The sequence below is a fragment of the Onychostruthus taczanowskii genome, unplaced genomic scaffold, assembly GCF_017590055.1.
Source record: "Onychostruthus taczanowskii isolate IOZ18803 unplaced genomic scaffold, ASM1759005v1 scaffold87, whole genome shotgun sequence".
Taxonomy (NCBI): domain Eukaryota; kingdom Metazoa; phylum Chordata; class Aves; order Passeriformes; family Passeridae; genus Onychostruthus; species Onychostruthus taczanowskii.
Genome location: NW_024506662.1, coordinates 79,857 through 224,035, shown reverse-complemented (window position 1 = coordinate 224,035; position 144,179 = coordinate 79,857). Strand labels below are relative to the sequence as shown.

Here is a 144,179-nt window from a genome sequence, read left to right as displayed (position 1 = left end):
TAGAGGAAATAATGAAGTCAAAGGGGCTTCAAAGCAGAAGGCAAACACTGGTAGCTGCAGATTTTAACTCCCAGCTCTTCAGCTCTGAGCACTCCAGCTTCAACAAAGAGGCCTGGAAGCTGCATTTGGGAGTGTCACTCCTGGTGGCATTTGCTGCTGCAGGGCACCCGGAGTCTGGAGGCCACCCCTCAGAGGGAGCTGCAGAATTTGGGTTGTGTAGACAGCAGAGAAGCAGCTAAACCCCAAAACGTGTCACAGGAGGTGATGGTGCACAGGTGCTAACTCTGAATTTCCTGCCTTTTGTAGCGAGTATTGTGCCCCTTCCAACCACATTAGAATGCCATTAAGAAATTATTTAATGTTAAATGCTAGGTTTTGGCATGCATTTACTCACATGCTTGAAATCTGATTTCTGCCTTTTTAACTCCCAATTGCTCGAGGCTAAAGGGCACAGGGGTTTTACATCAGTTTAACTCTTGTAGTTTGAAACTGGTACGACTGAGGTGTAGCTGCCCCCTCCCTGCAGGTAGGGATGATGCAAACAAAGTGCTTTCCAATCTGCAGGAATAATCAACACCAGTATAAAGCACCTTTTGCTGTTAACCTCCCTTTCGTTAGGGATTTCACTAACTTAAAAAACCCCATACCCTCCAACTGAAATAGATAGTGAATGTATGTGTAAACCAGATACAGGATGTAAAAGGACTGGAAGGCATGGTCATTCCTGCTTAAAAAATGCAATTACAGACATTAGGTGTGAAGAGATCAATTGGATGTGTGTGAAATTCAAGCTGCTGATTGTAGACTCATAAACAAAAGTAGCAATGGTTAAAGGTGTGAGCCTGCAACCTGCCCCAAGGATCCCCAGCAAACTCACCTGTATTATATGGCTGCCTGAAAAACTGACACCATCTTGGGGGGAAAATGAACCTCTAAATGTTTAAATTGCTCTGGTTTGTGTCCTTCTTGTGGTTATCAAACCTACAGAATCTTTGCAAATGAGTTTTGTATGGCAGCTTTAATTCTGCCTCTAGTAAGCACATGGCAATCCTCTCAGAAGCTGTGGGGCTGCAAACAGTTCTGGTTTGAGTAGAGCAGTGGTTACATCTGTAATGGCATCTACTTATTGAAGAAACCAGTATCAAATCAAACAGTTGATACAATCCTTAAAGAAATAAAGGACTTGTAAGAATAACATAAAAAGATATTTGATACCTCTTCAGTCCACTGACATTCTTTGATTGTTTCAGCAAAATACCAGACAATGGTTACCTGGGCTTGCAGAGAGACTCCTGCTAGGGCTGATGACATGAACTGAACAATCAGGGCTGAAAGGGCAAAATTCTGCCACTGACTGAAAATTATTTAAACAGTAAATTTAAAAAAAAGTAGACTAATCAGAAAAATTCACACACACATATATGTATATATAAACCTAAGAAGTCATTGCTAAATTTAGCAGGCAACCCAAAACTGATAAAGCTAGACAAAGCTGAAGGAAAGTAGGAATTTTCCCATGTGAGGAGGGACCTAGATGAAAAGGAAGGAAGGGAGCAGACATACAAGTGGGTTGAAAAGTAAAACAGCAACTGGTTTGCACAAAGGGAAATTACCTATTCCATCCTACTGGACAAAGGGAATGCAGCATCATTAATTGACATGAATTCTGGAAGCAAAAAGGACCATGCTTTTAAATAAATAATGCCTAACACTGTAGAAATGAGTGGTGGGATTCAAACAGAAAAGTGTTGAAACCAGAAGAACAAAAAATTTCTCAGCAAATCTAAGCTTTCCTATGTGACCAAAATCTCTCACTTGTATAGCACAATATTAGCAAAATCAATGGTGTTCCATCTGGTTTTTAATGTGGAATGCTGCATTTGCTTCACGTGGATCCCTGTGCAGTTCCTGAGCCTACTGACATTACTTTTGCTTTCTTCAGCTGCCTGTTGCTGCCCCACAGATTCATAAACTACAGGCTGGAAATCTCTTTTCTAAAGGATTTCAACCCTTGGAGCTCAGGACACAGTCATCTCAAGACCAATGGGGAAAAAAAACCCAACTACTGATGGGAATGGAAAGATTCTGCATTGGACTTAATTATCTAGGGCAAGGAGAAAACATCCCTTTCATCCAGAAATTGTGTAATTGTCTATTATGGGCTACAGTCTCTGCTTTAAAATGAGTGACAAAACTCATACTGAAATAAACAGAAGAAGGCTTTGACCCATGAGGGTTCAGACATTATGAAGCATCTGATTTGCTGATGGCTGACAAAAAAGAACATGGGAAAAACAATTCAGTCCTCAGACAATACACTTGCAACAACTGATAAGCCTCTCTCTCCCTCAAAAAATCCAAACCAAGCAAGAAACCTGAGCTGATGTGTCCACAGTGCACATGTGCATTTATGAGAGTAAGTTTGCTTGTTGCCCAAGTGGAAGTCCAGGCCATGCAGAGAAAATAAATTTTGTATGTTATTTGGGGGTTTTCTTGAGCTTGGGAATGTGTTTATTTATATATTATTTAATAGAGGAACAGTATAGGAAATGATCAGCACTAGAAAGACTGGTCAAGGCTATCACTACAAATAAAGAAACCAGGCTAAAAGACCAATGTGTTAGGCTGACAAACTGGATTTTAAATTAAGTTTTAGCTGGAAAGAGTTTCTAAAGCTATTTTTAGCCTCAACCATGTGAGAAGCACATGGCTCCATAAATACATTCCCCTCCAGAATAAGTTAATGGGGGTGGGGTGTGTGGAAGGAAACAACCTAAACAATTCATTTAAAGTTAATAACTGAGTCAAGAATTTTATAGCTTTGTTTTGGAAGCATTTGCCATTAAAGTGTGATTCACTTTTGCAATTACATCCATTCACAGAGCAGCAGTGCACGGGACAGTGGGCTGAAGGGAGGGTTGGAGTGGGGCTCTCTCAGCCCCCCTGCGCCTCTCTGGAGCTCAGCAAGAGGGGAATTGCTCAGCATTTTGGGGCAGCTGTGGTAGGTTCTGGCTCTGACACACCCCACAGAGGAACCTGCCTTTTCCTCTGCTCTTACAGAGAGGGATCTGGGAGAATCAGCCTGCACGAAACCCTGCAGGCATCGTTTAGGAAAACTGCACATATAAGCGTAACAGTAAAAAAAAAGAACAGTCACAAAATAATGCCCAGACATCTTCACCAAATATACAGGGAGGGACCCACTGGATGCCCTAAACACATCTGGTCTTCCAGCAGAAGAGAGTACTTCTAAGAGAAAGGATTTGTGCAACAGAGTCTGTTTTCCCAGCTACATCAGCAGACCTCACATAAAGGCCATAGCTCCTCTACAAACCTCCTCTCCTCTGGGTAGAGATAAAGATGACAAAGGACTTGTGCAATTAAAGAGTATCATTATGTCCTCAGTCTTCAAGCCTTTCAGTCAGGAGATGCTCCTTAGCTTTAGAAAGCAAAATAAATAAAGAGGCAAAAAATAGAGAGAGATAATTGGGACTATAGGGCTTGTTTATTCTGGTTCATCCCCTGACCCAAGAGGTCACAGGCCAGTTGCTTTGGTGCTGCAGCTCCCTGGGTCTGTGGATGAGTAAATCCAGTCCTGCTATGGGAGCAGACTGGAGGACTTGGCTGCTTCTTCATTTTGCTTGGTTTGTTAAGTCACTATAGACATCAAATTGCAGTTGTTGGTGAATTTGGCTCCCAGTTCGGAGGTGATGCTCTGAGGGATCTCCAAGACCATCTGTGGCCAAGAGGGTCATGGCGCAAGAGCAGCTGGACCTCTGTGCTGATGAAGGATCTGGAGGAGTTAGCTGCCTGTTCCAGTTTTGCAGATTTATTATTTATTTTTGTCATGTTGGATGGGAGATGTAAGGGTTTCTCCCTCAGTTTTCATGACTGCTTTGTTACGTGGGATTTTCTCTGGTACATGATCCACGTAAAGGTTAAAGTAAATGCAGAAATCCAGAAAAGAGACTCCATTAGCTGAAATGGTAATGAGCTGTAGTTTTTGGCATGCTGAAGCCTGGGTTTCACCTCCCTGCTCTATATGTTCATGTGTGTATCTCTGACTGTGGACTTAATTTTCTTAAACCGTACAGAGCAGTTTATCTTCGGTTACTTCTACTGTGGATTACTGGCTTTGCCTCTTTTCAACCTACAGATCAAAGGCATCATGTAAAAACAGTGCAATTATGACTAAAATAAACACTTTAAACTCTGTTACTGTGATTTCATCCAGATTTTTTTTTCCCCCTAGGTTTGTATTAACACTCATGTGACTCAGTCAGCATTGGTAGCAATCCCCTGCTGATCCATCGTTTGTACCCGGAAGACTTAACTGGTGCAACTTGTATTTTATTTCCTTTTTCCAGCCTGTCAAAAGTACATGCCCTTATGAAATGTACATGTGATACTTAGAAATCAAAAGAACAGCTAATTAATTACATCCCACCTCCTCATATGGAAAATGGATCCAAACTAGCATCTAAAACACAATGTGTTTGCTTTAAATAGCCAAATGCTGAGGGACCAGAGAGATCTGTGGGGAATTTTTGGCACCATATGAAGATTCTTTCAGCCCTCAAATCCCCCACCCTTGAATTCTGTGGTGGGTTAGTAGGGAAAGGATATAAAAATGTGGAATTTTTTTAAAAGGCTTTTCTCTTTGTTTTCTATTCTCTTTGGCTGCACTCTTATATTTTAATACCGTATAATAGTAAGGAACAAGGAGGGTCGTTCAAAAATATTTTTTAATCTTTATTAGAAGCAGAACTGCCTTTTGATGCTGCTGGACCACATTTACCTACAAAGCCCTGAAATGGCTGAAAGAACTGCAACCATAGCTTCTACTTAGGGGTTTTGAGGGGTGCCCACACAGTCTGAATGACTGCTGGCAGTGGGGAATACCAGGCTCTCACTAAGTTTGTACATGGTGCTGACCACTTCAGTATCGAGGCATTTCCCTGGGGTCCAAAATTAGATACCAGCGTTGCTCTTTTGCTTTGGAAACAAAAAAGATGCTTTGCTCAGGCCTGACTTTTTTCCACTTAACCCCCCTGTCATTAAGGCATATTTGACTTTAATTTACCATGGTGGGACAGTGTGACGAATTTAAGGGTTTTGGTGAAGGAGGAGGGGATTGCTTAGGTATTAACAGCTGTGAAGTGGAACAACAGTGAGAAATGGAGTGAGCTTTGGTCTCGGCTGTGATGGGAGTTAGTTCTCTCTCCTCCAAGGGCACATGTATTGCGCTTCTTTATGCTCTGTACTTTGCCCTTTCAGACTTCATTCTACGGCCTGCACCAGAAAAGGAAATCTGAAAGTCCGAAAAAAGCTTCTGGAAGGAATAAGAAAGGTACAGGGAGCATGAGGGTTTATAACAGAAGGTTTCATAATTCAAAAGTACGAAGGCTGCCCCATCCTCTTCCATTAGTGGAGGTGGATGCCTGTTTGCTTTTCCTTCCTCCCACATGCTGTACAATTCCAGCATCTATTGCCATTTGCACAAATGAACAACAGAGCCTCCTACCACTGGAATTTATAGATTTCTTCCACCTGTGGTCATTTCTATTTCATGCCCAGTGTGGAAAGCATAATCCAACCCCCAATTTCCGTGCCATGGACAGGATCTCACATTTCCATAAAAAATAAGCAAAACTTGTTGCTAATAGTTATTCAGACTGATCAAATGATCCCAATGCCTCACTTAGAATTGAACTCCTGGCATCACCTCATATCCCATATGGAATGTAACATCAGAATATTAGGAACATTAATGTAAACTAGCAGTCATATTAAAAAACAAGTAAACAAGAATTAAAGAAAATCATAAAAATTAGAAATGTGCAATTTTACAAGGAGGTGAATGTGAATGTTGACATAAAAAAAAAAAAAGCAGTATGAAAAGAACAGTAATTTGTCTTGTATAATGCATGAAAATGTCTGGGCTTCTCCAGTCTTATTTTTGCTCTTGAAAAAACATTCTCAGATGATTAGAGAGGAAAAAAAAATCACTAATATAGAGTAAAAATGCCATTTTAAAATCCCATTAAACATTGCCATTAGACCATATGCATTCTACCTCACACTTTTTGATGAAGTAACAATAGATTTTTTTTTCTCCTGAAGAGTGGGGAAAATGCAACTCCAGGAAATACTATGTTCCTACCAAAATAAATGGATCAGCAGCACGTCACCCTGAATTATCTTGAGAAAAACATCCAGCAGAAGTTACAGAAACATCATGGATATGCAGACCAAGTATCTTAAACCAGTCAAAGTATCTATTATTGCTTGTTTTTATCTTTCTCTATAGGGAAGCTATGTTTGACCTCTAAGGAAGGTCAACAACTTAATTATTGTACTCAAGACAAAGCTAGTCTGTGCACAGGAAATGAAAGCTAAAGAGAAGCACTTCGAGAAGAAAGACGTTTTACTCTCTTAAATAAATGAGACCTCAAAAATTCAATATTGTTTTCATCCTGACCGAGCCTTCTGGCTCGATGCTAAGTGAAGTTCATTGGGTAAAGACAGGAAATCCAGGAGCCTTCCTGCCTTTGCAAGACAAGAGTCGTAGCAGGGAAAATCTGCTTGAAAGATGGTAAAACAAAAAAAGTTCATACTTTTTTGTATGTGAGGGCTCTCACAATCACAATCTTTTGTTAGAAAGCCAAATCCACTTGCTTGAGAAATGAAGACATTGAGGTGTTTTGATTAAAAAACCCCTTCACTTCCAATTTTGGACACTGCTCAGAAGTGGATAGCTTGGCTCTCCTAGAAGGTTGCAGCTCGAAGAACAAGGAACAGACAGGAGCAGTCAGGCTCTGTGACTTGCCCCTTTCTGACAGAGCCCCTAGCATTAATTTAAACACACCAAAGCAGAAAGAAATCCAACTGACCAAGCAAGAAGGGATGGGCCACCATCGCACACGATAAGCACTGTGCTCTGGTGCTGAGCTCTCTAAGCAGCACTGCCCTGACACTTTGTGCCTCTGTCCTCACTTTTGCTGCCACACAGGAGCTATGAGAGGCTTGGTTGAACTTGGAGGTCCCTTCAGTAAAAATGCTGTGCTTTTATTCAGGTCTGAGCTGACTTGTGCTCATCAGGCCAGAAGGAAGGACAGGCTGTAGCTCACAGAAGGCAAGGGAAGGTGCAGCAGGAATGTGCAACATTAGGACTACAGAGGGAATCCAGCTTCACCAAAAAGCTCACAAAAGGGATGCTATTCACCAGTGCTGGAAAGACATGAATCTTTTAACAAGGAAGGGCTGGCAAATGCTGTAAATTACCAGCCACAAGCATTTTCCAAAGAGGAAAACATTTCATTTGATTAATGCAAAGACTGCAGCCCTGCTCTGGGTATGGGGGTGGGTGTCTGCTTTACTGCCAATCACATGAACATTCAGATAAAAACCATCTTGGAGTGCTCCTAGTGAGAGGAACATGGGCAAGTGTGTAAGTGAGCACCACCTCTTTCTAGAGATTGACAACATATCTTTCTAGTATTTGTACCAACAAGCAAGAACCTCCATAGAAATTGCTGGATTGTCACCAGTGCAGTGTTACAGCTTCTCCTGTGGTTAATGTGCTCCTGGAGAAGTCCAAGAGGGAAAGGAAATCCCTCTATATCCCCAGCTGTGGGGCTGGCTGGTGTTCATTTTTGGCAGTTTACCTGCTCAGTGATGACTCAATGGGATGTTTTCCAAGAGCATCCCAGTGATTTACAGATGGTGTTGCACTTTCAGATGTCACATAGAACTTGTGAGCCTGTATTAATCAGTAATGCAAATGGCAAATAATTAAGGTAGAGGACCTGTGGGAAAATCGAGCAGCCATGTGATGAGAAGCTATCCTAATCTCCATTCACAAGGTAAATTACTTTAGTTTGCATTGATATATTAATCCTGGCATTTTTCACCATTTGAATACCTGAGAAATACTTTCTTACATAAAAGGAAGAACCATATCAACTGCTCAGTCTTGCAGGGTTTATGAGCTTCAAGAATGCAAGAGTGACCCTTTCCAATCAAACATCACCATCTTTCCATCGGATCTTTAGTGATGTTTTGACTCAGATTTCCACAGGGCCTTGTTTCTTCTCTTAAAATTGGCACAGCTGCCCTAAAACTTGGTCTCCTGTCAGGTAATTGGTGTGATAACTGGCAACCTTCAGGATATTCACTACAGATGATAAGGCATTTCAGAGGGAGAAGAAACATTTAAGTTTCAAGTTCAAAATCAGATACTTCTGCCTTTTTCCAGCTTGTGGGAAAATGGGGAAAAATTGTCCTAAGCAGGCAAATTTTCACTGAAGTCTACATAGTGGTTGAGTGGTCTGGCTAATGAGAATAACTGATTACAGGGATTTAGCACAAACAGATTTTAGGAGGTCAGAGATTGGATTTAATCTGTTCTTGTGCATGCATTGACAAATCCCACAGCCTGTACCTGGGCCAAGGCTGTCACAGTCACTGCTTCCAGGATGTAAACTGTCATCTGCACTCTTTGTTCTCAGATGTGTGACCTTGCATTTTGCTGGTTTAAAACACATGTTCAGAAGAGTCCACTTTGCCAGATGTTGCAGTTTGCCTCACAGACTTGACCTGTCTTGTTTATCTACCACTATGGCATATCTGCAACTTTTCCAGCAGCTGATTTATTTATTTTTTTCTTCCAAATCCTTGATAACAATAATGAATAGCTTGGGGGTAAGAACAAATCTTTGCAGGACCTTGATAAAAATACCCTCCTGATACCTTTCTATTATATCAATTTACTAACTTAATATGTGCTGCATCTTGGGTAGTGACATGTAAAAATTATTTTGTACCACTATTTTTATGATCAAAACTATAATGACTGGTGTCATTTATGTCACTATCTCTTGAGCTTAATGTTAGCTCCTTTGTGCACCTGATTTTCTTGCAGCTGTCAGAGCTGACATCAGGTTCTCTGGCCTGGGAGAAAGAGGCCACCTCCTTCATCCTTCTAAAATAATTAAGCATTTGCTCAGTTCTAGTTCTCTGGAATTTCCCATATACCTTATGAGGTAAGAAGGTCCCCAAGAAATGTTGATATAAAGTAGAGTGTGCTATAAAACAAGAGATAAAAATCTCCTCCTTGAGGCTTGGACACAATGTTGTAACACTTGACTTCAGCCAGATCAGGATGGAAATGGATAATGTTTGTTTCTGTGGATTAGTAATCTGTCCTGGTTTTGAATCTGATGTACTCAGCTTCCTTAAAGGTACACTCGATTTCTGCAATTTAAGTCCACCTAAAATCTCCAGTGGCAAATTGCTGAGTGGTGCTGACTTCAGCAGCAGCACGATGTGGCTGCATTGCCACGTGCTGGTAGCAGTAAATTTCCTGCACCTCCACTAAACTGTGCCCCAGCTTGCAAACAGCAGCACAACTGACCTGAATTGCAGGACTTTATGAAACCTCCTAAAGCAGGCAGTTTTACCTGGTTTTGAGTTTCATTAAGGAAGCTTTTCTCCAGCTTCAACCATTTTTAAGGATACCAGGGCATCACCTATTAAAACTGGAGACAATGATCCAGCCTTTAGCAGAACACCACTGCATGGAGACATCACTAGGAGAGTCTTTGACAGCAGACATGTTTCTATAACTTTCTGTCAACCTAATTTTAAAAGCTAACCTTTAAAATTATTTTACATAATTTTACCGCAGAAAAGGAATTGTCTCCTGTTTTGCACTTGGGTATTTTAAGGCTGTGCACGCAGGGAACCATGTTAATGGGACAGGAGAGTGGCACTGAAGTCACAGAGTGCCTCTGAAGGCAGATAAACTGCAAAAAAGTGAGTTCCTAGGCAGTGAGGAGCAGTCAGTAGATAGAGCTCTGAAAAACAGCATGAAGCATGCCCTGCAGTACATGCAGCTATGTCCAGCTGACATTTCTCCCATAAACACCAGAGAGAAATTTATGCTACTGAAAATTGAGCCTGTCTTTGACATTAAAATGATCTGAAATAAAATCCTGAATTATGAAGGGAAAAGGGTACTTAAACATTTATATCAAATTAGGAAAAATCCAGCAAGAGAGAGTTTTTTGGCTAATGATCCGTCTTTAAGAGACTCCCCATAGATATTCAGAAAACACATAGATTCAGCTGCTTTAGCTCATTCTTCTGGTGGGGAGGAAGAAAAGAAAAAATACTTTGCTAGGAGTTAGAGATCCCTATTGTCTTTTTTTGTTTTCTTTTTGTTAGGGTCCCTCCTATCCGTTTGCTCAGGATATTTCTTGCCTTTCATCAAGAAGTATGGTTTTCACAGATACTCTGTTTACATGGGCACAGGGTCAATCTCTGCATTTTCTTCCACCAATACTCACAACAGAAAGAAAAGAAAATTGCATAATCAGAGAAGAGCTTTCACCACTACTTTTAGGGCTGATCCAATATCAGCAATCCTCTTTCAAGAATAACTCCCACTCTCAACACCTCTGATGTAGAACTGGTCTTGATTCTTCATTAAACATCCAGAGGGCCAAATATGCTGCAGGAGTGTGTTAGGGTAGAGGAAACTGATCTCAGAGAGAAAAGAGCTCCTTTTGATCCATAGTTCCTTGCAGTTCTTGTGGACTCTTGGTTTTGGTTGCCCCAGATGAAGCCTCAGATGCACCTACAGAGACAGATTGCTAAGCTGGAGAGGCAGCACCAGGTCCACATCTTCATTTTCACACCTATTTATTTAAAGATTTATTCAGGAGGTCAAGGTCTTTGACTGATGCCTTTTTGTAAATCAGGGGTACTCCTGTTCAGTGGTTATCCATTCCAATCTCAAATTGACCAAAAGCTTTGGTGAACAAGAGTTTGTGAGGCATCCCAGTGGTTTAGAGAGGGATGGAGAGCTCCAGCTGTTACGATTTGCTATAAATAAATTTATTATTTAAAAGGTTCTTTCTAATCCTTATGTGGCATTTCAGGACATATCCTATATCCACTTAAACTTTTTCATTGATGTTCCTCAGAACTGGAATGAACAGTGATGCAGTAATTCAAGCAGCCCACTCTGATTCTTGGCATTTCATACAACACAAATTTGGGAGCACCAGATATGACACACAGCAAGTGCAATCCAGCAGTGGCCAGGCAGGGATAGCCAGCCTGTCTCTCCAAAATGACAGCAGTGGTGTCCCAACTGCACTTTCCCTCAGGTGTGTTATTAGATCAGGAGTAGGAACCACCTGTAACAACTGCCTGGTTCAGCTAATTTTACTGTAATCACACCCCACATCTTCTCTGACCAAATTGGGTGCAAGCTGTCAGCAAAAATATGCTGGCTCTCTCCAGCAGTATTAATTCTGTAAGTAATTCAGATATTATTTCAAAAAGATGGAAACCAGTTAAAAAAAAACCAAAAAACACATGTCTTTTGTCTCCATTAATAACAAAGAGTGGAATTTAATGTTATCTTGATGCATTTGCTGCCAGGAGAGTTTCTTCTAAAGTACAAAAGGCCACTGAAAATCAGTGTGCTTCATTGACATTGGCCAGAGAACTTTAAGAGGCTTTGCCATGTCCATAGACATGGCAAATGCATCAATTTCTGTCCTTAGCCCATGTCTTGGGCTGCAGCAAACAAGCACTGCAATTTATACCAGACACTGGAAAATATGGATCTTTTCTCTACTACTCAGCTCTGGGAAAGGATAATTATTATAAGCAAAACCAGATGAAAATCTGAGAATATTTTATGATCCACTTTCATTAAACCCCCCCCCCCTCCAAAAAAAAACCCGAAAAAACCCCAAAAAATCTATTAGCCTTAGAACAATGGGGCCAAATTCACACTTGGGGTAACACGAGTGACATCAGTAGAGCAGTACAATTAATTTGGCCCATGGGATCTACTTGAAAATATAACATACTGTCACAAGGATGACAGCCAGATTCTGTGGAGAAAATCTTTCTATACTGAGTAATTTGTCTTTAAAAAGACAGCGCAGCTGTACAAGCAGCAATCCAGTGGGCTGGATCTTCAAGTGCAACTCTGCTCACATCTGTACAATAAAGTTCAGTTATAACCATATGAGAATTTGGCCAAGTGCCTTCTCCAGACCAAATGGGAGCTCAGAATAAGTATTATTAGGCACTAAAATGATACTTGCATGACATTCATAAATACAAAGTGAAAGATACTGGGAGGTAGAATTCAAGAACAACCAGGTAGCCAAAGATCTAAGTGAAATGCTGATATCCCTTGCTAATCCTTTCTTATCCTGTCTCCTCTCTGTCCCACCAAGTAGTCTCCTGAAGCATGTTAAGCTGCAGGGAGGATCAGAAAAAAAAAGCAGAAGGCTCTTTGGCTGTTTCTGTCGTCATTTATTTATTTTTAAACAAAAAATTCTTGTCCCTTGCAGTGATGACGTTTTAATGAATCCATCAATCACTGCAAACTCCAAACTAGAATCCTACATGAAAGAGACCTATTTGTAATACGTGACCTAAGCCCATACCTAGCGAAATTAGTTCTCAGGGAGACAATGGAAGTCTTTCATTGCTGTCTCCATGGAATCGTAGATGATTAAGCTGGACAGGGCCTTGTGGGTCCTCAAATCCAGCCCTGTACACCTAGCATCACTTTATCCCTGCCTTGTTCCACCGAGTCGTTATCTAATCCTTTGCTGACTGATTGTGACCCACCCTACAACTCCTCTTCCACGGGAAAATTTCCATTGTGTGTCGCCTAATCAAGCTCTTGATTACTCCTCCAGGTCTTCAGTTCCCCTGTATCAATTAGTTTTAGGGTGTTTGGATCCAGGCTGTCTCTCCTCCCCTCAATTATTTTAAGTAAGTCTTTCCAAAATTGCCGTTTTTCCTGGTTTCTCACCCATATGCTGTGTACATCTCAGTGCTGCAGGCTGTGTCTCACCACACCTCTGCCACCGTGCTGGGCTCCTCAGGACACATTCATAGTCAAATCTTTGACTTTATTTTGTTGCTGCCATAGGCAGTAAACTTCACTAAGTCATGACTCAATTTTTTGCTTCTCTTTTTACAGCTAGCAGACCCATTGCAATTTTCTTTCATTTCATTTGCACCATTTCTCCCAGGTAGATGTTTCAGAGCTCTCACTTGGTGCTTCCTTACCACAGCATTGTTTTTCCTTGCCACTTGTCCTCTGCCTACAAGATTTGAGCTTACTTCTTATTGCAGATTTGAGAGGACTACATAAGTAAGGTCAAGAAGATTCTCCCTGCCCACTCTTCTCCCCCAGGACTCTCCCCAGTGACATCACTGAGATGCAAATCCATAAGATGATCATGAAATTAAAATCTGACTTAGAGAAGACCCTGACTCCACATTCAAAACTTCTGAGCTGCCCACTCTTCAGTGACTGTTGTTTTGGCTGCTGGTGATTTAACTGTGGGTAGATGAGAAACAAACTCAGTGTGCTGCATCCATGGGGAACTCCATGGACAAATATTCCTGCTGGCTTCAGAACTATCAAAGAAAGCAATTGCTGCTCCCTCGTGGTCATCAGCATCATCCCTGTTTTGAAAGTTACCATCACCTAAACTTTGCAGCAATTCATGATCTTCTATCTCCTGTCTGCCTGCTGAGGTGCTTTTATCCATAGCTTGGTTAAGTCAAAGCAAACCAAGGTAATGGAGATTTATTATTGAAATGGCTTAAGCCAAGCCATGTCTGCATCCTCATGGGATGACTCAACAAGACTCAGACCAGGAGATTGCTACAAACTGTAGTTTCTAAAGCAACTGGGCAATCCTGAACTCAGTGACTGCCCTTCGTCCTTTGGCACTTTCTTTTTTACCACCTGGTAAAGTGTTTTCACTGCCTACATCTCCTGTCAGTACTGTCCAGCATGGCTGTGCAGCCACTTCAAATCTTAGGTGGCCTCTTAATTTTTAAAGAACAGATAGAGACCAGAACACTTATGTTGTGTACAAAGCTTAGATGTCATCACACAGCTGAACTTCTGTGCTCACCATGGACGGCATCACACAGCAAATCTGCAATTATGAAGTGAATGGCAATTGCAAAACCTTTAAGGAAAAAAACCAACCACCTTCATGTATTGGGACCAGCACAGAATGAATACTTTGCCAGTATTCCTTTCTTCTTTTGCTGTCCATTGTCCTTTGCTATATTCACCACCAGGATATTCCTTTACCCATCTGTTAAAACCCAGCATGAAAATCAGACAGGGTTCTTGTGCCCATTTCTCACTGGCTTTACTCACTGCAATTTTCAGTCCTGGCAGGCAAGTACCACAAGTAGCCAAATGGAGCCTGCCCTCAGAGGAATCTACTTCAGCTGCTTGCCTCTCAGCAGCTTCCTTCACAGGGCTTGTTCTGAGGAAATACAACTTTTTTTATTAGCTTATCATTTTCCATTGGGACTGGAAGATCTTTGTGGAAGAAAATCCCAGAGCATCTGGAAAAGCATCCTAAAGCACTTGCATCTTAAAGCACTGTCCTCTCTCTGTTTTTTCCACGGTATCCACTTGTCCTGGATAGACGACAATACTTTATTCCACCAGTTTTTCTTATTTTCTTTGCCCTTGGTTCACATCTAACATTCCTACTCCTAGAAGAACAAGGCATCTCTCTGCTTTTTGGCTCCACATTGTTCCTCCCATGTTCCAAACCACCAAGGAACCTGTCTGCTGCCATGGACACCCCTGTCCATAGACACCACTGGTGTGGTGGGATCTTTTCTCCCTCTTTGTGTGAAAATGTCTGTCTTTTATTCCCCCCTTCATTCTCTGCTGTGCAGTCTCAGTCCTGGCTGTCTCCACTGTCTTGTCATTTGGTCTTTGGGGGGTAGTTTCCCTTTCTTTCTTCTTTGCCTCTGAATTGTCTTCCTTCTTTAGCTGAATAAATTTGTTGCTCAGCTTCATCTCTCCCACACTAGCTAATTTCATCCTCTCTCCTGCCCTTGGCTAGAGTTGTCCCATGGATATCCCTTTCCATCTTTTTGTTCTCAAAGCCACCTTCTTATTGAGGAGTTGAGTGCTAGTGCTGCTTCTGCTCTCTCCTCAGGGTGTTCCTCAATCACATCTTTGAATTTCTGTCTGAATTTCAAGTTATGTCCACTTGTTGTTTTTGCACTGGCATCATTTTGTCCATGAGTGTGGTCAAATTATGTTCTATATTTATATACCTTCCATCTTCTGCCACGCCACCCTGATGTGAAACTTGGAGATTCTGCAACCATCCATCATCCTGTGAACCCTTTCCTCTTTTGTCCCTTTCAAATTATTCTTCAGAAGAGCATAACTGAATTAGGTACCAATATTCCATGGATTCTTGCTAGGTGCACTGGTTTATAATACATGTTAGAGAAACAGAAGACTATCACAAGCTATTAGACAATAAAAATCCCTGCAACATAATCTGTTGTGGTTGGACATTTTATTAAAATCCTGGGTAGTCATTTACAAAAAAAAGCTGACATGCAGGGTTTGGATTTATTTGTCATATTTCCACTGAAACTGTGGCATTGTTTGAACACAACAGCTTTGGGATCCTGGCAAAAAAAGAGTAAAACTGTCTGAGCTGTTCCACTCTGGTTTGAATTATCCCTCTTTTTATTTATTTGTTTCTAGCTTTGAAGTCTGTGTACTTTAAAAATCAATGAACATTATATTAACAAGCAGACACTAATTACATTTTAACAAACTGGAAAGGCTTGGCTACAAATCTTTGAAAAGATAGATTCACATTTTAAAGAGCTTTCTAATCCAACTGGCATCATTGTCATAAGACACTGACAAAGCCTGCACAGAATGGAAATGTTAAAGGAATCTGTTTACCAGAATTTTTTTCTATGATTTATAATTAGTCTTCATCATTGTACTGTTTCATACACTAGGTCTTGTAAACAGAGCACTTGTGACTTTTACAGGATTAATGAAGACATTCTGAGATGTAGAAATTAAAAGATCGCTCAGATAATAGCAACATTTCACTCTTGCAGTTCTTCTCATCAGTTCAACTTATTGTTTTACAAACAAATTAGGATTTCTATCAGAGTTCTATAGAGGGATAGGAATGAGGCAAGGAACACTGATGTTTCTCATCTGCAATTGCTTCGCAGAACAGAGGCAGATCAGAACTGGCTCTCTTGTATGCAGTTCAGAGCTCTAATTCTTAGGTTACAGTGGTTCATTGAGCAGATTTTAAAATATGGGCACTGGAGTATGCAGTGGGAGTCAGAGAGTTTGTATCAGGAGGTTCAGCACATCAGGAAATGCCAAAAGTGCAAGTAGATGGTCCTGGAACAATAAAGAACATCTTGCCTCTTCTGGCCACTCTCAGAGTAGCTGTGTCCCTGGTGTGAGGGTGGATGGAAAAGCAGCTCCCACAAGAAAGTAGGAACCCCAGCAATGCATGGAACAGTTTCTGCACAGATGAACTGGGTGCCTTTATGATGCTTGTTTCCCCAGTTGTCTGCTCTGTTTATGCTGGATAATAAGTTTTGCACCTTTAAGACTTGTTCTGAGAGCGAAGCGGGGAGAGAAAAAGCACGGAGTTTGTTATCAGAACTTGCTGCTCTGCATCCTCTCCTGGACTGTGTTGTCTGCGGAGTGGAAAGTAGGAGAGAGCTCTCCTTTGCTTTTGGTTAGTTTTTAGTTAGCTGAGGCAGAGGAATTCCCTGGAGTGTGGCTTTTCTTTTTCTTTGGACCTGTTTAAACCTGCTCTGGACTGAAAACCAGAAGAGCACCGGCAGCTCCACCTGTGGCCACCGGGCCAGGCCTGGGCCGTGCCACTTCCAGAGCCAGAGGGACTGATCAGAGACTGAGTGAGCCAAGCTACAGCCCACAGAGGGGACTTTCCAAAAAGTTTGTCATCTCTTTGGAGCAGCAAGAAGTTATATTGTTTAATATTGCTCATTTTCTGTGCTGGTGAATGCTTTGCATGTTAAATAAACAGTTTTCTCCACTTTTCTCCAAGGAAGTAATTTTCCCAAACCAGCTGGGGGAGGGGGCCACTTAAATTTGTTTTTCTAGAGGAAACCCCTTTAGAGGTTTTTCTCCCCAAATTGCCCTAAACCAGGACAAATACAATTTTTGGCGCCCAACATGCGCCTCGAGAAAGTGGAAAAAATCTGTTCTGATTGCATTTTAGTTGTGCTTACTCTGTGTTGGGATAAAGTAGTTAGTAGCCATGTTGCTTGAATTTGTAATGTCTCTCAGGGTGGAAGCCTTCATGTGGTTCTGGTCTCTAGGCTTTTCTGAGGTTTTAATACCTTTCTGGTCCCTAGGATTATTTTCTTATCCAGAAATAGCTCCAGTATTGTCCCTAACATGCAGTTTTTAGAGTAGAGTGGCACAAATTAGAATAGCTATTGTGCTGGGCTTGGTGAGAATGACTTATAGGGAGTTTACAAAGGTACTGGAGTCTGTTCAAGGTAAGTTTGGTTTATGGTTTCTTCGTCCTACCCTGTGTCCCAGTTCCAGTAGCATGTTTTGGGGGTTTATTAGTAATTGCACTCAGTTTGTTTGAGGAGGAGCAGAGGATGAGGCTTTTCAGCCTTTCCTTTCCTTTTTCTCCTTTGAATCTGTTGTGTCATTTTTTGAGAACGTTCAGTTTCCCCTGAATGTTCAAGGAAGCCATGACATCACAAGGTTAGTGTGGTAACAACAAGGGGAGAGCAGGACACAAGACGACACAATCCTTGTGTCAGAGCAAGCTCCAGGAAACACTCAGGAGAAGCTCTGCTTTTGAAACGTCCCCACTGATTTCATCACTTCTATGAGCATTCCAGAACAGCTCCTTGAGAGGTAAAGGGACAAGGAACCCACTTCAGATGATCCTAGCTTGGCTCCCCAAAGGCAGCTAGTGCCAAGGAACACTTCAGCACTGCTGTGTGCCAAGGAACACTCACTCACTGCTTCCTGTGTCATGGTCTCACTCATGTCACAGACCATGTGGGGGTGTGCCAAGGAACACTCACTCACTGCTGGGTCCCAGACCATGTGAGTTCTTGTCAGAACCCAGCAGGCTCAGCAGGCCCCTCCATGCTGTGCTCTGAACTGGTGAGTCAGAGACGCCAAAGATCAGGGCAACAAACTTGATGGCACATCGTGGTGTGAGTGATCAGTTCTGAGCTCCAGGAACTGGAAGATGCAAATATTCTGGTCCACCCATAGGATAGCAGAGTCAGCTCATGTCCATAGCAAATTCCTTGAGACAATTTCAATGGAAACAATAGCAAAGCACCATTGCTCCATCACACACATCAGCATTTCTCTGTTACTACAAGTACTTGACTTGTGACAACGGATTTTCTAGACTTCCTACAGAGTCCTGCTTTCCTGGCTTCTGGTTCAGCTGAATTGTCAGGAAGAAGCTCATCTGCTGGAGCGACCTACAGCCCAAGTCCTGCATCGGCAAAGATGAGGACAGACTGTCATGCCTGTCCTGGAGCCAGTCAGGTATGCCTGGCAGAGCACACAGGCAGCTGTTACCTCAGCACAGACACTCCCAGCAGCAGTGATGCCCATTAAAGGCATTCCACCCATCAGTGATTCTGTGCACTCTTGTCACTAAAACAGTCTCCTCGTAATTTCCTGCATCACCTACAGCACAGCTTGGCACAGCTGATGGCTCAAGCAACCCTGGCCATCCCTGCAGCACAAGCTGTGGAATTCAGGTATATTGATAACAGTTAACAGTTTTGGGCCCTAGCATCTGGCAGCATCTGGCAGAAGTGACTCTCCGAAAAGGTTCTATGAATAGAGTACCAAGTGTCAGGGTCACCTGCTATGGCTGCCTATCTACCCTTCCTTCTCTACATAAACGAACTGGAGCAACACAGGTGGTGGGATGTCTCTGTTTGCCTCCTTCAGAGTCACTATTTTGATACTAAAGAACACGTTTTCCACTATTCCACCTAGCTGGTTAGAAAGATTTAACAGCTCCTGTAATGCTTGCACAAAAAGTCCCTGTACACAACTAGATCTAGTCCAAGTCTCCAGGTCTACCACATCTCTCCAGATCCTGTGCTACTACACTTGTACTTTTCATTTGGTTAGCATGTGACATAAATGGATTTAACTTTGCTTCCTTATGCCACTTGTCAATGACATGCTACACACTCCCCTCTTTAGGAAGTGCTGAGCAGCCAGCCTGACTCAGACCCCGACTCCTGTTCCAATGGTGCTGAACTATTATTTTGTGTGGTCAGGTGGATGGTGGTTTTGGGACCAGCTTGACAAGCTTGAAGCTCTGCCTCTGAAATGGATAAAGAGAGTTCTCATTATCTTGTGATTGATCTGCAGGGAGCACAAACCACCCTGGATGTGTGAGTAAATGAGGGAAACACCTAGATGATGTTTTTGAAGGCATCTGGAGGCTTGAATGTTCAGCTGCCAATCATGGCATGGCATCTGCCATTTCTCAGCTGGTAGCATGGTTTCTTTAAAATTTGGTCCTGATCTATGTTAAAATTGAAGAGTAGTTAAACTTCATGCACAACTAAAAAGCAGATCATATATTAGAGAATCTCTATTGGATTTCAAAGTAGGCTTGAAAGTACATAAAGACCTTTAGTACAGACTGCTTTTCTTACATCACGACTTTGTTCCCTGTCTCAGCAGGACAGGGAAATATGCAACACACATTCAACCAAACATTTTGGAAAAAAAAAAAAAAAGAAAATAAAACCCAGCTGAAATCCTACCTGAAACAGATCCACTTCATATCTTGGTCCCCTGTGAAGAGCAGCAGCTGTGAAACAGTCCAGAGAAACCAGTGTTCAAACCCCTCTGAAACAAATGCAGGCAGCTCACCTCACACTGACAGGTTCCTCTCACAGTTGTACCATTTTCAAATAGTACTAGTTGTAAATTGTACTAGTAATTAATTGCGCTAGTTTTAAACCAACAGTGTTGACTTCAAAGCAAGGCTTAACCTGATCCACACTTGCATAAATGACAGAACAAGCCCATTCTTGGTTCAACAGCTTGGGCAGTTCAGATTTGGTTCATCATAGGAATTGATCACCATCCACAGAAAACTTTTTTTACTTGAAAAGGAAAGATAAAAGCCTGCAAGACCGATGACAACACCAGGAAAAGCAGGCAGTGAGGCTATGCCCAGAAAGCCAAGTGTTGCACTCAGGTCCACTGCAGCTGCCTGTGTGTTTTCCCCAACAGAGAACAGCAGAACAGAGAGAATAGAAAAAGACAGAAGTGGAGGGGAGAACCACCTTGACAAGTTTGATAAGCTCAGGAGGTGAAGACTTCCTAAAAGATGAGGAAGGATAAAGGTGCAGGAAAGGGCAAACAATTCAGTTTCTCTGTCAAACAGAAACTCAAGGGTTTTCCCAGATCACAAAGGTCAATCAAGATTTCACATAAGATGACAGGATGCAGCTTGCTCACAAAAAGTTAGTGTAGTTATACTTAATGTATCCATAACAACTTGAGCTTTTTTTTTTTTTTTTTTTGCCTTTTTTTTTTTTTTTTCTTTTCTTTTTTTTTTTTTTTTAATTTATGGAAGGCAGCTCTTCAAAACCTTCTGAAGCAATTAGAGGGAACTATGTTTTCCAAGAACGTGTGCCTGAAGAGGGAGCACATTCTAGGAAATATGTGCTAGAGGTGCAAATTCCCTAATGGGTACTCTATCAGATTTTTTCAGACACCAGCTAAAATAGAGTCTTCAAATGCTCCAAAATCTATAAAAACTGAAGTAAGCCAGGAAAAACTCCACACTGTTAAAAAAGCAAGTGCCAGACTATAAACTCATGGGGAAAATCTAGAAGACTGAAGGTCCCAGGAGTTTTATTATTGCACGAGTGGAGCAGAGATTTCTCCCTAACTGTTCCCAAGCCCAGGGGTAGTCAGTCTGTACTTTCTCTAGTGTGCAGGGGGTGGAAGAAATCAGAAGAGAGCACATAATAAATCAACTGACAGTCTCTAAAAAATAGCTGTCCTGTCTCCTTAATATGAGTGAGAGTAATGTTCTGAGGGCAGGAAGAATTCGGCTTTAGGCTGCAAACATTCCCCTGTTGGGGTACAGAAAGTGATCACTCTGTAGTTTAATCAATCTCAGGCCTCTTTTTGAGGGAAATAGTGTGCTGCCTGCAACAGTACACGTATTAATGTTTGCTGAAATGTAAACTGTGGCTGTATATCCCAAAATGGAAGGTCAGAAGTCAACTGAGGATCTGGCTGCAGAAGTTCAGCAATAGAGATCAAAGAGCAATATATCAAATCCAGTACTTTTCCTCAAGGAACAGGTTGAAGAAATGTCTCAACCCAACTCCTTTCACAGTAAGTGCACTCACCCTGCATGTAACAAAGCTGTGCACCACAACCTGCCAAGTTACTCAAAGACAAATTTGTGTTTCCTAATTTCTCCTTGTCCTGTGCTTGAGTATTTAAATATTTATACAGTGAGTTTGCTCTTATCCACAAACATAGCTCCCCTGAACCTCTGCAATGCTTTTCAAGTCCATCTACCACAGTGAAGAATCACATGACACACCACTTAGTCCTCCCCCAGCCCTTGATAAATATTTCCTAGAGCCGACATTTGGTATTACGGAATGTGCTGTAATCAATTCTTAAAGTTATAGCACCACTGGATTTTTATTAACTTGCACAACAACAACAACAATCTAACAAAAAATGGGCCCTCATAATCAGTCAGCCTTGTTATATCCTGAGAGCTGCTTTAACAAGCAGGGAGTAATATAGTGTAATTGGTACTCTGCAATTTAATTGTTCTATTCTTAAATCTAATATTGCAGCTGTGGGTTAAGTTTACACCACAGCTTTCAAGAGAACATGAAAGTGTGGTACATCTGTGCAACAGAAAGCTAAACATCTCTCATCTGATGTGTTTACAATGACATTTGATAGCGTGGAATTGTTTGGAGTTCATTCTTAAAGCTGCAGAACTGCTTTTCAATGCTGGGGAAAAAAAAAAAAGGAAAAAGCCTCCAATCTCCTTCCAGCAACTCAGCCCACACAACCCTGATGCTTGTGGCTGTTGGCATTGCAGGGAAACTGCTGGCTGGAAAAATTCCTTCAGGTAGCCTTGAGCATTTGTCACTCGGGCAGTGAGCGGACAAGGGGACAAAGGCATCTTCCTCTTCAGAAGATACAATAATTATCTGAAAAACAAACGACTCAAAAAAAACACCCTGGACAGAACAACCCCTGACATGCATAAAACAGACAAAAATATTTCAAGAAATGTTATTTCATGGATGATTGTAGCATGGATAGAAATGGTAAGTTTCCTGTTTAGCAGGTGGCAGAACTGCTTACGGTACCTTGAACTTCACATTCTGCATAACAAACAGCTTCAGCATTATGTACTTGTTAGTGAATTTATGAGGCCCATAAGTAGTTCAAGAAACTTAGGAATGAGCCCATAAATGTCATCTGCAGTTTGTGAACTGCAAGTATCTGACTGTTTTGATCAAGGTTTTTATGGGAAAGTTAAATGTTTATTAAAATTATTTACTACTGCCCCACAAAAAGGGAGCAAGCCCGCTGAAGAACTTAGATAGTGATAAGATGTGATAGGTTGTAGGTCAAATGAATTGGCAGAAAAGCATTTCTGTCTATGTTTAAGCCCAAATTTTTTGTACAATTCAAAGTTTAGAGTGCATTTAGGTGACCAAGAGAAGGTCTGTGGAGAGGAGGAATTTTCCCTTTCCCATAACCTGCTGTCAGAAATAGATGATCTCATCAGGCTACTTTTCTTGTTCTCAGCATTAGCCTTTTTCTAACACCTTCTGTCCTTGGAGAAATGCATGATAGTGCAACTTAGTTAAAGAAGTCACTTTCTGCTCATTCTTTTGTAGCAGTCCACACCGGCGTGTCGATTTATGCTCTTTAACAAATCAGTCTCACTGATGAAGCTCAGCTATATTACACTGGAATCTATTAACTTTTAAAACTTTATTATTTCAGTCACAATTAAGACTATCTGAAGCCTCTTCATAAAAAAGGGCCATATCAAAAGCTGTAGGTTAGCAACTGGATCAATGGATGCATTCATTCTGCATCAAAAATACCTTAAGAAGGACAGATCTCCTGGGGAGGCAAATCTGTATCAATATTTCAGTCTCTTGAATACAGAAGTTTGATACAACGTGATGCAACACCTGAGCTTCCCCTCCTTTCAATTAACTGAGAAATAAAAATTGTCCTTAGAAGGGAAGAAATGCATTTGTATTGTTTAGTTTTCAGGTTTTCCGCCCTTTCATAGCATCATAATGTTCTTTTCATGGGTGGAAAACTTAATCTTCAAGTTCAAGCCTAGATTCTTCATACAGTTCAGGATGAGATGACTTGGAATACCGGGAATATTTCAGATGTAGAAAATCACCCAATTCATCCAGAGCATTCAAAACCTGTAAAACCATGATACTTTGTCAATTCTATTGGAAAAGAAATGAACTTCTACTAACTTTTACTTCACTGCAGAACAAGAAGATTATAAAAAAATCAATTAAAGTTTAAAGGACAAATGGGCAAATTTTGCATTCAGTCTACAACAGTGAACATCAGTGCAGTTGTAGATGTACAACAGCATCCATGAGAAAGGAATTTACTCCTTCAGCAAGTTATGGTTTATTAGTAAGTACATTAATTGAGCACAGATGAAAAAAAATATTTTTTCCAAAAGTGCAGAGAGGTAACAACCAAGATAAAAACTACCTTTGCATGTGCAAAAGAAACATGTGAGGCTGTACTTCACTATTCCTCTGTAGCTCCCAAAGACTGGAGTTGCCAATGCATTTTCTTAGGTAGAACTCAGCTCACAGCACTGAGCAGAGTCAGCATAAATAGTTAGAATAGTTTAAGATAATTTTGGTGAATGACATTATTTTATATATAATAGGGGAAAATTTTTGTTCATTAATACTGTAATGCAATTTGCTGAGCTGTGTCCCCAGCTCTCAGTGGAATCCAACAGTAGCCAAGGAACTCTGTACCACGGGGAAGCAGCTCAGTGTTTTGCAGCATCTGACCCCCATTCAAGAGCAGCCAACTTTTTGGCATCAAAGAAGGAAACAGCAACTTTGATTTTAAGCCTGTTTCTGTTAAGCCACTAAAACAAGCTCATAAACAAAAAGTAATTTAGAACAAAAAGAAGTAATTTGGTAATGGTTTAAGCAGAAAGATAGCTTCCAGGTCATTAAGGAAGTTATTCTTGGGAGCTTGCCCTTTCATGGATCTTTTCTCTTTAGTTCCAGGCTGAGATACAAAAGGGGGGAACGTTTTCATTGTGCTTGTTACCTGTTGTTACCCTGGGTTTAGGCACAGTCACAAAGTATTTTGTCCTAAAAGCTTTCTTTCTGCAAGTAATTAAAATCAGGGCATTTCCATTCCCCCATGCCCTAAGAGTGCCACAAGCACTGTGGCAAAAGCACAGCATGCTCAGTGATGCCTGGGGAGTGCCAGACCTTCCCTGGGAGCAGCAAGGTGCAGGTAGCCGGAAGGGAATGCAAAATGATGGCCCAAAAATGAGGTGGGCTTGACATTTGGGGGTGGGGAGAAAGGGAAGAAAATCAAAGCATCAACCTCAAGGGATAAATCTTGAGATCATCTTCATTGCCTGTTACCAGTACCATAAGCCAAAATCCTCACAGTCAAACAGCAAAAGCTGGTAAGGACCAGCACAAGAATGTAGCTATGCTCTGTTCTATTAAATACTACCTCGGTATTGTACCTTGTTAATAACTACTGAACCTTTAAAAGCAGCAGGAATTTTACACTGCACACACGCAAAGCGGGTTTTGGGTGTTGTTTTAAAGCTACCCACACTGGTATGGGAGCTGCTCAGCAGGGCAGGGCTCCAGCCCCCACATCCACACGTACCTCAGGATGCAAAAGGAAATTCAGGAGCTCTCTGCAGGCCCTAGTGCTTGTCTGCATGAACCAGTGGCACATTTAACCCAAATGCCTTTCCATGTTCAAGGATTTTTTGCTTTGACCATCAACACTCGTGCAAAGAGAGGAAAAGCAAAGCCTGAAATTTATTGTTAAGCCTCTTTGCTTCATTCCTCTAAGTTGGCTTATTCTGAGAATGAAAGAACGTATCTCAAGCCAGGCCAAAAACACCTTCGGCAAAAAAAGGAAATTAAACATTTCAAAGAGTTTATTTTAAACATATTTCCATGTTGGAACAGAGGTTTATGATGGAAGTCTCAACACACTCTTAATGGTATTTCTGATATCAGAGAAAGATACAGAACTGAGACTTTCCAGACAGCACCAATTAAACTTGATTAGGTTCAAACAGTTCCAAAACTGTTAGCAATTTCCACCTGTACCCCCAAGGCTGTCCACTGTACTTCTGCAGTTCAAGAAACACATGGAAATACGGAATGGAACTATGGGTACGGAAAAGTTGATTTCTAATTATTTCCATATAGTTCCAGGTTTCCTACTCTGATAGTTTTGATGTAGCATTTAACTTTTGTCTTGCTGTGCTTCTAATGTAGGCTTTTATTAGTGATGACAGATTTGGTCATTATTAGAAATAGAAGAATAGAACATAAGAAGTTAACTGTCTCATAATTTATTTTAGAGAATAAAATGTATAAGGCTCAAATGCCTTTAAAGATCAAGCGCCAAGGCCACAAAAACAAACGTAAAAATGAATTATTGAGATTCAAAGTAACAGAGGCCCAGCTTCTCCCAGCCTGCTTTGCACCTGAAGTTAATTTGGGCAGGACATCTGCTGCACTCACCGTGTCTAACATCTCTCGTGTATGCGCAGCTGACACGCAAAACCGAGCCCTGGATTCTGTGATGGGAGTAGCTGGAAACCCAACCACGACCACCCCGATGTTCTTCTCTAACATGCGTCTTGCAAAAGCCCTAAGGAGAGAAAAATTAGAAGGAGAAAAGTCAAAAATAAATTATCCCCAATAAACTGAACACAGAGAGAAAACATTCACTTATAATGCAACAACAGGTAAAATCCTGTTTTCAATTGATTGACTATTCCCACTGATCTCCATAAAAGCCAGAATTCTACCAGCAGGACTGAGATTCTTTGCTGCTTAGCAGCTCATGAAGGCTAGTGGGTGTCAAATACTAGAAATGTGATGGCACAGAGGGCTCTGCAGGTAGACATGATTCATTTATGTCAATGAAAGTCTCCGAGTACAAATCAAACCATGTGGGCATTCACAGTCCCTAAGGATGAAAGAGGTTCAGCTTATGAAAGGTATAGATTCTTGGTTCCTGAACACCAACAGGAATAAACCAATCTGTGTGATGGTTTATTTGCTCTCACAATTGATCTGCTAGTTAGGAAGGCTTGTGTGGCATGTATGAGACCTAAAGCCCACAGCCACCCTAAGCTACCTGCAAATACTCCCTACAGCTCAACACTCACATCATGTTACTGCTGACTTCTGGTCTCTGTGTCCAAGTCAGTGCACAAGTGCTGCCTGAGATGAACAGAATGGTAAAACATGCAAAGACCATTCAAAGATCAGATGGGAAAAAAAAGCATCCTTCAAAACCAGTTCATACAACCATGGCAATGTGTCCTTTAATAATTACAAATTCAAACACAAAAAAATTCAAATTCAAAATGTTATCAAAAGTGTTATTCCAGACCATGTTAAAAAAAGGAAAAGAGAAAAAAAAAATAAAATTCTGACATCTGGAACAGCTCAAAATTAAACCTAGGGGCAAAAGAAAACAGAACTAAATGAAGAATTCAAACTACAGTGTATGTTTCTCCTGGGAAGCACCTACCACAGAGAATATCCTCTTCTGCAGTGTGTACCAAATAACCCATAAACTTCAATAGTGCTTGTTTTGCCAGCAAGGTTTTTTCAGTACTTACCCTATCTTGCCAGGCATATAAAGGAGCAAGGGAACAACAGGAGAATCATCATTGCCATAAATGATGAAGCCCATTTCATGCAGTTTTCGTCTGAAATACCTTGTGTTTTTCTCCAGCTGACGCACTCTTTGGAGCCCTGAAACAAGCCAGTTAGGAGAAAAGTCAGTGCAAAGATCACACCTGGAGTCTAGTCACAGGCAAGAATCAGGGATGGGGGCAACAGTTTGGCTGAAATGTAAATGCTGGTATTTGACTGAGAAGGAAAACATGGAATGAGCTAAATGCAACTACACTGATAATTATGGCACTGTAGGATGGATGGTTGATACTCCTGTACTTGTGAGGTGCCTTCCCATGGACAGAAACAGTCCCTGTCTGGGGATAGACATGTGGACAATTCCCTGGACTTTGTTGTGCTAAATAAAGCCTGCTAGATGACACACACCTGCAGAGAAGTAGTGCAGACAGGATATGGAAATCGACTATGTTCTTTCTCAAGGTAACTGACTATTATCTCTGCATTGTCCCTGGCCGCATTCAGCCACGGATCCACAGATGGGACCCCAGCAAAACTGACAGGACAGTTGAAAACAATTATTTTTAATGAAGGAAAAAGACAAAAAAACAGCAGAGAAAAATGTGCTTGAAAGGACATTTCGGCCATCTCCTTTGCATTGCCACAAAGGAGTGGATTTCTGACAAGTGCAACTGCTTCCCAACTCATCACATAAAGAGGCAAGAAACACATTCTACATGACTTCTACATGTAGTAGGAGCTACAATATGTCCTTTCACCATTCCACCTGCATTATCTCTAATCAGTGAGCTGATCTAGGTGCTGCTTTTGCACTGCTGTGGGGTGCTGACAGGCAGGGTGCCACCCTCTCCATACCCACATGCCTGCCCAGTGCCAGCTCAAGTTCACACAGCCAAATCGAGCCAGGTCTGTCAGCTGCCTGACCTTGGCAGAAACAAAACTGCCAAGCCACCATTAGGCAGATGGAGGCTCTAAACCCAATCACTGTTCAGTAGCTTGTGTCTGCCCAGCAGAGGTGGTGAGAATGTGGGGTAAGTCTGGGAGTTAGCAGGACACAGTTACACTATTACCTTTCATTTTCCTGCTGTTCATCAGCCCATACTCTCAATATCACTTACATTATGTCACCAGACACGAACACTGAAACCTCCAGTGCAACTCATTCCCTCTTTTCCCTTTACCTTTGCAAAGATATTATATTTTCACTCTCCATTTATGTTTTCACTTTACATTTCATTGGCTTAATTCTTCATTTACCCCTTTCTGCTGCCGTCATTCTCTGAGTGGATGCCCGCTTCCTAATTCCCCATCTCGCTCTGTGTAATCCCAGTGGCCAGTAAGGCATTTGTAGCAGCTACATGCTACCTTTGGCAGATTTGTCCTCAGACCACATTCTGCCCCCACCTGCTCTGGCTTTTCTTCCCTTTCCCTCTTGCCTGAAGTGGGGATCAGCACACCTACATGAACCTCTTTCTACATTATTATTTCTGAACATGTGTAGGGTTGAACAAGATCTACTACTTCATTTGTTCTGTGTCCTCCAGAGTCAAGGTTCTGCCAGTGTTCTGGCTGGGAAATTTATAGGGAAACTGGGATTTGCTTCACAGTGTTCGGTGTTTTGCTTGAACAAATTAAAAGATGATCTCATAAAACCAGTGCATTTGTAACTTTATAAACAAAACTGCCCACGCAGACAACCTGTTACTTGCAGTCTCAGTCATTCAGTTTAAAGCACTCAGTGGAAGAGATCTGCTGGGTTAGAAAAGGCCACAAATAGTTTAACTATCTCCCTAATGCTGCTAAAGCAAAAACAGCTGTGCCAGAGCAAGGAAAACAAATGAAACACAAAAGCATCCTACTACAAAGCTTTCCAGTCACTAATAAAAACAATAGTCTGTGGTATTTCCAAAAATATTTTTGGTGTAGTAGATCTCAAAGAAACAGGAGGAAGTATTGAGGAGGAGGAGAAGGGAAGGGGAGATGATGGTAAGGACAGGGAGTTAGAGAATTACAGAATAACGTGGCTGTAGTCTAAAGAGAGAATTTTTCCCTTGTTAGAAATTGTAAAGATGTTATTAACACCTCCTCAACCTCCAAGTTATGAGGAGGAGGGTAGGGGAGTAACCTGAACTCGGCGCTCAAAGCCACTGCTGTTTCTTGCTATCTTAGCAGCCCCTGAGCTAGTTTCCAAACTCTCAGTTGGAAGGCATTTGAAACTACTAGATTTTCAATTAGGGAAAGCTTTTCATAAACGCAGATGTTCTCGGCGAGTGCAGTTTAAGATTTGCTGCCTTCTCCTTTCTATTCATGTGTTTACCACAGAGCTGGAAACGCAGTGTGAGCCACGCAGCATTCCAGGCTGTGCTGTTTGCCATTTATCAAACCATATGTGCAGGACCCAGAGTCCAACAGTTTTGTCTTCACTTATTTTTGGCGCTGGAAATTTAGACTCCAGCTAAGGGAACTTTAGAGCTGAAAGAGGAGGTTCAGGCAACCCCCCCAAAAGTCAAATACCTCTTCCTTTTCTAATCTTCCTTTCCTGATTCTACATCCTCAAAAGGTTTGTGATGTGAGATCCCCCTTTTCAAGGTTCCCTGTGGAGCTCATTTCAAGCCAGCCAGTGCTGATGCAAAAGAGGCACTTGGATGTTTTAGCAATATCCCAGAATACTAATTTCATTTGCAGGGATGCATTAAAGAGCCAAATAAAAGATCAGAGCACTCACATATATCTGGAGGGGGAAAAAGCACATTAGGAGACAATTGCTACACGCACTGTATTTGTGGGTGGGTGGCTGGGAGGAACCTATTTCTTTACCAAATGTCAACACTTTCCTTTCTCATGTCAAGTTTTGTGGTCAAAGACCACAGACACACATCATATATGCAGACTTCTTATATGCTGTCCCAATAACAGCAATAAAAACATTAAAATTTGTAGCTGTATTTCAACACTCTTTTCCATTCTTTTACGGGACATTCCAACATCAGATAAGGAGGCAGATCTGAGCAAAATGTTTATTTTTGTCTCACTGGACTGATTTTCCCCCACACTGCAGATTAAGAGTGATGAATTCAGTTTAGAATCAGGTCTTAATCCAAATTCACTGTGGGATGTTTAACTAAAAGCACCACACTTAGAAAGCATTTTCTTTGATTCCTGAGGGATCTTGCATCCTTTGATATTTATTGAGTGAAAATCTGCCAAGCAGACCCTTGAGCTACAAGAATATGGCTGCATCTATGTAAGTGTAAGAATTTACCTGCATGGGACTAATTAGAGGATCAGGTCCCTAGACAGCAAATATGTGTTACCAAAATTCTTACTTTGCAAAATCCTTGAGGATTTACAGTCTATGCAAAGAGCTTATAGCACAGCATGCAGCATATCCAGAGTTATATTCCATGAAATATGTAAACCACAACACAGCATATGTTTGGAATAAACCAGCCTGGACATGGAATACCGACACTCCTCTATTTAAAACTAAGCACACTAATGCTCCAGAGTATTCAGCCAAGGTTGAGAACAACTTTATTAAGTACTCCGTATCTTCTTATTGGCCAAATTAAGAAGAGACAGAAGGAGAGAAAAGTGAATGATAAACAATTCCCAAAATTCACAAGTTATCTTCACGCTGCCGGGAACACACACAGGTGGTTTATGGGGATTTTTCTGAAATAAGGGAATAATTGCCTGGATGGCACAGGAATAGCAGATTTACTGCATCAGCAATCCACTTTCTGCTGGCAGATTTAGAGTTTTCATTTGGTTGAACCACTTTAAAAATATTTGGTTTACTGCAAAGTTCTAAGGTGTTGGCAATTGTGGGAAAAATGCTGATTATATTTTTATGTGACATGCATCATTGCATACTGCTGGCTTAAGCTCATTAATTTATGCAGGCTTTTAGAAAGCTTTATAGCTCAAAATTAATATGGTTAACTGAAAGAAAAATACAAAAAGAAGACAAGAGAGAGAGATAATAAAATGCAGTAGCTCATAATTTATTTGGAGGAAGAAACTTTTTAAGAGAGCCACTTGGAGTAACAGACTTGGCAGAAGTTTTGTCACACATTTTCAGGGCACCTGACATCAGGGAAGGCATTCTGACTACATATCTGAGGGTCTGATCTTAGGCTGCCTTTACCTGGCACAGCTCCATGCACTTCAACTTTGCTGTTCATGCCAGGACCTTATCCTGGCAGCAAAAGAGGCAATAAAACTATCAGCTCTCTAAAACAAAACTTTGTTTTCCTCTTCCAGAGATGTCTTCTTTTGCCTCCTGCAAAATGCTCACAAGCAGAGAAGCTGCCTGCGTCCAATTCCTGCACAAACATTCCACCTTTGAGCTCCTCCTGTCGGCTCCTACCCTTGCAAGTTGTGACTCAGTCTATTGAAAAGAGGAATAAGCAACCTGTAGCCTTTCATAGCAAGATCTCAGGTGTAGGAGGTGGAGGAGAGATATTTTTCCTGAACCCATGCCAGGAAAGATAACTCCACTGGTTTTTGGCAGGAGGGGGACTCTTCAAGACACAAACCCACCTGCTTTAATCTTCTCCAGCTGTTGTTTCATAGGGTCTTTCTAGATAATTAGTCACACAATTGAGCTTGTACATACTAGTGTCAGTGTTCCTTGGATGGAGCACTCAAATCCCTGCCTTCCTCTACTAACAACTAGATAGGAAAAAACAATCATCCATGGGCTGAAAAAAACCTGGAAAACAATAGCTCTTTCCCACTAAACTATTGCAGATGGACAGATTTCCTTTTTTTTTCCCTCTGGTTCCACTATAAGAGTAACACACATGCATGTGCATTAAATCACAAATAGAATGCTATAAAACCGGGGTGCCTAAAGGAAATATGTTCTCAGATAAAACAATCTTCATAAAAAATAACTTTGCTATGAACTGGGGAGAAGTGAAGACATTTACTTCTACACTCTAATGCTAGCTCGAAATCTAGTAATTTCAACTTAATTCAGCTGTTAAATAATCCCTTAAGGACTTATTTTGACTGTGAACTGCTGTAAAACACTTTTTTCAGAGAAGATTAAGGGAAGAAAAATAGCAATTTCAATTGAAGCAGAAAGGAGAAAAACTGTAAAGATTTGGTCATTTTTACTTTATTTCTCGAATGGGTCAGATCTGCCTACCCAGCACCTTATCTACATTCAAATATACAATGCAGGGACAGAGCAGCCAGCCTTGGCTGAGCCTATTTACTCTCAGCACAGGTGATTAATCACCTGTGATTAATGAGACCGGGTCCCTCCCGCCGCTGAAAACCAGCACAACGCGCTCCATCTGCATCCCATCAGGCGTTCCTAGGGATCCAGAGGCTGCTGGGATCGGCACTTCCCTGCTGTGTGCTCGGGAGGCTGGGAACAGCGCTGGATTCCTCGGGCACCAGCAGCATCTGCAGCAGAGGGATCCTCGCTGCCTTCCAGCAGGAAAAACACCCTGGAAAGGGATTGTGTCATGGAGTGCCTGCTGCTGTCCCTGCGGAAAGCATGGCTGTCACTGCTGGGGGACTGGCTACAGGTGACAGCCGAGTGTGACATTCCTCCTCTGCCTGCAGCTGATGCTTATGTCAGGATACAGGGAACATCTATCCAAGGGCAGGGTCTGCTAGAGGATTACAGCGCTGGTTTAACTTTGAACATGAAATAACTTTGAATATGGAAAAAGTGACTGCAAATGAGGTAGAATTTGATTAATCCTCAGAGATGTTGCAGATCACTGCAAACGCTCTTAGTCCAAAGCCCCTGCTTGTTCAGACCCACTGACCCTCCACGGATCCATCTGATGTGCTGTGACAGGTGGATCACATACATGGCACTGTCTGCACTAGAACAGCATGCATTTTTCAGCAAAGATGTCAGAATTTAGCTCTGTTTCATCATCCACTGCTGGGAGAACATCTGTCATGTTCACCTTAAACAAACAATAATTGTGGCAGCATATTATCATCACTAATATCTTCACTGTTGTCACGACTGGGAGCCCTAGTCATGGAATCAATGCTGTACAAACAGGGAATAAATGGGCTTAAGGGCTTGAAATGTAACCACATACTTATTGGGAATATTAACTTTAAATTAAGCCAGAGTTCAAGCATCCTGCTTGCCAAGGATCTAAGAGAAGCAATCCCCTCTGAACGAAACAGCAAAATGAGAATTTGCAAAAGGCTTTATTTAGCATGACTGATTCTGCAAGCTGTTTTGAGCAGGTCCAAGGGGTCCATGGCTAAGTCACTCACAGATTTAAAACTTACAGCAATAGTTTCATGACCAGTCCAGTCTGGCACAGATTTATTTTGCTGCAAAATGGATTGTTCCTCTCGGCCCAGCTGCCCAAGTCCTGACACTGGGACTCATGGAGCCACATGGCAGATTGGCTCTGGGAACCAGTTTGGGTGTAGGCTGACCATTTAGTGGGAGGGCTGGTTATTTTTCAGCTACACCAGTGCTTTGATTCAGTTCATTGCACGGCTGCATGAACACTCACACTGGAACAGGGACAAGGGGCACAAGAAAGGGGATAGGCAGGGGGAGGAGAAACTGAGGACAAGACTGCGCTTCCCTGCACCAGTGTTGGTTTACGCCACGTCTTAGTGATGTGGAACTAAGGTTTCCGAATTTACAGAGGATCCTGACAGAGCAAAATTAATGTTTTCAAAAGACTCTTGAGGACAGATAGCAGAGGAAGATGGAAACTGATTTTAAGGAGATGGTCCTCCAGATATATAAAAAATCTGAGGCTGATGGAAATATCTTTAAAAGGAACCTTTTAAAAACAATTTCTTTTGCCAAACCAAAACAGCATTCTGCCATTTCTCACAGTCTGAATGAGCTCAAATGCAAGAACTCAAGAGTTTGCTAAAAACACAAATGAAAACAAGTAGTTCCAAAGAGATAAACCAATCAGCACAAATTGCAAAGTAAATGAACATTTTAAAGAAACACAATCTAAACAACTTCAGGAATTATCTTTTACTAGTAGATTCCAGAGGACAAGCTTTTAAATGTTTCAGCATCCCATAAAAAACATAAAAAATGCCCACTCCTGTTGGTGAATTATTGTTTGCCATGCATTAAACAGAAAAAATGTTTCCTTTACAAATACTGCAATTTGCATTTTACACCAGCATAATCTATTATTAGTCATCAAAAAAATTGCTTTGGACTTCCCAGCAGTTTTAACTCCGTCTGCCTAGTGGTTCTATTTTACACCTATCAAATTTAAGTGTAAAAATATGCTTTCAGTATTCTCATGCAGAAAGCGGGGAGGAAGAAAAGGTCTGAGGTCACAGCTGGAGGGGCTGTGTTGCATGCAAGTAAGTGTACTTGCAAATCTGTGCGGGGTCCAAACACTCTGAGTCAACTCCAGTGTCATCACGGGATAAAACCACTAAGGCAGCTGCCGAGTTTCCTGAGGTATCTCCAGTGGTGTAATGAGAAAGCCACGAGGAAAACACATAAAGAATGTCTATATTATGAATTATAAAGAGTAAATGCCATGGGAACTTCTGCTTCCCATATTTCCTAATAAATGAGCAGAGACACATTTGAGATGAAAAGGCCACAAAGGCTTAAGAGGGATAAAATGACTTTTTTTTTTTTTTAATAGACTACATGAGCTGAACTGCAGAACTTGCTGCCTTATGACATTACAAGAGGAAACACAGCTGCCAGAAGTTCATACACTTTTGAACAACTCTATTATAGGAACTATGAAAGTGTCTATGATGTTATGGTACTAAGAACAAATGTGTTTTGTTCTACAAGACATCGATTTTCAGAGTTGTGTAAAACATGGCACTGAGAAAAACAGGACTTTTACGCCACTAAAAATCTGATTTCACGTTTGCATATTTTGTAGTCAGTTTCTGATTCTTTGGATATAGTTGCTCAAGAAATACTAGTAATATTGACCTCAACCTGTTCCTCCTTCCCAGGCAGGATCAATGCTATGTATCAGTTTTGAGGGAGCTACTGCCTTCTCCTAAATTAGCATTTATCACCCTTCATTTTCTCAAGTCACCACAGAAAACATGGTAAAATAAATGAAACCGTAACAGTTGCCTGTGGGCTCTGTAACATCCTCCCAGTGACATTATCATGACACTGATGTCTCACAACTATCACAAATATTGATGTGGGATAGACCCACATGTTTACACCTTTCAGCGTGGAACAGACACTGGCTGTGGGTAATTTCCAGCTGAAGAGTTCAGGTTTCACAGAATTACTCTGAAGGTGCTGACCTGTTCCTTCCTTGTGGTGAAGCAGTACTCCCTGGGGCCATACACATCTATTCAGATCCTGCAGTCATGCACCCCCTATACTGAATCTGTCCTGGAAATGCCTATCTAGACTCCCTTTCCAAAGAGCCATATTCTTACTAATTGAAAATAAAAGGAGAAAATACTGAATCAATTGGATACACAAGCAGCATCTGCACTTCTGGGCTCTGGTATTACCTACTACATAATTGCATCTGTGCTACTCTTTTTAAAATCAGCTGCTTAACAAACTAGTGGAGAATAACCAGCAAGAAATTCAAGGGATTGTAATAGTCTTATATCTGGGAAAATAAGGAAGACTAAAAAAAATTGGATTTTTCTGAGTGGCAACTTAAATGATCAAATCAGTCTTCTCTTAGTTGTCTATTAATTTGCCAAGGAGTCACAAAGTTCACACATAAGAACATGCTGGGTTAACACATTTTTTGTCCCCTTATTTCATCCTCTTTCCAACAAGCACCCTCTAATTCACATGAAACTTTTTAGCAAACTCTAATTTAATTATTTCCTAAGACATTCCCAATGATTTTTGCAAGGCTCATCCCCTAGAGAAATGACCTCTGGAAGATAAGCCCTTGGTGGACACCTCCATATAAAGAATTCCCCAAATTGTCCAGTGGGAAGAGAATGCTGTTTGAAATAAATTGCAAAATAAACTCCTTCTATGGATCAGAGAGGCTTTCAGAGAACACATGGCCAACACTGCCCTGCAGCAACTTCAGTTTACTTGAAACTTCTCTGCTCCACAGCTCATGCTCTCACAAGAACACTTGCACGCAGGATTCATCACCTTCCATGACAGTGGACCAAAAGAACTCTGCCAGGGTCATTGTCCTTGGAATGAAAAATATCTAAGGAGAGACAGTTCTTTCTCCCTTCTGTTCCTTGCTCCTTTCTAAGCCACCACCTTCCTCTTTCCAGTGCCAAAGCAATGCATTGTATGTAGTGTGGTCCAGCACAGCATTTTTGCCCTGTATTTTGGCTTGTGGGTGTTTTTTTGTAGTCCACAAGACAGCCTAATGAAGGGAGGCCCACATGAAAGAAAACCCAAAAGACTAAAATAATGAGTCTGGCTCAGAAGGACAAGAAACATTTTTACACATCACAGCCAGCTTGCTAGCCTTTGTGCAACGTCTAAGTTGTGATATATGATTTATTAATTTGTTTTTCTACTCATTTGCATTGCATATTACAAGACAATGTAAAAAAAATTGACAAAACACTAATTTACTTCATAACGGATTTGCAGAAGACTTAATAAGCTCTTATTTTGCGCAGAAATCCAAACACTGTCTCATTAAACAACACTGCCTGCTGGAGAGAAAACGCTTCCAACTCTTCGACCTAAGACAGACACGCACAACTTAAAACACTCCATCTCGAACCCAGCTCTCCTCTTATCCTGCACTGAGCTGCACACAGAATCAGGCTGGCCAAAGAGCATTTTTAACAGGCTCTGCAGGCAGGGAAATCTCTGCATGTTTTGTGATTTACACGCGGCATCTGCGAGCCCTGGGCCAGGCTCAGGGTCAGACCGCCCTCTCACGGCAAGTGCCAGGGCAGGAGCCGTGCCCGCTGCCACGGCCCCAGCCCACCAGAAAGATGTCAGAGACTGTCTCTTCTCCCCAGCACATGTAGGCATCAGCACATGCAGCCGGGACCTTCCAAATTTCCAAGCTGGAGGCAGTTTTTTATGTTCTGGCTTCTCTGCCGCAATGACAAAAGCATCGCTTTCTCGTCGTCCGCGCGTCGCGCTGGAGTTTTGCTGCCTTTTGTCCTTGCACTCAGCAGAATTTGGCACTGGGATTGGATTCTCCATCTCTCCTGTACTCTGGGTCTTGTAAATTCTGGCCTCATCAAAGCACTGTGATGAATGTCTTAATAGCTTTGTCTCTATCGTGGCTTGAAACAGCCCTCTCGGGCACTGCAACAGAACAGTGCACAGCAGCATCTTACCTGCTCTCATCTACCCTTTATCCCTTCCATTCCCACCTTATCCCAGTCAAATCTATCAGGGAGGGCTATCACAGAATTAATTCTGTTAGTCTCAGACAAAGTAAGAGAAAATAGCACTGCTGGACCAGCGTAAAAGAGATTGCAATTCAGAGCACAATCTGTATCTTCAGCTGCATGTTAAAGAATATCATAACTCTCAGGTATTCCTGAAAGAAAACTGCACAAATTCAATCACTTTTTCTCCACGTTGGGATTTAAGTCCTAGAATACTGAATACATATCAGCATTGCTTTGAAACAGTAATAGATAGGTATGTCACAGTTGTTTTGGTGCTTGTTGTATAGAAAACACATTATAAAGAGGATAAAACATCACACAGAGGATACTACAGTAGCTGCATCTGCAACTTCAAGAGATGAATAGAAATACACCTGATTTTTCATAAGGACACCAAGTAGTCAATTCTTTTGGGACAGAATGTTGTATAAAACGAGGCTCAGGAAACCATAATTAATGCCTGAGTGAGGTAGGAATTATCATAATCATGTTCTCATACTATTATTTAACTTACAATACCTGTTCTGAAATGCTGCACCATGCTTGAGTTGCTTGCCATTTTGAAGGTTTACACTTACAAAGAAGCAAAACTGACAGCACCTAGCCCATAAATGAAATCATATCCTTGTGATATGATTTCACTACAAAGTCAGACAATATACTCCAAGGGAAATCTATGCATTTCAATTTGTTGCTGCAAAGCAGGATGGGCCAGCAACTATACAGCCAGAACTCCAACATACCTCCATCCCTGCTGCATGTGGATGAGTATGGAAAAAACTGCAGGGTTGACAGTACTTAGAAGTATGATGATTTGGTTATTAATTTTACAATAAGAAGGATTTATTTTGCACTGCTATTGCAGTACTTCTTTGCTGCTGGATGATGTTTTGATTGCACCCAGAGAGACACTGTGGTAGCAGCTGAAATAAGGGAGGGAAGGAAGAAAGGAAGGAAGGAGGCTTACCTTGTGTTGTCCCATCCAGTCCCATGAGACATCTCATTGCCCTGGTGATTTGCTCTGCTACGGGTGGACACATAGATGTGGCGTACACAGCACTATGAGAATGAGTTCGTAAAAAGTCCACAAGGTCCTTACACAAGCAAAACAAAGCATGAATGAGCTTTGAGCTGGCCAAACAGCAGATCTCCCCCTTAACTACTGCAGGAGTGGGAATGTGCAAAAGGAAGAGGATGTTTCACCAGCTACTGGATTGCATTCTTGACTGCCACTGTTAATACACGGCCTGAAGAAATATCAGGCAGGTCCAAATGCTTTACCATATAAGTGGGACAATTACAGCTGAAACAAAAGTCTGGAATAGAATAATGTTTACTTCTGTGCTCAGACTTACTATAAAGGAGCCAAAATAATTTCAAGACCAATGAACAGCCGCACTTAAAATAATGCTGCTCAGTTCCCCTCTGGTAATGAAACAAAGGCTATATGACATCAGTATAAGTCCTCTGCCATGACCTAGCCCAGGAAAAGCAGCCTCACTGAGATCTGTCTTTGTCTATAAGCACATAAATTTTCAACCAAAACTTTCAATCAGTGTGGCAGGTACAGTCATGTGAGAGTTAGTATAATTGCTTTAACATTTCCTAAGAACACAATCTGTCCTCTTAGAAAAACTGCTGATATGCTGTAGGCATGTCTAAAACATCAGTAACTCTCCTGAATTCAGGCATGCAGTAGGAATTCTGATCTTACTAAGACCATCATTGTTATAACAACTTATATCTCCTAGTGCAAAATATCAGAATAATAGTTACCACACTAAAAGCTGAGTGCATGTTAGTGAGAAAGGGATGAGGTCTGCTTGAAAATTGACTTTGATAAAAAAGTATAATCAGAAAAGAAAATCCAGTGAGAGTAACACAAATCACTACCAAAATGCTGTATGAGTCTACACAGTAACTCCAGTGCTGAGGATAAAGATTTACCTAACTTTACACAGGTTGTGCATGGCCATATTGCAATTGTATTCCTAAGGGTTTGGTTAAAGGCTAAGAAGGCTTCTGGGCTCTGGCTGATGCAGAATAAACAGCACCACTGTGAGTTTTTGGCTACAGAAAGGAATGTAAGTGGGTGAATGGGTGACCAGCCTTCCAAGGCTGAGAAGCCTGAGGCAACGCTTAGTGATACACATAGGCGTGAAAAGAGTGACCTGTTTTCACTCAAAAAAAAACCTCCCAAAGATTAGAGGATAAATTACATGGCACTACTTTTCACAGGTCCAATCTTTCTATACTTTCTAGCTACATTACCCACATTATTTTTCGTAAGAAATAAACATACAGATAAAAATTCAGGAAGCCAAGGAAACAAAGAAAATTGATGCTTGATATATTATGACACTTGGTTTTAAGATCTCCAGGGGCAAACCCAAGAAAGACAGTAACAAATACACAGTTTATACTTTCTTATAGCCCTTTTATTCCACTGTAGGGCTACCCTTATTAATGTTATCCTGACAACAACCATATGGGCTGAATAAACAGGCTTCCCACTCATTCAGCAGACTGCTTAAAAAATACATTCAGCAGGATATGAAAAGAGAAAATAATCAGCAGCCATTTGATCTCTCTGTCAAGCAACAAAACCAATGACATTTCACAATGGTGCTGATTATGCTTTCCCTTCTACAGCCCCAGTTAAAGCAAGCTCAGCACTACTTTTTGTTGACATCTGTTGTTGGCGAGAGATTGTTTTGTTAATGTATGTGGAGCAACTGAGGACACAGAATTTACTATTGCAAAAGGCCCCCAGTAACTGTTTTCTCCATTCTCCTAAAAAATGCAACTATGTTAATTCACAACTCTTTAGGAATTTTATTATCAGTGGATGAAACTGTGGTTTTAATCTCTCAATATTGCTTCACATACTGTTTACAAATGTGAAACAAAGTAATGAGCAATCCGCATGCAAATTAATGTAGGGAAGTGTATTAGCCAACCACAACATGTCCAAACATTTCCAAGACAAACAACAATCATCAGAGTGGCACAGAATAATCCAACTCAAGCAAATTACATAATATGAACATGAGACAAAAATAAGAAAGTCTGACTGTTTGATGTGCATTTGGGATCCAAGCAAAAATGACGCTAGCTTCAGAACAGTGCTCATGTAAAGCAGTCTGTTCAAAAAGATACTGCAAAAATATATCATACATCATACAAAAGCAGTTCCCACATCCTTGATGTGAAATTGTTTATGATTTCCTCTTACCTTTTTGCCAGCTATGTATCCTCCAGCTGCGCCAAAGCTCTTTGTGAACGTTCCCATTAATACATCAACATCGTTGGGACTCATTCCGAAGTATTCCACAACTCCTCGGCCCGTAGCTCCCACTGCACCAATGCTGTGAGCTTCGTCCAAATAGAGGTATGCTTTGTATTTGTTCTTCAAGGAGACTATCTCTGGCAGGCGCACGATGGACCCTTCCATGCTGCACGTGGAGAGAATCAGGGGTGAACAACAAACTCTTTCCCATACTGGCAGAAAATAAAGCCACTGATTGCCCTAGTCCACCAAAGTCCTTCTGGAATCTCAATTTTTACTTACAAGCCAAAAAAAAAAAAAAAAAAAAAAAAAAAAAAAAAATCAACTCGCAACCCATTCCCACTTGCGGGTGAGCACAAAACAGTTAAACAGTTTTAGAATTCAAACATTGAAAACCAGTAAAAAAGTATTTGAATGTTTGTAAATTGTCAACATGTCAGAGGAGACAAGGAAAGGTGTAAAGCAAGGTTACTTACCCTAAGCAGCACACTACAGTTCATCTCTAAAAAACAATTATAAAGAACAGCTATAATTCAGTCTGGTCTCCTTGCTTACTTCATCGTCAGCTACTGTGGCAATATTTGGGCATAACAGCTCTAGAGCAAATTCATCTGGTGCAGAGGATTTGGGTCCAACATACACTGGAGTTGGGCCATGTGAAACCCACAGCTGGTGCCATAAACTCTAAGCATTCCCAGTCTTCACAGAATCAGGGATTAAAACAGGCAGCTGAAATCCAGTCTTGTCAGTTTTTGCTTCAATATGAACTTTTTAGGAAATGTAGCCTACTACCTAGTAATCAAAAGTAAAAGAAGTTTCCATTCCTTTTCTTTTTACTTTTTCACAGCCATACAGAAAAACAAAATATTTGGAACTGGCACAGGTTGCCCAGAGAAGCTGTGGATGCCCCACACCTGGCAGCATTCTAGGGCAGGTTGGATGCAGTCCTGAGCAACCTGGTTTAGTGGAAGATGTCCCTGTCCATGGCAGGGGGGGTTGGAACAAGATGAGCTTTCAGGGCCCTTCCAATCCAGACCATTCCATGATTCTGTGATTAACGGTGTACTGAGATTTACAGAAATGGGAAGAGATGATCTTTTGCACTGTTGAAGGTCGTGTCAGTAAATGGGAAGGCACAAAGGAGGTGTCCAGCAAAATGAAAGCACAGGGAGATAAATAACAAATGCTCTCTGATCCCATAAAGATGACACATGCAGAGTATTGCTGTGAAGACTTGTGTCTTGAAAACCTTTGTGAGATGACCACAGCTATGCTTTGATGTGCTCCGATGCACTCAGTATTCATTTCATAATGAGTTAATCATGTTCTCTTCCACTAGCTCTAGGAAGCAGGTCTTTAAAGGCTAAAAACTTCCCATCAAACACAAATTCAGTGTGCTGTGGGCCAGGAAACCAGGGCTCTGTGGCTATAGCCCACAGCTAAGGTGCATCCACTTGCAAATGCAACGAGTTTCAGATGACGAGAAACATGGACTTTGGTCCCAAATAGCAAGTACAAAAGAAAAGTGCAATCAACAGTGCCTTGGAAATTTTTGGATTCTGAACCAATGGCTTTCACAGGCTGCTTTGTTGCCACTTGTACTGTGCAGCTGGAAGTTTGGCACCACAAAAGGAGCACAATGTGCTTTTAGCACTTGGGCAATTTCTCACAATTTTAGTCCTTCTTCATCCTTTGGTCTCCTGAGTAAACTTGGAAACTGGTCTCCAGTTTTGAAGTAGACCTACCCAAAGACAAGTCTCCATTAGTGTAACAGCATGGGGGAGTAGCCATGGACAAGGGTTGCTTGTGCTGCTCACACTGGGAGGTTCAGAGAGCCTGGCTGTGTGTGCCTGGAGGCATATTTTTGGCTGTTGCTGACTGCTGGCAAATCATGTCCTTCTGTCTTGCCCAGCCATAAAAGAGGCAGCTGTTAGGACTGCGTGTTGGCACCACGGTCCCTTGCAGCAAAGAAGGGTGGGCTTGTACTGCAATCTCCTGAGGGCTGGGTTTTCTCGCTTTTCCCAAACAGCACTTGGCAGATGGGGGAGAAGCAACTTAAACCACCACAGCTATTTTCCTAGTGAATACAAGGGCAGGGCCCACAGTCCTCACACAGCTCGGAGTCAAAGCATTAGTCAGCTAAAATGACACTGAGCCACTGGATGTGCTTGGACGTGCACCATCATACGTGCTGGGCTTGGCAGCTTTCAGCTGTGTCTGGTGGGTCTGCAGGGAGAGTAAAGAGCACCTCTGCAAACTGCAATCCCACCCTCCACCTTCCTGCATGCTTGGGCACAACAGCCAGGCACAGAAGGGCAATAATCGTTTTTCCACATTTATATGGTCATTATTAGGCTTAGTGGCTAATGGAGATTCAGGCAGGAGAGACAGCATTTAACTTCAAAAAGAGTAAAAAAGGGTAAATTAAAAATGCTGGGTATTTGTGTAATGGAAGGAAAGTTGTGCTGAATCCCAGAATACATGAAGCTGGTATATGGCTGATGCAAGATTTGACCATTTAGAAGATTTAATGAAATTTTTTCTTTCTCATATGAGTAGGAGATTTCTCTTGGAACTCTAAGCTGCTTAGCAAAACAAGGCACTTGTACTCAATTTCAGTTTTGATCTACTGCTCTTGAAAGATGGCTGGCTGGCATAGATGCAATAGTTGAGAGAGGTCCCAATGTGGCCTTGAAGCATCCATGGAACTGATAAAGTGCTGCTTGAGTTGTGTACATGTTCTGTGCTGCCATTCCAACAGGTCCCAGCCATCCTGATGACAGAGGTGAGAACTTGTTTGCTGCCAGCTCTGGTCTTGGTCCCTCTTTTGACCCTGGGAGATGGCTGGTGATATGTACACCACTCTCTCTAGAATTGCTTCAAGACAAAGCTCACTTCACATAACCCCTTGAGTAGCCCAAATGGAAAATTTACTGAATCCTCCAGTAAATGTTTAAGTGAGATTAAACCAAATAGCCAGAAGTGAACTGTACTGGTTCTGTCTCACTCTGGCTGGGCCTCTTAGCTTTGTGTACAAATGTTTCCATATCTGCTCAAGCACACAGGGCATATAAAAAAAAAACCCAGATGCAGATGAACTAAAGCTGGCTCTGCCCAGGCCAGCTGTTCTCATTATGTGGTATGACATCCTGTCTTGTAGCACAAATTCCTAGCTTGGTGGCAGGGAGTGAAAGCTTCTAGATTGCAGCTGACCCTCATCTCCCTTTTGTGGTGGACAGGCACAAAAACTTGGGTCAGTACACACTCATTTTGCACGTACTTCCAGATGAGAGGAGATAATCCTAAATTTTTAGAACATTCCAGTTTGGAACTTGATTCAATCCACACCAAAGCACTGATGTTCTTCCTGATGCAGTTGTTGAATTGTGGATCCAGGTGCTTTGAGAGATGGGAGGTGTGCGCTTGTAATGGTCACTTCACTTGGAATACAGGCTTAGCTTACCCTTGACACAATATTGACAGATTTTTTGCCCAGTTTATCTTGAAACTTCTTGGGGAAAGGGGTTTCTACATTCTACTATGGTACCACCGTACCACCTCCTTTTTTTTTTTTTTTGTTTTTTTTTTTTTTTTTTTTTTTTGTTTTTGTCAGGAAAACTAATCTACAAATATTCCACCTCTGATCTACTTCATCTTTAAACATGCCCTAGAGTACCACTATCTTTTCAACATTTGAAGAGTTTACCTGTTCCCCTTTGCTGGTTTGTAATTGGGAAAAGTCCTTCCTTTCCTGGCCTGATACTCACAAGACATATACATTCCATTTTAGCAGTTACTTTAGGTACTGTTTTCTTACATAAACTTTGTACATTCATACAACAATCTCTGTTTTGTAGTTTAGAGTAAAAAATTTAAGGAAATCTTTCAACTCTGCCTTCAAATACAACTCCATTTCAACACTGAAATTACAGCAATTTTAACCTTTAATGCTGGTCCTTCGCCAAAGACATTAAATGTTACCTCATATTTTTTCTGGAAGTCCAGTCACCTAACCTCAGGAAATAAAAAATACCCTGCTAAATTTCCTACACTATTGGCATTGAATGCCAAGGAACTTCTAATGCACATGAAAAGGCATTGGACAACATCTAACTGATCAGAGCTATTTTCTTAGCTGGAAGGGAAACTACACAAATTACATTAAAAGTAAGGAAAAAACAAATGAAAACCAATCTGTTCCAATCAATTTCTGATGCTCCATAACTTCCGCCCCGAGCCTTGGCCTATCTGACTCCTAAGTAAATATGCATGGAAGAGAGCAGAAGCCTACCACAAGCCATGTAAAAGAGCACAGTAACTGATTAATCCTGAACTGGAAATGGTAGAAGCCAAGGAAAACATTAGCTGGAATTCAAATAATAAAAATATTATTTAGCAAGTCGGTTTAACTTGTGCCCTGGTTACTGCCAAAATTTGTTCATGCTTTTTGGAGTCAAGATTGATGGCTAGATGGTCTCCCTCAGTTTGGAACACAAACTGAATATATTTGCTCCTAGGCTGGTCCAAGTCAAAAACCAGCTTTCACTAGGAGTTATATTTAATTTTGATGATTTTTTTTTCTTTTTAAGATAATAAAGACATTAAAAAGCAAACAAAAATATACCTAATGCTATTTATTTGACATGTAGCTTGAATGCTTCCCTGGCTGAGAGGCGAATTCTGCCTTCAGTTTTAACCAAGAAAAATCTGTGGTTTATGGTTCCAAACACAAGTCTGATTTCCAGAAATGCTCATGTTGGCTAACAATGATCCTTTTCAAATTTTGCCAGCTGGTAAGTGTAAACACTTTAAGATACTCCTAATGGAAACAGAAGGCAAATTTCTTTCCATACCATAAACTTCACCATACTAAGACTATGGTGTCCCATATAACAGTATTCTTTTTAAAGAAGGAAAGCTTAGTGTTTTCTTTTACATCTCTGGAAAAAGCATTTCTGTAAAAATTTGCCAGACCAAACTTGCACATCAAGATATTTTAACTTGGAGAATGGCTCTGACCAAGTTATTTAATTTCTGTATTTGCTGTCCCTGAAGCATAACTTAAGGAAAAAAAAGAAAAAAAAAAAAAGTGGTATTAACTATTGTAAGAAGAATACATTGACTGCACTCTAACTCCTTCTAAACCCTCTTGATGAATGTTAATTTGACATTTGGCAAACCTTCAAGAAAACTATCATTAGCCAATATGGGGCTGGAAAACTTTAGTCTTTCAAAAACCCGGGCCAAGAAAGGAAAGAACATACACACAAAGAGAGTAAGAGAATTTCTACTCTTTCTCCAGCTGTTTATTTATTTATTTATTTATTGCATATGAAATTTTGCCAGCTACCAGCTGGCTCAGGCTGCTCCTGGCGGTGCCGCGGGGTGCGCGTGTCCCGGGCTGGCGGCGGCGGCAGGGACGCAGCGCGGTGGCACATGGTGGCACTCGCCCTCAAGCCCCAGCAGATCTGCTCTACGACCAAACCACACCCTGCAATTCCTGATCTGTGAAAACAGCTAACTAACTAACCAACCTAGCTACTGCTAGGGATAGCTTCCAACGACAGACCACTAGAGACCTGAGCTTTGTTTTTTCAGAACCTTATGCCTTTCAGAAGCATAGACACTCAGGGCATGAGTGGTCTTAACATTATTTAGCTTTTATGGAGCTGAAGGAACTTTATGGTTCCTTTAGGTAGGTACTCTGAGGTTTAAGGCGCTTTTATTTTGCTTTCCAACAGAAGGTTTTTGAATTCTGGCAAATTAAATCTCATTTGAGAATGCACTGTAAAACTACAGGAAAAGAAAACTCTACACCAAACATAAATCTGGAAATACAGTTATAAGTTAGTATAGTTAAATAGCTGACAGTGGGTTTGTTCCACTTCTTGGACTGATCCACGCCTCCATGTTACCAGTCTACCTTCTCATTCCCTAGTGGTCAATATTCAGGGTAAAGGATTTAAAAGCGAACAAAGCTCAGCAGCTGGAGCCTTTGCTGCCAGCCATGTGACCCAAGGGAACATCTGTCAGTAAAATGTTGGTGGTCCACTTAATTTCTGCATGATCAAAGTCCTTAAATCCAAGCTTTCTTTTAGTAGTGCCAAGCAATGTTTATTTGTAGTTTTGCTCTGTTTATTCTGGTTGAAAGGACACGTTCAGCCTGCTTTGGATCAGCTGATCTGCTGATCCTGTTTCACCTCTGAGTGACAGGTGTTTAGATAAGGACTGATCCGGTCTCTTTGCAGATGGAAAACGTTAGGCAAAAAGAAAGCACTGACAACTATGAAGTTGTGGTGACATGAGATCCTAGAAGATTTCTTACAAAAAAAAAAAGCTAATTGGCTGAGCTGTGCCAGCATTTTGCAGTAAAATGGCATAAGTGACTGCCCATTGAGACCGGCTGTATTTCAGCAACACGTGATACAATCCCCACATATAAAGTTTTAATGTCACTTTTAGAAACCCTGTTGTGTCCTGTGAATGAATGGTTCTGGTTTCCTTCTCTCTGGGACAGGTGTTGCTACTCCCCAAACCAGCCTTGTCCTGCTCCCCCATCTCCTGTCACCACTGCAGTAGCCTTGCCTACATCCCTGCAAACCTCTTGCTGTTCACACCCCTGCTTCTTCAGCCCCTCCTGCCTTTCCCTTCTCCAACTCCTGCCCATGAGTGGCTCCTCCTCCAGGAGCTCCCTGGTTGCCTTCCTAACATCCTTCTCCATCCTGGAGCAGTTGTCAGGACAAAGCCCAGGATGATGAGCCTGGCTGGTGCCACTGCTTTGCTGCTCAACTCCGACTGTTTGCCTTTCTGCTTGGGGGTGAGCTGCACCAATGAGTGCAACACACCGTGTGGCTACCTGACTTAGGTGCTCTATAATTACATTGTATTATTGAAGCTGCTGTTATCAGATGGATTCTCAAAGGCACTTCTCTCATTTGAATTCCTCCAGGGACTAGGGCTATGTTAAATACCACTATATAATTCTTTGAAAGCCAGTCTTTCAGTTTTCCTGTTAAAGTATGAGTCTATTAGATCCAGCACTTGTTACTAAAAAGGTGCTGATATCACTTAACCTAAGCCTAGCTTAAGATTTCAACAGCTGGGCAAGATCTGGGCACGCAGAGTTTAATCAATTCTGTGTAGCTGTCTTTTGATCTGCCCACATGTAACAAACTCTAGAAAGCCCAGCTTACTCAGCAGAACTCCTCACCAACTATAGGTCCACAAACTTTATCACATCTGTCACAACACACATGACCTTACCTGTCTTGCTCTCAGTACATCTCCCACTCAACTGTGATTTCCTAAATCAACATCCAGAACAATGTACAGGATCTAATTTGAGCTACAGGATACAAGGTTCAGGCTGTCATAATGGAAATCAACATATTCATGAGACAGAGAAAGTTAGTGCAACTTCCACTCTCATTAAGATTTCCCTCAGATACCTAGAATCAGAGTTTGCCCCACTCAATTCCATCATTCTGTCCTCAGAAATGATAGAATACTCATCTTTCTACAACACAAACATACCTGTAAATGCCCTCCACCAGGATGATTATTTTTCTCCACGCTCTGTGGGTGCGAGGCTGTCCATATATTATTGCATCTCTCAGCAACTTCTCGAGGCTCTGCATATCTTTATTTAAAATAAGGAAAAGGAGGAAGGAAAAGCATTAACAAAGTTTTTTTGTAAAGAACTTTCAATTTTCTCTTGGGTGCTATTTTTCCTATTCACAAAAAGACAACATTTTAAAAAAGTGTCCTAAAAAGAAACTTATTTTATTAGTATGCAAGACCCAACAATTCCTTTCATTGGTGTGAATGAAATTTAGAGACAAGAAGAGTTATAAAAAGCTTCCAGTTATGCACCTGATCTGCGAAACTTCTAGAAATACTCAGCATAAATTTGTATTTAAAGGCAAAAAGGAATTACTTTTGCTTCAGTACTGAGGCTAACTGCCAGCAGTTCTGTGTAGGGGCTGCTGATACTCATAATTTATCAAGGCTGAATAAGCTGTGAGTTTTGGCTGCTTTCCAACCACAAGCTCACAAACAACAAGCATTTCTTCAGCAAAGGTTTTGACAAGGCTGCATGAAGCACATAAGGATGGCAGCAAGAGAAGGCTTGTCCTCCTCAAGAAGGAAAGCAAGTGGAAGGTTGCTGATGAGAGAGGAAGAGGCAGGTGGATACAGACATATGGCATGGATACACTAATCCAAATGCTTGGCACTGGCAGGACTTCAATATAAGGAGGTCTGGAACAAGGTTATGATCCTCAGCTGCTTCCTTAAGGGCTGAGTGTGGGGCATCAAAAAATCTTGAAGGAAAGCCACTGAAATTTTGAAAAAGACAGAAGAAGCAAGAAAAAATGCCACAGAAACCAGGTCAGGCCAAACGTGACTCTCAATGCACCAGCATTCTGGTGTCAGCAATGAATGGACACTCTTCAAAATGAATTATTCAGGTACTTTTCAGGAATTTGGACAGGCATTTCAAAATGTTTTCCAATAACATCCTGTAGAGTCTCATATTACCCAAATAACACTACAGATCAGCTCAAACCATGGGCTGAGAAAATCAATGGCATTTTTCCACAATATAACCCCATTTGCTTCAGCAACACAGTTGATACAACCTTGTACAATAGCACAAAGTTAATGTGTAAAATGAATTTTCCTGAGGGGAAAAAACACACCTTAGAAATATTAATACTGACCCATAGTTTGGTTTCTGCCCTAGGGGAATGGAGCCATGTGCACATTAATTGCCCATTGTGAGTAACCTGTGCCCTGAGAGATGGCCAAGTTATGACCTGAACCCTTCCAAATCCTGATGCCTCACCTCTTCCTAGGAACATTCAGGGATGTTGGTGGAAGGTAAAGATCTCAGTAGTGAAACTGCCCCTCTGCACCTGACCTAGCAAGTCCCTGCTGTACTCTACAAAGCACAAAAGAGGCATGGACAGTATCAGCTGCCCCTTGTTTCAGTGGTGCAATGGCCTGCACACCTCAGTGAGCTCTGAGATGGAAAATGCTGCTAGGAATAGTGCAGCGCAGACAGCACACTTTCCACTAGATGGCAATCAAGGAAATGAAAGTTCTTTGGTGCTTTATATGGGAAAGTTAAAACCAAGCTGAGAATTTGCAGCTGCTCACTTTCTCTTTTGTTTCAAGTAGATAATATTTAGAACTCCTCTTAAAGGCTCCCTCAGGATGACAGAGAGCTCACAGTAAAATTTGGACACCCTCTTTTCTCCACCAAATTATTCTCTACTTATGTCAGTGTCTTCTAAATCCTTTTGGGACCTTTGAATCTCTTTTCTGAATCACAGAGAATTTTTCAATTCAGTGTTCTATGTGCCAGTCCAGATAGGATCTTGACTTTAGAAAAGCCATTCTGCCTCCGAGTTAAAAGCATGGCTTGAAGATTTAGTTGCTTTAGCACATACACATGAAAAGAAAAAAAAAAAAAGGAGAGAGGAAACGATGTGAAATGTATATAATTCTATTTTAAAAAAGACATGGCTGTGAATTGGTCTTCTTTTCAAACTACCATGAGACCTCAGACTGGGGAGAACTCCAAAGGATGAGGATCCCTGGTTTTACATATAATATAGTCCTGCTGGAGTACAGGCTAAGAACATGTCTGTTTGCAGGATCAGGGCTATCTCACTTTCCTTCTGACTTCTCATTTTGAAAAACATGTATGTGTGACCCTTTCTGAAGCCTGCAATATTCAACACACGATTTGTTTGTGCACAAATGAATTTTACTGATCTATTATCAGCCTCATTTGGAAAGGGGAAATAGGCAGAAAGAAAAAAAAAATCTTTAGTATTCCCCACAAAAAGCTGCTTCTGTTCTTCAAGGTGAAAACAGCGCTCTATGTGCATGTGCTTAAGCTTTTCAGAAAGTGGGATATACTGAATGCCAGGAAAAACAACAGCACAACCCCAGATGACTTTCAGATATCAAATTATTTACTCATTAAATATAGTTAGATTGAGAGACATTAGGATATTAAGATGATGAGCTGCACGAGTCCATCTTGAATAACCAGCTATAGAGAAAATAACAGTCCTTTCTTGTTTGACCATCACCAGCACAGGGTTCTCAGCAGCAATGGCCAACAACTGCTCACCAGCCCAGGAGGTAGTGTTAAGATTTTGACTTGATTAATCAGTCAAAGCACAAACAAATCTATCCATGTTTCACTTTCCACCTTCTCCTTACAGCATATTCCCCAGAGATGGAGGATAAAGTTTCCTAAGAGGGGACAGTGGATCTGTCAGTGGGTTGGCGGACTTGCATAATCCTTGTTTGGGGTTTCTCATAGTTAATTCAATACCAGGAACACAAACTGCCAGTGGGCTGGAGCAAGTCTGAACCTGGGCAGGCAGCGTGTCATGCTGCCTCCAGTGCAGGTGGGACAGCAGGCTTCTGGAGGGAGCTCAGGGAGCATCTCCACCCCTCATCCTCACACTGTAATGCTGGGGATGTCATCACCATTCCCCTGCGTGGGCTGGAAACCTCCTGTGTCATGTCAGCTGAATCCTGTTTAATTAAAATAAACAGGCTGCTGCTGCTCTCGTCATATTCTTCTTTTTGCTTTGCACTTGCATCTCCGATTTTCAGTTTCTCCCCTTTTGCACTCTCACGCAAGGGGGCACAGACCCCGTGGCTACAAACAAATATCTTTGTTTGGAACGTGGGAGTGGCGATCACTGCAGCCACAGTAACAGCCTGAGACTCCCCTCCCTGCCCTCAATAAATACCAATCTCTCTGGAAGTAAAGGGCAATGGCTCAAGAAAGCTCCCTGTCCACACCTGGCAAGTCAGACGTGGCTTTCTCAAAGCAGAGAGGGCGGACGCAGACACAGCGTGCAGGGAGCAGGACAGACCAGTCTCCTTCCCTGCCAGCGTCTGTATGTGTCACAGGGAATTACACCCAACTGGATCAGGCTGCAGTCCACCTATCTGGGCAATTATCTTGTCTCTGATAGTGGCCAGAGGCTTCAAGGAGCACAAAACCCCAGTGGGTAATGTGACTTTCATCCTGCTCTGTAACAGCTGTAACACTGCTCTCCCTTCTGAAATTCAAGGGTTACCTACACAGTTTGAAAAAAAAATTAAAAATTAAGGAACTGTCTTGTACTAAGCCACCACAAACTTTTGGAGTTTTGCAGCCAAAGAGATCTCTTTCTAATTTTTACCTGCTTATTTATCTCTTTAATTTCCCCCCTATTTTATTAGCTTGCTTAATTAGTTGCACTTAGTTTTCCACTTTTTCCCCCCCTTCATTTCCTTCTTTTTAGCTAGAGAATGTATTTGCTCTGAAAGGTGAAGGCCTTCTGCCACCTAGAAGTTCCTTCTTTATTAAGTACAGCTCCTCCAGGTAGCTGTGCATTCTCGAGGTGTCCTCATGGCACTTGTATCTGAACTGCAAAGCAATAATTTGACTGAGTAGACTGAGAAATGCCGGAGTTGGATTAACATAAATTCACAATTGTTGTCCAAGCTGGAAACTGTGTTTTGTATGGAAACCTGGACAGCTCACACCTGCATCACGCACTTGTTGTCAACCACTTGATCTGTGAGAAGCTAAAAAACCCCTCATTACTTTCACAAGACTGAAAAGGTGCACAAGTAGGAGCTGGGAATGTATCGCCCTGATTGCCATTCAGATGCAGATTCCAGCACCAGATTACAGGCTGGGTTTTCACCTAACCAATGTGCTTGGTTATGCTTTGCAATTTCCTGCCTTCCTCACAGGATCACTTGTTCTGACTGCTCAGTGAATCAATGCATTGCAATCCCTTGCAATGAAGAGAATTGCAAATATTTTTTCCCCCACGGCCCAAGTTCTGTACCTTGTCGCAACATTCCCATTGACTTTTGGTGCAATTGCAAATCTAAGCCTGAAAATGGGACTGCAATTGAGTTGTTTGATGCTATATGGGAAAAATATAGTAGAATTAGAAAGAATAAACAAATCCTTAGCCTTGCATGTTGCCTTCTTTTACAGGCTGGTAAGAACAGAACTCACTTGGATAAAATTAGTCCATAACACTCTCATCTGTTCACTGAAGGAACACCTGATACCAGTGTAAGACCCAGAACTGCTGGGAGAGAAACACCTTGATAAAATCACAGGCTGATTAATGGTTAAATATTTGGTTTTGCTTTTCAGGTTTTATTGGAAGGGTCAAGGATTTTGGCTAATATTTAACCAGATAAAGGTCAGAGGTCCTGAAATAGGGCTATTAAATGTATGGTGTTAGTAAAAGATTGCCTTAGAAATTAAAAAGAAAAAAAAAAAGGCCAAAAACCTACAGTCAATCTCTCCCTGAGCCAGAAAGTAAAACCATCTGAGTTCAGCCCCCATTTAACTGAGGGACCCCCAAGCCTGGGGAAGGTGGGAGAGACTCCCTGGAGACCAGGGCTGGTGAGGGTAACATCAGACACCTTCTAGCAAAAAAACTAACCAAGGCCAGGCCACTACTGCCCCAGTGGTGGAGAGATGTTTTAGCATCCCACCTTGTCCCACGGCACACTGGCTGTTGGATAGTGCTGCTGCCTGAATTCCAGTGCAGCATTGCAGCTCTGTCCTATCTTCCCAAAAAAATCACTGCCTAGGAAATGGCAACCTGAGTGGTGTCCATCCCACAGCAGAGGAGACAAAAGGCAGGTGCTTTATGGGCAGGTCGGAATGATTTCAGTTCACTAAAACACTACTGCATACATTTAGGACTGCTTAGACCCTACAATAAAATTGAAAAAAAAATTTAAAATCCCCTAGACCTGTGATTCAGGGACTCCAGGGAGCTGAACTTTGGTGCTTGCACCCACAAAACCTCACAAATGCCTGACACAGAAAAACCCCCTTGAAGGCCAAAACCCATGTGCCAAAACTGCTATGCCCTTAGCAGGGTGAAGACTAGAGACAGAGCTAATGAGAGCCCAAAGGAAGGGCAGGCCCTGTTCAGGAGATTTTAGTTATGGGGCTAAGATGGAATATTCTCTTCCATTTCTCTCACGCAGATGATCTGTAGGTGTGTGTGCCTGTGCATTTCTCTCAGCCCAGGCCTGTAAAATCCTGTCTGTTTACAAGGAAGGGATTGCTCACTGGCAGTCAGGATGCAGGGCACATTCCTATGTCCAAATAAAAACAGACTTATAGGTCCACAGCAAATTTATTTTTTTTTTAATAATATTCACTTTAGATTGAAAACCTTTTCATACACCCATGCAATGTTTTTGTCAAAAAGGAAAGATATCCAGATGCCTTTTATTTCACCTAGGAAAAGCACAGATGCCTAAGGATCTTGTCTGTTCTAGAAAAGTTATACAGAATTTTATGGAAAGTGTAATGATTAAGAGAGCTACCCACATATTGAAATAGAACTTCATTAACTTTTGTAAGAATAAGAACTACATTATACATAATTAAGGTAATAGGTAGTCTTTCTTGTCTTACAAATGAAATAATTCTCTCTTAATAATAAAGTAATAATTATTTACTTTTGCAAGATGACAAATCAATCTTCTATTACAGATTCCATGCTTTGAAATAAAGTAATAGTTTTACAGAATTAGCTACAGTACAGCCTTTGAAAGATGAAGGTACTTCATAGCAAGTTCAAAATGGTAGATTTTACTCTCTTTTCTGTGAAATATTTTTATCATAGAACAAAGTTTTGTATCATTTTTCTTTAGACAATGAGTTTTTCCATAACAGAGCAGGGAAAGTAAAGAGGAGAGAGATTTATGCTCTTGTTAGAACCGGATGGTGAAATCAATGCTTATTAAAGATCTTAAAGCAGCAGCTTGAAGTGCAAAGTTTTCTATTCATGCACAGGGCCAGTACAGCAGAAGGAACCTTGCATTCACACCAAGCAGTGTGACATGGAGCACGGCTCAATTCTCCTATTCCCAAGCGTGACAACAACAGCACAAGCACAGTCTGACAATTTGGGCATGCCTCTATCTGTCACATACCCACACATTAACAGGAATGACTCTGGGAGCATAAGCAACACAGCTTTGGTCCAACAAACAAACATCTGTCTAACTGAAAAGAACCCTCCCAACCAAGCCGGAATTTTTGGTTACTTAATTAATACAGTTTTGGTACTTAATTTTTATGCTGTACTGACTTGTGTTGCACTACTCCCTGACAGACTCAGAGGGCACAAGGCTGTCTGCTCCATTTTGGGTGAAAGCTTGCATCCTACAAAGGCAGTCTGCTGGGTTATGCTTTCCACTGCTACCTCCCCCAAAACACATCATATTTCCCCCAAAGCAAAAGGTACATACATACATACATACATCTCTTCTTCTAGTTGTTAGTGATGTGTAACTCATGGTATGATTGAGGAATTATTAAAAGACACAACTTTCTAACCACAGAAGTAACAATCTGAGAGACTCAGAGTGGGCTGAGAGAGAGCACGGGCACGTGAAGCTCTCTCTAAATGCAGCTTAGGCTCAAGACTACAAAATTGTGACAACAAAAGCTGTCACTCAATTCCAAAGAGTACTTGCAAAAGTTTCCAAGGTTTCATATTGGAAGTAAGCTGAGTTCACAGCAATGGCATATAAGACTGTCTTTGGCAAATAAGATCTTTAATCTTGAAACCAATGAGTTTTTCCAAAGTAACTTGGATGGGCTTCCACTGAGGTTTGCCAAGATCCTTAAAGGAACTGTGTGTGTTTTCCAGTGCTGGATTAGTGCTGTTTGGGCAGCTCACTATTATTTTTTGGCTTATTCATTATTCAGAAGAGCATCAGCTTTAGTCTACTGTCAGTGCAACAGAAGCTGGTTAGGTGTCAGATTCTGCGGAGGGGAGTGAGATATTGAGGAATGAAGGGGAGTGAGATATTGAGGAATGGTTAGAGACTGAATTCCTTAAAGCAAGCATGACAGCTCCAGGTGACATCTTCACAGCTGAGAGTAATATACTCCTCAAACTGAAATGTTTTCTGAAATGATGTGGGAAGTGACACAAACCAGCTGGACTGCACACAGCATAGGTGGGTGGAGAGGCTGAGAGCGTTTAGATTTGAGCAGTAAGAGGTCAGCCTTCAGGATGTGATGTAACCTGATTGAATGGGATAAGGCTTTGAACAACCAAGGAAAAGTTGAGAAAAGACTGGTGTGGTAACCATGCTTAGCATATCCAGATTTGTGGAAGTGGACCAAGTTGGGGTATGCTACAGTTATTCTATGAATAATTAATTCTGTAAAAATATTCAGGTTCAGATGGTCTTTAATCCTTGAATGATCTTCAGAAATTGCTTCTTGGCCAAATTATGAATTGATATTAATTATAACAACATCTTATAGTATAATTATAGTGTTCTTTTCATTCCAACTCATCCTTAGGCTTTTCACAGCATATGCATAATTCATTTTTGCTTCCCTTAAGCAACACTTAGTAAAGACAAGGGATTGTATTAGCCATTAAGAAGGGTAATCAGACCACTCTTCTGAGTTCTCACCACTACACTAGCTTCTAAACCTTTCTTGCAATCACTGCCTGGTGGCAGCAGTGAGGAAGGAAAAAGGAACTGTAATGGGAATAAGGGAAAAGAACAAGCTCTTGCCATCAAGGGCATTGCCAATGTTTCTGACAATAACCACAGCGGCACTAACTAAATAAAAGTTACAGAGAATTTTAGAAGATAACTATAAAATTGCCAAGTTAATGTGCGATTTCTATACTAAAATACGATTTCAAAGAATATTTGGGATGATGCTGTTGATATAACCATCTGCATCTTTGCCATTAGATCCCTGGGAATTCAGAGTAACTGCTTCAAAGGAATGCCACATTAAGGTAATTCTGGTTTCATGAACCTGCTGGAAACAGGCATGTTTTTGTAAATATGTTTCTACTGCTTGGGCTACAATGACAATAACAATAAAACTTTTGTGGCAGCACACAGTCATTCAGCAAGTCAAAAAGTCATAATAGCAATTATAGTATTGCACTATTAATTTTTCCCATCAGAAACTACTCATAATACTAAACAGTTGATCCTGGACCAAAGTATCATCTTGCAACTGACAGCAAAGTAAGCAGTAAAATAAATCATTTTTGCCTTTGAGATGTGAACAAGTCTGTCTCTAAAGGTTTCCAACTTCAATACTCACTATTATGCTTGAAGATTCTAATAGTGGCACCTGAAAGCCTCGCACCGAGAACGAGAGAAGTGTGGTTCAACTCATCACTTAAAATGAGGCAGCCCTGTGGAGAAGGAAAACAATGAGCATCTGCACTAACTAGGAAGCTGCAGACTCATGTGCACGTGTGTGCCAGCATACACACGTGTCTATGATAGAGCATTGCGAGAACGAGAGAAGTGTGGTTCAACTCATCACTTAAAATGAGGCAGCCCTGTGGAGAAGGAAAACAATGAGCATCTGCACTAACTAGGAAGCTGCAGACTCATGTGCACGTGTGTGCCAGCATACACACATGTCTATGATAGAGCATTGCACTCTCACCGTCATATTTTCTGGAAAAATCCCCTTACCCAGGATTTCTCTCCTGGGAAGCTGAGAAGCCTCAGAGGAAAAGGAAAACAATATCTCATTTGCTTCTCCTGTGTTTTGATGTTTTGGAATATGATTGGAGATTGTTTATCCAAAAGGCAGTTGTTTCATTGGTTTTATGTGAATTATTTTGACTTATTGGCCAATTGGGGCCAAGCTGTATCAGGGCCCTGGAGAGAGTCACAAGCTTTTCATTATTATCTTTCTAGCCTTTTGTCTGTATCCTTTCTGTATTCTTTAGTATAGTTTTAGTATAGCATTCTTTAATATAATATAGTATCATAAAATAATAAATTAGCCTTCTAAGAACATGGAATCAGATGCATCATTCCTTCCTTCATCTGGGAACCCCGCAAATACAAGATTGCACCAATTAAGTTGTAAGGATTAGACATTAAGTGAATTTTCTGCCACTTTTCTGAAGGTGCTGGGGTGCACTGCAAAGAGATAGGCTGAAAGAGTGGGATCAGATTCTCAGGCATTCCCAGGTGATGCACAGGGACCCAATATTTCCTGTAACTGGAAAGCGGCAAACAATCCGATTAAAGACTGAGTGCTTTATAGTAAAATCAGGCAATGTTGCTTCATCTATCACCTGTTTACCGCCCATTGTGAGTTGTAAGGAAAACGCAGCCACCACCCCACATATAAAGACTGTATGGCAGTAGTGTAAGGAGGAGTAATAGTGAGGGCTGGCCTGACATCAGCCCTGTGGACTGCAGAAATGAGATGAGGAGAGGCTGATGCCTGTAAGTCCCACCTCCATTAAGATGTGAGTCAATTTTAGGAACCAGAGTCTTTCTCTAGTAAATGCATATAGAGTTGACCTGTAGTATACTTTTTATTAATTAACTCATTTGAAAGGTCCCTTTGATTTTAGAAATGAAAATAGAAATGTGGGAGAAGTAAATTTGTCTATTATATTAATAGACAGGGGCAGGACTCAAGTTGAAATTCAAACCCTTGTTTAGCTCTGCTTTCTATTGAACAGGTTTTGCTGTGTTTCATTACCCAAAGGGCAACACATAATTAAGCAAAAACTTATTCTGAAATCATAGATTAGGCCTAGGTTGAGAGATCCTCACACAATCTCCATAGAGACTGGTTTGCAGAACCAACAGTAAGTGTAGGTGCAGCTTGACAAGAAAATGTAGCTGATAGACTTAATTATAGAAGAAAACATAGGAGTAAATCTCTCAAACATAGGGTAGTTGAATAATATTTGTAATATATATAATAATACACAGAGAATTTTCAAATATATATATACACACATATATTTTTTATTAAAAATGCATACAGTCATTTCTTTATTTGTGCCACTTATACCTATCCCACCTCTGACAGAGGCTTGAATTTCTACATGAAGCCAGGCAAGGGAGGAAAAATCATTATACAGCTAGGACAAGTGTCTCACACTGCATATCTCCAATTTCATAAATTTACCTTCATTAATTCTCTGTATCTGTCCCCCTTGAAACTGCTGGACAAGTTCTCCAGCACTGCTGCAGACTGAAGTTCATGTTCTGGATAACTGAAGCAACTCTCCCTGCCCAACACTTGTATTTTAGAGATCTTGCAAAAGCTGCAGTCATCTTCAGCAGAGAGTGCAGTGACTTCACCTCTGTGCTGGTGTTTCAGAAGTCCTGGTCATACACCACAAACTGAATTCATTCTACCTCCACCTAGAGGGAGGGGGTGCTTTGTGCTTGCATGGCACACTTCAAACTGCTCCACACTTTCTCAAAGTGTTGTAAAAACTATCCTAATCATCATCTTACACCACAGGCAGATGGGCAAAATATCAGCAAGTAGCCTAAATACTTCATCCCACAACACCTGGACATGGGATTCAACATTTGGTTACTTTTTAAGGAGAAGCAACTTCATTAAGAGGAGCTAGAGAGCTGTATCACTGATCCTTACGCAGATGTTAGGTATGCGTGATAGCAACACTCAGCGCTAGCACAGGTGATAAAGGAGCAGATTTCAAGTCACAAGGTCATCATCTTTATGACTCACACATTCCTGATACCAAGCTTTGTTCCTCGATCAAGCCTTTCCATGCACTGAAAGCCCATAGTACTGCAACAGCAGTTAAAACAATTAATAAGTGATTGTTCTATGTGTTCCTGAAGGAAGTACTCACCTTTCCAACAAGGGCTGGAATATTCATTGAGTTAGTTGCAAAGCCCATGCCAAACACCATAGCATCTTCCACACCAAGGAACGTGGCCACAAGTTTCTCTAGTTCTACATGTTTGTCTAGGGTGCCTGCAGAAATAAGCACAGGGAATATTGAATCCTGTTGAACTGTGAAAGTTATTATGACACAAAACACACAAAAGAACAGGCTAGAAATGTGTCATTAAGCTATGTGACATTAAGTTCTGATGAGGGTTTTCCACTTGTATCCTGTGCATGTGGGCTAATGCAAGAGGCGCAAACCAGCTGTGACTAATGCTAACAAATACTGCTGCTGTTAGGGCAGCAAAGCAGTTGCTATGGTAAAAAGCTTCCTTTTCACACAATAACTTTTGACATAGTTTATTCTGAAGACTAATTTTTTGTCTTTTTCTGTCCCCTGCAATGAGGACAAAAATACCTGCTTTTTGTAGGAATGTGGGACAAACAATTTAGGCATTCTTGAGTTCTATCCAGATGTGAAAACAAAAATAGCTGACAACAAAATTCTTCCTTTTCTATTGTCTGTCGATATATGTGTACAAAATTCTCAATTAGGATTTTACATGGATAGAAAAACAAAAGCATTCTCCACATTTTTCTGCTTTGGAAGGTAAAAGCTATTCCACTCCCTATAACTGATGAAAACTCTGCTCTTTCTTTCCTCTCAACAGCAAACATAAAAGATAATGCAACACTAGAGACTCTTCTTTATTGCATATTAATTATCTAATATTAGTGATTGAAGTCTCCAAACAAGTAAGGCTCTCCAACTATCCAACAGAAGCAGTATCCTTCCTGCCCAACTCTCAGTGAAGGATGACAAAATACAGAAGGCAAACAAACAAAAGAGTGGTGTTAAGAGACTGAGATAACAGATAGCTTTTAACAGTAAGGAATCATCTCAACTTGCCAGCTCTCTAGTCTTTGGTTGCCTGGCTGTGCATTGCAGGGACCAAGGCAGAAGGAACTCTTACAGGATGATCTGTGGGGAAGAAAACAGAGTGGCCTGTGGATTCTGAGAGAGCATTTCCCCTATGAATAAGGCTGTAATCAGAGAACAGAAGAAAAAAATTAGGCAAGTGAACATGTTACCTCACTTGCACTGCACAAGCTGATGGCACAATAGTATAAAGTGAATTACAATGGATGGAACAAGAAAGCTGTGTTCACTGTGATGGACAAAAGGCAGAGGAGTGGAGGAAAGCAGAAGCTCAGCTTGAGTGTCTCAACAAGAATGATGAGTCAGGAAGATGATCTTACCTTCATCATGGAGCAGAGCTCATTAAAAAAAAAAATCTAATATAAATGGCAGGAGAACAGTTTCAGCAATAGCAATAAGTCATCTGGTTACAGTGAAGGAGTGTTTTCATTATTTTTTCTCATTAAATATCTAAAGTAAGAATGGCATCCATTTGGAAATAGAATGTGACAAATATCTATCAGGCAAGCAGGTAACTCTCCAATTATCAGGGAGATAAGGAGCAAGGATCATGTGGCTTCTTGAAAAACCTGGATTGCCTGGACAGTAAAGAAGAGCAGTACTGATGAGATTTTGCCAGAGCCTTCCTGGGTTGTGCTCGACCTGAGCCTACTCCAGCAGAACTTCAAGAGTGTCTCTGTACTCCTTGTGTCACACTGCATGGACCTGGGGCTGGGTTGTCTCTGTGCTCTGAGAATTAGGTAATGTGACACAGAATATGTGGCTCTGCAGAAACTCCACAGTGTGTGAGCTGAGTTCTGTGTGAAGCTCTTTGAGGATGGCTGTTTTTTGAATTTGTACATCCCAAGACACACGAGGATATGAGCTGGCTCTGCACACAGCCACTGTTTAGCATCCAAGTTGCATGAAATAGAGTGTTTCAGAGCTGAGCTGCTCACTGGAAATGTGGGTAAGAATCTGTCTTAAAGTGTAAGCCCAGCAGGACTCAGCATGTATTTCTGTGGTTCTGTATTTTTTTGCAAATTGGGCCCATCTAGTCTTCAACCTACAGCACTCATGGGCAACTAAGAGTTCCAGCAGGATCAGCTGCATAGTGAGATGTTATTTTGTCACTCGAGGGCTATCAGCACACCAAAAGAAGATGAAGGCTGAAATGGAAGCTCGAAGCCAAGCGCACTATGGTCACAGCCTGAGTTGGAAGGTTTGTGAAAGCGTGAGAAACAGCAGTGTGTGCTTTGCAAGGCAGGCATTTTAAGGCATGACACAATTATCCCTGATACTTCCAGGGATAAGTCTGACACTGGGGTGGAGTTAAATTGCTTTTTGGGGTTGCATCACAGGTTTTCTGTTTTTATAAACAGGCAAGGCCTGACTCAATACAGACTGTTCTGTTAAAGATCCTATTAGATGACCCACAAAAGAACAGTGCGTTTTGCACCTATTTTTATTGATTTTGTCATGGTGAAGACTGACTCATTTTGATAGTGACTGATTCCTACTTATTATTTACTAATCCTAAGTGCGAATGCAGATGATACTGTACATCACTGTTGCCTACAAACCCTGGAATACAAATTTAAATTGGTTAGCAAAACAAAATCCTGAATGACAAAGATTTGCAAAATGAGCCCTGGTTTTGAATCGTTAATTATCATGGCAATATTGTTGGTGGTAAGTAAGGTGTTGCAGAAGCAACACAACACACACCAGTACGGTCAGTGGGAGATTAATGACTGCTGTATACATTGAACAGAGTTGAAAAAGCACATAATTACGCAATTATTTAATCATATCAGGAGATATCTCTACACAGGATGTCCTTGGACACTGTACAAATGGCATCAATTCTATCACCTCTCTCCACTGCAAGAAACAAGGGGTCAGACATGTGCTGCTGGGATGAGGTTTGTCCACTAGCATTCCCAGCTGGTCCCGGCCACCACCATGACAAGCATAAACAGCACTACCAGACAAATGCAAATTTGATCCAAAGGAGCTGGCACAAGCTGAAACATCTCAGCATCTCAAGCTACATAACAAAGGCAGTAATTACACAGCTCTTCATTAAATACAACCTTAGCGATGTCAAGTGAGGTTAGCTTGGCCCTTAAAATGTTTTGTATCATGCTAGATTCAAGACCAGTATCATGATATGGTGAATAAAAAGTGATATAGATATATCTTTTTAATTCACTGTATACACAGATACTTTCTATGCTTGCCTATAAACAGACATTAGAATTTCCCCACTGACTGACTACAGCTTGGCTTGACCCAACAAATGAGAATACAACTAAACAATGCACACCAAATCACAAGGAAGGATTTAAGACAAAAAAAGAGAAAGGTACCTGCATCTTTAGGAGACAAAATCCTTTTGAAAGTTATTCTTTCCTGCTGAACAGTTGTAAGTAATACAATACAGCAGGAGTTACTGTGATCCAAGACTATACAGGTATTAAGAGCACAGATCATATCAAAAGTGGACTTTCACAATTGGAACCACCTCCACAGATTCCCACACTTCTCACAGCAAATCCCCTACTTTTCAAAATCTGATGACCCATTTCCCTCCATTAACTTGCCACTGCACTCTGGTGACAGGGAACATGAAGTACACTGTGTTTTGAGAGGCTTTTTTTTCATACACTTGCTGTTTTTTCATAACCATGCTGTTGGGCTGAAAGTCACTGCCAGACTACTAGAGAGATAAAGCTGGAAGATGGACTTCCCATGATCCATAGAGTCATTATTTAGTTTGACTTTTTCAGCTTGGACAAGGTGGTTTATGCCACTGGTTGGTCTGCCCAACACAGTCTTTCAGGTTCTCATTCACTAATGACACAGACTGGTTGAACTGGCAACAGTGTCTTGTAATAGAATTTTATGTTTGGAATTCTAAGACCCAAAGAAGACCGGGAAACACCTGATCACCTCAGGTTAAACAAAAGCTGGAAGAGTGAACTGATACAAGCAACAAGCCCTTGAAAGAAAAAAGAACAGCTGGGAACCCTGTGCATCCCTGCTGTGACTCACCAGGGTGACTGAGAACCATTATACTATGAAAATGAGGCATCCTCGGGAGGGTGGGGAGCAGAACAAAACATCTGAACTTCCTCGTCACATTTGAAACTAAAGGTCACAAACTCACTCTGGTAAGATGATTATCAGAGATGAAAAAATCTGTATTGTTGAAAGACACGCACGCTTTTACAAAAAGCAAGATTGGATGAGTTATTAATAGCACGATGAAGAAACAGAAGCTGTGGAAATTATATTATTTCTTTACACTGTGTTACCAGAGCAGATGATGCAGATGGTATCACTGTCCTACAGACCCACTAGCAGAGGGAAGCCTCAGCTTGTAGAATGAGACTTGTTGGAAAGAGAGTGAGAGAAGCACACAGTAATGTCATGCAGTTGCCTCATTTAACACTGTCTGTGCAAAAAAGAGTCCCAAAATAAGGGGTTTTGATGAATCACTTGACAGAAAGGAAATACTCAAGGTTTCTTAACATTGCTACCAACTGACAGGGTTTTCATACCACAAAGATGCCATGGGTGTCATAAATCTAATAATGTACTTGTGTAATTTCATGATTCTCAGAAAAAAAAAGTAGATTAGTTTTAACAGAACTTCCAACTAGATTTAGATCATCTGCTTTTGTTTCTTTTCTTTTTATTTTTTTTTTGCCTTTAGAAAAACTTTAACAGAACTTCCAACTAGATTTAGATCATCTGCTTTTGTTTCTTTTCTTTTTTTATTTTATTTTTTTTGCCTTTAGAAAAATACAAAGTTAAAATTTCCAGTGTAAATGCAGCATCTTCATGCCAAAGCCTGTATGGCAACATCTTAGGTACCTAAATATTTGCATGCAGATAACATCATATATCAGAGATACTTCAGGTATTAAACAAGTCACACAACCCTTAATTCCTACAGATGCCTTCAATTCCACCTGTTAGAAGATGGGCTATCCAGACTATTAATCTTGCACTGCAAAGCATACTTTTGCAATGGTGAAATACAAGGAACAAACCTGACCCAATGATTATAAATTGATTGTAAGCTGGATTAGTTATTTATGAGAGGGTAGGCACAAAAAGAAAAAGGATGTTAATGGACTTGACAAAAGAGAATTCTTTGCATGAATTGTTTCCTAATTTATACCATACCCTATCAGAAAACAGCTAAGATTATGAAATATGTGTATATATACATGCACACAAATTCTCATTTTTGTGGCTTTATTTCTCCTTAAAATTCCACATGGAAACTGTAAATTATGGGACATTCAGTTCTTTATCTCTTTCTCCAAAATGAAAAATGAAACATTTATTCATGTTTGGATAGTATTATGTTTAAAATGAGCCTTGGCCCTAATTAAAGCTTTGAAGTAATATAAAAGAAAGAATGGCCAAATAACTATTTTTATCTTCTTGAAATGCTGCTACAAATTCACATTAGGCCTTAAAACTCAGTGGAAGGAGGTGAATGAGTTTGAGCTACTTTTGTATATTAAATGTTGGCACAGATTTTCAGCTCTGCTTTTTAGAAAGAAGATCACAATCAAGTGTAAAAAAAAAAATCCTCAAAGAAAAAGCCCTAAAACTGAGTGCAAGTTAGGTGCTAAAGGGTAATCTCCCAACATGCCCTCCAGAGTGAATCACCCTCCAAGTGTTCTGTGCAGGCTCCATCTTGTTTTTTGGTCCAAGGCATAATCACAGGAGAAGTATTTCAAAAGGCAGGAATCCTGCCTGGCTGCCTAACCAGCACTAATCACACGTTTGCTCCGGTTACTCACGTATGTCATCTCCATGAGGAATACTGGTGAGTTAGATAAACAGAGCATTGGCTGTCCATGTGACAGCCCTGTCACCAGCCTGGCCCTAGGAGCCCTAGGAGTGCTCAAAGCACGACAATCTGCCTTATCTTTAAAAAAAAAAAGTGTAACTTTGCTGATTTTGTTATCATCTGCAAGCAGCAAGCAGGAAGTTAATTTGCATGTTTCTCAATAATTCTCAGTCACATTGCTTAGAAAAGGCTGACTATAAACACTGAACAACAGGATGGGCTCAGACAAAAGGCTTTTGAATCTTTAAAAGCCTTGGCTACCTTTAACAGTAGCCAACTCCCACTCCAGCCATGAAACGACATTGGTTTGCATGGGAAAAAGGACTTTACATTCAAGTTGTCATTTTTTCATATTTTTTATTATAGGAGGGAACACTTGTTATTTCATATTTATTTAAGTTCCGATGTGCTGGCAGTTTTATTAAGCTAAAAAAAATAACACTTCTGAGAGAAAAATTCAAATACATATAACAGTAGAAATATTTTTGTGGGGCAGTTTATATGGAATGACCTAACACTCCCAACACTCCAGTTAGTTGAACAGTTGGTGCCCAGTTACTTATGGAATCATAGAATGAATCACAGCACAGTTTGTGCTGGAAGGAACCTTAAAGATCATCTCATTCCAATGCCCCCACCTTGGACAGGGACACGGACACCTTTCACTAGATCAGGTTGCTCCAAGCCCCACCCAGCCTGTCCTTGAACACTTCTAGTAATGGGCACCCACTGGACAACCTGTTCCAGAGCCTCACCACCCCCACAGGGAAGAATCTCTTCCTGAAATCTAATCTGATCCTGCTCTCTGTCAGTTTGAAGACATTCCCTCTTATCCTGTCACTCCACGCCCTTGTAAAAAATCCCTCTCAAGCTCTCTTGTAGCCACTTTGAGGTACTGGATGGCTGCTTAAATCCTTCAACATTCAAGAATAATTTTCTCAGGCCCAGCATTTATTCCTAAAAACCAAAACTTCCTGCTTCTTTTTATGTCCCAGTTGGTTTCTTGACGTATAATGAACAAGGCAAAGAAATAAAAAAATTACCTTTTCCTGAACCTACAGGAGATACTGCTACTGACAAAAGTTGATTTAATTTAAATAACACTCATGGTCAATTTTCTCAGGTATAATAGGTGCAGATCTCTCTGTATCCTCTCTTGCCATCTCTGAGAGTTAAAAAGGACATCCTGAATCAGGTACAGTTTGGGTATTTCTAGTAACTATCAGTGAGCACTCCTCTGCACACATGGCCAGTGTCCCTTAGAACACAAGGGGCTGTGAAGTTCTGGTACCTGCAGTGTTATGGATACATATTATAATATTGGCTTTTTGCAAATATCAAAATGGATTCTATACGTGTGATGTTAAAGTAACTTTGTTATAAAGATATAGTTTTTATTTATGTTGTTAGTTAAGCTTAGACATAGTAGTGAAAGAGCTATGCTTGTGTTAAAATGCCTGCTTGGGTGGGACAGCATCCAGTGAACACAGGATGAGGACCCTGCTGTTGATATGCCAACTACCAGCACTCACTATCTGAAGACAGACTGGACCCAGGCCCAAAGTGGAAGTGATAAAGAGAAACCAAAACCACAGCCAAGAAACACACGTGATCTAAAAAAAGGCAGACCTGAGGAGGGGCCATGTAAAACAGTTCCCAGAATATGTAAACTACTTTATGGATATGCATAAAGGGTCTATGAATATGCATCAGGCTGGTGTAAGGGCAAAGGTATTTAAGGGGTGTCCCCGAAGGTGACAGGGTGCTCTTGGCTGAGTGCCAGGATGCACCCGGCCATAACAACCTTTGCTCCATGGTCCTTGTCTCCTGTTGTCCTTTATTAAACTTTTTACATTTTCACAGGAGAGAGAATGTGTTTTTCCACAGCTGCAATGAGCTCCTCGGGTCTGGCAGCCTCCAGCATTTAGGTGAAAACCTTCCACCAGCTTCATACAATGCCCTGCACATCTGGTAGTGGGAAAGGAACGTGAACCCTGACCACTCTTCCACATCACACATGATGGTAAAAATTTCTATAATTTCTCCCCTTATGCTCTTTTTTTGAGACAGATGACAGGCATTTGTGGCAGCTGGAGACAGCAAGCTAAGTAGTTCTTCACCCAGAAGCTGTCTGAGGCCTTTGATGATCCCTGTGGCTCTTTTCTTACACTTTCCAGTTTTGCTAAATATTTTTGATCAGACCTGCACAGATTACTCAAGACAACAAAAACCAGCAGATTTATGAAGTAGTGTACTGAGGCTCTACGGTTGGCTTTCTGTGTGCTTTCTAGTAATTTCTAGTTTTGCTTTCTGATTGTGGAACAGCAAGTTAATTCTTCCATGGATGTACCACTTATAACTTCAAAATCTTGCTCCTAAGGGCTAATAGGTAGCTTGTTCTTAAAAAAAGGAAAGTATTTTTATTTCACATTGAAAGCCCCACAAAGCCCTCAGAAACGTGTCTGAAATGACACTGTTATAGCAAATTTATTACTATTATTATTATAATTAAGAAGAGCATGAAATTAAAAACTGATTGAAAAGCCTTACATCTTTTTATGGGGGATAAGTCTAGGAAGGTCAGCCAGTGTTTTCATCAGTTTTAACCTTTTTCTAAGAGGAAGCTACCTGCAACAGCATTCTGATATGATAGCATTGTATGTCCTCTCCACAGCCTCCATAGTTTTAAGAGGAGGAGTGTAGGCAGGAGACAATAAAGGACAGTTTTACCATCATGTATTCTTTCAAACATCACTCACATTAATTTTATTTGTGTCCTCTTTGTTTTACCCTCTATCTGAAATCCTCTGAAAGTAGTGGAATGACCCTTCTCAGAAAGCTACCATTGCTTAGAGAGAGATCTTAGTAAAACTCAGACATGCCAGACACTTCAATGCACACAAGCAGAGCAGTACTTTCAAAGTGAATTAGCTTGAAAATATAAATACGTTCAAGTGCTCTCTTGGATTAGAACACTACAGGCAATTTACAGCCTTGGCTCTTGCAGCTCACTGCACTTCTACTTCAAAACACTTTAGCTCCACACACAATAACAACAGAAGCTCTGAAATGTGATCTGCCCAGAAACAAACTCATCCTGTTCCTTTTATCTAAGGTGAAGATGAGAAAGGATAATTTATAAAGGTAAGATGTTTCATTCAGACCCTTCCCCGTCTCTCTCTTTGATACACCTAACTCAGAATTTTTGAGTTTGACTGTGATGAGAATGGAGCAAAAGCACATAAAGGAACAAGGAAAGAGGGTATCCACTATGGACAAGAGGCTGCTTTCCTTCGGTTGTTTATACAGATCTTGGTGACACATGGGCTCCAAAGAGCCAGCACCAACACAGGAGCCACCTCTCTCCATGGAGAACACCAACCCAGGCTCTCTGTTACCTGCCCAGGACGAACTGCTGTGTCTGCTCATTTACACCAGCTCAGCCAGGCCTAAGCACCCTGCTTTCCTTCCTTAATTCGACCATGTCCAAGCTGCTCTCCAAACTTCCAAAACGCCAACACTCACAAGGCTTTGAGGATGCTCCTCATCTGTAGCCCATTCCTGCATTGTGGACAGTCTTGATGCAGTTCATGGGACTCTTGTGAAGGCAATTAGAATGAATCTAAATCCTTGCTCCATCAGTCAAGACAACTTTGAGTACAGCACAGGAGTTCAGATGAAGAGAATATCCTAGAAATCTCTATACATTGGCCCTCAAACAGAAGGGATGAAGTTCCTTAGTAAGATTTTTAATATTTGAACACAGAATCAATCTTTTAATAAGTTAGGTTGGTGATTTTTTTTTTTTTTTTGTTTCTGTTTGTTTGTTTAAAGAATAAATCTCCCAGTAAAACAATTCAGCAAAAGCTACAGAATAAGGAACACCAGACATAATCTTACATGTCCTGAAAACAACTTGAAATATTCTTAGACAAAATGGAAATCTGGGAGAAAAAGAGAGAAAGCTCCTTCAATACCTTAAAGGACTAGCAGTGGTGACCACTCTCAAGCATGCAATTCAGGTTAAATAATATTATATTGCAGTCACCAGATGGGTCACCTAGAAAAGGAAAGTAGGGTCAACCTGTAAACCCTCTCTGAGTGCTGTCACTGACATAATTATTATTGGCAAATCAAACCACAATGACAAGAAAAGAAGCAGATCACAAAGTTTGCATTACTTTTTCTTCTGAAATGGAGACTTTATAAAAAAAAACTAAATTGAATACAGTATTTTTTTCTGTAAGATTTATGGAAAAACATAGTTTACATTGAAGATAAAAATGTAATTTTTTTTAGCTTGCTGGATTAGAAAAAAGAAATATTTTATAGACTTCTCTATTCTGGAAAGCCTTTTTTTTTTTTTTTCTTTTTTTTTTTTTTTTTTAATAATCCCATGAAAGATAAAGCCTGAAGAGAAACCTCCCCTTGCATTTCTCTGGTTGGAAACTGTTTTTTTTTTTAAATGTGAGATGATTGCACCACAAGGAATTCAAGGCTTTGTGTGGAAGGTAACATTGCATGCAGCCTACAAACTGAAAAAGCAGAAAATCATAACAGATAAAACCAAAAATGTCAGATGGAGCCTTCCTGAATTTATTTGCTAATGGCAAAATTTCTGGTTTGTGCCAGTAGTATCTCATAAAACAATCCAATACATTCTTAGAACATGGGATTAAAAACTTTATGTAAAAGATCATTTTACTAATCTGAAATCTGTGTGTGCGGTAACATATAAATCTGTGATGCAGTTGAATTTGCCCCAGAACAATTGTTGAAATCTCAATGTGTGTGTGTTTCCACCATTAAAAATCCCAGGCCAGTAGGTGACACATTTGGTTTTAGCTTTTCTAAAAATCAGTATTAGTTTTCCTTTTAAAAAAAACCCTCATGTGAGAACAAATAAAACACAGCATTCCTTTTAACTGTGAAACAAGTAATTGCTGATGTGATTGAAGTTCTCTGTATCCAATTCTTTTAAGATATCTGTGAGAAAAAGAGCATAGTTACAGAACCTTTGGTGGCCATTTCGCTGTTTACTCACCCATCTCTTGCCTGGTACTGCAGACTCCTGTCCCATATTTTTCTAATTCTCTGGTCACAGTTTTCAAAGCATTAACATCTGTTTCTGCAAAGCCGAGGTAGTTATAAGAACCCATATTGATTACATTCTTGATAGTCCTTCCTGTAAACCTATAATTAAAGCAAATTTTGAACAATAGTGCAATTTTCCTTCCAATCCCAAATGAAAATTAAAAAAAAAAAAATCTCAAAATTTTCCCACCAAATTTTGTTCCAGTGTCAAATTCCTACTTGTGAATTTGTAATCCTCACACTCTAACAGCTCAAAAGTTTTTCTAGCCTTCCTCTTTTCCTAACTATGTACTGCTTCATGGTCAGAGTGCTTTCTAGAAGCCATGCTGTAGATGGCAATATACTGGTGTGGGATCAATGGCTGTTTGTTTTAAATAAACAAACACACGGAGGACTTTATTTAAGGAACAACTTACAGACATCCATTTTTCAAGCAAGTTGTCAACTGCTTCCATGAAGTCATCAGTGTTCTCATACACAAACAGAACTTAAACTTGATGAAAGTATGGGAAACACTGTGACACATTCTGAATAAGCTCAAATATAGCCAACCTACACTTTGTCTATGCTGTGAATTCCCATAGCTGTGTCAGTCAGCTGCAATACACCAAAACCTTCAAGCTTAAATCTGCTTAAAACCCACAGCCAAAGACTCACGATGAAGGCAAGCAGCACATTCATGCAATGCAAAAAATTATGATATAAAACCTAACCAATGGATAAACCAAATTTTGTTGTAATATTCAGAGTCAAGGTCTGTTGTTATAAATGCTGTGTGAGCTGTCTTGTGCTGACACAGCCAAACCCATCTGCAATTGAGTTGGAAATCTATACTGCATTTCCAAACAAATACTCAGAAGAAAAGGGTCAGATTGTCAGCATGGTGCTGACTGCAGAAAGAAACATGCTGGTGGATATTAGACAGGGATCTGGACACTACTTTCTGTGCTTTGCAGAGGTGTCAGGAGTATGCTGATGAGGCTGAGAGAGGCAGAGTGTAAGGTGACTCACCTAAATGTCCAGTTGTAATCATCTGTAACTCGCTCCATGAGGTCAAACTGTGGCCCAGGGACACTGCAAATGGGACGATTCCAGTTATCCCGTATTCTCAAATAGAGGTTTCTGGTGAAAAAGTTCTCAAAATCTTGATAAAGTGGCACAAAATCCTGGTTTGAAAACATGCACAGGGTTATGTTGCTGTGAAAATATCTCCTTCTGTACCCAAGTCATTCCTATTAACAAGGAAAAACTGATTCATCCATAAACAGAGAGCCATAGCAGCCACATGGTCCTGTGTCACTTAAAACTCCAAACAGCAATACTGTACACCTATATAATTCTTTTAAAACACAATGTTGTATTTCTTAGAGGGTAGAGTATTTTGTTTCTGTTTAAAGATTGGGGGATTTTTGGTTTCTTTTTTGGTTGGGCAGGTTTGGTTTTTTTAAATGGTAAACAAATTGGTCTAACTCTCCCTATATATCCTGAAAGTTGGAAATGGAAAAAAAAAAATCAAGATTCTTTCACTTGAAGAAACCAATTGCTTCAAATTGAGCATTTTTCTATGTGTGGAGCAGAATGCAGAAAAGTAGGATAAACAACTCACTACATTTCATGAAATGCTGGATACATTAGACAAAAGCTAGTCCAATATATGTGATTTGGGCATTACTGGCCTAGGGTGGAGATGCAAACATCCAGTTAAGACAATTTTTTTGGTTGAGAATTAATGAATATCCATGGATTTTACTTAGAAATTAAATTTAAACAAAGTTTTATATGAAAGAGCAATATATCCTTGTTGGGCACTGCATACAATAAACTGATAAAATAACATGACATACAGTTAATGTGGGAAAATTAAATAAACATGTAATCCATAGTGAAAGACAAAAAAAATTTAACTGGCACAACTGGAATTAACAAATGGCCAGATCACAAAGTGAATTGAAAGTGTTATTCATTAAGTTATGCATGCATCTTTGAAAATCTAAAGCAGGAAACAATTTCAGGAGTTTTATTTGCAAGAGAAACAGTAAAACTCTTCATGTTTTTCCTTCATTATTCCAGGTGTTACCATAAATGATGACCCAAACTGCACAGAGAAGGAGGAGGAACCAAAAACTTTAAACAAAGTTGTAAGGCAGTTGATTTTGCTAAGATGCAAGTTTCACTTGGAACTGTATGGGATGAAAAATTTGGGGAGTTGCAAGAATTCAATTATAAAAAAATTTAGAACTTCCTCGCTGTGAAAGACAGCATAAGGTAGCCAGATGGGACAAAGGAAAATCAGGGTTGAAGAGATTTGGAAAGAAGATATATTTAACAATAAGGCATTTATGAATTTTCTTTTTCTGTGGATTGACCTAATATTCTGAGATTCTGTTTCACTGAGAGTATCACAGCACTCTTGGAATGAGGTGAACACATCTTGGAATGAGGTGAACACATCCCTGGGTAAAAACGATGACTTTACATAAATGTAGGTGCATAATCATACACATGCACACAGCTCCACTGGCAGGGTGTGTCACTCCTCTCACCCCTGCGAAATGCTCTGTAAAATGAAAGTTGTCTGCCTTGTTACTTCCACAAATTGCTGTAAATCACTCTCAATCAGAGGAAAACTCAGCTGTGGATACATAATGACTTTTTCATACATACTTTTTGTTGTTCTCTCTCCGCAGCAATGTTACGTTTTTCTAGTCCCCAGGCTCTCATAAAATCTCGCAGGTAGCCAAATATTGTTCCCACTGCAAACCCCACGAAAGTAAAAACTGCAACATACATTGGTGCCTGTTCAAAGTGCTCAATAAATGTTTTTTTGTAGAGGGTTCCGTTTGATACTCCATTCTTCTGAAAAGACAGAACAGAAACTTCCAATTAATACATTTAATCTCATCACAGCTTAGACCCTTTGACCTCGGGGCAAATCTCTTTCTCTAATTAGGAGGGACATTTAGACTTCACACTATGTATCAGCTGAGGACCTTTAACACTGCAGTTGCTACTGACCACTACAAGTATCTTCCATTTTCCCTCCTCTTGTGTCCTCAGTTGCAGAAGTCTTCAACACCACTCCCTTGACTATTTTGAAACATATGAAACTTGTGAAAGATTGGCTATGTATCATTGTGCAATTGGACAATTATTTCAAAGGTATTAAATAGAAACCACAATACTCTGTCTCGCAAGACAGAGCTATAAAAAGGGAAGGGCAGCATTAAAAGCTCACCTACACTATCGCTGACTGCTTCTGGAAGTCTTGTGTAACCAACCCGTTGCAGCAACCAACCCATATAAAACAAATCCTGCCTAAAACAGGGCAGCTTTACCACAATGTTCTCCAGACCTGAGGAAGTATCCAAAGCAGTTATGATCCCTGCCTTCTGTTTCTGCTCTGACTTCACAAATGCTTTTAATCCTACTTTCAGTAACATCTCCCCTAATTCTAAGGCTACTTAAGACAAAATAGAGAAGAGGAAAAGTAAAGGAAAAAAACAAACCAAGAAGACACACAGACAGCCTTGCTTGTTGGAATTAGTGGTCTCATTGTGAGCAAATTCTAGAAATTTACAACAGTGTGTGGATAAAATATTTTGTCATTAAAATGTATTGAGATTTCAATTTGCAAATTAAAGAAGCTAAGTTTTTTGGTTGCCATATTCAATAGGCTCATCAGACTATTCTTTGGAAGAGTAGTAACTCTCTTATTTCGGCAAAACGTGGTGGCCTTTACAGTCACTGTCTAGTAACAGCCAATCTGCTAATTCAAAACTGACAAAACATAGTCCAGAAAAAAATAGTGCCCTGTTAATAAAGGCCAAAACCAACCAAACAAATACCCAAGACATATATTTTGACATAATGCAAAACTGCCAGCATATGAAGAAATACCATTAATGCATTTCTGCCTGTGGGAAGGATGAACTAAAAATGTAGATTACCTAGTTATGTAATGCAGCAAGCTGAAATAGAATATTCATATTAAGAACAATTGCCAATTCACTAGACTTGTAAGAACAGAATATTATTGATCTTCCTATTGCATTAAAATGCCTTTATCCTCACAGGATTTAGATTTCTGTTGTAACTTGCTCATCCAATCACTGGATTCCCCAATGGTTTTAGGGGAGAAAAAGAAATTAAAAAAAAAAAAAAGAAGAAGAAGAAAAAAAAAGAAAAGCATTGTTGGGCACAAGAGGAAAACAGAAAGGCTGTTAAGGAAACCTAAAAAAGAAAAAAAAAATATGCTGGCTGGGCTGAACAGAAACATATTTAGATTTTGGAAACACTTGCTGCCCTGCGAGGGAGAAGAAATGCAGGACTGGCTCTCACCATATGAGGGAACACCTTTGAAGAAATTATACACATGCTCTCCTACCTCAAGCTAATTGCTCTTTTAGGGCAACCTATTTACCATGAAAAACATTTTATGAGTATGAGTTAAATACATGGTGAAGTCAAATTTCACATGAGTCACAACAGCTGTGTGCACACAGTAATGAGATAAAGCAAATATTTCAGAAAGGATTAAACTCAGTCCTATTACTTTACATTTGCCATGGGCTAAGAGCATGTTTATGGTCATCTGTGGAAATTCAAGTGGCATTGTAGTTTGATGTTCTTGAACCAACTGGCATGAAGCTATGATGATGTGATAATACACCTGAGCCCAGAGGAGAGAGTTATGATGTTTCTGTTCACTGATTTTATTAAGAAACACTTTATTGCTGTAAACCTTATTGGTGAAGGAACAGGAAAGCTCCTATCAGACTTCTGCACTGTAACATCCTTCTTCCACAACAAAACTCTGCTGTTGTGGAACTCTCCTTTCAGCAGGTGCCATTTGATGCAGTCAGCATGACACGTGTATTTATTTCACCAGGTAACCGCTGTCACTGTCCTTAATATAAACAGCTGGGAGGAACAAGCTTAGATAGTAGTGAAGTATGAAGAATGTGCAGCCAGATGTGACCCACATTCTCCAAGCTATGAAGGACAAAACCCAAGAGTCTTTGAACAGCTGGGGCAAGGCTGGGAGAATGAATTCAAAAAATACAGTGACACCTTGTCTAAATAAAGCGAGGAAAACAAAGAGTATTTAAACCAACCCTACAGTCCCACAAGTAAGTAAAGAGTCTCAAGAAAGAATAACCAAAACAAGTGGATTTGCTGCTTCTGGAGAATGGGAGAGTGGTAGCGGGGATGTTTTTGTGCAGCATTTCTGGTCCAAGTGTGGGGTATATGAGTGACTGACTGAACATCACGTGGATGTTCCATTTCAGCCACTCTAAATTATCCGAATTGGTCAGCGAAGCAATGGCTGTCATTTTGCACTATGTTACTGTTGCCTTTTTCTATGTTATCACACAGTTTTGTTTCAGAAGAAGGAGGTGGATTTGGAGACTGTGCTTTAGAACAGCAGCTGTACAGTGAAGGGAGATGTAATTCAACTGTTGCTGGCACTGAAAGAAAATACAGCAGATTTCCTACAAATGCCTGAAACAATTCAGAGATCATTAGTTTCACCACTACACAGCAGATGCTCTGCTGGATTATATCTTATTACCTGTAATAACACCTGCAGTAGACAGTACATTTTCTGCTCCACACCTTAAACTGCAGCAATTGGTTGGGCAAAGATTCTAAAAATATATATATATATCCTTTCAACTTCAGCAATTGTTGGCTTTGAGATTTTATGACTCTAAGACTGTCTTATCACCTTTTAACAGTCACCAGGTGATAACTATGAATATGTTAATCATTTTTGAATCTAAAACTGTTGGGGAAATAAATTGTGACTTTTAGTAATTAATTTAATCTATAAAAACGTGTTTCCTTTTTTATAATGAAATTACCTGACAGTGTCATGACAGTTTACTTTGACTGCTGTGCTTTCCTACTCAGTCAATTACACAACTCACAATTTTCTATACTTTAGTAAATTCTGCCTCTCCATTTGTCTCTTCCCAACCTAGAAGAATCTTAATCTATATAATTCTAGTCCAGTCTCCAGTCCTTACATGGATTTAAACTCCAAAATCAATAAAACTGTTTTGAGATGCAGAGGATGCAAATTACAATTGCATACCCCACTTGAGGGTACAGCAGGGATTTATACATCTGCAAATGATGCTTTGTCTTCTTTTCTGTTGCTTTTTAAAGACTGTTAACATTCTATTTGCCTTCTTGCCACAGTTTCACCTCTTATGATTACATATATCCTTCCTCAGTTGCAAAAGACCAAATTTATAGAACACTGCTGTTTGTGCATTCTTGGGACCATTTTCCCTTCCAATTAATGATTTGGTTTTTATTTAGAGACCTGCAATTTTTTTCCTGATCTTTTGTCACACATTTTTCAGCGACCTGAAGAATTCTGTACTGTCAACACATATTGTCATCTATTTCTCCTCATCCCTTTTTCCACACCACTGATGAAAATATGAGAGCACATGTCCAAACAGTGATCCCTGGGGGACTCCATTCCCTGCATTTCCCTCATTAGCTTTTCAAAAATTGTTTATTTGCAACCCCTAATTTCTCTGGCAAAAAGGGGAACATGAACAGCAGCCCAGAGTTACTCAGCAATTTCATCTTTGGCTTCCTTTAAAAATCTTGAGTAAATACCTCTTGTGGTATGTTAATCCACAATTTACTGGCTTGTTTTAAAAATTCTGCTGGCATCTCAAATCAAAATAGCTTCTCAGTGGCCTGCCACAAAGTACATTTACCTTCCAGGCACAAATGCAGGGAATCTGCTGCTGCAACATAAAGATACTCAACACAGAAAGGCAACGGGCGAAATTCAAAGCGAATGGATGTTTTACCAAGGAGTTTTACAAGTCTAGGAATTCATCTGCTTCTTGGAAAGCAAAATCCCAATCAGGATATGCAACTTTTGTGTGTTGATCCTCTGCTTAGCTGGTTTCCAGTGCGATACTGCAGCAAGAGAATTCCTTGCTGCAAGATTTTGATGCCAAGGAAGTCCACAGGAGTGATGGCAATGCAGCAAAGTCAGCTTTAGGTAAAATACCTCTTAGATTCCCACTTTCCCATTAGCTGTAGTATTTCAAAACTCTCCCCTAATGAAGAACCCCTTCCAAAATGCCTTCAGTTTTTCAAATGGAGAAATCAACTCTGACAGCAAATCTCAGAGTGCTATTAGAAAGGACATCAGTGTAAAATACTGAATACAGTGAATATAAGGGACACATAATTTTAATTGAAATAGCTTGCTCTAATAATTAAAGCAAACTCATCTTGAAGTCTATTAAACACACTTCTGGCAACACCTTTAGAAGCAATAGTTACAAAATATATTTTCATTAGCAAAGAAAAAAAAAAGATAGTACAACAGCATGAATAACACTTACATATTGTTCACACTACTGTTAAAATTAGGAGATAATTTTTTCATTGCATTTAGGTCCTCCAGCCCTTGAAATTGTGGTAATTGGCATGAGCCAAATTTGCATCAAGGGGAGAATGAAGAATTGAACAGCACAGAGTGCCAGAGTACCAAAGCTGTGTGCTGGCTGTGAGTAACTCCCCAGCAAAGAGGTAACCATGTGTGCTGGGTTTGTAGACCTGTATCAAGGAAAGTGAGCCCCAAAACCCATGTTTTCATGCAAATCTGTTCTACAGAGACAACAAATACTAATTAAATATTCTCCTGCTATTACATCCACTTTCAATATAACAGCAGTAGGTGCAGATAGGTATATCCTTGAAATAAAACTACAGGGAGGACAAGAATGCCTTTATCTTGAAAGAGAAGTTCCCTGCCAGGAACAAAATCTGATCCAGAGGTAGATGTAGCTTTATGTATGTTTCTGGATCAGATTTTATCAAGTTGTTGCATACAACCTATTAAAAAAACAATGCAAGCTGACTGATCTCCATAATGCTTCCCATACAGATATGCTGAAGAAGAGAGAGGTGTTGAAAACTCTGACCCAAGTGACAGCCAATGTTTGCTCAACATCTGACAGACCTACAACATGACAGTGAAATCTTAAGCAAATTAGGGCAGTGTGCTCCTACAGCAAAAAACCCATGGGAGAATAGACATAATTGCTAATGCAACGTCTGATTGCTTGCAGACGGTTTGGTTCTAAATAGATGTTTCCTCCTCAGCATTTGAAGAGCATCTGGAACAGGACTCTAAATGTAGATGGTTTTAGATGTCCTAGGATGTGTGAGACAGCTACATGGGGAAGAATATAAATATCAATATAAATAATGACACAGATGAGTGACAGGATCTGCAGAACACTACAGGATCTGGAACACTACAGGATTCCATTTCAGCCAAAGGAAGGGCATGGTCCAGCTGAATCCCACTCAGCACTTGCCACTGGATAGTCACAACTTTAAGGGCCTGGTGTGCAATTCTGTCTTCTATAGATCACTGTCACCAGAGGGCTGGGTCCCAAAGAATAAAACTGTCAGGTTCTGTGCAAACTCACCATGCTGACAGTCACAGTTACTACATTTTCCAAAAATCACTTAGGAATCCATTAGACACTGGAGGAATCTAGGTGATTGTATGCAGCCCCCAGGAGAAAAAAAAAGGAAATTGAAATTATGAAAGCAGAAGTTTCCTGAAATGAATATACTACTGACACAAATTGAGATTACTTCATAAAACTGCCCACTTACTGGCAATGACATCCTTCACTTAAAATGAGTGATTTCTTTTCTCTAACAACACATTTCAGATCTTAAAGGCTCAAGTTTCTAAACCATAAGCCAAAAATAGCTACACAGGGAATTCATAGATTACTGAACTATAAAGAGAAGACTTAAATTAAAAATAGTTGTGAAATTTATAAGTCTAGAAGGTGCTAAAATGAAGGTCACTGCCTCTTGCAATGCGACAAACCCACAAGGAAGTGGCTACAACACAAACTACAAGTAGCAACCAAGCAAAAAAAGCTTTGGTTGTTGTTAGTGCGCCTGCAGAATCTTTGTTTAGACTGATGATTGATTTCTACTGAAGTTTTAAGAAAAATATATACCTGGTAGTAATACAATCAATAAAGACTAAGAGTAAAATCTTCAAGACAGTCCAGGTGGTTTAGGAAATATAGGACACCCTTAAAATAACTTAGGAAACCATGTACTCCTGAACTTGCAGAGATTTAAGACTTAACAATTCAGAAACTCTAAAAAGTTCCCTCCCAGTAAACAGTATTAAATGCTGCTTGTTCTGCTGTTTGAGGTTTGTTTGAAGGCCGGGTCTCCACCACACTTTTCACAAGCATCAGGAAATGGTTTGTCATTTGTTAATGAACTGTCATCTAATTGCTGACTAAAAACTTGCAGCCTCTCTCCAAGACGGCACACTGCAGGCAAACACCACAAAGGTATGAAGAGACAGGATCTTCAGCTTCCAGACTTGCCTAATCTTTCCAGCTGAACACAAACTGAACTACAACATATTAATCCTGCAGCAATTCTTTCAGCATCAAATGCACAAGTCTTGCAATTCTGACTATGACATTAATACTATGAAAATACAGATGTGAATGACAAACACATTAGGATATACTGTGAAATGCTGTTATGTAATGAGGAAAAAAATACCCATACTGTATAATTTTCAGGCTAACACTTTACTCTGATGCTAAAATCAAACTTTTGATTGCAATGTACGAGGTTGGGAGGATACAGAAGACTCTCATAAATAAGATCCAGGAAAAATATTCAACAGTGGCAAGGGTTCCAAATAAGAAGAAATATGAACTCAGAAAGTGCACATTTTATCTTAGTTTTGTAAGATTTTATTAATATATTTATATTAATTTAGTGTCTTATCTGATATATCAGAAATCCTACCACTGCACACATTACAGGCAACATGCACTCCAACCTCAATGAATGTTTAATTTCACCTATTAAGAAACTGCCTTCTGTGTGCAATTTTTGCAAAACCTACAGAAAACATCAGCAATCTTGCATGAATTTAGCCCAGCAGGAAGAGCTGCACACTGCAGAATGGTCACACCATGGTGCTTGTCAAAAGAAAAGCCACCTGTAACTCTTTACAGCACAGAAGCTTAGACTAATGCACACAGACTCAGGACAAAACCCAGATGCAAACCATGAAAATGCAATCTGATGAAGGGGAGAAAAATCATAGAAAACACTATTCTGAACTTCAAGGTTCAAAAATTGCAATGTAAACCATAACATCTACTACCCAACACCAAATATCTAAGGCACTTACAAACAGTACACGTGGGATAAAAAAAACTGCATAGCAAACTCTTTTCCCAATGGCTTTACATTTATACATCTCAAGCAATAGTAAGAAACACTAGAAAGAAAAAATAACATGATTGTCTTACACAGTTGTTCTCCTATTACTCCCAGAACCTTCAAAGTGACTCAATCTAAATAGGAAGCATGAAGGCAAAGATGGAGCTTAATAATTTTAAATTATTAGAGACAAAACAATGAAACTCACTACCCAGATACTTACAAACACTAAAAGGTATTTCCTAACCTTACAGCAGAGAGGCAGGCATGTGGAATCAGAGAGAAGTGGATGAAACACCTGGGTTACAGCAATCCCCACATAGTTTGTGGTGTCAGGTTGCAGCGTTTGCTATGATTTCCAAAGCTTAGGGTGAGTTACAGGATTCACACTGCTTAGTTGCATCAGAATATTTCCTGATCACCCAAATCCTATGGCTTTGGCTTTAAAAATACACAAACAAACAAGAGGATGATGAAGTGGTATCACTTCAAAGGCTGCCAGTTTCTGCACATGACTGGTGATGATCTGATAATATGGGAAGCTACTTCCAGAAGTGATCTAGCATTTCGAAATTAATCTTATGGCTATCACATACATTTTTGATATGAAACTGTTTATTGGGATGAAGACAGTAATAGTGTAAAGATTCTCAAGATGTGCTAGCCAGATTGTTAGTGATTTTACCCAGTGTGGATTCTGAGTTTATATCCACATGATGCAATCCACCAACTCCTACACATTTCCTACAAAGTGACTTTGCACCAGAAAATGTTTTAGTTAGCTATCAGATTTCTCTTCATGCAAAATTCCCTTGTGGAGAAAATGCTTCATCTTCTATAGCTAGCATAACGAATCCTCATTGCATCCCTGACCTCTCCCCATTATATGCCATAGCAGCTTCAAACAGGGCCAGGATTTTGCATGGATTTAATAATGAGTTTAACACACATTCCCTATCAGAATGAAAGTGGCCATGGATGCTGGATCATGCCAAATAAACATTCAGAAGCAGTCTCAGGCCATTCTTCATTCCTAAGATTACGGCACCAGTTTGGATAAAGACTTCTGGAAGTCACAATACATCCCTTGTTAAAGGAGGACAAATGTATTCCCGCTACTTACCTGAAAGTTGCGTATCATTAGGATAATTTGCACATTATTTTCCTGATTCTGAGAGTTATGCACAAGTTAAGCTGAAACTGTGTGCCTTCCAAGACATTCCTATGATTGCAAGGAGTACCTTATCATATTTCAAAAATGTGATGAAAGAGAAAATCATTGCCAATTTTGTTAATGCAATCAGTTTAGCTGGATTTATGCTGCCTCCTCCAAGGTAATTAACTTGGTAATTTAAAATTATATTTAAATACAAACATCTTGACATATCACAGATGGAGAGGAGAGAGAGAGAGAAGAAATTCCATAGCAAAAATCCCCAACAGGGAAAGCAGAATTTCTCATGAACAGCTGAGAAAGAGGCAATCAAATTTATGCTGCTAGCTTGACAGACAGGGTGATTAAAAACTCAGTAGGAAGATCACCATCTGGGCAGGCAAGGACCACCTCTGAATTAGGATAAGAATTCAGCACCAAAAGAGAGCCCTAGGGTGAAAAAAGAACCAGAATAAATTCAGTAAAGGCACAGCATACAGGTTTGTAGGACAGAAGATTTCGAGGAAGGTGAAGACAATACCCACCCTTATGAACGTGTCAAGAAAATTAATAGCTTGACACCTTCAAGCACAATAAAAGATGTTTTAAGCAAGAAGACAAAAACTCATTTAGCCAATCATTAAGCAACCTGGTAGCAGTGACCATGGGTAATTAAAGTCAGTTGTCCTACACCAAAGCCAGCATCACAACTGGTACATGTGATCAAATCTCTGCACCATTTAATTTAACGACATGATGAAGGCTGTCACCCCACCTATCATCAAAGTGTCCTCAGAGAACCCCAGTCTAGAGTAACCTAGATTCACCAACTTGTTCCCTAATATAGAAAAGCTACATAGTTTAACCAGTGACAACCAATTACCTTTTTCTTTTTCACCTAAAAATCTACAGAAGCAGTAACATTCTGCTCTAGCTAATTTTTTTGTTTGAAAACTATCAAGAAAAAGCAGTTTCAAACTATTATGGTTAAGTAGTGCCCACACCTACACCTATGAGAAACTCACAACTGGATGCCTCGATGCCTTCAGGTACAGCAGTTCTGCAATAGGCTCTCTCCTTTTCCCACCAATTTCCATTTCTGCCTTGTACTACTGGAAAAGATGATCTTGGCCTATGTGACTTCTTAATTGCTATTTAATTGTTATATTAATTATTATTAAATGGACTAATTCAGAGCTCAAAAAATTTCATTTTACTTCAATTGCTTGAAGATTAATATAAAAAATCTAGAAATAAATTGATTTTTTAAGTGCATTATACACTGAAATGCTCTTTATAAGTTGTTCCAGTAATCATCTAAGTCATAACACCAAACATGAGACCTGATGGCTTTCACTCATCTGAACCTTCTGTACCTATCCAGGCGTGCAGAAACACCCTTAAATAAATGCTCTCCTCAGATTTTACCGCAGCCTAGATACAGACAAAAAGGGAAGTCCTCACCCACTGATTTTCAGCAGTGGATCAATGTCTACCTAGAGGTAAACACCTAGAGCCTGTGGTTCTTGGCTGAAAAGACAATGGTTAGTAAAAAGAAGCACATGAGAAGTCCAAGAGACAAAAATCAGATGCAAGATTACTGAGGTAAAGGGGTGACTGAAGTGCTTTGTTGTTTCAGCAAAGGAAGACACCATTTCAAATTCGTAGCAAGAAAGTTGAAAATGAGCGTTTGCATTTGAACAATCTTAACATTTTTTTTAAAGAAAGCAATGGCCTATTCCCTCATGTTACCTCTCTGTCTGCAAGTACCCATCTACTAAAGCTTTTGAGCTCACAGAGCAATTTCAATCAAATCTGATTGATGTCAACTCTTCTAAAAGCTTCAGGAAAATGTGACCTTGATAGCGCAAAGGGAATCAAATCACTGAACTGAAGGACAGACAGCAATAACTTGGCTCTTTAGCCATTCTTGGAGCAAATTACACAAGCACAATTGCAATAACTCATGAACCAGCATCTCTTTAGGTCTGAACAAGGTTCAGCACATTCTGCCTCTTGCCCCTCTGGAAAGAAAGGATGTGGTAGGCAAGCTGGGATGCTCCAGGGTGGTGGAAGATGCTGGATATGTAACAACATGAAATCACTGCTTGTGGAAAAAAATGCTTACAGGCATTTCACAAGCCTTTCCCTTACCTCCATTATTATTTCTTCCCATACTGCCATGGGGCAAATTGGAAGACAATACTCAAAACATTGCTGCACTTTGGAAGTAATTTCAGGAGACATTGACAGTGTATTAAGTCAAAGTTTTCATTTATACTGATCACAAAATGGTAGAAATCAAGGGGCTTAGGAAAAGAAGGAAATGGAACAGCAGAATCACAGATTTCAGGAGAGCATAACTGTGCCCAGAAGTAGTAGGTATTGCTATAGGAAGCAACATTAAAAGTAAAAGGAGTTAGAGAAAAAATAGCCATCTCTTAAGAAATTCGTGTTAAGGGCAAAAGGACAAACTACTCTAGAGCTACTAAGAAGTACTAATGCAGGTCTCAGCTGAAGTGTCCATCCAGCTTCAGACACTGCTTTTTGAGACAGAAGAGGTGAAACACATAGAGAGAACTGGGAAAAGAAGCATAAAGTCTGGTCAAGTAAGTTATGAGGAAAGAATGAACAAATCTGAATTGTCTGGTTTAAAGAGAAGAGAAAACCCTAATGACTGGCAGCCTAAGAGTCTTCAAACATGTAAAAGATAACTGCAAAGGAAAGGCAGTAATCTGTGCTCTGTTAAGCATCAATATGCTTAAATTACACCCAAAGTGATCTAAATCAGATATTAGAAAGAACTTTGTACTGATAAAATCAGTTAAATGTGAGCAATGGAGGTGTTTCAGACTTCAGATGGATATAAACCTCTAGTAGGGACATTTTATGTAAAGTCAAAGCTGATATTGTCTATCAGAAGACAGAAGAAAGCAATGCTGTCAGTCTCAACAAAACCCCAAACACAGTGACACATCTTACGAGGTAAGAGGCTCCAGAAGAGCCTTCAAGATATTCCAGCAGAAAACCAGCCCTGAATAAAAGTGATTTGCAGAAATGGACTAGGTAACATCTCTTGAAAATTCTTTCAAGCCTCATGTCCTATTTTCCTACTTACCTCACGTTCCTAAAGCTCACTATGACACGAAATGTGTAACAGAAATGACTGAGAACTGCAAAAACAGCTGGTACATATTATCAGAGGGTGAAATGTAAGCAGATAGAAAGAACCTCTGATTCATAGATGCTGGAAGAAGGAAATAGGTATACAGACTTTCTACTTAAAAATCAATTTATCAATAAAATTTGGGAAGTACAGAGATACAGCAACAATAGTTGGCAAAGCAAAGACTGGCAGGGTCATCTAGAACGATCTAGAAGCTCTGATCAAGAACACACTCTCCTGAGCTACCAGATATGTTCTAAGAGCAACAGAAGATGCCCAGACACCAATCTGATTTCTTGTCAACACAATCGGAAGGCTCATGTAAACAGAACGTGGGTTTAAAGCTCAATAAAATGTAAAGATTTTAAAATACTAGTAAAATAGTCTCTTACTTCTGAAAGAAGTTACTGCTAAAACGTACACATGATAAGCAAATAACAGTAAAAGTTCACACAGAAGAAACAACTTACACATGATAAGCAAATAACAGTAAAAGTTCACACAGAAGATAAAGAAAGCTTTTTCAGAAGACCTCATGTTTTACCTCTACCCTTCCACATCTGAAAAAAAGAAAAAAAACAAACCAAAAACCCAAAATACAAACCTGAGCATAAGAGAAATGTTGTGCCCTTCTATAATGACTGCTACAAATCTATTTCTGCAAAGAGGCAAATAATGAGCAATGACAAAAGGTCCCAGTTTTCTCTCTCAACTGCAGTGGAGAGAGGTTTCTCAAATTTGTTCCAACAACTTTAGTTTGTCCAGGAACTCCCCTGAGAGGATGAACTACATACTCACAGCCTACCATCCAGCAGAGAGAAATATAATTTACTCGTGAAAAATGTCCACACATGCAAAATTATCCCAGTAGCGTGTTCCATGGTAGGATTCAGTTAATAAAGAATGAATAAAGTTCAGCTACAATGGGGAAAAAAAACCCCAACAAACTACCTGAGATCCATGACAGAAACTCCTAGCAAAATCTGTCCAAGGAGACACTCCTGTAGGTAAGTATTTAGAAATTTCAGACATAATGCTTTACAGTGAATTCTGAAACACTGTTAGTATACTCTGATAACTCCTGATTTTATATTCTTTCCCAGTCCATGGGGAAAGCTGAGCACTTCCCTCACACTCAATATGAAATTAATAATAATTAAGAAATTTCATGTGCCCATCCTGACAGCTCCCTTATGGACAAATGGAATAACATCAGCCTGTGCAAAAAACATCAGCTGATACAAAATCAAGAATGGCAAGCAGGACATGCAGAACAACCATCATAATTCAAGAATATCTCCCTCTGAGGACCAAATTCATACTAGGTAGTATTGTCTCTTTTCCCACCCCTCTTTGTTCTTTATTTTCATGGATCAAAGCTGATCTCCTAAAGCTGCTGGAAGACAGTAAGTCTAGTAAAATACTATTTGCACTTCCTGTGCCATAATTTTTTTGTCTGCATTCTGCTTGGGAGGAAGACAGTGAAAAGCTTGAACAAAACTCAGGGAGAGCTTCCCCCCAGCAGGTGATGAGGCAAATCCAGTCTCATGGACTTTTCTCCAGTCTCTCAGTGGGGAATGCAGCTAAGGTAGGATGAGCTCCCAAGAAAGTGCAGCTTGTTACTCAGGAAGCACAGCTGTGGGAACCAGAGCAAGGCCCTAGAGAAACTTTGAAAAACAATGAATCTTGCTTCCAGAAAAACAATTCCAGAGCCTATCCCTGAAGTGAATTACGAGGTCAGTCAAGAGAGGAGTGAATTAAAGGTTTCTCCTTTTGGACGAAAGCAGTTCAGGCTAAGCCCAGTGCTCAGTACAGCCATGTCCAAGGAGCTGTTGTGTGGAAATGATACAGAAATGTCCAGTGAAATGCAATGGCTTCCCCAAGAGAACTTGAAAGGTACCAGCAAAAAGTCACGCCAAATTTGGAACAGCCAGACAAAAGCATGCCAAGAGATTACACCACTTCATATAAAATATTCTAAAACATAGACTCTTAAAGTACCTTTAAGTACTTTACTTAAAGGTCTGCCTTGACCAATGTATTTCTGCTTTATTCTGACAGAACCCCAGTAAGCCAAAGTATGGGGTAAAATCTAGTATCCTCCATTATTTGTTAATGGACAAAACAGACCAGAATTTAATTTAAAAAACCTGACCAATGGAGCAATATCCAAACTGGGATTCTATCAGCCAAGGTATAAGGTTCTCCTACCAAGAGAACTGAATATGCAACAGACATTGCAGTGAAGATATACAGGAGGAAAAGATAATTGTGGTTAAGGTTCAGATTTTCACATAGGTCTTGACTGGAATGGAATGTAAAATCTTTAAAGTATCTTCTCTCAGGTGTATCACACCATACAGATTATTTACATTAACACAGAACATAACCTCTGGGGGAAGAAATCCATACCAGGAATGGAAAATATTTGACACAGGCATTCCCGCACTGTCAAGAGAGAGGATCACAGACCACAGAATTTTGAAATATTTTTATTTTCTGTGGGAGCCATTCCAAAAATCTGACCACTTAGTTTGCAAAGCCAAGTAGAATTATTTTGAAATACCATATATGTTCCTTTGTCTCTGTAGTGAACTTAAGTGCTAACAACTTTTTCCTGCATTACAAATCTCAGTAGAATAATGTGGAAGTCTTGCATTCTTACACAAACCCTTACAATTCTATCCTCATTTCCTAAGATCCTCTCAGTCCCACACAGACCTCAAATCTGCTTTTGGTATCTTATGAGGCACGCTGCAGATGACATTTCCCCAGAAACACTACAATTTTGGGGCTAGAAAGAAAATTTTAAACAAGTTAAGTATCTTTGTATCTTCAAAGTACCTTTGAAGAATGTATGACAAAATGGATTAAAGCACTTTTAGAGACTCAAAGTGAAGAAAAGTATTGCAAGCAGTTACAGTTTTCCTAATGGGAGTATAGACCAGAGCTGGCAGTAGCAGCTGCTCTGTTTTAACTAAACCTTCAGTCAACACTGAAGTATTTAATTTCCGAGTACTACACATGCTAGCTGTGAAATTATTTGTGATTCTGCAGCTACCCACTTTACAGTCTTATTCCTTATTTATGAAGGGAGAAAAACAAATGGAGAAAACCAAAGGGAGAAAACCAAAAGGAGAAAAAACCAAAAGGAGAAAAACCAAAAGGAGAAAACCAAAAGGAGAAATCCAAAAAGAGAATCAATTCCCTACTGCAGTCGCTTGCAGATCTCCACCTTCCCCTCCTTGAACCACTCCTCCCTGTGCTTCCAGGCTGAGATCACCTGCCACAGCCTCAACCTGTCCACCTTTCACCTCCTCCTGGCTTTCGCTCCGTGGCCCTGGGCTACGCGGGCACCCCCGGCGCCCCGGCACGGCCCTGCCCCAGTTCTCACCGCGCATTTCGCTCCCCGGGGCATCTCCACCTCCCTCCAGCCGAGCCCCACCAGGCTGCCAACACTGCTGACAGCAGCTGGGCACAGCCCAGCCAGCCGGACTCGCCGGTCCAGCCACTGCTTTATCCGAGCCCTTCGTTCCCAGCCGGCCTGGCCCGCTGGAGCGAGCTCTTTGCGCCTTCGCTAACGCGGGATGCGCCGAGCCGGGCTTGGCAACGAGGAGGAGTGGGTGAAAAATGCCAGGCACTCGTTTTTAAGATTTTGAAAGTTTTATAGTAATAAAATGTTTATAAAAATAGTAATATAATTAGAGTAATAAAAATTTGGACAGTTAGGGTTAGGACAATACGAGACAATAAAAACAAAGAGTTACAGACATCCGGGTACCTCTTTCTGGGCAAAATAAGCCTGAAAAAGGACCCACACAAACAGAGGATTAACCCTTAAAAGCAACAGCCTGTTGCATATCCATACACTTCATACATGATGCATAAATTCCATTCAAACACAGGATTCTGTCTGGTCACTGCCAACTTCTTCCTCTGAATCCTAATGGAATCTTCAGGGCTGAGCGAGGCAAGAAGAAGTTAGTTTCCTCTGATAATGGGGCAATAAATTCTTTTTCTCTGAAAGATTTTGGTGTCCTGTGGCTGCTATCTTGGTGCAAGTCCTCTCTTTTAAAAAAAGTATCTTACATAGCATAGTTTCTATTTTAACATGATGTTATAACCTAAAACTATATTTAATGCACTACTCAAGAAAATTAACACAGCATAACCTTCTAACATAACACATATAATATTAATTTTAATATTTGCGAAAAGCCAATCATAAAATATGCATTTTTCACAATTTATTTATTTTATAGAATTTGTTTAATATTTAATTATTCAGGCATCAATATCAGGGACAAGGAATCACAGCTGAAATGTTGTAACTTGCAAAAAATTAGTATTTTATGATTAATAATAAAATGCCTGCCCATCAACCTCCAGTCGGAGCTCACAGAAATTACTTGTCACAGAGTGAGAGGTTTGCATTTTTGTCTTCAAACTGGTGTCCTGAAACACAGCTCCAGTGAGGATGCTGTTGCTGAGCAGGTGAGAGATTTGATCAGCAGGAGGTGAATTGCAACCACACGGCCCTTGTGAACAGGAGGAACACCAGCCAGACAACAACGATGGGTTTGGAACTGCAAAGTTCCAAGTCTGATCCCCTTCGGATTTGTATCAGACTGCTCTAAAGATGAAGAACTGATGCCTGACTGGGTTAGAAGTGAATTATGGAAAAACAGCAATGTTTAACATGAACTCAAGTTTCATCTGTTAGATAGACTGGTAGAACAGAAATGTCCCATGAGAAATTACACCAAAACACACTTCATTCTCACTTAGTAGCATCAACTAGAACATGAGACAGGGCAACTGCTTTACACAATACTGATGACAAATCACTGATATTTGATAAAGTGGCACGCTTGGATAAAAATCCCTGTGAATAAAGGTACCCTTAATAGACACTGATCCCTTGTGTACCAAGTATTTCACAAGTAGAGAACAAAATAAACTCTCTTTATCTCAGAAAGTTTATGGACTAAACGAATTCCTGAGAAATGCAATGGTAAGATACACACCATGCAGAAATTAGTTGGAGCAGAAGTAAACAGAGCAGTGTGAGCTCTGGGAATAATAAATTCTGGGGGTTTTTACGTGTGTCTCTGTCAGCTTTTGTGTAAAATGAAGGAACACTCTGACAGAAGCTTCTTTCTTATTTGGAGCATAGGTCAAATCTCCTTCCTGCTGCAGACTGCCCAGGTCACTGGAGGAATGAGCTCACACTGCAGCTTCTATGATTTCAGCAGGGTAGGTGCTGGGCCTTTCTCGTGTCTCCAAAAGCCCACTTAAAGCAAAGAGTGGATGATATGAAAACGGCTCATGAGTTCACAAGCTGCTAAGGAGTTGACAGATAGCATCACTATATAAATTTTGTTTCTTTAGGAAACCAGCCAAGATTTTATAACGCTACCATGTTGAAAGCTCAAACTATGTAGGTGGGGTTTTTCCCCTCATGTAACACTCCTCTCCCTGATCACATACATTTCAGACACGTACAAAGTGTTCAGTGGGGAATAAAAACAAATATGCCTACCTGAGGTTTTAAGAATCTGCATAACTTGCCATTGATTGAAATTTTGTTTCCTATTGATGTTAACATCTTTATAACAAAATCACAAGCCTACAACACTGGTTCTCAGCAGGTACACATTGAAACAGTAAAAAAAGCCCAAGTCTCTGATAGTGATCTCAAAAAAACAGATTGAAATCATGCTTCAATTTACTTAAATAAACCCATGTGATTCTCAGCCCACATGCAAGAATTCTAAAGGTCTTTGGTTATATTGAATCACAGATGTAAAAACCTCCTAATGTTACCCGTTATCCCTGCAAATTTTAAAATGTTTTCTACCTGTTGACAGGTAAAGCTAATTTTTAGCTTCTGACTTGCTTGATTTAATTATGCTGTGGTGGAAGCATAAGGAAGTTAATACAAGATTTTCAAAAGTGTAAATGAATGGATACTTTGGGTTGGGGATGAGATGGAAGCTTAAAGAGCTCCATTTTTGATCTGTCATGCTTGGTCATACTATACTGTCCTACTATCACTAGGAGAGTGTCTGTTGACTTTAATTCTTACACAAGCTCCAGAGATGTATCACTGGTGCAAAACCTACTGTGATTTCTTTACCAAATCACAGAGGTGACGAGGAAGACAATAAAAGGAAAAGATTTCTCTCATCTCAACAGAAATTTATTAAGAGCCAAGACGCTAATGAAGTGCAGAGAACATTTTGTTGGAAAGGGACAGGTGACCTCGTGTGCTTTGGAAGACATTCTACAGGCAGGGAGGTGGAATGATCTTGCACGTCGCAACAGGACACGAAATAAAACAATGCAGACACTGGACTCCAAAGTAAGAAGAAGAAAGAGAAGGGAAGTTTATTTCTTGACTGCAGTATTTATAGACTTACAAAAGTGACAGTGGATGGAGGATGAAAGTGCTACCTCTCCAATGGCACTGGACAAGACAACAGTCTATAAATTTTTCCCCCTCTAGAGAAGAATGTAAAACAATTATTATTTACATAAAAGTGCGTGAGAAACTTTACTACAAGAATGTAAACATCAGAAGGCTTAGAAGAACAGGGCAACACTTGCAGACATTACTTTATGCTGAAAACTGCTGCTGTAACAACAAATCCTCTGCTAGAGGACCAAGGGGCCAGTCTGTTCAGCTCCCCATCTATACAAGAGATATGTGGACAAAGGACAGCATCCCTGAAACCCTTCTTGATCATGAATAACTTTGGCTCAAGACAGTCATGGTGTGCACAATTTTATTTCTTTACCTTTCACTGGGTGAGTAGGAGATGCAAGGAGGTCAATTAATTCCTCTTCAGGGAGGTAATAAATTACACCTCTTCTCAGACAGTAGGTTCAACCCAAGGTGAAACCAGATTTTATTAAAGCTGCACCTCCATTCCCAAAGCACAAGTCTCCTGTCTCTGGACACAACCTCATAATTATTTTGCTAACTTGCTAGTGCTCATAGCATATTCCACATTTCACACTATGCACACCATTAATACACATCTGAAAATAGACACAAATTTTGGAATTGATACATTTTCTAACCCTTGAAAACAGATTTTAAGAAAAAGTAATTAGACTTGGCATATATCAAGATCATACTTGTCTCAGAATGAAAAACAAAAATACTAACTTTTTTCTCTAAAAGTTGTAGATTTTGGCAAATGCATATTTTTTGTTTTGGAATCTGTACTTCCTGCTTGGTTATGGGTAAGAAGTAGATTTAAGAAGCAAAAGTTCTGACTTCAACCTGAAAAGACACTGTTAAAATATGTATTGAGAGTCAAAAAATAATAGACAAGTTTTGGCCACGTGGGATTCTTCCCAGATCATTTGATAAAGTAATTTCTTATTTGGGATAAAACTGGATTTTACATAGATAGAAATGAGAATCTGCTTTGTAACACCCCTTACTACTTATTTACCCACAGATGCACCAATCCAATACTTAAAGGCTTATTTCCCCAACAGTTTTTTGTAACCTAAAGCAAGTGGAAAGAAACCAAGGATAAGGCCCACAGGGGTGGGTGATTGTAATTAGAAGAGAGGAAAAGGGGCGGAGATTGCATCAAAACAGTTTGATGAAGAGTTTTGTTTTGTTTCTGTTCCAAATAGAACAATCAAAAGCCAAGAAGATTCCTCCCTTCAAGATGAACACACCCTTGTATCTGCTAGAACCTCCCAGACACTTTTACCACCCACATATGCAAACAAACCAGCTGTTTATATAACAGCGATGAGAGGAAAATATTGCACAGGGGAGCAATTTATAAAGACCCTTTTATAAAAAGGAGATGACTTCAAGAGACTTGCAGACACACATTTTGTGCCAGAGACAAAGTAAAACATTCCCTTTGAGCATGATTGACGTCAAGAGATTGTTGGAAGTTCAAAAGCACAAACTCAGAAACTTGCATGAATATGATCTCAAAAAAGCAGAGGAAACATGATTTTTCAAGTGCTTTCTTGGACCATGAAATGCCTTAAAAAAATCTAGTTCACTTTGAATTGTTTTGTAGTTTGGTGTTGGGATCTTTATAGCACCTGAAGATTTGAGGTTGGTCAGCAGGAAATGCATTTGATCGGATCACGGGGCTGGGATTTTTTCAGGGAATGGCTGACAATGAGGTACAGCCATAGGTGGCCTTAAATTAATTTCTCTGGTTGTATTTCCTGACCCCCAAGGTCTCATGTAAATCACTAGTCACTGACACATGGCTGCTGGGACTGGGTGGAAACATCTGTGTCCTGCCCTCTCCAGGCAGCAGTGTGGCTGTTCTTCACACATCTCCCCCAAACAGTGTGCACAAGGACCTGACTGCAGCTTAACTTCACCTGCAGGAGGTGCAACCTGGTGGTGACAGGGGAACAAGTGTTCCTTTCAGAAGACAATCAAAGTTTTGTGGAAACACAAAAGGGCAGGAAATGGAAATTCTAAGCTAGATTGAAGTATTCTCCTGCAGAACAGGCCCGGGAAGCTCAAGAACATACAAATTGGCTGCTGTGATGCCAGGTGTATGCTGACAGCTTTGGGCTGTGAGATTAGCCAGGCTGAAGTCTCAGTCACTACATGTGAGTCACATGGAGTGATGCATGGCAGCTCTTCAGGCTGTATGAATCAGCAGCAGCAACAGGGAAGCAGAAACTTAAATGGAAATTCCTGGAGGAAGCAGAGTGCAGCATTATGCCAGCTGAAATGGCTACAAGTCTCAGCTCTGCATCTCAAATTTGTCTTTCCATATTTCTTTTTTAGGTGAATAAACCCTCATGTCTTGGCTGATGAAGACCAAATATTTTGGAAGAGGGGGAAATGACAGAGCACATGCCTGTGCTTGATCAAAGCAATGAAGGCAAGGATACAGCTGAATGACTGCCAAAAAAACCCTGAGATGATCAGTAGAACAGACTATATTACATCTACACTGGATGTTCTAGAAATAGAAAAATTCTTCAGGTGGGAGAAAGACACCTAGCCAAAATAGGTTCAATATTACTTTGTTCTGAAGACATGGGTGTATATAGACAGCATCTACCCTGGAAACTCAGCTCTTCACCTCACAGTTTTATACTGAAGGTATCTCACAGAATGTTCTGGTCATCTGTCTGAATTCATACATCTTTAAGTGCAAAACACTTCCGTTCCTCTTCAGTCTGGCACAAAACATTGCTGGTCCTGCTGCCTACCCTTCTCCTTAACTGCTGTTTTTCTTCCATATTCCATCCCATAATTCCATATCCATCCCACAATGACAGCTCTCAGACAATAGCCTCGCAAAATTCCTGTCTGGGTTGCTTTCTCAAAGTATTTTCTGTGGAAAAATTAGCTGCCAGGAATGGCAGAAATTCTCTGGCTGAGCCACTGGTCATTGTAGGGAAATTTAATTTCCTGCTTTGCTGGTTAATGCCACAGTCCTAGCCACAACAAAAATTACTTTTCTTTAAGAGGAAAGTAAAAAACCAAAAATCCACGAGAGAGTTCATATGTCCATTGGCAGAAGAAACAGACCTGCATATCATGATGAATTAGGATCTTTATGGTTGTCTTGTATCCTATAACCAGGATTTGAAACACCCCTGCACACATGCAAAGAGCAAGCTGTGAGAGAGGCAGCACGATGCTAAACATTCTTCTGGCGAAAAGTCCGATTTTATAGAAACTGTGGGAACATAACAGAAGATTGTTGAGGAGAATTATAAACATGCTGAAGTGACCTGCAGCTGAGGTGTAGAAAAACACATATACCAATTGTTGCTCAGCTTTGTGTGTTGGCTAAGTTCAATGTCTGTGTTTCAATAAGAGGCCTGAGATTGACTTACAGACACTCAATCAAACATGCTTGAGATTCCTTCCCTGCTGTGGGAAAGATCACAGCAGGGAGGTAATCTAACACCTGTGACAGCCCCTGAAATACAGGTGAAAACAGCAGGGTCAGAGATCCTCTAGCAAGGACTGAGCAAGAACTGAGTTCTCTGGTGTCCCTGCTCATGTGAGTCTGGCTAGGTGCTGCTTTGGGGATCCCTAGTTTGACAAGGTAACGGAAATAAATTTACAGTTTTCATTTTATTCAGTGTTCTGTGGTCATCCCTGTGTCCTGTATATACCAGCTCACATAGAGACCCAAACAGGCCCTAAGCAACCATTATGTTATCATTCAGCTCATTATTATTCATGAACTTGCATCTGCAATGGCACACATCCAGCCACATCCCTCACTGACATCGCAGGTAGAAGATTTCATTTCTGAAAGCCAGACTGCCACTTAAAGCTTGAAAAGGTAATTAATTCTCGTGCTGAAGGGATGTAAATAGGCAGGCAATAGCACTAGCCATGCCATGGCTTTCTATTACCAGTTACCTCTATTGAGCACAAATAAGCTGCTTGCCAGACAAATATTCATAGAAGGCAGACTGAGGTTCTGCACCAATTCCATCCATTTTTGGATCACTACTGCTGACTCACCACAGAAATGCTGCCTCCTTGCACTGAAAGGTCCCAGACTCACTTTGACTGGATGGTCTCTGTTTCATCTTCACATTTAAAAGGCAAGTCAACACCAAATTCCCAGCAGGGCCCTCAGGGTTTTGCCCAGCTGAGCCCTGAAAGGCTCCCTATGTCCCATTGCTGTATCTTGATTTTCCCTCCCTCTCCACACATGTGAAACCCCTCCAGCCTGCAGGCAAAGCATGAACCATTAACCTGATGATCTTTGAGCCTGATGATCCAGCCAGTTATTACCCATACAGCAGCCTGCCCATCGAGACCGTAATGCCCCAAGTAGCACACGAGGGTGGTGTGGCCAGTGTCAAGGTAGGTGACATCTATCACTTACCTCTCACAGAAAAATCCAGTCACCTCAGCATAGAAGACAAAGTCAGTTAAACATTATTTATCTCTGGTACATCTATGCTTGCTGTTCCAAATCACCTTCCTCTCTATGCTCCCAGAAGCAAGATCTGCTAGAAATTACCTGCCTTTTGAAGACAGGTGGAACATTTATCTTAAGTTATCAGGGATCTTTGACACCTGGGAGCTTCCAAAGCCGGTAGTGTGTGACATCACTGTGATATCACCTGCCACACATGAGTGCTTCCCTCCTGATCCCACGCCCTTGTATGGGTTGCCATTTCTCAAGAGATCCTGGAATCAGCCTTCTTTCACTGCTGGTAGTTTGACAACACAGAGGCTTGGATGACTTTGATTGTGAAAAGTGAGTCAAAGAAAGCACAGAGTACACCTTACCTGCATCTGTGGCCACCAAGTCATCCACCCCATTTCCTGACGGGACACGTTTTCCTTGCTCATTCATCTGCTACTAATGTAGCAGTAAGATCTGTTCTTGCTTCCCTTGATATTCCTTGCAAATGTTGACTCCAGGAGATCTTTGGCTTACCTAATGCCATTGCTACCTGCCCCCAGAATGTTTCAAAATTCCTCTTTCAAAGGCCATTCTTGTTTCTACCTCTTGTATACTGCTTATTTTTGCACTGGAGCTCAGCCATGAGTTACATGTGTGTAGCTAAGCCAGTCTCCCATCATGAGTAGAAGGATGAGCTGTTCCTGTGCTAAGAGGAGGTTGACCTTAAAGACCCGACATGCTGAATCCTTCAAGCCAAAGTAAATTACTATCTGCTACTTCTGCAAGGGCTTTACCTTCCAAAACTTAATTACCTGCATATAGAGATTTCCAGGTGTTAAGAGGGTAATGACTTTAGACCAACCTTATATATTGAGCTATGTGAAAAATCTCAGCCTTGCATGTAAAGTCTCATGCAACATGCTCAAAGCATTGCTACAAGAGCCAGGGACTGTTACATGTGCCCACACAGTGGTGACACCTCGGCTGCAGAAAGATGTCCCCAGTGTTTCCTGCTTCCAATGCATTGAGCTCATCACATAGCAGGGCAGATGACAGAAACAAGGGCGTGGATCCGAGACCTGTGATTATCATCTGAGAGGGCAGGTGCAAAGCAACACATTTCTCAGGCTTGAAACCAAGGAGAAAAGAAGGCAGGAGCTGAGGATGAGGAGGTCGTATCTGTGGTGCAGCTGAAGCAACAGGTACAGCAACTGGCAGAGAATTTGACTGAAAACCAAATCTCAACTTTTTCCCGAGGGGAAATTGCCAATTGCATTTTCCATGAACACATGCGCAATGAAAAATGCCCAAAAATTCTGAGCTGTTGCAAGTGAAGCAGGCTGTACCCAATGAAGTTCCTTTTTAATTTGTTTTTACCCAAACCAATATCAAAATATGAAGATATTTCAGAAAAAATCCTATTATGTTGGTAGATCACTACAGCTGCACAACTGAAGCCGCGAACACCTGGAAAGGCCTGATCAGCCTTAACCCTCTCTCCTTGCTCTTCCCTTATTAATAATAACCCTTTTTGCTTGACTCTGATTGTGGGAATTAGCTAATTTCTTTTCCTACCAGACTCTTTAACATTTATATTGAGTATGCATCTAAAATGCCCACTTACACCAGGTTTGCAAAACCACTTGAAGTGCTGTCCGCATTTGTGAAGAGAGAGCAAAGAAATTACAGGAGGCCTTTACAACATACAACAAAGTTTCTGCCATGAGAACAGTTGCATGGCATATTCCTTTCATGTCTCTCTTTCTAAACAATCAGTGTTTTCTTTAAGGTTGTTATTAGGCAATAAATGACACTGGAAAGCAGAAAAGAGAGGCAAGAAACTAGGATGCCAAGAGCATGGAAGGGACTGAGACTGGAATATTGAACCAAATATCTAAGTAGAACAGCTAGGAGGAGATTCAGATGTAACAGGACAGAAGTTAAACAGCTTCTGAATTTTGGAATCTCCAAATATTGGAGACTATCACATTTTTCGACCATCAGATAAGTGGGGCAGATGTTACTGTGCTGGATCTCATCCCAGGTTCTTTTTTGCTTTCATAGAGGAGCTTGAAATCCTTGGAAAAGCCTATAGTCTTGTTGACTACATGTTTCTTCCAAGCCCTGCCATTCTCAGTGCAGAACATAAAGACAATGAGTTTACAAATAGCTTTATAATGTCTTGGAGGCTAAGGCATCCAAGGAAATAATCTATCGAAGAAATGGAACTGTTGCATGTGCTTTGTAAAGGAAAAAAGTTTCCATTCAACAAATATATTTATTGTTTTAAAAATACAATGTCCCCTATTATTGGTACCCCATCAACAGCAATATAACAGTAAAGAAAGCATCACTAGGAAAATACCTTCTCCTGGCCAATACAGTTACATAAATAAATAGGTTAGCTACTGAATTGTGCTTTGGGCAAAAGCAAGCCCAGACTATGGATTCTGGGAGAACATGAAGCATCTGCCTCTGTTAAAAGCATGAACAAAGTGGAAGACATGGTCCACAACCCACCTCCCAAAGTTTAGGTCTTACTCGGGCCCAGCTTCCAAAGAGTACCAGAATGCAGCATGGCTGTGGGGACATGGTTAAGCCTGATGTCCATTAGTACATGGAGAGTCTGTGCTATCAGCTAGAATTGAGTGAATATGACTTAAAATAATCACAGAAGCCATCTGAACAAGCAGTCCCACCCCAAAGCACTCTAGCACTTCCCCAAAAGCAGCAGCTTCTCTTCTGGTAGGATGCTTCAGTGCTTCTTTATCACTCAGCTACCTCCTTTCTGTCCTTGGTATGCCACAGATTGCTAGAAGCAAAGAGAGCCTCCCTGCTTCCCCTCATTTGATCATCCCTAATTACCTTTCCCAACCCATTAAACAAAATCCTTTCTTTAGAAACCCAGGGGGTTTTGTGGTATCAGAATTGCTTCTCTATTTCTGTTAAGCACGCACAGACACACAAACTGTTCTTACATCAATAAGATGCAAAACACATTGTTCTTGAGCAAGTGTTTTCAAAAACAATGCTTCCAAAGCCAGCATTTCCTGAAGCCAGTGACTCCTGGGGGCTCCCTTGGGAAAAAAAGGGTCTATAGAGCTGATTGCTGCAAAGCCTGATGTTCCAGTCAGACAATTCTATAGGCCTAGAAGTCTTCACTGTGCCATTCACTCTCTGCACTCTCTGCACTAGCTGCCTCTCTCAAAGCACAGCATCTCTCCCTCCTTCCCTCCTTGCAAAGCAGCACAGCTGTAACTAAACCCAAAAGTTCTGGAACTATCACAAGTCTAGAAACAGCACCACCAGTCACATTCACTGAATATACTAGCACTATATATCTGCTATATAAGGTGTTTAATGGTCAATTAATTTACTGCATGGGCAGTAAAGTACATAAATGCGTGTGTCAAGAGTGTTAGGGGAAACAGGGGCAAGGTGGCTGAAGAGCAAAAGAGGAAGAAGGAAGAATGACTGGAATTAAGAGAAACCTGGAAGCCTTGTACAGGCTTCCTTGTGCACCAAGCTGCCGTATTCCCTGCTCCTCAGATCCCAGCTTGTAAAGTGGGAAGCACAGCCCAGCGAGGAGTGGCCAATGCAAGCGCACGGAGGAGTGTGTGCACACCTCCAGCAGAGGCTCCTAAACAGCACAGGGAGGAAGGAACAGTATCTGTTCCTGTAAAATAGCATCAAGCATAAGCACTGAACAGGGTGAGGCAGCTGGGGCGGGGAAACAGACCAGACAGGAATGGGGAGATTCCTGCCAGGAATGAGATTCCTGGTTCATTCAGGACTCTTGTCTGTTATTGTTTCCTTCTTTCTGTGTTTGGAGCAGGAAGAAAGGGGAAATGGTATGTAATTGTGAGCAGGGTGCTCGACCCAGACTTACCAAATCTGCCTTTGATAAGCCTCCTGAACTTTCTAAGTCTTCACTTCCTCACCACTTCCCTCAGCCATGGATGGCATTTACAAGTGGCTCAGTGATACTGTCAGGTGCCACACAGCAGGGTAAAACACTTTCTCCTCCGACCATGTGGTGCTTGTAAGACTTCACTAATCTTGAAGGTGCATCTAATAATATTTCCTTCATTTCTTTGTCATCCCTTTCAGACCAATGTTTATTTCTTTTTTTTTTTTTTGCTCATGCTCAGTAATACTAGTCATTACTTCTCTACCTGTTTACTTCTATTTTTTTTATTAAGGAAGAAATTCTAATTAATGCCCTTCTGGGATTTCAAAATCACTCATTTGCAGCAGGTTAGCAGTAACTGAATGGCAAAGCTTAGTCCTTGAAATCTGTCACAAGTGGAAAGCAAATACTCAGAACTCCATTGTGGCAAATAGCTAATATACAAAATGACGAGGTGTATGTGATATATAAGAGAATACTGAATTAGGTTTCTGGAAGCGAATCCAAGAAAGGCCTTTTTCAGTCATTGTGCAAGATTTTTTGCTTTCCTCATCCAACACAAGCCAGTGATTGGGAAATACTCATACCAGGGGAGACACCTAAAGCCAGACAACCATTAAGCATGACACTGGGCGTGCCCTCATTAGAGCGCTGAGGTGTGTGAGAGCCCCATTTAGAGAAAGATAAAAGATAGCAGTTTATTTGTAAAACAGCAGAGCCCTCACCACAGTCCCTGTCTAAAGCTTCCAACAGGGATGGTTAGGTGAGTGCACAGGCTCCACAAGCAACCTTCTCCATCCCTCCTGTCACTACCACACCATGCTGCAAATCCAGCCTTCTTAGAGTCGCTGCACGACTTTCTCCTAATGGTCACACCAAGATCCAGAATTAGGACATTCCAAGACAGACAGCAAGCTCCCAGTCAGAACAGGCATCCCAGAGAGACAACCTTTAAGATCTGGGCTCTTTTGGTAAAGGCACACTTTTAGATTTGTTCATTCTTCAGGATGTTACATGCCAACAGTTCTACAAAATATTCACGAATGTGAGAAGTGCTGCTTCAAAGAGAACAGCCTAAGAAAATAGGAAGTAAACTGACTTGGATTTTAAGCAGTACAAGGCTGGATAGCAGGCATCAGTAAAGTCTGGGGATCAGCTGTGCCATCCCTGCATAAATGTAAACATGAAAAGGCAGCTTTGCCTGCCTACATATTTTTGTTGTTATACTTGTACAGCAACAAATCACACTAAAAATTACTCCACACACAACAGCTTTCCACTAGTGATTAATACACGGCAAAGTCAAGTCCACCACTGGTTAAGCTTCAGAAGGAAGTTACTACTTGTGTTTGTTGTATTTGGTATGAACTAGACACTAAGTCAGCCCATGGGAACAACAGCATTTGCATGAACATTCCCAACTCTCTCTGCAGTTTAGGAGAGGCAAAAAGCAGTGTTAGGTCCCACGATTACAAATTAACACACAAGCCTAGTCCATACAAGCTGTTCAATGGACACTAAGATGACCATAAAAATAACTTAATAAGTAATGCTGCAACTACCTATTTGTTTTCAATATTGAGGCAATTAGGGTAAACAATTAAACCTTACCTTCGTTCCTTTAGTGATTCCATTTTTCTTAGATATTCCACTTTTTAAGAGGTGATTCTGTTTCTGATGATGATGATGATGTAGATGTCCATTGCACACAGCACTGGGATTAGCCATCTGTTTAAATTAGTCAGATCCTCAGTTCTTAAGGGTGTCTTGGGTCTTTCTACTGTAAAAAAGACAGTGGGATGAGAAGATAAAGTTCTTGGTTAAGGCCTGAAAGGTATCCAACTGGTCTGTCAGGATTTTCCAGGATGAGAGGAGGAACTATCTTTTGCAATCTCTTCAAAACATAAAACTTTCTTTCATACAGCTTCAGCCCCAGCAAGCTAGAATGTGAAATACATAGCAGGAGGTGTGCTGTTAAAATCTCTGAAAATTACTGCTCATCGCTGGCTCTTGCATGAACACGGCTCCTGTGAGTCAACAAGGCTGCTGCAGCTATCAAGAAGTGGGTGGATTCAGAGGCGGAGACACTTAAAGACATATTGCCTCTGAAATACCTCCGAGGGAGAAACTTTGTTCCTTTTCTCCGAATTGCGCTCAGCGCAGAGCGACGTGCCTCCATAAAAACTGCCAAAATGTTTTGAAAATTTTAACAGTGTAATCTGTAAAATTGCGTGGTTCATCCTGTTACGAGTCCATTGGTTGGAAACAAGTAGGATTGCCCTGAGGAAAGCAGAGAAACACTTTAAATTTTTTCTTTTAATCCCTTCTTATATGAGTAGCATAACATTACACCTGCAAAGAAATGGAAAGTATTTTTAGTAATAAAATGAAAACTTATCTAGAGCTAGACTCCACAGACACGTGCACAAGTATTCACTAGAGTGAACTGTCCCTTTAAACTCTGTTTGGCCAGTAGTAGGATAAATGGCATGCTATTACAATGAATGGGAAATGCATTTTTATAAAGCTGATTAATTTAGTTTTAAAACAAGTTAGGCTTTAATCACATGTGAAACTACTAAGGACAACTAACATACATCCTTTCTTTTACAAAAAAAAAAGGTTTTTAATTGTAAAAATGCATATGTGGTCTTTGCTGAATCAAATTCTCGTGCTTCAGATTTTAGTGACAATAAGTGAAAGTAGAAACATCTCTGGTAGCATTTAATAGAATCTCTTCCTCCCAAAATAATTCAAATTAGTGTGGAGACAGATTAAAGGAAAGCTGTATTATAATATCAATTTTGAAAAACAGTTAGGAGGAAAGGCTGGGAGAATAAAAATACTTGAAGTTCTTTAATTAGAAAAAATTGCTATGGCATCCTGGCAATGAAATGTAATTTATACACAGAAAGAGCAGCTTAGAAATTGAGTACGTGGAATGCAGGAGATGAAATGTTAAATAAACCACTGTGAAAATACATCAGGAAATACACTTTGTTGTTTTTGAAAACTTATCTTAGACACATATTAAATTGCTAAAATATATTTTCTTCTTTGAAGTAATTTGCAAACTGAGAGATCATCAATGTACTAGGAAATTTCTGGGTCCTGCTTAAGAGTGATCTAAACTTAAATTAATAAGACTGCAGTATTTTGGGGGAAGAAAATAACCCCTTAACTGATTAAAATGACACAGAAGCAGCAAAACATCAAAATGTTTTGCCTCACAGTTTTACAAGATTCGCCATCAGAAATCATATTTTTAAAAGTTTTATCTTTTTATTGCTTTTCCTAGGCAAGAATATCTCATTTCTGTATGAATAAGTTTTGCTTAGGTTTCATTAAGGCATCTGTAAGTATAGCTCGCTGACAAAATAATTGTGAATATAATAATGTCAAATATAGTGGCAAAATAAATTGTTGGTCTTAAGTGGCTAAGAGTTCATGTTTGCAAAGAAAAAAGGAGACTGAGATGAGGAAAAGCCTGCAGGAAGAATGGTTGGCAACATCTCCTGCATACCTATCCCCTGTGGGCTGCCGACAAATGGAACAAGGCAATGCCAGGCGTTCTCCCTGCACCTGGAACCCTCTCCCTTCCAAGGAGCTTTCTTCCTTTGGGAATTGTGCCCTTGATTGTCACAGCAAATCAAACTGCTGTAGAACATGCCGTCTGCTCAGTCAGCTGCTGATCCCCTTCCCCCTGGTGTGTGAAGACAAGGACACTCACGGAGTAGCGCTGCTCCCCTCAGCAGCCTCCCGTGGCCCAGGCACACCTCTGCCAAGTGCCTTTCCCAACAGGCTCAGCACCTTCCAAGGCACAAAGCAATAAAATCAACACGTCATATGTGACTTTTTTCCCTCCCCAGTTAAGTTCGTGAGGGAAGTGGAATCTGCAGTTAAAACAACAGTTCAGGTAATGCAAATTCTGTTGCTAGTCCCAGGCTCTAGGTCTGTGCTTGTTATCTGTTTCAAGACACATGAAATACCAGTTTCCTTACATGGATAAAATAGCAAGTTAAATATGTCATGGTAATTTTAGTTTTCAATGTCTACATTATTTAAGATAACAAATAAATACAATTTTAAAAAACCCCACAATTAAATATAAGTTTAAATGAGCAATTAAAATAAACTCAGAGAAGAGCTGCCCATTTGAATATCTGTTAGCCATGACCTAAAAGCCAGGGCTCACAAAACAAATACCACTAGAAGATGACTAAAATTCCTACCCTGATCCTAGTCGGAGCAAAAGATTTATAGAAGGGATGAGTCTGGCCAGATACACAAAAATTATCTGTAAACAGAATGTGGTATTTCTCCTGAAGAAAAAAAAAATCCAAACAAACAAACAAAAAAAACCCTAACAACAACAACAACCCCCCACAAGAAACCTCCCCAAGCTCCCCCAAAACCTGAACAAAATTGAATATCTGTTAGCCATGACCTAAAAGCCAGGGCTCACAAAACAAATACCACTAGAAGATGACTAAAATTCCTACCCTGATCCTAGTCGGAGCAAAAGATTTATAGAAGGGATGAGTCTGGCCAGATACACAAAAATTATCTGTAAACAGAATGTGGTATTTCTCCTGAAGAAAAAAAAAAATCCAAACAAATAAACAAATTAAAAACCCCTAACAAAAACAACAACAACCCCCCACAAGAAACCTCCCCAAGCTCCCCCAAAACCTAAACAAAAAACCAAAAGAAACCTCACAAAAACCCAAACCAAACCAAAAAATAAGAAAAAAAAACAAAACAAAACAAAAAAACCCCCAACAAAACAAAACAACCCCAAAAACAACTTTTACAACCAAAAAACCAAAAAAAACCTCACAAGAACCCAAACCAAACCAAAAAACCACCAAACAAAAAACCCAAGTCAAACCAGGGGAAAAAAAAAATATCATTGTGCCCTTCAGAACTCTATCTTACTCAAAGCCATCTCACCTATTACTCAGGCTTCTATACACATATCTATCACGTTACCTATTACCTGCACCTAAATCTATTACTCAAATGTATGAGCATCTCTGCTACCTGAAAACTGGAGGAAGGACTCAGTAATTGTCTGCTTTGCAACACCAAAACCACCTCTAGCAATACCCTATTTTTATAATTCTGGGAAGTGGGAGGAAATAATCTGCTATGCTGACTGTACAAGAACTGTGTGTATTTAACTGCAGGGGACACCAATCCTGCTAAGATTGTATGTGCACTTCTCTTTAGTGGCTTGGGTACTGGTCGTTCTTCACACTTGGACAACAAGAAGATGGTGAATTTCTAAGATTACAAGCAGACCACACACCATGTTCTACAAAAATGCTAGTAAAGTTTCCAAGATGTGACTACAATTACTATAAATCTGTAGGAAAACCATCAATGAATTTCCAGGTTCCAGGTTATGAATCCCCAGGTTCTAGGCTTTATTCCTTGCTTTGTCATCATCCTGTTAACACCATTGCACTTTTGCTAACTCACATTGAAATCAGGAGAAAAGTGTTTGTCCTTTTAAAATGCTCTGAGACAAATTGCTGAGGAGTATGGTGCAATAGTGAAGTAAAATATATGCAGTTTAATTAGCCAAAGTTTATTGTATTTGCAGGGACCCCCATGGCAGGAAGGAATGATGCATCTGACTCCATGTTCTCAGAAGGCTCATTTATTATTTTATGATACTATATTATATTAAAGAATGCTATACTAAAATATACTAAAGAATACAGAAAGGTTACTTACAGAATGCTAAAAAGATAATAATGAAAACTTGTGACTCTTTCCAGAGTCTCAACACACCTTGGCACTGATGGGCCAATGAGTGAAAATAACTCACAGCAGAACCCAATGAAACAATCACCTGTGGGTAAACAATCTCCAAACACATTCCAAAGGAGCACAACACAGGAGAAGCAAATGAGATAATATTGTTTTCCTTTTTCTCTGAGGCCTCTCAGCTTCCCAGGAGAAAGGTCCTGGGTGAAGGGATTTTTCAGAGAATGTGAATGCCACAAAAGTTTAGCAACAGAGCAGAGAGAACAGAGAGGGGCAGGGCTCTGTCTAAGTAGTCTCTCAGTGTTTGAAGAAAATCACTTTACTGGTAAAAATTGCATTGTTACATAGGATGGGTTAAAAGGCTGAACTCTGCTGGTGCACTCAAGAAACAGGGACAAAACATTCTATTAGACTTTTGGCCCAGTCAATGACACATGTAGTGTCATTGTAGTGGTCACAGTGTCCCCATTTAAAATAACAATACTGGATTCACAGTGTCCCCATTTATAATATGAGTACTCCATTACCTACCAATAAAAAAAAAAAAAGTTGCAAGAAAGCATGAGAGCTCATTCCAGAAAACTGTCATCTCATAAACTGTAAGGATGTCGTAGGATTCCTGCTCGTCCCAGAGTACAGTTACTTACAGCAGTGTTGCAAAATGTTCTCGCAATCTGATGGCAAGACCTTGACAATTTCAGTTCATGACAGATTCCCTTTTACATACTACATGAAACAATAAGGGTCTAAACAAAGACACCAGGTAGCTTTATGTTTGTTTTGAGTGGACAAACACCAATGTCAAAAAAGAGCTGAAGAAACTGGGAATCCAAATCTATTCCTCTGTTAAAATCCAAGATTCTAGAAGTGTTTAAATTGGCAGCAGAGCATGACAGTAATGGAGTACACGGTAAAAAACCTTTTTTGTTCTCACAATAATTTCCCTTACAACAGAAATACATTTCTTAAATTCTGTGTGCCATTGGTGACTTATATTTGATGCATGTGGACACATGGATGTTGGAGGCAATTCCTGCCTTGGATGTGTAGCAGACTTGGTGAACAAACAGGGAGACACCACAACAACAAAGCAAGAGCAAGTACGAGCCATCAGCTGGTCAGTCACCCCCAGGGTGTCTTTTGAGTCATCCACATTTCACCAGCACCAGCTATAGACTAAATTCCCTAAATCCTTACATGGAAGAACCCCCATCTTGTGTTTGCTTCTTTACACCCTATCTAGCAATACATACGTGGGACTGAGCAGGGATATGCCACTACACCTGGAAATAAAACTGCACACCAATACTGAAAGATCCCCCCAACTTGCAGAACACACAAAATGGTTTGATATTGGTCAGAGAATAATCTAGAGCAACTCAGAGCCATGGCACAGGTGGACTCATGCAACCAGTGTTGCAACAGGGCAGGGCATGGTACAACAGGCAGGGCTCCTCTGTGTCTGGCAGGTCCATGCAGCCCCTGCAGAGCCCTGGGGCTGGCACAGCTGCTTCTTGACTCCTCTGCACCTCCTTGTTCTTCATGGGGCACAGTAAGATGACAAGACAATGCTTGAAAACCTTAAGCATTTAAAGATGCCGTCAGCCTGGTTTCTTAGGCAATATTACCAGAACCAGTTTTCTGACTGCCATCTGGGTGTCAACAAACTTTGAGTACTCATAGCATCAGGAAATTGTAGGGATTTTCTATCTGATACAAATGTCTGATTGATATATGATACACAAATCCAGTTAGGAATCTGCACTTAACCTGAGGACAGTTGTAGCCCTTGCGACCTTTATCTCCTTTCAAGGATTATGGCTTCATAAATTGCACAGCTGATACAGTTCTGTCCTTATCTTCTGATACAAAAATAAAATAAATCTGACTATAATGTCATAATCAGACGAAACCAACATAAGTTAAAAAAAAATCATACCAAGGCAAAAATAATTACCATACAGCAACAGAGAGCCTGCTGCAAAAATCCAGCAGCAAGTGCAGGAGAGCCCAGTGTGCCTTCTGCTCTATCTTCTTGCAATTACAAGGTTGATGTCATTACTACACTCTTATCTGGAAATTTCTCATGAAGTTGAACCTGCAATTCTTACTCCTTAAAGAAAAAAACTTAGATAGCTAGACCCAGTGATGCCAGCAGAACTACTCAGCCAAGCCAAAGGCTAAAAAATCACTTTACAAGCACCAGGTAGAGGCAAAATCTCTTTCGTGGGTCATTTCTCTACTGACTTCTTTCAGCAGCAATGGGATCCATAGCCATGTAACCTCTAGAGCCATGCAAGGCAGATTTCAGTTTACTTTTCCAAGACCTCTGCCAGTCAGGCTGATTAATTTGCTGAGCTCTGTAATTTGCTGAGAACCAGCATGGTATTGTCAGTGTTTCCACTGGACATGATGAGTGGAGCAGGGGCAGCTCTGTGCCATCTCTTCCTTCTCTGTGTCATCACCATATTGATTCAGACAAGTCATTCTCCACCACAAACATCTGGAACATTAAGACAACTGATACTTAACCAGGTAGACAAATCTCATTATTATTATTGCTAATAAAACAGAAAAAAACAGACATAACTTTAGCCTATGTTTAATGATGAAATGTCGGTCTCTGAACAGGAAATTATTAAGTGATTTCACACAAAAGTTAAAAGTTATTGCTTATTGTTCTTGTAATGTAATTTTTCGGTGCTTCCAGAAGCATGAGATTTATGCAGGCCCAGATGAGAACTCGTAACGCTACTCAGTTGAGGAAAAAAAAAAAAAAGCAGCATTGCAAAATACCCCATTTTTTAATCTAACAAGTGGCTCTGTTTTGCAATTCTTACTCATTCAATGAAGCACTTCATTGAATTAGACCCAGTGAGGTCAATAGCCCTACCCATGCAAGTAGTAGTTATGCTTCAAAACCTTTTTATTAGCATTACTAAACTTAGTGACATGATATAGTAGATTATTTGCCTTCCCCATTGCCAGTGAACAAATCATTTCAAGACATGGCTCAGAATTAGACTTTTGTGTCAAATGTGACTCCATACATGGGCTCTCTGGAGACTTATTTCCTCTTGTCCCTGCCTACAGTTTTGTTATTCACCATTTCAGTTTTGCTCATCCTATCTCTTAGGGAAGTACAGGCTGAGAGAGAAAAAAACCCAAACAAAACTCCAAAACCTGTGTTGGCCAGTTATGGTAAAGGGGTGGTAGCTGTGTTGCCTTATAAAAACTTTGTATTTTTTGTTCAGTTGCCTTATGATACTTTTCTATGGTTGACATTAGATATTTTTACCCTACACTGTCAAACAGATGGAAGAAACGAAAATACTGTTCACTTTATCTACTTAACTATAAACATTCAAACTTTCAAAAGCTTTGTCAGATCAAGTTTTTTCTATTTTCACTTGTGGAGAATTCCTTTTGACTATTGAGAGTTTGGTCTCCCTATGGCTTGGCACAAAGAGTTGCAATTCTGTTCTAAGCAGACTTCACTGCAATTCTTTCTCAATTTCATGCCTCACTGAAGTCAGTGGAGCTCTGAGGAGGCACCAAGTGTCAGATGGGAGAATGAAAGGGGGAATGAGAATTGAGAAATTCCTTCTAGAAATTGTTGCCGAATGCAGGAAGGGCAACTGTCCAAAATTATCTCCAGAGTTTTTTAAATCCATAAGTTCTGAGAAAGGTGTTTTTTGAAGCTGGTTTAAGAGTTATATTTATCATTTTGACAACAAGATTAAATGTTATTCCGTACTTGAAGTTATTTGTATTAAAGGTTCAGTGCAGAAGTCTGAAACACCCTACATTTGTTACAGAAGCTTTGGGAGCACAGTCTGGTATTCCAGAAACACTGCCATGTTTCAGGAGCTACAACTCCAAGAGTCCAATTCAAAGCCGGTACACATACCAGGAAATAAAATCAATTTAAGGTTTTCCAGAGCAGCAGGTCCTATTCAACACAGCTTCAGTCACAGAAGATTTTCATTAAACCCCCTCAAATTTATTGGAGTCTTTTAACTCTCCTGCCAAGACACTAAAAAACTAAAGTTTGTTTCCTGTGATATTTCTTTGTTTTTATATTCCATGTCATCTCTAATTTTAATATTATGCACAGTAAGCTTGTCAGACCTCGGTAAAGAATTGGAATCAAATGTTTCTATTTTCCAGTCTCTACAGTTCTCTTTTGAAACAAATCCCTATTGAAACAAAGTGTATTTCATATCATTGGAGAAGAGTTGGGCAAGTTGAGCCTCAGTACTTTTAGACAGGTGTCATTCCACTATCAATGGAATACCTTAGCTGGGGAGGCAACTGTTGGGACTATCACAGCCACATTTAGCAGTCAATGGCTTGCAGTGGCTTTCAAAGCAATCTTTTCTACACTGGATAGAGGTCCTCTGCTGCTTTTTCAATGCTGCTAAAATTTCAAGCCATCAAGTGATCAGCTACAGCTTGCTCTGAGAGCAGCACGTGTCCTTCAGCTCCTGCACTCTCACTGTGGATAACAGACATCTGAAGAACTGTCTCCTACCTGGAGTAGCTCCTCTCCTCACCTGCTATGCCCTGTGCTAGCAAACAGCAGCTGATGTCACAGAGTTACTGCATCATTACTGTTTCTTTGCATAAGGTTTCCTTCTCTTTATCTGCTAAAAATGGAACAGGGGTGACTCACGACTCATGACTGAGACAGGCAAAAATTAAATACTCAGCAGTGAAGGCTCTGCTAGGGTTTCCACTGCCTGAACTGGTTCCCTGCTTATGCTCATCCATGGGATAGATGCATTCCTGGTACCACCTCAGCCCCCTGGACCGTGGCACAGCCGTGGGGGACCTGGCTGGATCCCCCAGCCCAGCCTCTCCACAGTGCCATGCATTCACCATGGCAAAAGAAGTGCTGCTGCAAGGTCTTCACCTGGTTGATGGTCCAGAGCTTCAGCTCATCCTCTTTACCTGGCCTGGCAGGACAGATCAGCATCACCCCCAGCAGGGTGGGGAAGGTTTAGTACACTGCTGTCACTGAAACAGGTGTATATAGGAAAGGAGTAGAGCAGGGTTTGAGAACTGTCAGGAGAAATTCTCCAGATCGAGATTTACTGTTGTACTTCTGTGAAAGAAAAGCCAGGAAAAAAGCCCTTACCCTCCCTTCCTTCCCACAGCATCTGCCATGCTTCAAACTGCAACCTCTGCCAGTCCTAGCAGCCAGTTTGGCTTGTGACATTTCTGGTCCTGGCAATGCAGACAGCTGAGCCGTGGTCCTTGGACTGCTCTTTTCTGTCTGATGTGTAAGGTAACAGACCTGGCAGGAGCTCCTGCTCATGGGGACCAGTTTCTACAGCCCTGGGAGCCAGCTGACATCAACACGAGCCTACAGGATGTGCCACTCATTGCCGTGGAAGAATTCAGAATTATGATACTGTTTTTAGCCTTTTAAAAACAGTGTGACAATTACATCTTTATCACTGGATTGCTGAGGCCAGGAGACACCAACAATCATTAGATTCAAGATTAGAATAATTAAATTCAAGATTAGTACAGTTTTACTCAGTGTAGCACTCTCCTAGACCAAAGCCTGGGGCTCTATCAGTGATCTGAGTTTGACTAAAGGATCTCTCAGGAAAATTCTCTGATGTAACTAGAATTGCTCAACAGTGGGAAATGTAACACCTTTGCAACATGTTCAAAATTACCCAGGACCAGATTTTGATGTTTAAGAGAAATGAACAAACACACACACACAGAGTCATCAGTTCTGTATAAAAACAAAATCTAGAGAGGAAAGAAAAAAATCCTGTAATCACTCTTGCAGTGAGTCATGGCCTTCTCCTTAAGAAGACACGTGTGCCTCTACAGGGCTTTGCTGACTTCAGGCACTCTGTCCAGATTAAGATTTATACCTGGGTCTATCTAGGCCTCGATTATATTTGCTTATATTCTTACTATTTAATTCACTATCTTACTGAAATTAGATATCAACCCTAACACCAAGCACAAGAAGTCTCAGACCAAACCCACCTTACACATGCTGCTTAGGGAAATACTTTAATTAACTTCAGGAAATAATTAAAGATAGATCCCAGATTTCATATACTATAGTACAGGAAGAAAGTCATCCACACATTTGCTCCTTCCCACATAAGCTTAATCAGAACTGTCAGTGGACTTCACAAGCATTCAAACCACTGCTCACTATCATAACCTTTTGATAACACAGATCACCTTTAACTTAGTTCTTTTTAACAAACTAGTCACTCCCAGAACTCCAAGACTTTTCCTGCAGACATCCTTGCCTTCCTACATACTTTTGACACTTCCAATCAAACCAATACAGCTCTTCACAATGTAAAGTTAAGGCTGAAAATAATTGTTCAAAAATTACACCAAAACTCCTGACCCTTCTCATAACACTTCTCAGATCATGATTATTAAATGTGGTTACAGTTTGGATTCTAAGGAGTTTTCTTTCCAGGGTTGCCATGGCCTTCCCAAGACCTCATATTGTACCTCTGTTGCTCAGCATCACTGTCAGTAAAATACAAGTTATTTTCCAACCTCCTAAAGGTACGAGACAGGTAATTATTACTGAAAGAACACCAGTAAAAAGCAAAGACTTTTGGGCTAACAGTAGCTAATGTGGCAACAAAAGTCAGCTTACTGCCATGCCAAGTCTCTCTTCCAACCTCACAGCATACATAATAATGTTTGATCTGTATTTTATTAGATACTGCTATGTCCCAAATCATTCAGCAGGGCTGGGAAGGCTTTCTGGTCAGTTCAAAGCTAGTTCTCTTGACATGTATTTACTGGACTCACTTTTGAGCTAGACACTGGGAGAAAATTCTCTTCCCATACTCAGCATTCCAACTGGCACAGTTTTATCAAGAGTCTAACAGGATCTAAGGTTTTTTCAGGTCCAGCTCCTGAATCAATGGAACTTTGTTAGAGCAGTGTTTTGGTTTTTTTCCTTTTAAAATGACTTTTAGGTTTTTTCTACTTTCATATGGTCCTCTACAGGCACAAAGATAAAATCATGGTATCTTAATGAAAGCTGAGATGATAAATACCTGTGGGAACTAGCTAGACTTCAAAATAAACACCCAATATAGTGAGACCCATGTTGAACCTGAAGCTTGGTAATTTTGGCTGTGCAGCATTTTGTAATTTTTATTGTCCTCCGAGACTGAGTGTCAGTGTTCCAATAAAATCAAGTTAATAAATTGCATTTTTAATTTTCAACTGACCTTCTACACTTGAATTTTATTTTTAGACCTTAGTTACAGATAAGAAGCAGTACACATTATTATTTCTGCTGCCCAGGGAATGAATAATCATATTTCATAAATTTTTTCCTATGTTTCAATATTTCTTTTGGGTCAAACCCAAAATTGTTTAGCAAGTTTTTCGTAAACATTTAAAACCACCCTAGTTGCCTTTTTTTTTCTTTTTTACCTTTTCAGTTTGTCTCTAGAGGGCAAATATCTCATAACTGATGGACCATTTTCATAGTGAGAGACAGAAGTTCAAATTCATTCTCTGCCAGATTCATAACAGAGATTCTCAGCTCCTTTCTGCACCAGGGACTTAAACCACCAAATTCACTGCTCACTTTCACTCTCTGCCCCTATAGCCAAATAAAATTTTATTCACATTCCCTTAGGGAAAATCTTTCAGTGAAACAGATGCAGAAGTGTACAGAAATAATCACTAGTTTGGGAAAAATAAATTCAGAACTTCCTGAATCTTTTTTTACCTCAGAGCTTTCCAATTTTTAGCAGTTTTACTCATGGGTTTTTTTTTTTCTTTTTTTTTTTTCTTTTTTTTCTTTTTAAATAAATATATTTTAAAATCACTTATAAGTCCACAGAATGTGGCCTTTGCACCTTTATGTTCTTTAGCTGAAGATTACTTAGGTTTTATTTTTTGAAGTCACTTCAGTGTGATCCATTAGTACTGGACTCCGTGAGCCACTGAAATAATACATTGCAAGGTGCAGGCTCTTTGCTGTAGCTGTCCTGGGGCCACTCTTAGCACCTTAATCTTCATAAAATTAATCCAGCAGGATTAATGCCAAACAGAGCTCAGTGAGGCACAAGAATTAACCAAAACCTGGAAGAGCACTGGGTGTAGCTGTTCCACCCATTCCAGTCCTTCGTCAACTGCTGAGTTAGACATCCAAAACTGGAACAAACACTAAGTGGTGCTTTTCCTGGGACACTGCATGGAGCCAAGACATTTGCCTAAGCATATATTTTGTGCTCATTAGCTTCTGCTCCCAAGAACCTTCCTACCCAGTAGGGTGCTAGAGACATGAAGGGTCATTTGTGTGATTGGCAAAACCTGCTATGCAAAACTGGAGGAATAGAGGACCTTAAAGCTGCCTGGATGAACGAACTTGTACTGACCTCTGATGGCTGGGAATGTGCATGGAACACGGTCCTGCAATTATTTGTGCTTCCTTATGAGCTCCAGGGCTCTAATTAATGTAATGTTGACATGACAAAAAGGAAGAATTTTTGAGGTGGAAACCGAAGTATTTATAAGTGAGTCCTGGGATTATTTTTGCTTTGCATCACCATTCTCTTTTGAAGGCATGGTGAATGTGTATTATCAAGTGTTTGCAAAAGAAGTTGTTTTCAGTAGGAAGTTGGTTTTTCTGTCTCATCTGTTTGGAAATTTCCCAAGAATGTTTTCTTAAAACAACTGTCCACCTTATTTTCTTCTTTATAAATTATTTCATAAGGCAGAAAACAAAAACACAGGAGCATGAAAAAAAATTACTGTCACAATTTCCACGGCTGCTGAGTTCACAATACACTAGAGAAGATCCAGCTGCTAGGGCTGCTAATTCAGGAGAAACACTTGTACTTAAACCACTGTCAGCATGGTAGAAACTACCTTGTGATTATTGGAATGGACCAACCTGGGCCACCAAAAAGGGTAGGGGGCAAGGGAGAAGCTGACTTCATTGTGACAAGATTTTTCCCTTCTGTTTGTCCCTGATGCAAAGTCTGAGAATTTCTAGAGCTGTACCCTGTGCCCCTCCTTCAACAGAGCTTTATAGGCAGCAATTTTCAAGAGTGAGACTATGTGCTGGAAAGTATCTAAAATAATCCAGTATAACTTCTTTAAGAGTGTAGTCATGAAATTCTGAGTGCAGTGGGAATTAAGAATTTTTTTTTTCTTTTTCATTGATATGCAGAATTTTTTTCCTTTGTACAGTGAAATGAAGAAGTTGAGTGGCACAGAAATAGGGTTAAAATCTCACCTATTAATTCAGAGAAGAGAAGCAATTAAATAAGAATCATGGGAAATTGAGTTTGTCTATTTAAGTGTAGGAAACCAGCAAATCTCAGGCTGCCACTCTGAGGTGGAAGGATAAATTGTGCAGAGATACCAAATGCTGGTCCTAAGTTAATCATATCTGCTTCAGTGGAGAGCAGGTGCCAGTGAAACAGGAAGCTCACAGCTGGACCAGCACTTTAAAAGTGACTAAATCTGAGCAGGTACCTCTGGGAAGGAGAAGAGCAGAATGCCAGATGAGTGAATCAAATTGAAATATGCAAGTGAGTAACAGTCAGGAAATGAAGGAACACTGCTTGCCTATAGGAGATTGCCTTCTTCCAAAGCAGAAATTCTACTGTCAGCGTTGGAACCTCCATACCAGCATAGACTAGGAATTCTGCACCTAAAACAATGCATTCATTGCTCAAGATGCTGTAATTAGCACACACTAGGTTGTAGGGTTGGTTTGATTTTTTGTTTGTTTGTTTTTTTTTTTAATAAAACAAACAAAAAAAGCAGCAATGTCAGAATACTTCAGTTTCCCTGTGAGATATGTCAACTTTACGCAGATGCATAGCACTGATCTTATAAACAGAAGTGTCTTGCTTTCACTATGCTTTACCACAGGAAAACAAAGGTGTATTAGTTACCCTGAGGTAAAAGAAAGGAAGAAATTTAAAAAAAAAAAAAAAAAAAAAAAAAAAAAAAAAAAAAGCTGCTTCAGCCCCAGTGACAAGTAGTCAGTTTAATTTATTGTAAGATAAGCAGCAAGGCTATGCCTAGATAGGAATACAGCACTGGCCTCACATACCTAGCCAGAGGCAAGCACCTCAAGTGTCACCTTCCCCTTCTGAATTTGTAGTGACATAATCCACACCTGTTAGCTTGCTCTAACAAGCTCATCTGTCTTGAGCAACAAAGGTAAAACCTTCATCTTGTCTTGGTTTTGGGGTCAAAGGCAAAGCCTGGGTAAGGTTATTTACAGAACCAACATATTCAGAATTCCTGGGAAACCATTCCATTCTATTAAAAGAAATTGGTTTGGTTTTGTTCCAAAATTTCTAAGAGTTTTTCTTTAGCTTTCAGTAAACATAAAGCCCCCATCACCATGTCTGTCAAAGCTGCCTTACCCTTCCCTTGCCATCAACACAAACACAATATATCAATTCCCACATCCCACTCCAGATTGCTGTGAGAATGAAGTTACTCATGCAGGATAAAAGTTGTTCCTTCCTCTGGCATTAAGGATCACTCCTTCTTCCCCAGAAGCTTCTGGAAGTGAATACCCCCAGAGACCTGCAGTCAGCAATTTGAAAACCAGGGCATTTAAATTAAAGGAAAAATATCCAGACTTTATAGATTAAAAAGGAGGCAAAGTCATGAAATTCATATTAAATATAACAATATCAGAACCAGTCTAGACCATTTTTGTCACGATTTGCTGATGAAGCAAGAGTAAAACCTTACCTAGCAGAAATGCCAGCTTCTCAAATCCAGCACACATTCTGTCAGGCATCTACCCTGAAACTGTGTAAACCTTTTCCTTCCATTCTTTCAGGGGCCTTGTGCTCGGGTAAGAGGACTCTATTAGCAAGTGGGATGCGAGGAATATTCCTGTTCTAATAGTTGCATACACACAGACTGGAATGCCTTTCCAACTGAATTGTCCATTGAGTTTGGACTCAGACCACAAGATTTACCTCCTGTACACATTGAGAACATTTCTGTGCATTAAGGGTATATTGTCACATCAAAGAATGATTTTAAACCTCTGCTAGGGACCGCAGAATTCATAATTAACAAATTTTCCCTATCCAGCTTTAAACTCTCAGAGAGTTACAACCTGAGTGGCAGCATTCAGCTCACAGTAAGATCTGCAGGGATGTTAGCAAGCTGGCCTGCCTCAGCTGGTGCACTTATCTTTCCAGCTCTATCAGTTCAACATTTGCTGAATGTCACTTAAAACAGAATATTGATCCCCTGCTGAAAACGTGGGATAAATGCATCCCGACCAGAAGCTGTCACAATCGAAGCCAAACTCTTGAAGCAGGGGTGTGAGGAAAGAGCACAAGGATCCACAATATCAGACATGATCATCACGTGGAACGCAGTGGTCAAATCCTCAGTGTTTGCAGATCTCCACCGAAACAATCATGGGCGTCAAATGCCCACAAAGGATGTTTGTGGCTGCAGCTCACTTCACAGAGAGCAGCAGGCACAACCATCCCAGGATTTCTCCTGGGGAAGGCAGTGAGAAAGCTCAGAGAAAGAAGAGAAAACAGTTCTTATCGCTGTTTGCTGCGCCTGTTGTTTGGCACATGTGGAATGTGTTATGGAGATTGTTCACCAAAAGTGATTTGTTAATTGGACTCTGGTGATGGTTGTTTTGACTGATTGACCAATTAGGTCAAAGCTGTGTCGTGACTCTCTGTCAAGGGCAATGTTTTTTTCTTAGTAGTACAGTGTAGTAGTGTAATATAGTATAGCTTAATAAAGCCTTTGTTCAGCCTTCTGCAGCCGTGGAGTCAGAGCACAACATTCCCCACCCAGGGGGCTCACTGCCACAATAGATGTGTGCCACAAAATACACCAAAAAATCACCAGTGCAGTTCAACCAGCACAGCCTTCTGCTCCATTATTTAGCATAATCAGTCACTGGGTTCAGACACCCTTGCTCCTCGGCCTTTATCTTTTACAACCAGTGGTTGTAGTCCTTCTTGTGATTTCACTGGTCTACAAAAGGACTTGTGAAGAACTTAGAGAAAAACCCTCAAAATTAATTTACACCCATTTAAAATTACATTAGAATTAACAAGGGGCAATTTATTTCACTTTAATTTTTACTGAAATTCAATCTGTCTGCGCTCAGAAATGTATAGGGTGTGATTTTCAACAGTGGCTCAATTTTTCCCAGCTTTAACCATAATTTTCCACAGCAAGGACTCAAAAAAAAACAAAAACAAAACCAAAAAAAACCAAAAAAACAAAACAAAACAAAAAAAAAACAAAACAAAAAACAAAACAAAAAAAAAACCAAAAAAAAAAAAAAACAAAACCAAAAAAAAAAAACCAAACCATAAAACCCCAACAAACCAACAAACAAAGCCAGAGACCTCTAGAAAACTGTAGTTTGTGCCAGATTGCCAGATAAGAACACTGATAGAATTTCCATAGAAACTGCTGTGTTTTGGAGCATAATCCTGAGTACCAGCGTGAAGCTGTATTGGCTATTGACAGCAGCAGTATATGAGAGGCTCACAAAATCCCTGCCCAAACACACAGCACCACAGTACCACACCAAGAGCACTCCTTCATGTTGTTGTCACTTGAAAGAGATATAATCTGCTCAATCATTACACTGTGGTGAGAGGCAGAGCCAGTATATCTACTATTTTAAGTTACTTATTTTTTATTGGGAATTAAACCTACCTAAATGGTCCCAGATCCTGGAATAGTTCAAAATAGTCCTGGCTCAAAACAGAAACCTGGGAGAGTATCTCAGATGGGAAAGAAGACGTGCTGGTCAGCCCCTCAGCACAAATGGCAATGATATGTGAGTAGTCTTGTTTATCAAATCGTAAATCTGTGTCAGGAGATCTGGGACAAAGACCCAATTATTGACTATTTCATTTCATGATCTGTATGATGAGAAAGGTTTTTAATAAAAGCCAATAGCCTACAAACCATGAAGATCCAAGATACCTAAATCAAACTTTACCATAACCCTGAGTATTTAAAGATAAATTATTACCTTCACTTGTATACTCTTTACAATGCAGATCTGAAGGTGCGCCACAAGTCCAGGGACAAGAAAACCTCCAGTACTACACTGCCACACAATTAGAGATCAGCAGTGCATCTGCTCTCCCCGGGAAGTGCCTCAGTGCTGAGTCCATCACCCTTGGCAGAGCCTGGCCACACCGTCCTGCAGCACAGGATCGCTGCTCGGGAAAAGATGCAGAGATGCTCTGTCCAGCCAGCAAGGTGCTGCTGCCAGAGCCCCGCCTGTGTCCCAGGGGTCTGCAGCACCCCCAGGACCCATTCTCACAGGCAGAACTTCCCTCTCAGCCTGAATTCAGGGTGAGTACAGACACCCCTGCCCTCCTGCCCCGGGACTGCAGACAAACATGTTTCTGCACCAGCCAACAGATGGCTGTCTTGCATTTCTTTCCATTAACAACCGCATTTGCTACAGAGAAACAACTGTCACTGCTCTCTGCAATCTACTTCCTGCCAGGATTGTACACGATTTTGCAAAAAGAAGGAATAAGAAAGTCTCTAACCCATTTTACCTTGTATATGGAAAAAATTTAACTATGTCTTGAGTGCTGCACTATTTAAATATGTGACTGCTGTACTAAACATTCCTTTTTTCTTATTAAGCCTCATCAACTACTATGCCAGATTATATTCTTTTAGATTTTGTTTAAAATTTTTCAGTCTATCTATATTCAGCAGAATGAAAAATAATAAATGCACATGGATATAATCATCATCCAGCACAACTATTGAAGAATACTTGATCAATATTGCCTAGGAAATAAAAAAAATGACCCAGTAGTTCTGCCTGGCCTTCAGAATCTCTAAGTCAGCAGTTATTTATAAAGCCTAGGCAGACTTGGCTGAATACCACAAAAAATAGTGAATTATTTTGTCATAAGCACTGTCAGCTCTTTCAGTTATTACTTGTGGCTTATTATTAACGACTGCATATGCACATCTGCATGACAAATGTTTTTTTTGCCCTGATGATGTTTATGAATCCTAAATAGTCAGTGAATAATTATTCATGCTGAAAAGTAATATTGCAAGTCATTATGTGTTAGATATTTTTGGTGATTTTCTCATTTTAAGACTAAATTATCTAATCATAGTGTAGAAACAGAAGACTTGAGTAAGCAGATAAATAAAATGCCTGAAAAAATTAGCAGATTTGTAAAGAACCAGTAGCAGGGAATTTATAAAAAGCCTCTATAACAATTCCTTTTTTTCAGTGGGAAATATTAGAATTTTTGAGCCATTAACACATTCATAGAAAACCTGATCAGTTCAGGAAGAGAAGAAAAAAAATTAGTTCAGTAGTTCATCAAGAATAACTTTGAACACTTCTAGTTTATAATGGACTTAAAGATTTACAATAAATCACCATTTCAGAATGAAATTCCCAATGTACATAGAAAAACAGTTTCAAATTAACTATTTTAGGATAAAATCAAGAATCCTGATAAAAATGTTTATGGCTCAGCCATTAAGAGAACAGAAACACTGTTCCAGAACCACTAACACATCAAATAAATTATTAACTCCTCTGAACAGATGTTGAAAGGAATTTATAGCTCAGAGTTGCCCAGGTAATCATTCTAAACAAATATGCTTGGCAAAACACCATTGCTAAAGTCATAAGAGAAAGGAAAAGTTAAATGTATCAAATACATTTTCTGCTGTTCCTTACTTCCCTTAACACACTATTTCTCAGCATGCAGTTGCTAGGCTTACAAAACTGGGCTTCCAGAGGAAAGAGAGCAATGATGGCTAAGCAAAAGGTTCTGTTAAGATAGAAAATTAAAATCTACAGTTACTTACTTTGCAGAGTGTTCACATGGTATCAAATCCCCATCTTGTCTTTTCCCTCAGTCTTGGGAAGGGTTCTTTTTTGACATGGTGGAGGTCAAGCACGAGCATGAGTTGAGAATCAGAGGAAGAGACAGATGATGATTTTGTAGAACATCTTTGTGTGGAGTCTCCCAGAGTCCAACCTCCCAAAGCTGCCAAAGACTGTGAGGATGATGATGAGTACATTCACATGCCGGAGAGCAAGAACAGGCAGAACACCTGGGATGTGACACTGATTACAGTCACAATACTCCTGAGGTCTTTTTGGTTCCATTCACCCTGACACTTCATCCTGCATCAACACCTAGACACAGGAGAGTGAACAAGAAACTCACATTTCTTCTGCAAATGAATACAATCCTGTGTTTACTGTGGTGTGTTTTTTGAAAGCATGTACTGCACAGCAGGTTAGTAATCTGCAGTAATCAAAGGGCAGGTATTTTTGTGTAGCACTAAAAGGAAAGCAATGACCAGGGGTTTTTTTTTTCTGGAAAAATATGTAGTCCACATTCATATCACCGCAGAATGTATTAAAGAGCAGTACATCTGTGAGGTGAACAACCACAGGTAAATTTTTCCTGGCCTAGTACTTGACAGCCTAAGGCAAATTTTATTGTTTACACAGTGGGGACTCACCAAGCAAACACCAACACCATCTCTGCTAAGAATCAAGTTCTTTTCAGACTCTCACCAACTCTTAAAATCTATGGTCTCATTATCTTGCAACACGCTCTTTCTTGTAGGACATTATTTATTTAAACAGAGGAGTTTTCCACAGCCAGGATGATGGGAATTGTCCAGATTGCTGGGTTCTGATGAAGCTGCACAACTTCTTCACAGACACTCATCTCCACGTGTGGCTGATAGAGAGACTGAGTGTCTCCTCAGGAGCTGAGTTATCACCCACAGAGGAACAACTACAGCCAGGTCTCCTTAACATACTCCAAGGTCACCTTGGCATCTAGATGAAACTTAAAGTCCCTATCAGCCAAAAACAACTTGTGGCATTAGCAGTAAAGTAACAACCTTCCCTATAAGTGTATTGGAAAGGTCACTGTGAAATATTACCAAGACCCCTATCAATATCAGTACCTTTTCATTCCAGTCTTGATGGACACTATCCACAGCTTCTGCTAAGCAGGCTGCATTTCATATTTACAGCTAATATGTTCATAATGGAGCTGTCAAACCTTTTCTTCTTACATTAATTGGCTTTCATATCACTTTAACTAGAACTTCCAGTTCTTCCCTGGTGTCTCCATCCCTTTTTATCACATTCCTGTCTGCTTCAGAATATTGTAACTTTTTTATGTTTCTGAGTTGAAGCTAGTGAGATCTGCTGGCCTGTGAGTGAGCAGACTAGCACCACATTTCTAGACAGGGACTGAACATCTCATACTCTATCAAAGTCTTTAAGACAGTGCTCCTCACACCCAGAGCTCTTGAGTTTCTGCAGTCACTCACAGCCCTGCCCAGGAATGAACTTTCTATAGGGAAATTTTTCACAGTTGCTGATGTAGGGGATGCAGAGACTGTATTCCTTGACCTCCTCATCATAACTTAGCTTCATGATTGACATCCCAATGACACTGGAGCTGATTTAAAAGACACAAAAGGGGCAACTATGCTTTGGCTTCATGTCGGCACACTTATCCCTATGCTCATTTTAGGAGTGTTGGTAAGATTAGGTTGCTATGAATACATTTTTCTCTATATGTACTTATGCTTGGCTATTTCAGATTAACTGCAAACCACAAGAATCTCATTCCCAGATTAAAAAAATGGTCTTGGAAGATTCTCATGGTGCCACAATCCAGTAGGTCTTTGGCAATACCTAAATGAAGATGAAGATTGCATAGGTTATTACAGAAATTGTGCAGCAGAGGGTCTGTGTGAAAGAGATCATAACAGCTATCATGGGAAAGAGTTAATTTAGAGGTGCAGGAAGATCACGCAGATCTACACTCGGTTAGGTTAATCTCATAAAACACTTATCCTTCCTTAAAAAGGGGAACCATTCTGGATCTCTGCTTTCATACTCTTCAGCAGAGGAAAATATTTATTATGGAGGAACCATTGACAGATGTAACAACACAGCTGGAGAAAACATCCTGTTTGTCTAAATGGAGTATGTTCATAAAAATATCTTTAAGCAAGTCATACTTTGTGTAATGATACTAATATTAAAAAACTCCCAACCTTTCTTACACTTAAAAGAGAAAAATGTATGGAAGCAAAAAATAAATCACACACGTGACAGAAAATATTCCAGTATTACCTTGAGGTTGGAGACAACAATCATAATTTCCTTCTTCTTTTTCATTAATATTTGTCTTCTTTTACTATGATGTGCTTACTAATAGCATGTCTAAAAATTCTGAATACCTGTCTCCATCCAGTCACATACTGTAAAAGTTTAAGAATGAACATTCTCAGTTTCCTAACTGAGACAGAAAACTGAAAAGGAAAAACACTTAAATCTAACAGGGGCTGGTGCATATTCAGCCTAAGAATGGTAAGAGCCAATATTATCCCCACAGAAGTAAAAGGAAAATATTTGCAGAAGATAGAAGTTTCATGGTCCCCACTACAACCAGCACTCTTTAGTCCCTTTAGAAGAGATCTGATTAAAATTAAATCTAGAGATATCCCCAGCTAGAAACTGAGACACACTGCTGGAGAAGCTAATTCACTCAATCACCATAAAGTCAGCAGTTTCTTGTCTTGTTGTAGCTGACCGTGTACTCTGCTTGTTCTAAAGTCAGTGATAAAGTACATATTGACTACACTGGAGCAGAACTGACCAGACTATGGCACTGCCCTTTAGGAAATGCCACTCATGTGTAATAAAACAACAAAGAATTAGGACAAAGAAGGTCTATATCCATCTCATAGCTCTTTCTTAAATTTCCTGTGTGAAAAAACCCAAAAGGCATACCATCCGTCTGTATCAGAGTTGCCAGATCAAAACCAAGGCAAAGAAATTTTCCATTTCTTCACTTCTTGTATTAATCTAAAAGGGGTAAAGAAGATTTATCTCCATCTCTTACTATCCTGAACATCATATTTGTAGAAACATAGAATCATAGAATGGTTTAGGTTGGAAGGGACCTTAAAGGTCATCTAGTTCCAATCCCTTGCTGTGAGCAGGGACACTTTCCACTGGGCCAGGTGGCTCAGAGCTCCATCCAGCCTGGCACTGAAAATCTGCTCCAGTGTCTCAACACCCTTAGAGTAAAGAATTTCTTCTGTATATCTAACCTATATCTCCCCTTTCAGTCTGAACCCATTAGTCCTTATCCCATCATACAGTTCCTGTGGAGTCACTCTCTGGCTGATTTGCAGACTCCTTCAGACACTCAAAGGCTACTCTGAGGTCTCCACACAACCTCCTCTTCTCGAGGCTCCACAGCCCAACCTTCTCAGCCTGTTCATAGCAATGATGCACTCTTGTGTGCACCAAACCCGATGTGCACAAGCCTAAAACTGCTGAGACATCCAAGCCAAGGGTTGTTTGAGCTCCTGGGAGCTGGGCAGCTGTTGGAGACATTGCTCTGGGACTCACCTCATCCTGTTCATTTGCACAGACACCCTGAATGTGAACACCTATGTAGCAGAAGCAGCTGAGAAGCAGCAACAGAGGACTTTGAACAAGCTGCTGTAGTTTTCCAATAAACCAGCTCTGGTACCTCTGCTCTGTGCTGTGGCACTGATGTTTCCCTTGTCACAGGCAGGACATCGCTCATCCCCCTCTCCCCAAGTACAAATGTCTTACAAGTCAATCCTGTGGTTAATGCAAGCTGACAAAAGGAGGTTTATGCACTGCACAACAATACCACTGCCACTCACTCAGAGAGAAGATACTTCAAGGGCAGCCTGCTCCTGTGTGACACAACTACTGCTTTGCCAAACAGAACAGATGACTTGCAGTGGGTAATGCTGTTTTTTTGCTTTGAGTCCCTCAGCTAGACTGTTAACTTCTCTCTTGTGGCAGATGTGCAGATTATCTCAGCCTGCAGCGGTCCAGCTAATTTAAACACAGATGCACTGTGGAGAGTACAGAGCCTGGAGGAAGAGGGAGGGGAAAGCTTTGAAGGAAGCACAGCCTGCTAATATCTACAAAAAATGAACAAGAAATAGACAAAACTAAATTAGCGATCTATTAAAAATACATTAATGACATCTGCAAATGAAACTAAATCTAAAATAATCACTCTAATAGCAGGGTCTCTGGTGAGTGTTAGTACTTCATTTTTTCTTGTATTTGATGAAGGCATCTATTAATTAAAAATATTTGTACAAGGTAGAGACTTGACAGGAATACTCTGTGCAGCTGTTCTTAAGGGTGCTTTTTCTGTTAATCAGCTATTCTAGAAGAAAATGCCTCTAGTCTATGCAATGTAGGCAATATTGTACTTCAATGAATCATATTTAAGGCCTGCGCTTTCTAAATACTCTCTGCAGCTAGAATTGGATGAACTAGGCTGCTCTCTACAGATGATATAATACACTTTCCTTTCCACTGTTTAGTTGGCTTGAAGTGAAAAATAAACTTCATCTTATCCTCTTTCTTCTTTACCCCCCTTTTATTGCTGACATCTGATTGAATTGTTGAACATCCAAGAACAAAAGAAGATTACCTGATATGTATGAATGTATTGCACAAATGAGGAAGACAAAGCTAAACATCCATCAATAGGAGGCATGAAAATATTATCAGACATTGAGGCAGGGACAAACCAAGTCCCTGTGTGTCATTAATGAGGCTATTCAAAGTAATTTTGATGAAGTTATGATTCTATTGTTATCCAGGACTGAACAGGAATCACTTACTTACAGTTTGTAAAAAGAATTGTTAATTATTATGCAGCTCTCTGGGGCACTAACTTTTTCAGAATTTTCTTCTTTGTCTCCTGCTCCCCCCCCACCCTTTTTTCCTATTCTTTTTTTTTCCCCTCTCATCTTTTCACTGTTATAAAAACAGAGAGGATTAGAAGTTGTCCCCGACAACATTTCACTGTAAGGTTGTTAGTTTTGTCTTTCAGCATTTATTAGTTTGAACTCTGTATGAGGCACCTGTTGGGTGATGAGAATAAATCAACAGAAGGTCACACATGGGTTGGTATTGTCTCTTGCCTTTTTGAGCCTATTGGGAACTCACTGCTTTCATACACAGGAATAAATGCTGGAAAGAGGGCAAGCCCTCAAGAGGTTCAACTCTATTTCACTATGGGAATTATGTGTGATTTGTGTAGGTTCCTTAGAAGAAAAGTTAGGGTTAAAGTCCTGTTGCTCTTGTTGTCATAATTACCTCAGGCTAGTGAGGACAGGAGTCTCAGGTCATGACACCAGTTAAGCAACCCAGAGCTCAGCTCACCTACCACAGCTTTTGTGATGCTGCATGGAGAGAAATCAGCACTGTGAAAGGGCACTTGGAGAAATAAACATGGAAGGGGATGGATGGATGGATGGATGGATGGATGGATGGGTGGATGGAGCTTTCTGAAAGCTCTGATAAAAAGGCCTGGCTGTGCAGTCCATCATGTTTGCTAAGTCAAGGATGGGTGGCCTAAAAGCAAGTGATGAAAGTGTTAAATTGCTAAAAATGGATCAGGGCATGGCCCAGGACTTGGACTTAATGGTTTCTTTTGCTTATGCTACTGCTATGATAAAACACTGTGGCCAGGCAAGTGGGAACAACAGAGCCCCCTCACTCTTAAAATTCAGGGGACAGAGCTAAAGTCAACTCTGGAGCAAAGAACATTTCTTTTAGAGAAGGGAAATAAAAGAAAATACATTTTATTTTAGCACACAACTTGATATACATCATGGCTTATGAGAATGCCCAGTTACCCATGCCCTACAGCTTGGTTTCACAAGAAAATCTGTTTCTCAGCAGGACTGCCCATTTCTTTAACACTGCAGTATATCCATAAGACCACCTCCTAAGCAATGGAACACAAAATTAATTCCCACTTTGGGATCAGGAGGGAAAGGGATGCAACCCTCCCAAATCTAAAAGCTTTTCTCATCAGGCAGTCAGCTCCACAGGCTCTCACTGCCCCATCCCAAGAAGGTGCATGAAAAGAGAATTCAGTACTAAGGAGGCCATAAAGAGGAAGCAAAGGCTGTTGTGCTCCAGTCCCTGTCCTAAGTCTTGCTTATGTATTTTGATTAAACGTAGCTAAGCATCTTGGCCTTTTCTTATTTTCTCACATGCCCAGAAAAAAAACATTCTTCCTTCCTTTCTTCTGTATGACCTCCATAATCTTGATATTTTTAAAAATTATATTTTCTATTATTAAAGATACATGCTATTGATACATTCCCAATATTTTGCATCTGTGGCCAGTTATATCTCCTTTTCCTTTCATCAGTAAAAGATACATTTAGACATTTATCTCTTGGGGTTTTAAATCACATTGGGTGTTTGATGAAATATTTCTTTTTCTTCTATAATTTTTTTCACTCATCCCTGCCACTTTGAACTCCAGACAATGCCAAAGTCAAAGCACAGCCAGAACATCTTTTTATGTGCTAAGTGAAACCATTAAGAGTTAGAAGTTAAATTCATTCTTTTCAAAGCTCATGACAAAGCTTCTACTGGTTTCAGTGAATATAACAGTTTTCCAGGTTATTTCAATACATGAAGAGACAAATGTTACAGTGCAATCTACTGTAATTTTATATAGCTTTAAGGAACATTCAAATTCCAGGTAGTCATAAAAGTCAGGCAAAACCTTCTCCATTTCTAACCCAGGAGGACAGTTTTCAGTTGGTGAATCAGATTGCTTTTTCCATAAACTCACCAATATTCCAATTCCAGTTTTACAAATGCCATATGTACTAGCATGGTAGAAATACATATTTTTCAGCTTCAAGAGATTATTCCAGTAATAATCAATTAAGAACTCCCAAACCTTTAGGGTTTGCCCATCCTTAAGATGCAGCATAAATTGGACAATTTCCCAGGCATTTCATTCAACAATAAATTCTGATGATAACAGCGCATTAAGCAGCAAAGAAAAACAGATAATAGGAAAAATATGAATCATCATTTTGTTAGTGAACTGGCACTATTAATGTTTTTTTCAGTTCCACTGACACTTGCCATGCTGCATACAACATGCAGTGCCAGCTCAGCAGTTCATGTAATTTGTCATTTTTGTGACAAAGTTAATGGATCTGTGTATGTTTTCTCCCCAGGTGAGAATGTGACCCAGCACTTAGACATAACATTGCTTTGACAAACTTGCAGTATAAAGAGGATGGTGACATGACAGGCAAAAGCCTCATTGGGAAGGCAGAAACAAAGACAACTGCAGTCTGTCAGCACAGGTGAAAGAAGAGGGGCTGAGGAACACAACAATAGTGGTAAGAAGCAGAATTTTATTTCACTGCCTAGAGAAGATCTGAGGGGTTTTGCTGGCCATTTTACAATTCTTTCACTTGACTTGTTTACTGATGGAAACGTTTGCCAAGGAACTTTGGAAAAATAATGACATATGAACAATCTGTTGCAGCATATTGTAGTGGTGGTGTTTGTGCTGCTATAGTTACCAAGATTTGAGCATTTTTGTAATTTGTCTTGAAAAAACTGGAATTTGGCATGAAGTTTCTGGGTACCTCTGTGTTCAAGTCAGATGGTTTTCATATTTTTTGTTACATTTCTTATGTGAAGAAAAGCCTCAAGATAATGCTGTGTCAAGGAAAAGGAAAAAGCATGCTCAGATAAGGAAAGAAGCAGAAGGTGGGAAAAGAACCAAGCACATTGCAAGATAAGGAGGAACAGGTGCAATCTTCTTTTCAAGGTGAGAAGAGTATTTACAGGATACTCACAGGTCTTATGTAACTGCAAAATTATTCAGGTTACACCAAAAATGCCTTGTGATTTTTTTACTTTAGTTTTATTTCTGTTCTGACACTAACACTGTAAGGCTGGTTTTCGCTGCATGATCAGCTTAGAGCAGAACCCCATGTTCAAGTACTTGAAGTTCCACATGGCTCTGCTGTGGTGGGACACAGAACCACCCACCCAAAATGTGGCAGAACAAGTAAACATCTGTTAGAAACAAGTCTAGAGAGGAAGTAAAGAACAAGGAAAGAGCAAAAAGGGGAACAAGATGCAACAGAATTGTTGATGACTAATCAAACAAGAAGAGGAGAAAATACCATATAAAAGTTAGTCATGAGGGAAGCTGGGAAGTGGTAAGTGTGGTCAAAATACTGGTGTACATTATTGCATTTGGGAGCCCTCCCATCACATCCCAGGGCTGTATACAGGTACTTCCCAATACAGCTCAGTGCACGTGAAATACTAATTTTCTGTCAGAAGAATACTCTGCCTCCCTCTCCCCCAACTACAGCCCACGCAGAAGATCCCACACTCCTGCCAGGCATCATTCTAACACACAGAAAATCTTAGTGACACATGTTAGATTAATAAGGCATTTAGCCAGAGTTATGGAAGTCTTCACTGCTCAAACGTCATGTCTTATCACAGTTCTGCAACAATTTTCCTGACACTTTGAACTTTCCAGAGGTCTTTCTGAGGGAGAAGGAGGCTGAAAGGAGAGTATTACAGCGCTGTTAATGGACCTATTAGCAATCACACTTGTTCTGTACTTCTCGGGGAAGACAATATGTAGTTAATTCTGTTTGTTTTTAGCATTTTACCTTTCAAAGTAGTTTAGCAGGTGGATGCATAGAAAAGCTGACTATAGCAGTGTTAAAAATAACTGAAAAATTACACAGTGTATGTTTAACCAGCAGAATTGATTAACTAAGGAAAATATAGCAAGAGGTTTGTTGTGATGAAGTGGGATTAGACACGAATGTGTATCATGACATATAAGCCATCAACATTTGTATGGAAAGATTAATATCTTGCATTACATTACCTGAAATACATACATAGTCCATACATATATTTTACAAGATATCAATGCACATATTAGAAACAATTATGAGCCAAAAGAACAATGGCTAGCCCAGAGCTCACTGAAGGTTATTGGAAAGAAAATTCCTCTCTGGGAAATTTATTCTACAATGCATCTTCTAATCTACTCTTTAGGAGCTCAAGGCAGCCACAGTTGTATACTGGATACCTACTTATGGCCCTCCAGTACTATCCTGCAACACGACTCCTGCATTCTGATGTTCTTCCCATCAGTCCCTGTCCTACTGTCTCATACCAAGAAACACAAATTACCCATAAAAATGATAATTCTCTTATTAGTTTTAAAGGTCAAATCAAATTATGTGGAAAATATGTGGTGATGTGACATATAATTTGCATAACTGCCACAAAAACACTGCACTAAAGCTGTGTGGAAAAATAATAAATAAAATAAATCAAGCTCCACTCTGAGGAAAAGAGAATCAGCCAGATTTGTGGTGAGAGTAAATGAGGGCTGCACCACCAACATACCTGCAACCCCAAAATCCCCACCACATTCAGGTCTGAATTTACTCACCTCTTCTCATCCCTTTCCCTCAAATATACATACACACACTCTGAAAAAGGGAAAAATAGATCTTTCCCACCAATCCTGGATTTTAAACTGATTTGTTTCTAGGTGTGGAATGCCATTTCCAAAGTCCTTACATAGCACACTACACCTGAGTGAGGGGGGGACACAAAGATGACATTGCCAGTCCCACCTCACCTCCCAGGCAGGGCTTCCCACGGGAATAATGAGGTGTGAGCAGAGCCAGTGCTGGGGCCCTTTGCAGAATTTGCTCTTCCCTTGCCCAGGCTCTCAAATCAAGCAGAAAAAGGATTTCCTTCAGCTTCTGGATGAAGGTGCTGCCAGCACTGGTCTTCTCTTCCAAGGCTTGCCACGGTGTGTGGATCCTGCTTCTCCTCATGTGGAGAATTCATGTGGGAATAAGCAGGAACTCCAAATCCATGGGGTGCAAGACCTCAGATCCCAAGGGATCTCACAAAATCCAAAGCAGCAGCCAATGTACCTGTACAGGGAGGAATGGAAATCAGCTTGTAGCTTAATTAATGACTTCCTAAAAGTGCTCACTCACAGGAAACAGACCCTGGATCAATATAGTCTGAATCCATTAAAGAAAAAAACAAACCCCAAACACCACACTTCAAACAAAACCTGAGCTGTTCAAAAGCAAGCTTTCGATTTCTTCTAACACCCTGATGATGCCTGACTGCTTGAACTGATTAACATGGTGGCTGGGCTTGGCTTATGATTTTAGAGTTATTTTACACAGGAATTAGACAGCTCAAAAAATTGGCAATAAGCTTGACATCTGCCCATTTCTCTGAAATCTTAGGGTGCATCTCTCTCCTCTTCCTCCCTTGCACAGCAGTCATTAAATCAGCTTTCTGCTTGGTGCATCTGGCAGCCAACACAATGATATTTATTTCTGAGATGAAGACAGCAAATTATCCCTCTTTGTGTCAATGAAACATAAACCCCAACTACATACTTGGTCACTCTGACTCAGTTTATTAGTATATCTTCTTTTCTTCTCATTGCTGAATTTATCTGTAATGTGTTAACTATAGATACATCTATTCCCCTTCTTTTAAAAAATTAACTATTACAAAGACAGTCTTACTCTCCTTTGATTAATTAAGGTTGATCTTACCTTACAATAATTAAGCTGACAATAGGTGTCTACACATTAGAAAAATGGAGTATGATGTTGAAAGAAAAGGTGGGTTTATTAATTACATTACATCTACATTTCAGATTTATAACTCAGTTCATTTCATATAATATATATTTATCATCTATGTTCTTAATGGAACTTTTTAATCAGCAGAAGAGACATCACTTATTCATCTGACATATTACAAATTAATAAAAATTCAGTGAATGAGCACCAGAAACTTTGCTGCTTCTGAAGTGCAAAGCTCTCTTATGAAATAGAAGACCTAAAATTCTTTCAGCTATCAACGGGCATTCATCTAATTCACTGCATATATTAAAGGAATCCCCACAAGGTATCTATTCAAGGTCAAGTTATTTTACATTTCCATAATATTAAAAAGAGGAAAAAAAGTCATACAATGACACACTGAAAGAGGGCATTGGGTAATTAGCTATGGAACATTTGTGATCCGGGCATTCAGAAAGCTTTAATTCATTTTAGAAGTAAGCAATACTGCTATTTTTTTTTTTTAGATCAGATTAACAGCAGCCTCAAAATACAGCTGAGCTGAATTATACAAGCATCATCATAAAAATCATTCAGCAAATGCCTATCAGAGACACCACCAGTGGAAAAAAATCAGGCAATACAGATCAATCACCACAAAATCCTTATAGTTCTGAAACATTACCAGGAGTTCATAGATATAACAGTTGAGTGACTTTCCTTTTTTTCCTATGCCTTCATAACATTATATAAATGTTGATGTGTATTAAAAGTATTAAACCTTAGCAAATAAACAGCCAAATACTGCATGGTCAAATGCCTAATTTTTACTTCTTCATCCCACCTTAACCCCCGGGTTTTGTTTTTCCTGCCTGTGTGCTCTGTCTTGTCTCTGACAGTAGATTAGAAGGGTGAGAGCCACTACCGTTGTTACTACAATTCCCAGCACAGCCAGGCCTGCAGATGTTGCAGTAATAATAATAATAATAATAATAATAAACCACAGTCTGAAGGGACACCTCAAGCAAGGGAAATATTATTTGGCACAATGTAGTTGGATCTTCCCATTCTGAGACAGGGGGAGTAGGGAGGATTTGAGGTTGTGACAGATAGGGATTGTGTTTAGATCTAGATTTGATCTGGATGAGTGGAAAAGATTTTTTACGAGAAATGTCAGACTGGAGAACACACTGGAAACGTAGAAGAGAAACCCAGCTGCTGTTATCTGACCATTGAAATGTTCCTAAGCAAACATTTTGATGTGAACATACTGAATTTGGGTTTCAGGAGGAGCCTGGGTCTGTATAGCAATGGACTCTCCTGAGAAGCAGCAACCAAAGGCTCCTAAATGCAAATTGCCTCCTCAGCCACCCTCCCTGCTGGCACTCAGTATCATCATTTGGAGGCTGTGGGTGTAATAGTGGTGTTCTTGAAATGGTTTCAATGGCACAACAGCAGTGATTTGTCTACCTAAGGCTGGTCTTGACAGTAGCTGCTGATACATCAGAGTCAGACCAAGAAAACCATAATTACAGATTATTCTGTCAGCCAGTCTGTCAGCAAATTATTGCCTAACCTACAGCTACTCATGGCCCATTCCCAAAAGTGAGTGAGGCTGGAAACAGATCATAACCAAATGTATTCCAGTGCGAGAAGAGCCAATTTACTGACCCCTCACCCCCTGGAGAAGACACGATGCAACATGACTTATGCTTGACTACCCTGACAGCAGGGAGGAGGAGCTTCAGATCTGGCAAGAACAGCAGCTCATCTCATAGGTTTCAGCTGCTTGTCCCAAAGATGTCAAGTCCTGAAGTGAGCTCTGTGAGGTGTTCATCTTCTGATGGCAATGTATTTTTTTTTGTGTGTGTGGCTAAACCTTGTAGTGGTTGGGAAATATCAATTTGTTTTTTCTTTTTATTCAGAAGGGAACCAAACAACAAGATCACAAGCTAAACCAGTGAGTGGAATGGAGCCCCATAAAGTACATTCACAGCCATATTTCAAGAGCTGCTGTCTGGATTTTTGTAAGAGTTTTGGAAGCTTTTCCCTCAAACAAGCTCTGTGTGAACTAAGGTACAGATGAACAGAGAATGCAGAACAAATGACATCATACTGGTTTGGTGGGGTTACATCACATACTCCCTAGGGTTAACATGGAAGACTGTTCTGAGCCTTCTGTCGCTATGTTTTATAAGCAAGTTGCAGCAGGACTTCTGTCAGCAGAAGTTAAGTGCACCAACTGAGGGCAGTCTATCATCTGCACAAGAACTTGCTTCGAAATGGAGCGTGTGTTTGTTCAGTAACATTTTTTCAGCCAACTAACTTTTCTTCCTCATCAGTATTTTTTTCCAGCAGATTTTTCCAGCCTGTTACAGAATGGATGTTATGACACAAAAAAAAAAAAAAAAAAATTAAAAAAAAAAAAAAATCCAGTCTGTTCTTTTCTGTACAGAACAGAATATTGTTTTCTGGCTTAGCCTTTCAGTGATCACCAAATAGTGCAGCAAATTATTGCTGCAGGAGGTCTGAATAAATTCATGCTTTTTTTTTTTTTTTTTTTGCGAAGACCTACTGTTATTTCTCAGCAGTCACAATAGAAAAATATATATTGAATAGCTTATTGCTTTTTAGCATTCATAGAGTTTATGACAAACATGTTAGGAGCTGTCAAACGCACTAGCCAGATAGAGGCAAGGATGCTGCACTCCATGTTCCCAGGTTCCATGAACAGTGAGGCTGAGCGTCTATCCCAGATAGGAGCCCATAAAACCCAGGTCTGTGACCAATAGATGTGTAGGCACATGGCCAGCTATACAGCTCACAGCAGAGAGAAACACCAAGCACTCACACAAGCAGCAGCAGCTTCCTCTTGTTTTCCTCTCTGGCTGAACAGGGTAAAAGTCTGTTGATGGAAAATACACACACACAGACACACACAGAGAGATATTAACACATGTATCTACACATCTGTATCTAACTGGCCTCAGACAGCTGCCTCACTGCAGCTGCTGGCCCACAAACACTCTTCCATGCACATTAGACACCCCTCCAGTGACTGGCCACAGGCACTCAGCCTATCCAGCATCTTGATCCTTTAACTTCTCAATCCTTTAACCTCTGTTTGCTTCACAAAGTGACACTCACATGCAAATGGATCCCACCAAGCTGACCACCACTCCCAGTTTAGGGATCTTCTAGTCTCCCTAGTCAAGGGCTTCTGGGACCTACCAGAGCCAACTTGCAGGCTCCCTGGTCTCACTGGCATCTGACCCAGACTCCCAGGTGCCTTGATACACAGCTCCCAGGCCTCTTACACTGGTAATCCAGTTTTACACTCACTAGCAATCGTACACAGATGCACACACAAAAAGTAGGTCCTTTTGCTGTCACTGCAGGCACACGAGCCCCTCTTGTGGCTCAGCTCCACTTGCTGGCCATGAGAGCCCCTTGCACACACAGGTGCACCCAGAACAGAGCCCCCCACCCAGCAAGACCTGTGGGAATTGAGATACTGAGAACACAGGACAAACTGCAGGGAGCAACAGATCAGTAACTTTTGCCCCCTTTCTATTCCTTCCCAAAGCACCTTGATCCTTCTCCTTTCCTTTGTCTCCTCCCTTAAGTCAATAATCCCAACAGCAGATTCAAGACTAACTACCCAGTGCTCCATTTTTCCTGTACAAGGAGGCATTGCTCAGAGGCAGAGTGAATTAAGAAGTTATATTGTACTGCAGAAACACAAATAGATGTAGAGCTCAGCAATACATTTGCTATGCAACCAATTTAATCTACAAGTTAATACAAAATGTTTCTGTTCTGCATTCTGATTTCACTGTTACATGCGAGTGCTTTCTGGCTGTAAGCTTTATACAGAACTACAGAGATATATGAATTCAGTATATTTCTATACTCCCTGTATGATATTTTTAAAAGAGAAACAATCCTTTTGCCACACTCTAACATGCATAAAGTATAGAACACATATATTTCTGCATGAAATATATGAAAACAAAAGTACACACAAATACAATTGAAATTCAAAGATCTTTGGATTATTTGAAGCTGACAACAAGGTGCTAAAGCTGAGGCATGACCAGCATGCCAGGGCTGATTTTACAGAAAAGTTTAATTTCAAACCCAGATCCTGTAGTTACCATGCAGATCTCTTTTGTCCCAACCACTTTCTGATTATTTACTTACTGTAAATGAACAACTTGGCATAAAAATGGCTCACTCAAGATGGGAGGCAAGAGCTCAACAGCTGAAACCAGATAAAGCAACAACCTGACTGCTTAAATGGCCTGGGATCTTGCCATCAATGTGGTAATAAAATCAACAGGGCAGTTTGATATGAAGTCTCTATCCCTGATTAATGGGACCAGAAACTCTCTGATGACCCCTAAAGGGGATCTTGCTGTCTGCAGCATTGAGGTGAAGGAAATCTTTAGCAGCTGAAAAGCTAAGAAGGAAGGGGGAAAAAAACACTCCAATAGCATAGAAGGAATCCACAGCATTTTCAAAAAAGAATAATGTGTAAAATTAAGATTACACAAGCTCATGAAGAAGCTGAAAACTTTCTGCTCCTGAAAGGTAGCACAAAGAGTGAAAACTACCCTACAACAGAAACTGAACAGCTCTCAGAGTTTCTCAACAGGGCTGTATGAAGAGACCCACCAGCAGCTGCTCTTGGCCAGAATCAGAGATGTCAGATGCACCAGGCTGTTGCTGGGGAAGGTTGGGGTGGTGACCGCTGTGAGTCCATCCCTGAGAGCCAGTCCATGACACACCTTTGAGGAGGGCACAGAGCTTGTGGGAAAGAGCAGCTCCAAAGCAGAGAAAAGCACCTGCAAGAAGTGACAATGAAAGGAAGAGGTAAGAGTTCAGACCTTCTGTGGTGTGTATATAGAGTTGACACAGGAAGGTGACACAAGTAAAGACTGAAAATGAAAATAACATTTTAAATGATCTGATCAGGCACTGTCGACAATGAAGTAAATCAGTGGAGATTCACCCTTTAGGGTCCATGTCTGCTTAAAAGAGCAGACATGGACCCTAAACTTGGCATTAAAACTGCAAAAGCATTGTTCTGATATTTCTGCCTAGCCAGTGTCCAAGAGCACAGGTGAGACAGGGGCAGCAGGTACACTAAATCCCAAAGGGAAAACTGGAAAGGTGGTAGAAAGGCAAGGTTAGGAAAGACAGTGTACTGCAGACCAAGCTGCAAACACCTTTTTCCTCCCATATTTCTCTGGGTCTAATGGAACAGCCAGCTGTTCCCCAGCGTCAGACAAAGATTTACCATCTAGCACAGAGAGTAGGTTCAGTATTATTCAGCCAGGCTGGGATTCAGTTCTGGCTGTAATTTGGGCATCTGTTGAAATTCTCCTTTGCATTATAACATGCAATTCAAATGCTCTACCCCTGGACAAACTGTGATTGTGATGGACTTGGCATTCAGTATAGACACCAACAGTCATGGAAAAGCACAGAAATGACTGGGCTGTTTTTTACAACTACAGAGCACCCAGTATTCTAAGAGCTCAGGGGATTAAGTGTTAAAGTTTTGGTTCATTCTGCTGTAAGGAAAACAGATGCATATATGCATTCAGCTGAACATCTCAAAAGTTGAGATGACTTAGTGTGATTATAATTTGCACCCGTATCATCTTTGAAGACAAGAGATGAATCATTTGCAAAATTAGCTGCAGATGGAGGCTCAGGTCTTGGGAGGCTTGAAAGATTCCAGGCTGCTTGGAAAAGTTTCAATTTGTATCCACAGCCAGCTCAAAATGAAAGATGCACCAAACCTGCTAATACACATTGCAATAGACTGTGAGGATCTCTTTTGTCTGTCCCCTGAAGGAAAATTCTGGCTTAATAAAAGGCTGCTAAAAAGAAAAATAGTATTTCTTTTCATATATTTTACCCGCATTGTGAGAATCTCTTTATTGTTTTCCTGTACTGCTGTTGTGTGCCTGCCATAATTGAACAGCCTAATGCAAAAAGAAATATTATACAATCTGAAAACAAACATAATGGGTATTGAAAAAAATCCCTGGCAACAGGCAGAAGTTAAACAAACAAACAGAAAAATTATCTTGCCGAGACACAGCATTTCTATTAAAGAAGCAAAGAGATGAAATGCCTTTTTTGTGCTTGAAAGCAAGACATTTCTACATTTTTATATATACTTATATATATTCAACTCTATCTAGTTGTACTTTTGTTACAAAAACTTTTGTGATTTTGGAGCATGGATAACTAGCTCTGCTGTCCTGGAAATGATACCTTTGCTATTCAAACCTGTCACAAATGTTTAGAAAAAAAATGGAATGAACCAGACTGGGTGTTGGGGTTTCTGCTGACCAACATTATCACTCAAACATGATCTTGCAAGAAATATTTGAATATTTTTTAGATTAATGGTTCAGGTTACACAAGGAAATTAAGCCTACATGGTACAGTGCTTAGAAGAATAACCAACAGGTTTGAGATGTAGAGCCATGAAAAGCAAAGAGACAGTACTGCCAGTGTTTGTATATTTGGTAGTATTGTTTTGCTTTACACCTGTTCATATCAAACAGTAATAAGAAAGCTTTATGCCTTTTTGTCTTCCATTTTAGTTATTTAGACAAAGCAACAAATTAACGGGTTTTGACAACAGTTTGGAGGACAAACTGATGAAGAATGAGCTGCAAATCATGCAGGGATTTAATTAAAAAAACAGATGTTGAAAAACAGAAAAAAGCGATCACTGATTGGAATTTTTAAAATATTAAAGAATGACAAAGATAAAAATGTAATTAGCATACAACCCATATCTTCCAACAATTTAGACAGGAACAATAGCATTAAATCTGGAATTTTCCATGTTCTACTAAGATATCTGCACCCATTGTTGTAACTCCAACGTCTGGCAAGGAATATTAGTACATTTATTGTCACCACATCTGTGCAGGTGACTGTCAGCATCCTATTGCTCCTGCTAAATATTTTATGTATTTCTTCCATACAATAATATCATATAAAATATATATACATATATACACACATATCTATATATGAACTGTGTATATATATACACATATACACACGTATATATAGATATATACATACAGACACATACACACATACTTTTATGAAATATATACAATTTTTCTCAACAACCTGCAGGCCACAGCAGACGTACGTTGCTGGCTTTACAAGCATGACATCCCTCAATGATAACTTGAAATGAAAGAGATTAAATTGCAAGTGAGTGTAGTATCAGTCCTAAACATGTCAGGGCTCTAGGCACTTAACTGTATGAATATTTTGGAATATTCAAATATGCCCTTTTCAAAAAAATACTGGAGAATAATGCTAATCAAAACCATTTTTCTTTGGGCAGTATAACATTCTACCAATTCTTAATTGCCACACACATTTCTCACAACAGTCCACTTGACACAGCACAAGTTTTGTGAGTGAAAGATTCTCCTTATCTCCATTTTTCAGCATTTCGTCTGCTATTTTGGGACCCTTTAGCTGATATTGTGAAATTTATTTCTGGAATGAGAGACAGCAGATAGTATGGGAATTAACTAATAAAGCCCCATGGATGTCTAACAACACATGCACATCTTAACTACTTCTCTACATAAAAAGGACTTTTCCAACTATGGCTGGGCTACAGTGTCCAACATAGGTCACATGGAAACAAGCTCCCTTGCTGGATCAACTAATGAAAACTGAAAATCCACACTAAGATGTCTTCTGCTAAACTGGAAAGTTCATTCATTCCAGTCCCATTTATTTAAATTCCTAAAACACTCAAAAGGTTCTGTAGTAATGTCACTGTCCCCAAGAAAGGTGTGGAAGAGTGAATGCATATCCAAGAGAACTATTCAAGCAAGAGTGGGTAAAGCTAATAAACAGCAAACACGAGGAGAGTTGTGCTGGAATGCCAGTTTGGGGGAATCACCTTTTTAATAGCACCAGCATGAGTATCTGTGTTCATGCATATCTCATCAGCTGAATGGGAATTGGAGTAATCCTGAATCCTGCTGTGATGCCACAGGGCAGAAGCTCTCATGCATCTTTGGGAACCTCCACACCAGTGAGTGTCATTCCCCTTTTGCAAAGGCACAGTTCTCATTCCCACCAGGAGCATCCTTGATTTTCTCCTACACAGAATGGCCACTATATCAGAGAACTACTAACATAAATAAATAGTTACTAAATCTCCACAACATGCATCTGAGGACTCCAGTCCATGCAGCAGTCCTCCAAGAGGAAAATTTTATGGCCCAAATAAGGAAAGAAATCGAGAAGTGTCTCAAAGCCTTGATGATGATTTTACAAATAAATGGCTCCATTACAAGATGTCTAATTCCGATCAACACGCTGATAAACAACAGCTGCCACGAAACCACCTCAGAACAGACAGTCCCTTAAAGTAAGAAGGGCCCAAGCCACATTTTTTGCTTTGTCTGGCTTCTGTTTGGCACTGAATTTCTGTCAGTCTGTGCACTCTTAATACATGAAAAAGAAAATAATATAATTCCTGCTTTATAAAAATCAATATGTAAGTGTATTATACTGTCTATCAGACAATAATTGTTGCTGCCTTCTGGAAGCACAGTGCTGACTATTATGGAAAGCAACAGAGCTCCAGCTCAGCAACAGTGGGTTTTGCTAAGCAGTGCTTTATTAGTGTCTACTCCAAATCCACTTCCAAGGTGATCACAGATTGAGATCCAAAGATTAGGAACGCAAACTTTGGAAATGCTGGTCAAGAGACTGGAACAGCAAAGACTTGTTAGCTGTAGCCTCCACTCATTTTGGGCTGTTTTGCATTTTTTCTGTCAGGGACTAGTTCAGATTGTTCCCTTCCTTTCCAGAATATAGGCTTTTCAGCGGGGTTTTTAGAGATGCAATCTGTACAGCGCAGTACTCAGGGTGAAAAACAGCACTCAAGACTGGTCTAGGGCAAAAGTATAAGCAACACAGTGTCATTACAGCCTCACAGAATGGATGGAGGTGACAGAGTTTACCTTAACCTGGGTGAGCTGAAAATAATACTGTGAGTGAGCAGTGATGGATGGTGTGCAGAGCACACTCAGAAGGAGAAGCCAGGATGGGAAGATGTCACAGAATTGGTGATTCTATTCAGACTCTTCCAGTGTATTTGTATCATGGTAACCAAGGGTTTATCTTACTCTTGCCATTTACACCTCATTCATGTCACCCAAAAGCTGTTGCAGGGCCATGCTGGCACAGGACAACAAGGAACATTTCCAATGTTGCTGTACAGACAAAGGTATGGGGTTTGTTGAGCATGTAGGACAACTTCCCTTTAACATGGAAACCTTCAGATGCCTCTAGGAAATGTTCAAGTATGTGTTAAGATTTGGAGAAGCTGGGATCAGGTGTCCCTTAAGATTGCTTCATCCAAGTCCAAGCAATCATGAAGAAGCAGCCAAAATAGAATTCCAGTCAGAAGCCTTGTCACTGCTCTCTGTGCCAGCTGTGGCACGGGCTCATCACATCTGCTGAAAACAGTCAGAACCAGACAAACAGATCCTTGAGGACAGGAGTAGGTCCACTGGCAGAAGGAATGAAGGTTGAGGAATTCATGAAGGATTGATGGAGGGAAGATTGTTCATGAAGACTGTCTATTCAGGAAATTTTACTGGAAGCACAGTGGTATTTGTGTCACTGGAGAGTTGAATCCATACTGGTATCTACCTGTCTAGATTTTAACTTTATGCATGGATTATTTGAACAGTGAGTTATCAAAATATACAAAAATATCTATCTATTGGCTTCCTATCAGTCACAAACAGTCAGCATGGACAAGCTTTAATTTGCTCTGAAACTTGGGACAAAAAAATTACCTTTCATTCAGGGTACTAACACATAACCTATGCACAGAATATGTTTTTGTTTATGAAGTATTAATGTTAATATGATTTCATCAATTACCTTTCATTCAGGGTACTAACACATAACCTATGCACAGAATATGTTTAGCTTTTTGCTTATGAAGTATTAGTATTAATATGATTTCATTCCTGAGTAAATAGGATGATAGGTCTATTTCTATACATGTGCTCTTAAGAACTAGTTTGAAGGAGCTAGTTTTAGTCCATCCATTGAATAATAAAATAAACCCTAAATGAGGAGGGAAAAAAAACCCCAAGAGCTTGAATTTAGGGTTAATTCTTTCAAGCTCCATAAATCTTCAGTGTCTGTCAAGGAGTATGCAAAGCATACCTGTACCTGAGCAGAAATGATTAAAGATCAATAGCTGTAATCAAAATGTGTTTCTTTTTTTCCCCCTCTTTCTCAAATGGTAGCTATGAAGACCTGGAAAGAACTGAGAATATGTCTGCGAAAAGCAAATAAACTCCAGAGATACAATTTCTTCAAATAGAGACTGGTTAAAGCTGTTATTGTTGGGAGCAAGCACTGGAATATTTCCCCTTCTCTGCAACTTGTGGAAAAAAATGAGAATAACCAAGAAGCTGATACTAGTATGCTGTATGAACAAATACACAAGGACAACAATACAGAGCCTGATCCAAAACTCACTGCAGGGTTGTAGTGATTTAGGGCCAGAAAGCAAAAAGCTTTATTACAATTTTGCTTCTATGTTTAACCCCAACTGCTTCAGGAGTACCGCAATCTTCTGCCAGAAAAGCATAAAATTTTTGTGCTTTTCATGGATAATTCCACCCAAGGCAGATGGAACGAGAGAGATGCATTTTATCACACAGAAAGTCACAAGTTTGCACATGCAGGTCCATGAGAGTGACAGAGCAGTTCCCTGTCTGCACTGGCAACCTTTGGAGCCCGGCACGCACCTCCGGAGAGCACCAGGGCAGCGCCAGGCTGTCAGCCTCCACCTGAGCAAAGCTTTCCAAGAGTTCAGTACCTAAACAGGTGCCAAGCTTTTGGGCTCTGATGCATGAAAAAGACCCAGTGTCTTTTAAAGTTAAGCACTTGTTGGAGAGTGCCATAAAGAGCTAGATGGAAGCAAGGAGGCTGGGATGTGGCAGCAAGGAACAGAGATAAAGTTACATTTTGCCAAAAGGATAAGCATTAGCAGATTAATGGCCACATGATAGTCTAAGTACAGTTCTTATCTATAAGGTAGAATGATATTTTCTGGTGAACAATACTCCCAGAACCAGTATCAAATAAGGGGGTAGAAGAGTTACTTAAATAATAGCTTGGAAATGGACAGGTTGCCTGTGCCATGTCTCGAAACTTTCCAAGTTTGAAGAGTGCACTTACCTGCTTAAGAGCACAAGAATGTCTAGAGCAGCTGCAATCTAACATTCAAGAAACATGCATGTTGTTTAAAAGTAATGTTTTCCACATTTGCAAAGCTATGTTTTCAAGGTAAACCTATTAATTTATCCTTCATCTTGTTTAGCAAAAAAATCTGACATTAAGCAACCTAACATGCATGAAGCAGCCTGTACTTTTGTGGGTGGCAAATCTGTTCACTGACAAACTCCTAGAAAACCTGTCAGGCAGCAGGCTCTGGAGGTCCCCAAAAGCAGCAGGACAATCTGCTGCAGACCTGCCTGGGCCTTAGCTCTTGGGGCACAACACACAGGACCATATTGCAGGGTGTTGTTCTCTCTTGGCAAGCAGTGGCCAAGCATCTTTGGCAAACGGCAAGAGGGCAGGGGAGAAAGTGAGAGGTTGTGAGGATCACCATCAAAATGGATTTATTGGCAAATGCCTGTTGCAAGACAAATAGCTACAGAGAGGCAGGAGCTTCAGAAACACCTGTGCTCACCAACTGACTTGCCAATCACTACAAACTGTCCATTTCCATGCCTGCAGTTCTGCATCAGAACATTCAAAGCTTATTCTCTGATAAACTGAGAATTTGTCGATCCTATATTATTACTGATAAGAGCTGCAAGATATAAAGTGAAATTGCATAACCTAATTATGTAAAAGTAGGCCTGTTTTAGTTTGAAAGCAAACTGGAGTATGAACTGGCTTAGTTTTCCTGTCAAAGCTCCCTTTTTTCCTGTGCCAATCCATTTTGGGTAGAAACTATGTAAAACCTACCTCTGGATAGCAGTTGATCAAATCTATAAAACTCAAGGCTAGTGATGACAAAATACAGGAGCAGTAAAATTATACTAAATTATCAAATCCATGTATTTATGAGTCTACATGAAAACTAGGAACAATCTAAGGAACAATCAAACATGAAATCTAAGGAACAATCAAAAGGCATCTCCACAAGAAAAAGAAAGAAAGAATCTATATATCTGAAGGTTTCTGCAGAATTTTGATTTAGTACTGCAGGTTAATCCATCCTAAACTGCTATCAAACAGTAATGACACCATTCATCATTCTTTTAACTGGAAATAATGACAAGATCTCTAATGCTGTGTGGGGAAACAGGAATTTTTGTTCCTCAAAAGATACAGAATTTGGATTCTCAAAATGGAAGTGGAAAATGTAAAAAATATAGCAAAAGTATTTAACAGGGACATTTTAGAAAGCCAGTTTAGTTCTTCAGACATTCAGATTATTTTGATTTTTATTTTTTACCATGTAAAAAATTTGAAATAAATCTTAACCACAAAAATTCCAAATCATATGAAGCGGAACCTTCAAAAATTAATCATTTACTCTTTCATTATTCCAAGCTTATACAGGAAATTTATCTACTCCCCTCCTCCCCAGAGAGGCTTATTTGTTCATCAAGCATTTATTTAAAAATACTCTCCTAATTTCCATGCACATTGCAGAGAAAAATAGATGCTTTTTATAGATTTATTTAATTCACAGATGCTATTTTAATTGGTCTCCCATAGAATTGTCTCTCACTGGGAAGGAATCTGGATGGCTCTGGGGAATTGGCAGCAACTTTCAGAGCTTTTCCAGGTCAGCAATTCAGATGTAACCAGCATCACTGGTGGCTGAGAATTAATGTTGGGAAAACTATTTGATGGTCTGTATGAAATAAAGTAATTATTTCACTCCAGTTGTGGTTTGACAGATTACCAGCAAAAATAATCAGTGATCTTATGGGGTTTTTTTGGAAATAGACCCAGAAAATAAGCTTCTGCAAATTATCTTTCCCATTAGGGCTGAAGGCAGCCTTTCGAGTCATAAGCACGAAGCCTTTATTATCAGTTGACCTTTTTCATTATTATTTATAAAGATTTCATGGATTTTTTCCAAATTTTGTCACGTTAATGTTCTGGGAACTGTTTGCCATGCTCTGCTTTAGATTAAGAAGGTTAATCTCTTTAAGCTTCATCTATTGTCCCAGGGCAGGTGGAAGGGAGAGAGAAGAGAGGGAAGGAGATGCTTGTCCTGCATTATTCTGTACAAAACCTTACTGATGGAA

The 144,179-nt window shown here is 40.2% G+C and overlaps 1 protein-coding gene across 1 annotated transcript; it reads right to left on the bottom strand.

Moving 5' to 3' along the window:
- Positions 1–22,901: 22,901 nt before the first annotated feature.
- On the bottom strand, positions 22,902–101,232 carry SPTLC3 (serine palmitoyltransferase long chain base subunit 3). Its single transcript, XM_041425136.1, has 12 exons — positions 101,116–101,232; positions 72,770–72,961; positions 71,117–71,271; positions 70,056–70,204; positions 59,179–59,303; positions 56,628–56,721; positions 48,002–48,107; positions 40,415–40,634; positions 38,147–38,273; positions 26,820–26,955; positions 25,708–25,837; positions 22,902–23,361 (listed from the first exon to the last, which is right to left on the bottom strand). The coding sequence occupies exons 1-12, from the start codon at positions 101,230–101,232 to the stop codon at positions 23,248–23,250; spliced, it is 1,665 nt and encodes a 554-aa protein (XP_041281070.1). The 3' UTR covers positions 22,902–23,247.
- Between the last annotated feature and the right edge of the window lie 42,947 nt (positions 101,233–144,179).

Coding starts and splice junctions, on each gene's coding strand:
- SPTLC3 (XM_041425136.1), bottom strand. CDS start 101,232: ATGGCTAATCCCAGTGCTGTGTGCAATGGACATCTACATCATCATCAT. Junction 48,108..56,627: donor TAGAATCTTCAAGCATAATA/GTGAGTATTGAA, acceptor TTTTAAATAAAG/ATATGCAGAGCCTCGAGAAG. Junction 26,956..38,146: donor ACTGGATGGGACAACACAAG/GTAAGCCTCCTT, acceptor GGCTTGTTTCAG/GGCTCCAAAGAGTGCGTCAG.